General features: G+C 41.2%; 2 protein-coding genes across 9 annotated transcripts; one reads left to right on the top strand and one right to left on the bottom strand.

Annotated features, from left to right (window-relative positions):
• Positions 1-94,025: 94,025 nt before the first annotated feature.
• LOC131230773 (calmodulin-binding receptor-like cytoplasmic kinase 2) lies at positions 94,026-100,566 on the top strand. Its single transcript, XM_058226741.1, has 6 exons — positions 94,026-94,328; positions 95,226-95,464; positions 95,580-95,748; positions 96,651-96,740; positions 98,575-98,873; positions 99,829-100,566. The coding sequence occupies exons 1-6, from the start codon at positions 94,064-94,066 to the stop codon at positions 100,093-100,095; spliced, it is 1,329 nt and encodes a 442-aa protein (XP_058082724.1). The 5' UTR covers positions 94,026-94,063; the 3' UTR covers positions 100,096-100,566.
• Positions 100,567-103,643: 3,077 nt separating this feature from the next.
• LOC131231610 (serine/arginine-rich splicing factor SR45a-like) lies at positions 103,644-143,285 on the bottom strand. 8 transcript variants are annotated; one of them, XR_009164463.1, is made up of 8 exons: positions 142,831-143,007; positions 127,951-127,973; positions 127,765-127,851; positions 125,597-125,708; positions 114,825-114,974; positions 114,571-114,728; positions 113,667-113,730; positions 104,074-104,149 (listed from the first exon to the last, which is right to left on the bottom strand). XR_009164463.1 is itself a non-coding variant. In XM_058227870.1 (7 exons), exons 2-7 carry the CDS (start codon positions 133,626-133,628, stop codon positions 103,709-103,711), a joined length of 882 nt encoding a protein of 293 aa, XP_058083853.1. In that variant the 5' UTR covers positions 143,148-143,285; the 3' UTR covers positions 103,644-103,708. The 8 variants fall into 8 exon arrangements, 7 of the variants coding, with proteins under 7 accessions (XP_058083853.1, XP_058083850.1, XP_058083846.1 ...); XM_058227870.1 differs by lacking the exons at positions 113,667-113,730; positions 114,571-114,728; positions 142,831-143,007 and adding exons at positions 133,560-133,628; positions 143,148-143,285 and having other exon boundaries at positions 103,644-104,149; XM_058227869.1 differs by lacking the exon at positions 114,571-114,728 and having other exon boundaries at positions 103,848-104,149; positions 142,831-142,980.
• Positions 143,286-144,179: the final 894 nt, after the last annotated feature.

The following is a 144,179-nucleotide window of genomic DNA, read 5'->3' as shown; positions in this document are numbered from 1 at the left end:
CAAATGAAATTGAAAAACAAGCTTATAAAGGAATAGCAGAAAGTAAATTCTAAGCTATTACAACATTCTCACAAAGCTTGAAATAATTACAACATTCACCACCATACATACATCCCACAAAAATTAATTAAAAGATTAAAAGAATAAATCAATCAACCACAACTCAAGGGATTATAGTGGTTCGCCTGTGTGTTCACCAACTGTTATACAACAGCCACATAAAAAGCTACTCCACTCCTAATATCCTCACACAGGGGATATTAGCGTTCACTAAAGATAGGTTTTCCCAGGTTCACCCAAAACCCTTACAATTGTGTCTTTGTATGTGGGCTTACACAATTAAAACCCCACTTCTGAGTTTTCCTGGCTTTCCTCGGATAACCAAAATAACAAGATTTTTCTGGCAAATCTTGAAAGAAACCAAAATAATAGAAAGGAATTTACAATATGTAAAATACGTGAATATCTCCTTCGATAGCAGCCCGGGAGAACCAAATCAAAGTAGATGATTGAATGTCCAAGTTCAATGTCCAGTACTTGATTACAATGGTTCTAGTTCTAATAGATTTTAAATTAAACCAAATAGGGCTTGCCTTAATTGATTTTGATTCCAAAGAAAGGGAATAACAATTCCTCTTTTCAAATCAGATTGGAATAACAGAAACAAAATCAATTAAAATAAAGCTAAGGAAAGAAGATATTAAATAAGCACACTTAGCTTAGATGGAGCACATAATTATCTCTCAGAAGTTCGACGAAGATTGGCTTGAATACTTTAATTAAATCGATGATTTCTTCTGAGATTCGTGCACTATTTATAGGTGAGAAGATCGGGTCTTCGACTGGTCTAGAGTGCTCTTCGACTAGTCGAAGCTCTAACAGATATTTGAAAAATTCGGCGGGATATGCTCAAACCATTCTACGACTGGTCGTAGCCCTCCTACGACTGGTCGTAGGTTTCCTTCAACTGGTCGTAGGTCCTGAATATCTTCGCTGGACTTCGAGTCGTAGATTCTACGACTGGTCGAAGATGCAGAAACACTGTTCCTACGACTGGTCGAACAGATTCTAGGACTAGTCGAAGGCTAATCGATTTTATCCGGAATTTGTAATAAACTTACGACTGGTCGAGGATTTTCTTAGACTGGTCGAAGAAAGTCTAGGACTAGTCGAAGCAGACCTAAGACTGGTCGAAGAACAGACTAATCACATGTAAAATAACATTCGGCTTATGTATCCGAAATGACCTACTTCTAAGGTCATCCTATGGTCAAACAAACCTCAATCATGAAGTATGGACATTGAAACAAGAGACCATTAAGAATGAGCCTTGAAGTCTCAGTCTTGAAGTCTTGATTTCAGCTTGAGTCTTGCCTTGTACTTTCTTTTCGGCTTGAGTCTTGTTTTGTGAGCAGTTCTTGCATTCAAGAGTCTTGTCTTGTGATCAGTTCTTTCATTCAAGATCTTGAGTCTTGTACTTGAGAGTTTTGCTTGATGTGAGCTTAGCTTGTTCATGAAGTCTTGAATGTTGATCCTTGAGAGAGCTTCACTTAAGCAGGTTATATAAAACATAACAGAGATTTTTTTACCACAAATTTGACAACTTACAGGGATATAAACTATAACACTTACATATTTGTAGGCCATCTATGAGGCCCATTACTGCGGCCTATTGATGCAGCCCACTTGATGTGTATGAGGCCCATGTGTAGGCCCATGTGTAGGGCCCACCTATTGTGTATTTGAAGCCCATGGGTTGTGACCCATTGTGATGTATTCGAGGCCCATAGGCAAGGCCTGATGTGATGTATTTATAGCCCATATGATGAGGCTCATTGAGATGTATTTCCAGCCCATGTGATGCAGCCTATAGTGTTGTGTATTGGGCCTATGTGAGCTGCTCATAGTGATGTGTATTGGGCCCATGTGAGCAGCCCATAGTGTTATGATTAGGCCCATGTGATGTGGCCCATAGTGATGTGTATTGGGCCCATGTGAACGACCCATAGTGTTGTGTATTAGGCCCATGTGAGAGGCCCATAGAAATGTGTATTGGGCCCATGTGAGCGGCCCATAGTGATGTGTATTAGGCCCATGTGAGCGGCTCATAGTGATGTGTATTGGGCCCATGTGATGCGGCCCATAGTGATGTGTAATAGGCCCATGCGAGCGGCCCATAGTGTTGTGTATTGGGCCCATGTGAGCGGCCCATAGAGATGTGTATTGGGCCCATGTGAGCGGCCCATAGTGATGTGTATTGGGCCCATATGATGTGGCCCATGGTGATGTGTAGTGGGCCCATATGATGCGGTCCTTGTGAGCGGCCCATAGAGATGTGTATTGGGCCCATGTGAGCGGCCCATAGTGATGTGTATTGGGCTCATGTGATGTAGCCCATGGTGATGTGTAGTAGGCCCATGTGATGCGGCCCATGTGACGACCCATAGTGATGTGCATTGGGTCCATATGATGCGGCCCGATGTGTGGTATTGAGGCCCATATGATGAGGCCCGATATGATGTATAAGGCCCATTCATGAGGCCCATCTTGATGTATTTGTGGCTCATTTGATAAGGCCCATTGTGATGTATTTGTGGCCCGTATGGCGAGGCCTTATGTGGTGTATGTGTGGTCCTTTAGTGAGGCCCAATGCGATGAATGTGCAGATCGATGTAATGTGTGATTTCACTATAATATATGTAATGATGTTTATGTGGGCCACTGCTTGGGAGCGATGTTGGTTAAATGTCCACATTGATGGGCAATGATGGTCAGATGTCCACATTGTGACCTTCCCTTGGGCCCATTGTGAGGCCCATTCTTGTTATGGGTAGGCTGTCTAAGCTCATCCTTGATATGAGGAGAGTACACCATCATCTTATAACATGCTTAGTATAGCTTCACAATCCATGCCCATGCGCATCATATGTATGCTTGATATGAGGAGTGATTGATCATAACACATGCCATTGGACAGATTATCATGGGACTCCCTATAGGCGAAGTTGCCCCACATGAGCGTGCGGTACGCGCAAGTTTGATGCATGACTGGATGACATAATTTATGTATCTCGCATTTTGTATATGACCACCATACGCCCTAGCGACATCAGGGCCGTAGCCTCCACAGGCATATCGTGGTTGGCAGGTTGGGATACCGAAAATCTGTTTTACATGGGGTGCTATAGATATCCCTGGGTGAAATTCCCTAAAGCCTCTTGGTTCCAGAGGTTGCTCCAATGTCTAGACCGAATGGATGCATAAACGTATGAGGGCCATATACCGTTAGCCCGCATCTCCCACTGTGTCGTGGTCGGTTGCAATGGGGTACAGCCTTACCTACTGTTGAGACTCAAATATTGTATAATTTTCCCCATTTACATCTTGGTTTTATGAACATGAATCAGCTTAATGTTCTATTTTACTCATGTATGTGTTGCAAGGTGAATTTAAGAGCTTGGATTGAAAAATGGTGCTAAAAAGCATGGATTTGATGCTCAAGAATCACCAAGGCAAGGGGTAGATCTTAGGAGACCAAGATTGAAGAATTCACATGTCAAAGATCTAAGAAAATCAAGTGAGGAATGAAAAGAATTGAAGATTTGAAGTGAAGAATCCTGAAATCGTCTTGAAAAGTGCATTCTGAAGCTCTGAAGTCTATTTTGGAAAACTGTATAGCGAAAAATCTACTTTAAACAAACTATGCAGTGATAAGTCTATTTTGGAAAACTGCGTATATTTGAGGCAGTTTTTAGGGTTTTTCAACTTTGTATGAAAATTGAAGTTCCTTACTTATAAGTAGGGCTTCCTAGGGCATTCTTAGGCATCATTCAAGGCATCCCAAAGCAAAATTTAGGATTTTTAAAGAGTTTTTAATTTTATTAGAGTTTTATAAGTTATTATTTTTTAAGATCTTTTCTATTTACATTTTTTTTTTATTTTTTGTTGCTTTTTTATTTTTACAATTAAATTATGTTTTTCTAAGTTCCTTTTAGCCCATGCTAGAAGGGAAGCACATGGGTTTAATAATTCTTTAAGATTATGATGATTGATTATTTTAATGATGAGAAGAATGGTGTATGCATGTTATCTATTATTTAGGTTTTATTTTTTTTACCTCTTGTGAGATTCATATGTTTCCATCATATGAGATCCACATTGATGGATAGACTTACTCTAGATCAATCAGATTTCCTAGATAGGAGAGGTTCTCAACCTGTTATATTTATTTGATTTTCATTATCTCATTGATATTGAATTCTTAAAGTCATTGACGCTCGAGAATATATATCAATGGTGCAAATCTATAATTTTCTAATATTTTATATCACTTATTAAAATATTTAAACTGTTTTATTTTACGATTAGGCTGACCATAGTGCTCAGATTCTAGTTGTGTTATCCAAGTCATCATGATTTTGGAACATTAACTTATGTGTGGAATTTTGAAGCTTGGGTGTTATTTTATTTAGTTGAATTACATCCATTCAAAAATCTCAAAATTAAATCATCAGTTTAGTTTTTATTGCTTAGTTTGTTTTGCATTTGATTTTTTCTTTCTCACAATTCATCTCCCTATGGGGATCGACCTTATATTCACGGGATACTACTTACGAACCTCTGCACTTGGAGGCAAGCAATCACCTGCCCGAGAGAGGGGGCAAAGCTATACTGAGTTTGACCAGCTCGAGGAATGGGTCCGCTATCGACAAGCCGAGCCTGATATTGGCAGGTGGATAGTGAGGTCTCTTCCGCTCACCTTGTTGCAAGCGATGGGGCGGCAATCTGGTTTGGAGTGTATTAGACCCTGGTGATTTCCTAGAGAGGAACCGTACTGATATGTGGATTTATTGAGTAGGAGTTGCATACTCATTCATTCATTCATTCACTATCCACTCAGGCTGGTGGTGCACAACCAATTGTTATGTACCTTCGTAATGACAAGGATTTCGGTTGGGGCACGTGACTAACCTGAGATCAGGAGTCTACTACATTGAGTCTGGCTATCCAAATTTAGGTATGGAACTGGTTTGGATAGAAGTCCCTTGTGATAGACCCCATAGCCTGCGATACTACGTACTATCATCCCGACTTCACTCCAACTTGGTCATTTCATTTGCACCGCATATTGTATTACATCCGCAACATATAGCATTTTGGGTTGCCATGTTTCTACATTGATATGGCCGTTAGCATTCATGTCTTGCATTGTATAGCCTTGGTACGGCTGATGTTACTCATGGACTTACCGGTATGTTTCTGCTTACTCTGATATTGTATGATTCACAATCTTGTCAATATTTCCTCTTACTCCGATATTGTATGATTTATGGCATGATATTGCATACTTGGCACTTACCTTATGCACACACTTTCACCACCCTCTAAGCTTTCTATAAGCTTATGCACGATAGATACGTGCAGGTAGCGTTAGGTCGCAACAACGTTGAGCTTGGAGCATGCAGCCATCTTCTGGAGCTTTGATTTTTAATATATGTATTTCCTTTTCAGCATTGTATTCAACTATTTTTATTGGTGGATATGTGATGATGATGTTGCCTTTGTGATTTGGGTAAACTTGTGGTTATACTTATTACGAGGTAAACGTATGTTGGAAAATCCTCCTTGTAGGATCCCAGGATCGGAATCTGGCATATGCACGTTAGGAGCTGAGAATGGGATACTACGGAAGCTGTCGGCACCGGATTCGGCGATTGAGAATTTTGTGAGCCCAGTTTCTGGGTTTGGGGCGTGACGTCATACCATGGGAAACAGTGGGAATAATGATTTCCATCGTTGAAACATTGCTAGCCCCACAGTGATGTTTATTTGTCATCCAACCTATTCATAAGATCACAAAAACATGGATGAAGGGAAAACACAAATATAAGCTTGATCCAAAACTTTTGTTGCCCTTGAGAATTTTTCAATGGTAGATGTTCAATTCACATTGTTTCCCATGGTGTGGTCCATTTAATCTTTGGATATGCTTCATTTTTAGACTCAGGCACTAAAATTATCTGGTAAAATGGATGGAATGAGTAGATAAAATATATAAATCTCAGTGGACCTCACAGAATTTACTCACTACGCTTAGCGTACTGAGTTACTCACTACGCAATCCGCTTTCGTGGGACAGTACCAATCCGCACCCATGATGACACCCCGATCCATAGCTCAAGTGGTAGACCGAGTGAAAGATACCTTGTTTCAACACCGAGGTCTTGATATCAATTCCCTAGTGTGGGTGGCTAACAGTGAAGTGTGAACTGACAACGAGGTGTAAAAAAAAATAAAAAATCCGTGCCCATGATGGATGGGATTGATCTCATGAAAGATCCACCCATGTGGCTCTCAGTTTAAAAAAGTAACCTCGATGGGTGCCTAGCACTAGTTACCATAGTGCTGCTCTAGGTGTAAATAGAACTGATTATGACAAAACCCCATCAGTAAAGCTTTTCCCTTTTAATTTTTATTTCGCAAGAACCAGTTTGTGGTGGACCCCATCATATGTGAAAAAAGGGGGAAGGCATTTTTTTTCTTTCTGATTCTTGTTATGCCTTTTTCATGAGCCTATTTCTAAGATAGTTCACCTTCATTTTAAAAATGGAGGTGACACTTCAACCATATACATGGTGCAATTGTATATTCATCTAGGTCCTTAAAATCTTTAACCCAACTTCAAATAGAGCATGACTCCAAAATCATGCTGATAATATGGTGGTGGCTATTCATTTCTTTGTTGCAATTTAAACCACATGCTATTTTACTTTTTAATCATTTACTTAATATCTTTATATCAAATGCACATGCTACATACCATTGATTTTCCATCCTAACCTAGATCAGTCCCCTTACATAGGGTGATTATACCTTTAATCATGTGATGACCACGGGTCTCTTCTAAGACTTGTGATAGTCATGAAAAATAGAGTAGTGAGATCCACGAACCACAACTCTCGCTTCTCAATCGCAACTCGAGGAATTACTCTTTCATAACCTATATTCACATATGTTTAAGATAACACAACATACAAACTAAGGCATGGCCATCTCTCCACCTAAGATACTTAGTCATTAAGATCTACAGTTGAAATCAATATTGTCACATCTACATGGCCAGTGGACCAGACTTACATTGGTTTTATAGGATGCAATTCCGATAAAGAGGTGGTTATCTTCTTAGAAATCTTTGGTAAGAACTTCTTGTACACACACACACATGGGGGGTGGGGCTAAGCATTGTATTCTTGATTTCTCTTGTTTATTGAAAATTTTTTGTGTTTCTACCTCATAGGCGTAGGCATATTGTTGAACCAAGTATATATCTTTGCATATTATCTCTTGTCTTTCTCTTTGGTTTTTGGGTTTTAGTTTGACTATTTTCTTTTATAGTTTTTCTTTATTTGCATCAATTGTATGTAAGTATTTTTTTTCATAAAAATTGATATTAGAGCCAAAGGTTCAGAAGCCTTTTAACACAAAAATTGATGATAGTGCTCATGTTGTAACCGTTTTCAGACGACTAGATTGAGTTCTATCAGATTTGAGATGCCAAAGTCACATAGATTCAATTATACTTGTGGAAATTGAAGATGAACATGATGATGGTAAAGGAAGGTTATGCAATTATAGTTGAAGGGGAAAAAAAAAACCCATAAATAAAGTGGGTTTTTAGGGAGAAAAACTAGTTAGTCATGGTATATCTTCTTCTTACATTAGATTATTCGGTTTTGTTTGTCATATTTAATCAAACTTCTGCCAAAGGTTTACGGGATAAATTGTAGAACTAGTACCAAAAAAAATCAATGTTAAATAAGATATTTCTCCAACAACAGTTGTACAAATTGAAGATGAAATAATCTTCTTTATAAAAACACTTGAAGAGTTTAATACCCTAAGTAGCAAACTATTGGCAATCGATTTAAAGATTGATGATGAAGAAAATGTTACACTTTATTTAATGTCAAATTCATAGAATGGTTTAATTATAAATATCAATAATGATTTAGATTAGTATAGAGTCAACAATCTCTATGTTGCTTATCTAAGAATTCTATTAAAAAATGCTCGATAAATGGTCCACATCAAAGGTGGGACTTGCATAATGGATAGTGGACATTGAAGGTGGGTCCACATGATGGACAATCGACTTCAAGGGTAGCCCCACATGATCAAGGACTCATGTTGAAGGTAGGTCACACATGATATATGGTCCATATCGAAGATGGGACCGACATGATGGATACTAGAGATTAAAAGTGGGCTCACATGATGGAGGGTTGTATAGAAGGTGGTCCCATATGATGAACAACCCATATTGGTGGGCCACACCTCCACACATGATATATGGTCCACATCAAATGTGGGACCCACATGATGGATGGTTGACATGTCCCACATGATGAACAACCCATATTGAAGGTATGCCACACACAGTAGATGATCTGCATCACAAGTGGGGCCCAGATGATGGATGGTGGACATTATAATAGATAGTTAACATCAAAAGTGGTCCCACATGATGAATGACCCATACTGAAAGTAGGCCACCCATGATAGGTGGTCCACATCAAATGTAAGACTCATATGATAAATGGTGGACATTGAAGGTGGGCCACCCACGCATAGATGGTCCACATTAAAGGTGAGACCCATATGATGAATGGTGGACATTGAAGGTGGGCTACCTGTAAGACCCGTATCCTAGTCCATACCATTCCGTTGGCTTCCGCGGTCCTTCCGGTCGAATTTCGGCAATCCTCGACCTATGTCCAACGTTTGCGCACGAACCTAAGCTAGGTCCTGCACACCGACGTCGGCTCGATTCGAAACTTGTATCATAGTGACCGCACCGTCGCCGTGGTTCTAATGCCGTGACTCGCACACTAAATTGATACCCAGGCTAGGAGATGTGGGCCTGCGTTCATTCCGAAGAAACGTCGCGCGTTGCGAATATCGAAGGAATCTCTACGATATGTCGCATCAATCAATGTCAAGTACAAGCCTTACCCAAAGTACAACAGCTCATCCCCACCTTTTCAAAAGTCTACTCTCTCTTTCCACCTCACCATTCCCTTTTACAATTTTCAAACTCACCCATACCTCTTTTACAAATATTTCAAACTAAACCATACCCTCCCATCTCCTTCCTTACATCATCCCATCCATATCACTCCCATCATCTCACTCTCTCTCTCATTTCTCAAATCTCTCAAGAAACCAAAAACTCCATACATCCAAGCTTCTCCCTCCCAAATGCCAAGTGTGGCCCACTTTCCCTACTCTCTCATCTCCCATCTCAACCGTTGATCCATCATCTACTACCATCAAAGTTGAAGGCAAGGAGCTTAGGAGCCTAAGGGAGCAAGGAGAAGGCCTAGAAGTGGGTGATCTACTGTTGTTTTTTATTTTAAGGGCCCACTTGTTGTGGGACCCACTTGATGTATGCACTGTGTTTGGGAGGGCCCAATAGTGGCGGAGTCTCTCCCCTTCACGTCTCTCTCTCTCTCTCTCTCTATCTATCTATCTATCTTTCCCAAGAATGATGTGGGCCTCACCGAATCATGTTAAATCTACTCCATCCATCAAACGGTGTGGCCCACCACATTTCAGGTGAAATCCACCGTCCATTTTGGGATGGTGGGAAGTCCCACATGCTATATATTATGTTTATTATATATATATATATATATATATATATATATATATATATATATATATATATATATATATATATATATATATAACATATATACATGCATGGTGGGCCACGTACATGTGGGACCCACCATGGTGCATGAGTTGTATCAACACTGTTCAGCATCCAGGGACGCTGGACGTGCAGCCCTGGACGGGTGTGGCTAACGTGGAGTGTATGTACTGACATGGGTGTGTACTAATAAAGCTAACAAAATTTACTTTTGGGATAGGCTACCCATGTAGGCTCCACCTTGATGTATGAGGCTGATCCACGCCGTCAATTCCATTCTTCAGCTCATTTAGGCGTTGAGCCGAAAAATGAAGCTGATCCCATTTTCTGGTGGGCTATACCATAGGAAATAGCGGTATTACCATTGAAACGCACCTTGATCCTTCTATTTGCCAAAAACAGGCCACATATTGGACTCATTTGGTCGGTCTTGGACCGTGGAATCTAATGGTTGGAGTGGATTCATCTGATGCGGGCCCTACAGGGGAAAACCATACAATTTCACATTTAAAAAAAAAAAGGGAAGGCAGCAGCACCTACTGCTGCCGCTGTCAGTAGGCGGGCGGATGGATGGGCTGGCCCCCCACGGCCCCAACTGTGGGCCCCACCGTGATGCGTTTTGAACATTAACACCATGCATTTGATGGGTCCCCTCGGACCAGGAGGCCACCCCAAAAATCAGCCGTATACGGAATTCAAGTGGGCCACACCATCTAAAACCATGTGAAGACATGCCTAAAACATATAAAATCACTTGGTGGGGCCTACCTGAAATTTGGATGCGGCTGAAACTTGGTCTGAACCCTCAGCCAAGTGGGACACACATAATGGGTTGGCTAGATTTGTGCACCACATCAGGGTGGACTCCCTGTCCACGTGATAAAAAATATATTTATATATATATATATATATAATAAATGAAAAAAATATCATGGTGGGCTCCCTGACCGTGTGACCCTATCAACAGGTTGTATGGCAAATAAACGTTATGGTGGGCCCCAGTCCCACCCAGGTCCATGTGACCTTATGAACTATTGGATGACAGATAAATATCACAGTGGGCCCCCAAGTCCACGTGACCTTATGAACATATTGGATGCAAATAAACAATACAGTGGGCCCTACCCTGGTCCACGTGACCTTATGAACAGTTGGATTGCAAAATAAACATTATGTTGGGCCCTAGGTTGGTTGGAAAATAAACATTATGTTGGGCCCTAGGTTGGGTGGAAAATAAACATTTCGATGGGCCCTAGGTTAGGTGGGAAATAAACATTATGGTGGGTCCTACTTAGGACCCACTTGTATATGAATTGTGTCCACACCTTTCATCAGTGTGGACCTCCACCATGAAGTATGTGATTTATCTATGCCTTCCATCCCTATGGGACCTACCATAATGCATATGTTTCATCCTAACCATCCAACCATTTTGGAGGATATTTTAAGGCCATGTGATAAGGCCCATCTTGGTGTGTTTGTGGGCCGTCCGTCGAGGCCCACCTTGATACATACAAGGACCACTTTGATTTGTATAAGGCCCATATTATGAGGCCCATTGTGATGTATGCAAGGCCCATGTGACTAGGCCCATCTTGATGCATTGTGGCCCGTCGTTAAGGCCCACCTTGATATATATATATATATATATAGATATATATATATATATATATATATATATATATATCTATATATATATATATATATATATATATATATATATGAGACCCATGTATGAGGCCCATTTGATGTACTGTAGGCCCATGGGTTAAGGCCTAATAGGACGTATATAAGGCCCATTGTAGTGTGATTCCACCATGGTATATGTGTTGATTTTATAGCGGGCTATACCTTGAGAGCAATGATGGTTTGATGTCCACATTGTAAGGATGATGTCGGTTAAATGTCCACATTGTTACTCTCTCCCTAGGGCCCATTAATAGGCCCATACCTGTAGCATATAGGCCGTCTAGGCCCATCTTCATTTTGATCAGAGCCCATCACCACATAACATGTATAGTATAGATCCATGATTCATGATTATATGCATCATATGTATGCCTGATATGAGAAGTGACTGATCATAGCATATGCCTTCGGGCAGATAGTTTATGGGCTCCCTGACAGGCGGAGTTGCCCCACATGAGTGCTCCGTACGTGCAGAATTTTTGCTTGTCTGATAGTATGATTCATGCACTTACATTAGTGTGATTGTGATTACTGTATGCCCTAGTGACATCAGGGCTATAGCCTCCACAGACACATCGTGGGTGGCTGGATTGGATACCAAAAATATTGTTACTAAGCATCGGGGCGCCATAGATGTCCCTGGGTGAAAATTCCTAAACCTGATGGTACCAGAGGATGACTCCAACGTCAGGGTCCTCATTTGGGCAGATTCTTATGCCCTATTTACAGTCTAATTAGGATAGATTTAAAGGTCATCATGTGGCCTAATTTTGGACAATTTTTATGGCTCATTAATGGACATATATATGGTTGTTCAAAGGTCCAGATTTGGACAGATTTATGGACCGTCTAAAGGTCCAAATTCGGCCAGTTTTCTGGACCATCCAGAGGTTCATATTTGGACAGATTTCTGGACCGTCCAATGGTCCAGAAATTGGCCAGATTTAAGGTCATCCAAGTTCCATATTTTGAACAAATTTGTGAGCCGTCTAATAGTCCAAAAATTAAACAGATTTAAGGCCATCCTCGCTGTCCAAAATGGACAGATTGTGGGCCTTTCTCATGGTAAAAAATTGGGCAGATTTGAATCACAATAAGCATACAATAATAAAAAGAAAAAGAAAGTATGGATTAGGATTAGGGACTCATACTCTTTGCGGACGAGTAGGGCAGGGACGAGCGTGCAGGGCAAGGACGACGGATGAGTAGGGCAGGGACGAGCGTGCAAGGCAGGGACGATGGACGAGTATCTCCACCCTTTGCGTGTAGCGGACCAGCGGTGCAGGGCACCGGACAGGCCACAGGGATGAGAGAGAGAGAGAGGGAAGAAGAGGGACGGCCGGACAGGGGACAGGGGAGGAGTGAGAGAGAGAGAGAGAGGGAAGAAGAGGGACGACCGGCCGGTCGCTGAGAGAGAGAGAGAGAGAGAGAGAGGGAGAGGGAAGGGGGTTTTCGTTTTTGAACGGGCGCTGTTTGAAAACGACCCAGACGAGTAGGGTTTTTTTTAAAAGCGAGTTATATATACCGGTACACGAGTCGAGTACGAGTCGAGTACCGAGTCGAGTACTTCTCAACTCGTACTCTACTCGTTTTCTAAACGAGCCTTATAAACTCGCTCGTACTCGGCTCAAAATCACACGAGTTGAGTCCGAGTCGAGTATTCCGAGTCGAGTCGAGGGCCGAATACCAGGAAGCTGCGTCTCCTACTGTGTCGTGGTCGGTTGGAAAGGGGTGTGGCCTTACTCGCCCGAGAGTAGGGGGCAATACTAGGCTAAGTTTGACCAGCTCATGAATGGGTTCACTATCGACATGCCGAATAGGTATTGACAGACTATTGGCCAGGCGGATAGTGAGGTTTCTTATGCTCACTTGGACTGTGCGGCTAGGAGAGCGGCAATGCCACTTGGAGTGTACTAAACCCCATTGATTATCTAGAATGAGAACTGTACTGATATATGATGAGGATTGACATGCTTGAGTTGCATCTTGCATCGCATGGCTGTGTTATGACCGATAGCATTCATATCTTACACCGCATAGCCTTGGTACGGCTGATTGCATTCATGTACTTATCACCATGATTCCGCATTACTCTGACCATGCATTCTGAGCACGCTTATATTACGCACATACTTACACTACCCTCTAAGCTTTCTATAAGCTTATGCACGATTGATGCGTGCAGGTGACGCCAGGACGCAGTCGTAGCCTTGTCAGAGTTGGAGCGTGCAGTCGAGCTTTTGGAGTTCCTGTTATTATCATCACCTTGTATTTTTCTTTTATACGCATTGTACTCAAAAGTTTTTTATCATAGTAGATTTTGTGATGGTGTTCTTGTGGTTATTGTTCGTGGGTTATGCTTATGGTTATGCTCATTACAATTAAACGGATGATTTGAAATCCTCCTTGTAACATCTCAGGATCGGAACCTGGTGTATGGGTGCCGGGAGCCAAGAATGGGGTACTACGGAGGCTGTCGGCGCCAGATTCGGCGATCGAAAATTTTCTGAGCCCGATTTCCGAGTTTGGGGCGTGACACTACCTATGATAGATGATCCACATCAAAGGTGAGACCCATATGATGAATGGTGGGCATTGAAGGTGGGCCACCCATGATAAATGGTCCAAATTAAAGGTGAGACCCATATGATGAATGGTGGACATTGAAGGTGGGGCGCCAATGATAGATGGTCCACATCAAAGGTGAGACCCATATGATGAACAACCCATATTGAAGGTGGGCCACACCCAATACATGGTCCACATTAAAGGTGGGACTCACATGATGGATGGTGGACATTGAAGGTCGGCCCACATGATGAATTATTGTTAATATTGAAGGTGGTCCCACATCATGAATGATCCATATTAAAGGTGGGTCACACATGATATATGGTACATATCAAAGGTGAGACCCACATGATGGATGGTGGACATTGAAGGTAGGCCCACACGATGTATGGTTGACATCAAAGGTGGGCCCACATGATGAATAACCCATATTGAAGGTGGGTCCCACAAGATAGTCCACATCGAAGGTAGGCGCACATAATGGATGATTCATTTTAAAGGTAGGTCCCACATAATGGATGATCCGCATCAAAGTGTGACCCCACATGATAGACGATCCACAACAAGTGGGCCTCACCTAACAAATGGTCCACATCCAAGGTCTTGTATGATGGATGGACATATCTAAGGTGACCCAACATGATGGATGGTTCACATTGAAGGTGTGCCCCACATGATGGAAGGTGGACATCAAAAGTGGACCCCACATGATCGATGGCCCATATCAAAGGTGGGCCCACATGATGGATGGTCCACATCAATGGTGGGCCAATGGATGTGGAAATTAAAGTGGGCCCTACATTATGGACTACCCATATCAAAGGTAGGTTCCATCTTTGGTTGCCCATTTATCTTGATTGGATGATTTTGGTTATCTAATAGGTAGGAAAATGAATAGTCCATGTTATTCCCTAGACGCCTCATCTAAATCGCACGATACTACTCCTAGACTATTTGGTCATACCTTGATAAAACTGCACTTGGAACCCTTAATCACTAATGGACGCTTGCCTAAATCAAGAAGTAGGATCCCCAACACACCATGGACAGAGTCACCGAACATGGTCAAAAGATTTCTAGCCCTTAGCCCATCAGTAAGAACCCATGCTCGACACCCACTAGGATCTATAACCCAGGCATTATTCTAATAAAGTTGCACTTATCCATCAAATGAAGCGTTGAAAACCAACTAGAAAAGAGACGTTAAGCCTAAATTTCCCTCTATAGATAATAAATGGCTTAGATCACCCGACATCGTGATTTAAGCCACCACTCTTACAACAGTGAGAAAATGACAAGTATCCATTGTCGACCCACCACTAGCCTACGATTTCACTTTATAAATTCGACCCCCAGCAATCGCTCTGGAAGGGAGGGCAGAAGGGGAATGACAGAGGGATACAAAGCCAACCAATGAAACAAAGTTAGGTGTCCCATATCCTTCCTAAATATTTGAGAAGTCATACCTCGATACCGAGGTCCTATCGAGTTAAAAAATCATCTCTCAGAAAGTCAACCAATCAGAGGAGGTCAATTAGGTTATGACTATGGTCAAAATTAAGGACGCCTGATAATCCCTTTTGAATAAAAAGAGTGTCCAAATTTTTTCCCACATCTCAATCAAGCTCAGAGTGCATTCCATTCCATGCATTCTAAACATATCATTTCTCATCACTTACATCCTTACTTGATTTAACTTTATGCATCATTTTACTTATTTCATTCGATATTAGGGATCACTTGGCTTTGCGAAGTAAGGCTAGGGTTCTGTAGACATCCCACCCAGGCTAATATCTTAAGAAAGCTAGGACAATCTGGGAACCGTGATCCAAACCCCAACCAAAGCTGAGCCATCACAAGCCATCATTTAAGCCAAAGCATACCCAAACCTTCACCCACGATCAACCCATTTCTCAGGCCATTTTCAGGTCACAATCGAGCCAATTTTGAGCCATTTTTAAGTCAAATATCCAAAATGGACTTTGTTTTGCTCTCAAGACCCAAAAAAGGACCCATCGGCCCAATTTCAAGAGAAATTGTACCCGAGCAGTAGTTTGACTACCTCCGGCGGTAGTTAAACTACCGCTTCCTCTCAAATAATGTGCGCGGAGCCAGCCAAACGAGTTTCGGACTAAACCCAGCCCGAGCGTCCGATTACCTTCGCTCGTTGGACGCATGTGTCCTTCGAGCAACAGCTGTCTTTGTACTCAAAAGTCAACTTTCATGTGAAATTACCCCTCCAACCTACCTTATTTACCATTTTACCACCTCTAATAGCCAATGAGAGCATACCACATGGCATTCCTCTCTCCTCAACCAATCTCAAGCTGCCATGTCAGCTTTTACCCCTCCAAAACCCAGCAATTATAGCAATGCCATCAGAAAAGGCTACAAATAGCCCTCTCCTCTTCATATTTCACAACCACTTCTCATTTTCAAAATCCAAGTGAGGGAGAGAGAGAGAGAGGAGAGACAGAGAGAGGAAGAGAGTGAGGGTGAGAAGGAGCTCCCAAGCCTCAAAGTTCAGATTTTTCAGCTACCCCTTAGCCTCCTCCCAACCATCTCAAACCCTAAGTGTAGCCCGGATTGATCATAATGCAACCCATGTCTTAGCCTATTCAAGTTCAAACCAAAGATCTTTTCATTTTACATACAAGCATTCATCATGACATCTATTCCCTTCTCAACCCCCTGCTTCTCTAGATCTCTAGTGAACGTATGCTTTGTGACTTACCGTACATCGGATCCTGTCACATCAGAAATTTCTAGTGATCTAGTCAACTTTCTTTACTTTTTGCATAGGCATCATCACATCCACCCTTTAGACACATCATTGGACATATGCTCTGTGCCTTGTCGAAATCTTGGATCTTGCCGCATCATAAATCCGTGTGTGCCTAGTCCTAATCCGACTGTATCATTTATCCCTTAAGATTTCTTACCACACTAAGTAGAGACTGTATATTTGTATGGGCAAAGAGGGTGCCTGACACCTTCCCTCTTTGTAACCGAGGTCCCTTATCGAAAATCTCAGATCGCAGACCAGGAGTCAATCTAAGGTAGGAGAGTCTTCGAATTTCTCAAACCTTATATATTCCGTGGGTTTTAGCCGACTGCGGGATTCTGAGATTAATTGGCTAATGACAACTCCAACATCCACAAATCAGCTTAATCACCCCCACCACCAAAATAAAATAATTTAAATCCACATGGGCGCCGATTTTCAGTGTCCACAGAATGGTGACTCCACTGGAAATTTGTTAGAGCGCATTAGCTGAGACCCGACTCGAAAGTGTGTGGTATTCCAATCTCAAGGGACATTCATCATTGCATTCATATAAAAAATATATATACATAACAGTCATGAGACAAATAAACAAACAAACTAAAAAAAATATCAATCTTTGGCTTACACTTGTTTGGGCATCAATCCTAGCCACGACTACTCGATCCCATGCAGCTATGGCTACCCATGAAGAAGAGTCAGCAGCTCTGCTAGCTCCTAAAGCATCAGCATTAGCATCGGCACTGGCATCGACACCTCTGACAGCTCCAACAGACTCACCAACTACTGTAGCCATGAATGAGATTGCCCAAAGTTTTCGAGCATTGTAGGAGCAACTACTTCGCCTAGTGTCAGGCATCATACCAAACATGCAGGCAACATAGCCTAGTGTGTAAAACAACTCAATCTCATAAACTCCTTTTACTTTCTCCCTCATTCCTCCAATAAATCTTGTTCTCCCTTTTCTTGTAGAATCAACCCAACATACAAACGGGAGCAACCCTCCCACACATCTTCCTCCTAATAGGAGATCCAATCAATTCCAATGGGCAAAACCCCTCTCGACCGGTCCATCTGAAATTAAAGAGCTCCGAGAGCAATTGCAAGATATGCAGAGGAAGCTATAGAAGCAGCAAGGGGTGGATTTCTCATCCACCAAGTTTAAGGATCTTTGTCCCTTTCCTGATGCAACTTTGAGGTACCAAAATTCAAAAGATATAATGGTGTGGAGTGTCTTATGGACCATTTAAGAGCATTTTGTGGAGAGCTTAATACTACGGTAGGTAATGACGGAGCGTTGATCCGTTTGTTTAAAAAATCCTTAAAAGGCGATGCATTAGATTGGTACACATCATTAGACTACCATCGAACTAAAACTTGGGAATAACTTTCTCAAGCTTTTATTGATCATTTTGTGTGTAATCTTAATGTAGCACCCAAAAGGGTGGATCTCTTAAGGCAGAGGAATGATGAGTCATTGTCAGCTCACATTGGACGATGGCAGGCAATGGCCACTAGAATGAAAACACCCATTGATGGCGAGGAACAAATCTACATGATCATCCACTCGGCAAACCCGAGTATCTCTGCATAGTCTCCTATCAATATGCCAACTTTACCCAACTCATCCGTATTAGGGAACAAGTCGAAGCCAGAATAAGGGCTGGGATGATCTCCCCTTAGTGGCCTCATCAAGCCTCCCCAGTACAACTGATAGTGGAAGGAAGGTCTACTGGATACAAGAACGGTAACAAAAATGCTCCTGACCCCCATCCAATAGAAGAAGACAATCTCATCGCCTCTACCTAAGGTGCTTAATTCGCTCCTCAAGGTGGACAATAGCAACAACAACAGCAAAGGGAGATTCCTCAGTACCCCAATCATGGTCAGCAGATGAGGATGACCTGGGAACCAAGGCAGTTTACACCAATAGCCCAAACTTACAGTGAGATACTAGCCATGCTAGTCCAAAGGCAAATACTTACACCGGTACTGTTTAGGTCCCCACCAAACCCTTTGCCACCAAACTATAATGAGAATGAGTACTGTGCATACCACCAATCCCGAGGCCACACAACAGATCATTGTTTCACCCTGAAGCATACGGTCCAAGATCTAATTGACAACCAAACAATTGTGGTTACCTCTCCTGTTGTTGCCACCACCAATTACAACCTCCAGAATCTCCTACCACTGTATCAAGTAAGCCCCACCTCATTGGGCACCCCTACTACTAACAGCATCCAGGGGGAATCACCTTGCCATCCAGTTCAATCCATTCATACAATCACCACCAACTCGACACCAATACTTCCAAATATGCAAGGGGCATGCCCATCCAATCCAATCTCTGCGCCCTTAAATATGCAAGGGGCATCTCCAGCTGGTCCAATCTTCGTGCCCTCAGAGCCACCCCCAATCAATTCAATCCATATATCTCTATCTCATAAGGGGCACCATCTGCCTATCCGACCCTTGCTCCAACTATCATGCTCCAAGAAAAATCTCCTTCCCCAATCAACATACCACATGCCCTAGCAAAATCAAGGCCCAGCTTCAATCATGCGGTAACTTTCCAGGAAGGATATTCTAGTACTCAAAAGGGTTTACCTAGATCTACTCAGTCTTCAATCCTTCAAGAGAAGTGTAACACCCTGATTCTCATAACCTGAGGATGATCGCTCGAGCACGAGAATCCTAAGGGTTACATCATACTGTGTAACTACCATTCCTCTAATGTCCAACACATTTCATAATATCAACACATAGTTGCTATTTAAACGAGTTCATCATGTGTGAGTGGAAGTAAAGATAAAGCAAGTAACGTTAGATCCCTCGGTAGAGGATTTTTAATTACAAACTTTAAACTAAAGTAAATGAAAGTAGTGTCTGAAATATGAAAGCAAATAGATCATATGTCATCAGTTGAGCTCCAACGGCTCAATCGTGTCAGCATACTATCCTTTCTCTCCATACTCCTCATCAGCTGTACCAGGGGTGTCGTCATAAGCGCCATCTTCCTCCGTCATACTTGTGTCTATTTGGTGCAACCGCACGATTGGGTGAGTGAAAACTCAGTGGTAATTTCCCTCATAGATTCAACCATAACACATCATTCCAATATAGGTTAACATATCATATTCGATTCATAAGGCAGTACAACTACATATGCATGTGTATGAATGTATGAATATATGTTCAAGTCACAGATCTAGGTATGCACATCCAGCTATCAAAATAAAAGACCGCCCGTGGTAGGTAAACTACCTGAAAAAAGCCATGAAGGTGAGTGCGCCCAAGGACGACCTCCTGGAAAAATACTCGGGGTATGCCCGAGGAGGTATTAGAATCCTAAAAAAGCCTCATAAAAGAAAGGAGCGGCCCATAGTGGTGCAAATGTGCATACTCTGATGGTTGAATTTACGTAATAGAACCTTTAGCAACCCAACAAGATGTGACTTACAATGAACACTTGAAAAAGCTCTCATGTGATGCGTGGATGTTATGCACCATGACACTTATGTATGCTTCATTAATAAGATAGGAATGTCCATCAAATTGTAAGCACAAAACATCCATCCATGAATTCAATGTGGCTTTCCATAATTTCTTCACATTCAATGAAGGCTCACCAAACCTCATGTTATGCCTCAAGTGAGCTTATGAATTATTTAAGGGTCCTTTTATATTTCTAAAGGAGCCGTCTCATATACATTCCTTGCACAACTCACAATGTAATATGAAATAAGAGTTGTAAGACCCAAGTTATATTATTAGAATTAAGCTCATGATATGGAGACGACAAGAGGAATTTTAGTACTATGATCAATCCATAACAACTATGAGAGATGAAATTTATATCCTTACTTGGAGCACTACTTGGGGACAAAATCGCATTTCCCATATTGTAGGATCTATCCCTATAATAGCATCAAGTAAGCTAGAAACCAGAGAATATAGCAAGTCATGAAGTAATTTTTCACTATACAGTTTATAGATAATCTGGCATGAAGTTTCATGTTCTCATCGTGTGTAATGAAAAATTAATCATAGGCAATTAATTCTAAAGCATGGAAATTATGATACAATACTTTCTACACATAATCAAAGGAGCATGACATTAAAAGATTACTTTATGGAAATTCACTCAACTAGGAATTATGCAACTAGGAATAATAAATCTCTAAAATTCTCAATAATGGGTATTTAATCTACATGGGAATTTATGAAGGGAAGAAGCTATGGGGGATGCTCCTCACCTTGCTGTTGTTCTCAGAGTTGATTGGAGGGGATTATCCTTTAAGGTGGCAATGGCTAACAGTACCTGTTGTAGTACATTACAGGGTTCTAGTAAGTCATTGTAAGGTTCCAGCGAGTCGACACCGAGTTGACTCAGCTAAGCACCACTAGATAATTTTCTTTTCTAAGAAAACTCACCTATTGTAGTAACTTGTTGGGGGTCTTGGATGTATGGTGAGTGCTTCAGATTTCAGGTGAGGGACATGCTCTGATTGCCTATTTCAGAGGTTAATCACTGAGTTAACTCAGTTAGGTGAACAACTAGTTTTGGATATAAAATTACGATAGAGGTAGGCCTGGTTTTGTTACCTGGGTAACGATTGCTCTCTGCCGTTGAAGGGAGGATGGTTATCTTTTAGTGCATTCAATTGGAGGCGTTCCTGGGGTATCATTACAATGCATTAGTGCTGGGTTAACTTGGACTGGTGTTGAGGGCCAAATATTGCATATTAGACCCCGGTTATTGCCTGAATTTATGAACATTGTACTGTTTAATGCCTTGCTTTAATCGTGTTTGTGATACAAGGTGTATTTAAGAGCTTGGACTACACAAGGGTGCTAAAAGCATGGATTTAATGCCCAGAATTCACCAAGGCAAGGGACGGACCTCAGAGGACCAAGATCGACAGATTTGCATTCCAGGGATCCAAGAAAATCGAGAAACTGAAGCTCAAGTAGCCCGAAAGACGTCCGGAAGGCAAGATCACAGGGTTCCCACCATCCATTCAGCTTAAAACTCTATGTGGCCTGAGGATCATAAATTAACCGTACATGTAAAAAATCAGCCATTGGATTGCTGTAGAAGTGGCCCAACAGATGGATCAGCCCTTTAAATCCTTAAGTGGGGCCCACCTGATCTCTGGATACGCTTCAATTTTGGACTCAACGCCTTAATTGAGGTGAAAAAATAGATGGACGGAGAGGATTTCTCATAAACGTCATGATGGGGGTGTGCGTATGCACAGCACACTTACACACGACATGCACCAAAAATTGAAAACGGGTCAGCGCACGCTGACCCGTCTTCCTCTCTCCTCTGCGAAAGAATGGATAGCGTCTTTGCGCTATCTGTCCATTTTTCACTAGTGGGCCCCACTCGTCATCCTTTTACAAGATCTGGACCGTCCATTACGTCCATAGGGGAGGCTGGACCCTTGCCTAGGTGTCCTTATGTCCCCATGCATGCACACATGTGTAAATCGCGATCAAATGCAAGATGAACGGTGGAGTAGAAGATCTCGTGGGCTACACCGATTTCACTAAAAAAACACTCATTCCCGGATGGTTTTTCGTCCTGAAACAAATGGACGGAGTGGATTTTCCATTTGGATTCAATAAGTGGGCCAACGCAAGTAACAGAGTTGACGAGCGTCGACTCTGTTTCGCAACAGAGGCTGCAGTCCTTTCTTGTGGGCCTCCATGTACCATGATCCATATAATCGGAACCGTCCATCAGGCTTAAAAGGGCCCTATAAACATGTATTAGGCGTCAGAATCGCGGAATGAAGTGCAGGCGGCTGTTGATATTCCAAAACGCAGAATAGATGGTGTAACAAAATAAACTGTGGGCCACCACGGTTTTAACCAAAAATCGATCAGGTCTGAATGGTTTTTCTTAAGTAATCCGGTGGACGGTGTGGATTTCTTGAAAGGTAGTCAAAGTGGGCCCCACCGAGAGCTCAGCGCAGCTCTTGTGCGTATGTTACGTACATCTAAAAATTTTGGACGTTCCGGACAGTGGTGGCCCATCTCCGTTGATCTATTTGATGATCCAGACCATTCAAGTTGCAGATTCTGGGGTCTAAACTCCTCCTAGGTGGTCGGATCGACCGGACTGGCTTCACTTTCATCTTGCACTTGTTCCAAACGCAACAAAACTATGAGTTTTCATGCGCAGAAGCAGAGTTCCGCGAAGAGTCTGCTGCGAATGGTAGAGCACAACGGAGTCGGTTCACCGACTCTAGATCTATAAAAGAGGAGAGGGACGGGAGAAGAGTGAGGCTGGAAATCCTGGACAGGGACGAGGACGGGCAGCTATGGAGGCATCATCAGCACCAAGTAGTGTCTTTTATTTTTCTGTTTTATTTTTTCTTTCTTTTAAGGGTAGCCTAATTATGTTGGGTTGAACCTCTTAGCTAGGGCTAAGAGGTGAAGCTTGTAGTGTGATTGGGTTATTAGCTTTGCTTTGATCCAGAATTATTGAACTCTTGTGGATTTTAATTTGATTATTAAGGAATACTTTTAGTTTTTAATGGTTTATTGTGACTCAAATTACAGTAAATCTGCAATAGCTTTGAGTATGTTCTTTCCATTATGAGATTGTGAACTTAGGAGGCCTTGTTGTTCACCATTGTCTCCTTGGCATGGTTGGGTGATGAAACCCCTTCCTAACTTTCACAATTCTCTTGTGATTGGTTGTGGGTTTGGTAAATTATTATTGTTTGTCATAGTCTCCTGGGCATGGTTAGGTGATGGGATCACTTCCAAATCTACACCAATCGTATCTGTTGATGATTAGATCCATGAGACATTCAGAGATCTAACAAATCTCTTCTTACCAACTAGATAGGATGGGACTCTGATTCCAGTTGTGTCCTTGAATCAATATAAGGTAACTTCCCAATTGCTACAAGTGGATCCTTGGCACCCTAGTTCCCATATTTATTTTTATTAGTTTTTAATTAATTTATTCACAATTATTCCCTCATAATCGCTTGATTTACATTACATCTTAGTATAGTTCTAGTTCTATTTAGTTTTAGATTACGTACAGGTTTCAGTCCCTTGGGATTCGACCTCGGTCTTACCGAGTTTATTACTACATCACAACCCTTTACTTGGGGAGTGAACAACTGGGGATACGAAGATTCCGAACTCAGTTGGGTTTTTACTCAGTTGACTCTTTAACGAGTTAAGTGCAAAACCCGTTGGAAGGAATGGGGTCTAGCGATATTACTTGGACAGAGAGCAGCTCTAACTGGTAGAGTGGAGTAGGAAGGAGTGCGACTCATGACAGGCCTGGCAAAGTTGATCTCACGAACGTGACTCACTGTTGCTAGCATGGCTCTTTCCTTTGCCTCCAAATTGCTCATGACTTAGCTGTAGAACGGGTCAAAAATTAGTTCTGACTTGCCCCCTATAGAGCCGAGTGAAGCAGCTTGTAAGACCTTTATCCTAGCCCGTACTATTCCGTAGGCTTCCGCGGTCATCCTGGTCGAATTTTGGCAACCTGCGATAGATTATCGGCGTTTGCGCACAACCCTGAGACGTGTCCCATATATCTAAGTTGGCTTGACCTGAGACTGGTACCAGTGCGACCGCGCCTTTGCCGCGGTTCCGATGCCGTATCTTGCACGCTGATGCGGTACCCAGGCCGGGAGATGTGGGCCCGCGTTCAGTTCGAGAAAAAATGCCACGCATTATAGATTCCGAGAGTATCTCTACGATAGGTCACATCAATCCATCAATAAATGTCAAGTACAGAACCTTACCAAGCCCATTCCTCACCCATTCCCCAAGTCAACTCTCTCTTATATAACCCATACCCATCTCATTCATTTCTTACCTCAAGTCAACAAACACCATGCCATCTCATCCCATCACCCCACCTCACCACTCCTCTCTCTCTCATTTCCTCCCAAGCAACCCACATCCAAGCTCTCCATGAGAGGAGCCAAGTGTGGCCCACCTTCCTACCACCCAATCCAACCCTTGGATCATCATCCCAACCATCAAAGTTGTCCCCTCAGAGCTCTAGATTGCATAGGTGGAAGAAGTGCAAGAAGATCTAAGGTGGGTGCTTCTCTCTCTCTCTCCCTTAGAATGAAGTGGGCCCCACCAATATGTTAAATCTACTCCATCCATCACATGGTGTGGCCCACCACATTTCAGGGAGATCCATACCATCCACTCTAGGGACAGGGGGAAGTTCCACACACTGGATTAAATGATATATTATATTATATTATATATATATGCATGGTGGGCCACATGCAGGTGGGACCCACCATGATGCTTGTGTTATGTCCATGCCATCCAGCGTCCAGGGACACTGGACGTGATGGAGGCTAACATGGAGTGCGTGTACTACCATGAGTGTGTACTAACAGTTAATATATATATATATAAAATATATATTATATTTAACCTTTGGGGTGGATCACTTATTTAGGCCTTACCTTGATGTGCATATCAAATCCACACCGTCCATTCCATTTCTCAGCACATTTTAGGCATTGAGCCAAAAAATGAGACTAATCTGATTATCTGGCGGGCCATGGCATAGAAAACAGTGTTTGCTATAGTTGAAACCCACCCTGATGTCTCTGTACCCAAAAACACATCAAATATTGAGCTTGATAGGTCTGTCTTAATCTGTAGAAGACAATGGGTGGGGTGGATTTGACTGATGTGGGCCCCACCTAGGAAAAACCCTAAATAAACGAAAAATAAAATAAAATAAAATAAAATATATTATGCAGCCGGACACTGCTGCCTAAGGATGCGCAAGCAGCGTCCTGTGCTGCTTGGCGTGAAGGGCAAGGATGTGGGTCTCATGTGTGGGCCCCACCATGATGTACTTTGAACATCAATGCCCTGCATTTGGTGCCCCTCCGTCTGGGACCGTGGGCCACTCCAAAATCAGCCATACCTGGAGTTCAGGTGGCCCACATCACAAGCAACAATGAGATTAAACGGCTGCCATTAACACCCTTTTGGGTATCACAGAAGTCTTGGGTCAATACGAAATTTATTTTTCCTCTGCATCCAGGGTCCCTGTGACCTGATCAATGGGTTGGATTGGAGATAAACATTATGGCGGGCCTCACGTGGAACCCACTAAAGATGTATGTGTTTTATTCACACCCTCCACTGGTGTGGACGGTGGAACCCACCACGGTGTATGTGCTTTACCCACACCGTCCACTCCATTGGCTGGACGGTCAATGGACCCCCACCTTGACGCATGCGTTGTATCTATGTCGTCCAACCATCTTTAGAGATGTAGATGGGTCTCATAAGTGGTGCACGTGCCTGAAATCCAAGCCGTGTACACACTGTGGGACCTACCGTGATGTAATGCTTTATCCATATCATCCATCAGAGCAGCATGGCTGCTGTATGCACGCTGCAAGTTCTAGGGGCCTAGAAATGAGGGATGTGTTATATCCCAACTGTTCATCTGGGCCACACCTTGATGTATATATTTTGTCCAACCATTGGTCAGGTGGGCCACATCACAATAAACAGTGGAGATTGAACGTCCACCACTGAAACCCTTTTTGGGTCACGGAGGTTTTGGATCAATAGGATATTTGTTTCCCCCCTTAATCCAGGTCTTTGTAACCTTACGATCAGATTAAATGGGGAATAAACTTTATGGTGGGCCCTGTGATTAGTTTAATAGTGAGAACCACTATCTCCATGGTTATTTGTGGTATGGTCCAAATGATCCTTCCAGATGATTATTTTTTGGGATGTATGAGGCCCAACTTGACATATATGAGGCCCATTAGAGCGACCCATTCAAAAGGCCCTTCTTGATGTATTTGGAGCCCATGGGTAGAGGCCCATTGTGATACATTTGAGGCCCATGGGATGTGGCCCCTTTGTGACGTATGTTAAGCCCGTATCAGGGGCCCATTGTGATGTACGTAAGGCCCATGTGCAGGGCCCACCTGTGATGTACGTATTAACTGTCCATCTTGTGTGGCCGTTGAGATCGTACTTGAGGCCCTGCTGTATGGTCCATTGTGGCGTATCTAAAGCCCAGATTGTGAGACCCATTTGATGTATTTGTGGCCCATGGGTTAAGGCCCATTAAGATGTGTTTCGGGCCCATGGGTTAAGGCTCACTCGATGTATAAGATGACCCATTGGTGCGGCCCATTGATACAGCCCATTACGATGTATTTTTGGCCCATATGTGGGGCCCACCTGTTTGTATTTTTGGCCCATATGTGGGGCCCACCTGTTTGTATTTTTGGCCCATATGATGGGGCTCACCTATTGTGTATTTATGGCCCATTAGCGAGGCCCATTGTAATGTAATTCCGACCCATATGATGCATCCCATTGTGATGTAATCGAGGCCCATTGATGTAGCCCACTTAATGTGTATAAGGCTCGTGTGTAGAGCTCACTTATTATGTATTTGAAGCCCATGGGTTGTGGCCCATCTGATGTATTCGGGGTCTATGTGATGCAACCCATGGTGATGTGTATCAGGCCCTTGCGTGAGGCTATGGGCCCACTATATGTTTAGCTCTATATAGGCCACTGCTTGGGAGCAATGATGGTTGAATGTCTACATTGATGGGCAATGATGGTTAGATGTCCACATTGTGACCTTCCCTTAGGCCTTATGCATCCGATCATCGAGGCCGGTTATTGATTGATTTTGATTGTTGTGGACAACTGCCGATTTCGATCATCGAGGCCGATTATTGATCGATTTCGATTGTCGTGGTAGATTGCCGATTAGCAATCGCGTCTAATTATCATGACTGATTGTTGATTTCAATTGTCATAGCCAATCATCAATTCCAATTATCGAGGTCGATTATCAATCGATTCCGATTGTTGCAGCCGATTGCCGATTCCGATCACCGAGGCTGATTATTGATCAATTCCAATTGTCGATTCCAATTATCGATGTCAATTATCGATCGATTCCGATTGTTGCGGCCGATTGCCGATTCCGATCACCGAGGCTGATATAGATCAATTCCGATTGTCGTGGCCGATTGCCGATTAGTGATCGAGGCTGACCGATTGCTTATTCTAACTGTTGAGGTCAATTGTATAGGCCGATTGTCGAGGTCAGTTATTGTGGCTGATTCTAATTGCCAATTTCGATTTTCGGGGCCAGTATCCAGGTCGACTGTTGAGGCCCATTGTGATGTATATGCGACCCGTATTTAAGGCTCGTTGTGATGTGTATTCAGCACGTGTTTGAGGCCTAATGTGATGTATATGAGACCTATGTGGTAAGGCCCATTGTGATGCATTTGAGGGCTAGGCAATGGAGCCCAATGTGATGTATATGAGGCATATGTGGTAAGGCTCATTGTGATGCATTTGAGGTCCAGGTGATGGAGCCCATTGTGATGTATATTAGGCCCATGCGAAAGGCCCATCGTGATGTGTATTAAGCTCTTAAGTGAGGCCCATAGTGTTGTGTATTTGGCCCGGTCCACTATATGCTAGGCTCTATGTGGGCCATTCCTTGAGGGCAATGTTGGTTAAATGACCATATTGTCAAGGTTAATTGTCGATGTTAATTATTGATACTGATTACGAGTATGTGACAATATAGCATCATGATACATGTCCATACGCATCATCCGCATGTTTGTTATGAGAGGTGGTCGATCATTGCATATGTCATTTAACATGTTGTTATGAGACTCCCTGATAGGCGGAGGTTATCTCACATGAGCACACAGTATGCGTAGGATTGATGCATGACTGGATTGTATGACTCATGCATCTTGCATTATGATTACTGTACGCCCTAACGATATCAAGATTGCAGCCTCCACAAGTATATCGTGGATGGCCAGACGGGACATGGGAAATTTATTCTAGCATCGGGCTGCCATAAATGGCCCTGGGTGAAAATTTCTAAACCCTCTTGGTACCAGAGAATGCCCCAACATCGAGACTGAGTGATACATGAGCACCTGAGTGCCAAATACCAGGAGGTCGCGTCTCTCACTGTGTCGTGGTTGGTTGGAAGGGGGTGTGGCCTTACCCGCCCGAGCGTAGGGGGCATTGCTAGGCTGAGTTTGACCAGCTCGTGAATAGATTCGCTATCGATGTGCCGAATAGGTATTCGCAGACTATTGTCCAGGCGGATAGTGAGGTTTCTTACGCTCACTTGGACTATGCGGCTGGGAGAGCGGCAGTGTCATTTGGAGTGTACTAGACCCCAGTGATGATCCTAGAGAGGAACTGTACTGATATGTGGATTTATTGAGCAGGAGTTGCATACTCATTCATTCATTCATTCACTATCCACTTGGGCTGGTGATGCACAACTATTTGTTATGTGTACCTTCGCAATGGCAGGATTTCGGTTGGGGCACGCGACTAACCTGAGATCAGGAGTTTACCACATTGAGTCTAACTATCCAAATTAGGTATGGGACTAGTTTGGATAGAAGTCCATTATGATGGACCCCATAGCCTGCGATACTACGTACTACCATCCCGACTTCACACTCCAGCATGGTCATTCCATTCGCACCGCATATTGCATTATATCTGCGGCATATGACATTTTGGATTACCGTGTTTTTGCATTTATATGGTCTAGATACGGCTGACGCTATTCGTGAACTCATTAGGAATTGTATATTGCATCACATTCTTAACATCTGATAGTCGACTCTTTTTGACACCTCATTTGCATAGCTGTTCTATATTGCGTATTCTGATATTAATTAACTCATGGACTTGTCCGTATTTCCACTTACTCTGTTATCGTATGATTTATGATCTTGTCAGTATTTCTGCTTACTCTGTTATCATATGATTTATGATCTTGTCAGTATTTCTGCTTACTCTGATAATTCATGATCTTGTCAGTATTTCTGCTTATTCCAATATTGTACGATTTACGGATTACCAGTAATTTCGGTATTGTATAATGATGGTATTGTATTGAATACTTGGCACTTACCTTGTGCACACACTTAAACCACCCTCTAAGCTTTCTATAAGCTTATACACGATAGATGCGTGCAGGTGATGTTAGGTTGCAGCAGTGTTGAGCTTGGAGCGTGTAGCGGTCTTCTGGAACTTGATTTTCGATTTATGTATTTCCCTTTTGTATTGTACTCAAGATCATATTAGTGGATATGTGATGATGATGTTGCCTTTGTGAATTGGGTAATCTTGTGGTTATGCTTATTACAAGTTAAATGTACATTAAAAAAATCCTCTTTATAAGATCCCAAGATCGGAATCTAGCGTATGGACACTAGGAGCCGAGAATGGGGTACTACGGAGGCTGTCGGCACCGGATTCAGCGATCGGGATTCCTGTGAATCCGATTTCTGGGTTTGGGGCATGACACAGCTGAGTTGGACAGCAACTTGAAACTCGTTCTAGCAGTTGCTTCATCTCTCAGGCTCCTCTGCTTTCTCTCTTTCTATCTCCTCTCTTATCTCTCTATTCCTTCTCCTTTCCTCTCAATCTCACTTCTCTCTCTCTGCTCTTTCCTCTCTTTCTATTTCCTCCTTAGAAAACAAGGAACCCAACTGAGTCGGGTTGCAACAAAACCTACAACTCGCCCCAGCGGCGCTTAATCTCTCGCCATCACCCTGTTTTACTATTTCTCTTCTTTCCTTTGTTTGTCTTGGGATTCGCCCTAAAAACCTGGCTACTTATAGTCGTTTCTATTTCTAGGTCCTTCCATAGCTAATCTCTGAGATTAGCGTGCTATTAACGCGAGTTGGTCGAGAATAGGTTGTCATTAAGGCCTCACTGCACATCGGATCTTACGTAGGGGTCTCTGATCTAAACTCAGATAGGTATTAGAGGGGGTGGGCTACGAGATGGACGTCTTGGATTTGAGGAAAGATCATCCCATCAAGATCCGCTACTGACAGTCAGATCGGGGGAGATGACCCGCTGATCATGGTGTTTTCCCCATGATCAGTTAATCTAATGATTTGATGTGTTCAACAGGATTGGATGGTGTCAAGAGAGTCCATGTGGTCAACCCAACGGTGGTTAAGGGTCGTTGGTTAAACATGATAAGCCGCATAAAGGCAGTTTGCGCTGATTTCTATAACTCGTCAGATTCTCTTTGGTTTCTCGGCTAGCTACGAGATTTTCGTAGAGCCCTAAAGCCAAAGTCCAGGATTGCTTTGGTGATCCTTCTAGAAACTAGGGAAGGGTCGAGATCAGTCCTATCTGGAATTGGAAATATTCCTTCTGCCTTTCCCAGGGCGGAGCCATTTTCGGAAACCGAAGGTGCAACGCCCTGAAATTCGGGGGTCGAGCATAACTCAACTCCTGAGTTTCAAAACATCACTTATGCAACATATGTAATGATGGATGTATGTTGTTTGTATGAGTGCATGAAACATAGAGTAGATTAAGCCAAACTGCAAACATAATCCAGGGATAGGTGAAATCTGCAAGCGGAAGACTTAAAGAAATATATGTGTATATGTGTAAGTCCCTGTGATATGTATGCTCTACCAGGTCATAATTACAAGTGTTTGTTTTCAAAACATAAGTATAAAAATGAAATCATCCATTACAACATGAACCCAGAATCCCCGTAGATCAGGACACGACTCACATGAACCCGCCTGAGAACTGCATAAAAGAAAACGCGTCCTCGTCATCCTCATACTCCTGTTCTGCCTCGGGGGTCGCATCATCATCTACATCTAAGACAGAGTCTGGTTGGTGTTGAAACACCGTCCCACAATGTGGGAGTGAGTGATCAATTCAGTGGAACTATACAGTAAAAGTTAACATATGATCAATTCAATCAAGAAGTAATGATAAGGCAATACAATCAAGCATGTCTTAATTACTCTTGTTAATGCAAGGATGTATGTAGAAATTATGCATGCTCTCGCCTGCACTCCCTCAGCGTCTTCATCTTACGGTACGCATGACAACCTCCCGCAGTGCCGACGATGCCAAAGCACATGTAATGCGGTGCATGAACATAATTACCAAGTTATTATTAGTCCTTTTCATACAGTAGGATTGGGAAGTTAAGGTATCCTCCTCATATCAATTCCCAAATAGTGATCCATTCCAGGGTCGTCAGTCCTAGACAATCTCATACGATTATATAGTTCTAGGTCACTACAAAGGGCTCGTCACCAATCAATGCATGCCTATCATACCTTAGTTACTACCCTAAGGCTCGTCGCCTCAATGCAGTATCAAGGTATGCTCGAGGTCACTACAAAGGGCTCGTCACCAATCAATGTAGGCCGATAGCGCGAATATAGTGTCCCATACCACCATAATCGGCTCACGAGTCTGAATTGCTCACTGGTCACTCCGGGGAGGCTCGTCACCCCAGCGTAGGCCGACAGCTCGACCATGGTGTCCCATACCACCATGCCCGGCTCATGAGTCTTAGCGGATCAAGGTACAATGGTTAACGAGATTACATTGGTAAGTTTGGTACCCTAGATTCAAACAATAGCGTCCATACATGGTGCACATCCATCGGAATAATCGGGTTACTTGACGAACTTGACTAGCACGAGCGCATGTTGAGTTGAACGACATAGAGTGCACAAACACTCCGTGTGGCTAAACCACTGCTGACAACCCTAATACGACTCGGGGTCGCCAAACACATCCTACGTGGCAAAAACAACCTCAGCCATAAATTCAAGCTCGTTACCGATTTCCTGGACTATTTCATAGTCCCAAACACTTTCAATTATAACAGATATTCATACTAACAATTTAGAACAGTAAAAGAACAACAATTCTAATCATACAGTATGTGAGCATTTGATGAATATCAACTTAACATGGATTTACCCATAAGTAGTGCTTGAATTTAAACAACAAGGAATGTAAATTACATGTAGGAAATCATACACACCAATAAGATAGTTGAGAATCTCTTCTCAATGCCCGAAAACAGGATAATATATTACACACTGGATCATTCAGACATTTCTACAAACACTTAGACTACATATTCCAACATACATGATGTATGTTGGTGATAACACACAATTGGACAATTCCTTTCGCCAAGGAGTTGATACACATACAACTAGCACAAATGCACGATAATTAATCATGGCAAACACATGTTCGTATTTCATACGTATACGATACATTCTACATATACAATGAATACACAAATCTCAATATAGCTCATATACATCCGGAACGCAATATAAGCATCGCATTTGGCATGTGAAATTGCAACCATAACAATAATAAACCATTAATCGACATTGAAAGCCTTGAAAATCATAACCTATACGAATATAGTCCGCACCTTAAACCAGAAAATGCGCAACAGATCTGATTCAGACGATAAGTCTTCGTCAACGGCGACTAGAAAACCTAAGGCATGAATAAAATGAGCTACATCAACACTTAAACTATTCTAAGCTCCAAAACAGGTTAGGGTTTGATTGACTTACCCAAAAATGAACTTAGAATCGCCGGAATAATGATTCAGAAGTGATGGTTTAGAGACGCAGAATAACAGGGAAGAATCTCAAGATGATTCACCAACTTCTCTCTCACTTTCTCTCTCTTTTCCTCTCTCTTAGCTAGGGTTAGAAAATTCGTATGGAATTGAGAGTGAGGGTTTTAAGGTCTTTATATAGGCCTAATATTGATAAAAATAGCCCCAGGGCCAAGGTATATGTAGGTTATAACCAATTCGGGTCTATTTCGGTCCAACGGAGCACTTCTGGTGGTCCCTTTTCCACGTGCGGTCGGACTTAAGCTCACTGACCATAGATCTAGGTCAGGCTGAGTTTTCGTACCGATCGGATTTACAGATCAGCTGTGGCGGATCAGTTTCAATTCAACGGTCACTGAAAATCGATCAGGTCCACAAGCACTTTGACATGTGTGGGCCATCTTCCCTGATCCGAGGGTAAATTTGGGCCAGAATCCAACGGTTAAAATGCTTAAAATTGGCGCGCAAGCGACACGACTCAGATTTCATAAATGCATATTTAATTTCTCACCTTTCTCACACTCTTTACTCCGGGCTGAAGCAAATCGTCTCAGGACATCATCTGGACTTGATTTTTGAGGCGATTGTCAAGCGTAACAAGGTGATCATAATTGTTTAAGATCATCGCTATCAGACTTTCAACGCGCGGTCTAGGTCCGATACAAAGTTTCCAAGTACTTCCGAGAGCAACTGGATTTAGCGTTGAATCCTAGATTTCAGGGTAACATAGCGCTAACGATTCTACAGGTTTTGGGTCCTGCAGATCAAATTTAAAGTGATTGGTGCTAATTTCACAAGAAATCAAGTTTAGCGCTAATTAACCCACGTTTAACTTTTAAAGAATTTGAGGTAGTACTCAGGTCTTTGCACGAAATTTTTCGGGTCATTACAATCTACCCCCCTTAAAGAAAATTTCATCCTCGAAATTCGTACCTTCTCATACTCCTCAAGGATCTGAGGGTAGCTCTTTCTGACCTTAGCTTCAGTCTCCCAAGTAGCCTCTTCTTCACTGTGATGCATCCACAGTACTTTCACAAGAGGGATGACCTTGCTACGCAATACCTGCTCCTTCCTGTCTAGGATATGTGTTGGCCGCAGTACATATGTGGCATACTCGCTCAACTGCACCTACTCCCAACTGATAATATGCGAAGGATCAGGAACGTATTTCTTCAGCATAGAAACATAAAATACGTTATACATGCCCGCAAGTGGTGTGGGTAAAGCAAGGCGGTATGCTACCTCTCCCACTCGATCCAGTATTTGAAATGGACCAATAAATCTCGACGTGAGCTTTCCCTTCTTACCAAACTGCAGGATTCCCTTCATAGGGAAAACCTTAAGAAATACATGGTCTCCAACCTCAAACTCAAGCGGTCACCTCCTCGTATCAGCGTAACTCTTCTGCCTGCTCTGGGCTGTCAGAAGTCGACGTCGAATAATGTCAACTTTCTCTGAAGTCGCCTGTACCAACTCTGGGCCAATCAAACTACGCTCGCCAACTTCTGCCCAGCAATGCGGTGCTCTACGCGGGCGACCATACAATGCCTCATAGGGAGACATGTCGATACTCGCCTGGAAGCTGTTGTTATACGCGAACTCTGTGTAAGGGAGACAATCATCCCAACAGTCCTTAAAATCTAAAACACAAGCTCGCAACATGTCTTCCAGAACCTAATTCGCACGTTTCGTCTGCCCGTCTGTCTGCGGATGAAACGAGGTGCTGAACTTCAATTTCACACCCATCGCTTCCTGGATACGAGTGCAGAAGATTGATGTGAATCACGTGACTCTGTCAGACACAATCTCCAAGGGAACTCCGTGCAGACGTGCAATCTCCTTGATGTACAACCTAGCTAACTCGTTTGTAGAGTTTGTGACTCTGATCGGCAAGAAATGAGCCGACTTCGTCAATCGGTCGACGATCACCCAAATAGAGTCATGTCCCTTCCTCGTTCTCGGTAGCCCTGAAATAAAGTCTATAGAGATGAAATCCCACTTCCATGCTACTATGGGCATGGGTTGAAGCAGTCCAGGAGGTCGGTGATGCTCTGCCTTGACCTGCTGGCACGTGAGATAATGAGATACGAACTTAGCAATGTGAATCTTCATGTTGTCCCACCAATAGGATTTCCTCATATCTTGATACATCTTCGTGCTACCTGGATGCATCGCAAGCTTTGAATTATGGGCTGACTCGAGAACCTCTCGTCTCAAGTCAGGAACATCTGGGACACATAGCTGGCCATGAAATTGTAAGCTCCCATCTGAACCAACACTCCACTCGAAGTCCTTATCTGAATGAACCCGCTCTCTCATCTTCGCTAAAAGCTTATCATCTCCCTGAGCTACAATGATTCTTTCGTCAATGAGGGGCTGTACTTGAATGTGTGCGATAACCTCATACGACTCATCCACCATGAGTTTCTACTCAAAGTCTCGCACAAACTCCATCATGTCCCATTCAGCTATCATTAGCGGAGCCGCAAACTCTATAGCCTCTTGCGACTCAACGCGTCTGCCACAAGGTTTGCCTTGCCCGGATGATAAGAGACATCGAACTTAAAGTCTTTCAATGTTTCCATCCATCGGCGTTGCCTCATATTCAAGTCACGCTGAGTAAAAATATACTTAAGGATCTTATGGTCGCAAAAGAGCTCGAACTCTTCTCCGTAGAGGTAATGTCTCCAGAGCTTTAATGCGAAAATGACAACTGCCAACTCCAGGTCGTGTGTAGGGTAATTCTCTTCGTATTTCCTCAACTGTCTCGAGGCATATGCAATCACCCTGTCCTTTTGTATAAGGACACAACCCAAACCAATACGAGAGGCATCAGTATATATCGTATACTTAACCCCTTGCTCTGGCAATACTAGCACAGGAGCAGACGTCAACTTGTCCTTCAGCTTCTGAAAAGTTATTTTCGCCTTCTCATTCCAAGCAAACTTCAAGTCTTTCCATGTCAAATGAGACAATGGTCTGGTTATCCTCAAGAAGTCTCGTATGAAGCGTCGATAATAGCCTGCTATACCCAGAAAGCTTCTCACCTCAGTAACCGAACCAGGCTGCTTCCAGTCCTGAACTCCAGCTACCTTAGCGAGGTCGACTACTATCCCTTCCTTAGACACCACATGTCCTAGGAACTTAACTTCTTCTTTCCAGAAGTCACATTTCTTGAACTACGCAAAAAGCTGATTCGTCCTAAGAGTATCCAAGATCGCTCTTAAGTGCTCCTCGTGCTCTTCCCGACTCGCAGAGTATATCAAAATGTCATCAATAAAGACAATGACGAATCGGAATAAAAATAGCCGGAACACCCTGTTCATCCGATCCATGAACACGGCCGATGTGTTCGTAAGACCGAACGATATCACAAGGAACTCATAATGGCCGAAACTAGTTCTGAATGCGGTCTTTTGCATGTCCTCATCCTTGACGCACAACTGATGATACCCTGACTGCAGATCAATCTTTGAAAAGTACCGTACCCCCTTCAACTGATCAAATAGATCATCGATCCTGGGCAAGGGATACTTGTTCTTCACTATCACCTGATTTAACCTGCGATAATCTATACATAATCGCAAGAAACCATCCTTCTTCTTGACAAACAGAACAGGTGCTCCCCAAGGGGACACACTAGGTCGAATAAAGCTCAAATTCAACAAGCCATCTATTTGCTTCCTCAATTCCTCTATTTCACTCAAAGGCATGCGATAGGTGGGCAATGAAATAGGTGTCGCACCAAGCATGAGATCGATAGTAAAATCAATCTCGCGCTGAGGGGGTAATCCAGGAATCGACTCGAATACATCTTCAAAATCCCGAACTACTGGCGTGCTTTCAAGCGCCGAATCACCAATACTCTCCAATAGAGAAGTATGACAACCAAAACGGAAAGGGTAATTGACCTGAACAGGGAAAGTAAATGGCTCACCCTCAGGTCCATGGACTATCACTAGTCTAGCTTCACAATCAATCTCTGCTCGCATTTTCGTGAGCTAATTCATACCCAAAATGACATCGTAATGGTAGGGAGGTGCGACAAACAGGTCAACTAGAATCGATCTGCTCCCTAGATCAATCAAACAACCCATACAAATCTTCGTAATATCAGAGGAGGTCCCTGTAGCGATAGTGAGTGTCACTCCCTTCATAGTAACAGTGCCCAAACTCAGGCGCTTAACTGCCGCATACGATATAATAGAGTTAGTGGACCCGGTATCCACCAACAAGGAGACGGGAATAACTTGAATGTGAGCTGTCACCTCAAAGGATCTCGGTGCCAAGTCAGCCCCAGGCGCTTCAGATGTAAGCGCGTGAACTCGAGCCTGCTGTGGACGATTCGGCGATGGTACCATGGCCGCTGAGGTGGCCTGAAGCGAGGTACAAAAGGTCTGAAGGATAGGTAAGCTGGCGCTGAACAAAGGGGTGGAGTTGATATGACCTGAGGCATCAGACGACTGATCCTCTGCAGCGGCGTAAATCCACTATCCCGCATTCGCGTAAAGCAATTACGATCCGAATGTCCGATTCTTCCACAGTAAGAATAGCGCAAGTCACAATGCATCAACTGAGCCGGCAACGCTGCACGTCTCGGAGGAGAATCTACCCGCGGCCTCTTGCCAAGAAATGGTGTACTCGGAAAGTCAGGTCGCGGTTTGGGAACCATAGGTGCTCGCATACGGGGCGTCCTGTCCCCATCCTGCTCAGCTCGCAGGGATAGGCTCACCAACTCAGCATAAGAAGATATGCTAGCACAGCACATCTTCGATTAAATCTCAGGCCTCAGCCCCTCAGAAAAACACCGCATTCGCATCGGCTGATCGCCCAGAAGCAATGGAGCATACCGACCCAGCTCAGTAAATCGGTTCTCATACTCTGTCACCGACATCCCTCCCTGACGGAGGCGAAGGAACTCACTCTCCTTCTCGTGTCAGTAAGTGACCGGAAAATACTTCTCGTGGAAGCGAGCCTCAAACGCCTGCCACGTCTACTCAAAACCCTTCGCAACTGTGCAGAGAACACTGTCTCACCATAAACTGGCCTCCTTCTCAAACATGAAGGAGACAAGCTCGACCTGCTCAGCCTCAGAATAGTGAAGCGGCCTCAGCATCTTAGAGATGCGGTCAATCCAGTACTCGGCCTCCTCGGGTCTATAAGAACCCGCAAATGTGGGAGATCGTAAGTGTTGGAACCGCTCAAATGTGCCGCTAACACTAGTGTTCCCAGATGGGTGCATAGGTGAAGCAGGTGGAGTCGTCCCCATCGACTGAGCAAAGATGCCAGCCATAGAAGATAAAAACTGCTGCTGCTGCTAGTGGTGGTGCTGCTGCTGGTGGATCTGCTGCTGCTACATCAATAACATCATCTGCTCAAGCCTATTAGGAGGCGGAGCGGACGAAGATGCATGAGGCGTCGACGTAAATGCACGGTTCGGCTCAGGAACCGAAGGCATGATTGGTGGAGTCATGGGTGGTATCACAGGAGTCGGCCCAGCAGTGGGGCCAGTAGCTGGCTGAGAGTCCGGCCCAGCACTAAAATGAGACGGGCCCGATTGTGGATCCGTCTGGCTATCGCCTAGGGGGAAAATCCCGGCAAGCGACTCGCCCAAAGAGAGACGGGCCGAAGTCTTCGAGCCCTTAGGAGGCATACCCTACATTCAACAGATGATGCAACCTGTGAGATTTCAACATCCACATAATCCACCCACACAGTATTTACATCACAACTTAAGGAAAAACAACATGCATTTCATTTAACAAAATTGTCGCAATACAAGAAGTGCAGCATTACATGGATCGCGACAAAGAAAGCATGTGAGATAATACATCTTAAGCTTCAAATAACAAACAACTTCCAAACTACTACGCCTATAACGGCTACACACAATAACAAGCAATAAAACAGAGCAAGGGACGACTACATCTGCAACTACTCGTTGGAATCAGGAGATGGAGGAGGGGCACCCTTATCCTACAGGCAACACAGGATAGACTTCAGAGTGCGAGACATCTTCTTGAACTTATGCTTTATGAGGCCTCGAAGATCCATAATGTCCTGCCGTAGGACAGCCTGACCCTCCTCAAGTCGAGTTATACGGGCATCCCTGGCGGCCTGATCTGTGCCCCGCTCTGGTGCCGCAGGAGGAGAACTCTCACTCGTGTCCTGGGCCTCCACTTCTTCCTCATCCTGCTCTTTTTCTTCTTCTTCAGCTCCACCTTCGCCATTACTCTCTTCCTCATCACTCTCAGTCTCATCCTCACTTTCTTCAAGTAAGGCTTGACGTCAACGAGGCCCAATGTCCATCTGATTAAGAGTCATCTCATTAATGTAACGGACAGGTACCGGCTTTTCTGCCCCGAGCCTGTAGCCAAACTCATGTGCAAGCTTACAAATGAGTCGGCCAAATGAGAGCGATTCGGTCCTCCTATTCGAACGAGCGATAAGGACAATCTGACGCAAGATGTACGTTGGCACACACAGCTTCTCTCCTTACCCCACCTGATACAAGAAATCTACCATCAGGCGCGTACACTTACTACGGTTGCTCCACCTTGGATAAACATTGAATGTGCAGATGTGGTGAAGCAAGCGAAAGTCGTCCATTATGTTGGTCGCTAAGAGGCTTCGGTTAGGCTGTCATTCAACCAGACGAACACACAGGAACTGCGTGCGATGATCCCTTTCACGCGCACTACTCAGATTCTTCTCACTTGCATGAACCTCGCCAAGCGGCACGTTCAGAAGTCGGGATATCAAAGCGACGTTGATTGTGGCCTCCCGATCTCTTCCGCAAGGGATCTTGAACTGCAATGGCTCCAGCGAAGGTTCTCGAATGTGGGCATAGAAAGCTCGGATAGTACCCACATTGGCGCGGTATTCGCCCTCGAATAGCGGACACCAACCGGCCCCTTCTAGGCGCTCCAATAAGAGATATTCTCCAAATAGGTGCGGATCTACATGAACTTCAAAAAGGACCCTACGCCCCTCATAAACTCCATGAGATAGCTCCGCCAACAAGGTTCTTCCAACGGGAGCTTGAGGATCGAGGTCCCGCTTTATCTGATACTCTCGAGTGGCGGTCGTGCTCGCGGCGGCATCTCTCGGCCTTCGTATACGGGTTGGGCGGCTAGACCCGGCTTCATCAACGGGAGCTCTTTTCTTCCCCATGAAAGAGAGAATGGTGGAAATAGAAAATATGGCCGTAACAAGCTCGAATAGGGCCATGGAAAATGAGAGAAAAGAAGAAAATGGGAAGAATGGTGAGGCTTCCACGAATTTGAGACTCAAAAGAAGGATTTGAGTGCTCAAATGGAAAGAAAAGAGAGGGAAAACAACAATGGAGGTGGGTTTTAAGATGGGTAGAATAGGGATGCACGAAAATGGAAGAAGAAGGGGTTTGGGGAGGGATTTTTGTGGGGTTTTGAGAGAAACTTCAAGAAAAGGAAAGCATGGGAGGGTATGTTATGAAGGAAAGAGGGTTTGGAAGGGGTTTTAATCGACCAACCCTAGATGAGTGGGCCACACTAGTCCCCACATGCGTCGGCCCGAGCCTGCCCGCTGGGCGGCGAGGTCATCGCTGGTCTCTGGACAGTCCGGCAATGACTCACCGTTTGGGCGAGGTCCTCCTGCCCCCTAAGCACAAAAATGATGTGGGTCCCCCCTGGGTCCCCCTGGAATTGTCCCGATTGGGCCCTTCGTCCAATTCGACTCTAATCGGGCCACTATGAATAGAATCTGATACATATTCACTATTACCAACTTTCTAATGACTGGAAAGGGATGATACACCGTATAAACCCGTCAATGGATGGTTTAGAAGAGATTTGGGGTCGCTATGTGTGATCAAGAGTGTGCACAGACTCGATCTCGGCGATCGTTTTCAGTAAACTTTCGCCGATAAGAGCAACTGGAAAATCTACACTGCTTCTAGATTACTCTCGCACCCTCTTATAGTTAAGGGTATTACTATGGGCGATGTTTAATTATTATATCAGTGACAAAGGTATTACCAACTTGTAACACCCTAAAATTTGGAGGTCGAGCATAACTCAGCTCCCGAGTTTCAAAACATCACTTATGCAACATATGTAATGATGGATGTATGTTGTCTGTATGAGTGCATGAAACATGAAGTAGATTAAGCCAAACTGCAAACATAATCCAGGGATAGGTGAAATCTGCAAGCGGAAGACTTAAAGAAATATATGTGTATATGTGTAAGTCCCTGTGATATGTATGCTCTACCAGGTCATAATTACAAGTGTTTGTTTTCAAAACATAAGTATAAAAATGAAATCATTCATTACAACATGAACCCAGAATCCTCGTAGATCAGGACACGACTCACATGAACCCGCCTGAGAACTGCATAAAAGAAAACGTGTCCTCGTCATCCTCATACTCCTGCTCTGCCTCGGGGGTCGCATCATCATCTGCATCTAAGACAGAGTCTGGTTGGTGTTGAAACACCATCCCAGAATGTGGGAGTGAGTGATCAACTCAATGGAACTATACGGTAAAAGTTAACATATGATCAATTCAATCAAGCACTAATGATAAGGCAATACAATCAAACACGTCTTAATTACTCTTGTTAATGCAAGGATGTATGTAGAAATGATGCATGCTCTCGCCTGCACTCCCTCAGCATCTTCATCTTACGGTATGCATGACAACTTCCCGCAGTGCCCATGACGCCAAAGCACAAGTAATACGGTGCATGAACATGATTACCAAGTTGTTATTAGTCCTTTTCATACAGCAGGATTGGGAAGCTAAGGTACCCTCCTCATATCAATTTTCAAACGGTGATCCATTACAGGGTTGTCAGTCCTAGACAATCTCATACGATCATATGGTTATAGGTCGCTGCAAAGGGCTCGTCACCAATCAATGCATGCCTATCATACCTTAGTTACTACCCTAAGGCTCGTCACCTCAATGCAGTATCAAGGTATGCTCGAGGTCACTACAAAGGGCTCGTCACCAATCAATGTGGGCCGACAGCGCGAATATAGTGTCGTATACCACCATAATCAACTCACGAGTCTGAATTGCTCACTGGTCACTATGGGGAAGCTCGTCACCCTAGCGTAGGCCGACAGCTCGACCACGGTGTCCCACACCACCATGCCCTGCTCATGAGTCTTAGCGGATGAAGGTACAATGGTTAATGGGATTGCATTGGTAAGTTTAGTACCCTAGATTCAAACAATAGCGTCCATACATGGTGCACATCCACCGGAACAATCGGGTTACTTAACGAACTCGACTAGCACGAGCGCACGTTAAGTTGAACGACATAGAGTGCGCAAACACTCCATGTGGCCAAACCACTGCCGACAACCCTAATACGACTCGGGGTCGTCAAACACGTCCTACGTGGTGAAAACAACCTCAGCCACAAATTCAAGCTCGTTACCGATTTTCTAGACTATTTCATAGTCCCAAACACTTTCAATTATAACAGATATTCATACTAACAATTTAGAACAGTAAAGGAACAACAATTCTAATCATACAGTATGTGAGCATTTGATGAATATCAACTTAACATGGATTTACCCATAAGTAGTGCTTGAATTTAAACAACAAGGAATGTAAATTGCAAGTAGAAAATCATACACATCAATAAGATAGTTGAGAATCTCTTCTCAACGCCCGAAAACAGGATAATATATTACACACTGGATCATTCAGACATTTCTACAAACACTTAGACTACATATTCCAACATACATGACGTATGTTGGTGATAACACACAATTGGACAATTCCTTTAGCCAAAGAGTTGATACACATACAACTAGCACAAATGCACGACAATTAATCATGGCAAACACATGTTCATATTTCATATGTATACGTTACATTCTACATATACAAAGAATACACAAATCTCAATATAGCTCATATACATCCGGAACGCAATATAAGCATCGCATTTGGCATGTGAAATTGCACCCATAATAATAATAAACCATTAATTGACATTGAAAGCCTTGAAAATCATAACCTATACGAATATAGTCCACACCTTAAACCAAAAAATGCGCAACAGATCTGATTCAGACGATAAGTCTTCGTCAACGGCGACTAGAAAACCTAAGGCATGAATAAAATGAGCTACATCAACACTTAGACTATTCTAAGCTCCAAAACAAGTTAGAGCCCAAGAATGAACTTAGAATCGCCGGAATAATGATTCAGAAGTGGTAGTTTAGAGACGTAGAATGACAGGAAAGAATCTCAAGATGATTCACCAACTTCTCTCTCACTTTCTCTCTCTTTTCCTCTCTCTCTCAGCTAGGGTTAGAAAATTCGTATGGAATTGAGAGTGAGGGTTTTAAGGTCTTTATATAGGCCTAATATTGATAAAAATAGCCCCAGGGCCAAGGTATACTTAGGTTATAATCAATTCGGGTCTATTTCGGTCCAACGGAGCACTTCTGGTAGTCCTTTTTCTACGTGCGGTCGTACTTAAGCTCACCGACCATGGATCTAGGTCAGGCTAAGTTTTCGTACCGATCGGATTTACAGATCAGCCGTGGTGGACCAGTTTCAATTCAACGGTCACCAAAACTCGATCAGGTCCACAAGCACTTTGACATGTGTGGGCCATCTTCCCTGATCCGAGGGTAAATTTGGGTCAGAATCCAACGGTCAGAATGCTTAAAATTGACGCGCAAGCGACACGACTCAGATTTCATAAATTCATATTTAATTTCTCACCTTTCTCACACTCTTTACTCCAGGCTCAAGCAAATCGTCTCAGAACATCATTTGGACTTGATTTTTGAGGTAATTGTCAAGCCCAACAAGGTGATCATAATTGTCTAAGATCATCGCTATTAGACTTTCGACGCGCGGTCCAGGTCCGATACAAAGTTTCCAAGTACTCCCGAGAGCAATTGGATTTAGCGTTGAATCCTAGATTTCAGGGTAACATAGCGCTAACGATTCTACAGGTTTTGGGTCCTGCAAATCAAATTTAAAGTGATTGGTGCTAATTTCACAAGAAATCGAGTTTAGCGCTAATTAACCCACGTTTAACTTCTAAAGAATTTAAGGTAGTACTCGGGTCTTTGCATGAAATTTTTCAGGTCATTACAGAAGGTGACTTGGCTTCCACGTCAAAGCATGGTTATATGTTTCAACGTTACTGGGCGAATGGAACTGCTAGCAAAGAGCCGTTGAGGTGGGCGCGACGACATGGATCCGTTCCCAACGAAAGCTCTTGTGCCACACTGCTTGGGGCAGACTACCGTACATAGGTTGTGCACAAGTACGTGAAAGGAGAGCATGGTTACGGTTGGTGGGCCCCACCGATCACGATGGATGGTTTGGATCGTGACGATGACTTGTGATGGTGGGCCAATATTAGCAACAGATGAACCATCTGTTTGAAATTCTGACGGGCGGGAGAGGATTTTAAAAAGAATCTAGAATTTTTTAGTTTTCATTGGGTCAACTCTTGTTTGACCCGATGCTAAGGCGTTGTGCACGGTGTGTGCACATTATCTGTGCACACACATGGATTGAATGTGGGGGTCCATGAAGTGATCAGCATTGATCCACTCCGTTCATTCTTCTCGGCCGATCTCCAAAGTACTTAGGGTTAAGGATTAGCTAGTCCTAACGTTTTGGGGTTTAGTTTTAGGGGTTATATCATAACTAGATGTAATTAACCCGACGGTGGTCATTTTAGTTGAGTTCAAAGGTGGGTCCTACTTGCGAATTTCTCCTAGACGAGGGTTGATCATCTCAATAAGGCTCTTAATGTTTATCTAGTTGTGTCAGTTAGAAATCACAGGGGTGGTTGATCCTATTTTCAGTTTGAAATTTACGACGAAAATTGAGGGTTATTACAAGAAGAGTCTAGGATGAGTGGTTCCGACCTTTACGAGAAAGGTCGAGGAAGAGATTGACGTCGAGATCCTGATTAGCCTCAAAGCATCAACCATCACTTTTCAGGTCTTTGACATCACAACTTCATTTCTATAACATCCTAAATTTTCGCTGTTTTGAATTTTTAAAAATCCTTAAAATTTTTTTAATTAACTTATATTATCACTTACTGACCGTAATTAGCACTCAATGTTAGCTTATACACGAGTGGTCTAATCTGGTCACGATCAGACCGTGTGCAAGCCATCAAGTCAGATGATCGGTTTGTACTCAGCGACAGCTTGTGTAGGCCATACAGCAGCCGAGGAAGGTTAGAAAAATCTATAAATTTGGAAAAACATAGATCTCACTGGGCTTGTGGTCCATCGCGGACCATGGACCCAGTGGACACCCAGAAATAAACTATTTAGGCCGTCCCAACGGCACTTGCCAAATGCAACCCACCAATGCCAGAATCGGAATCTAGCACTGGTAAATAAAACTAGGATTTCAGGCATGTCAGCCATTGGATTTCTTCCAAATTTACGGTAAAGGTCTAATGTATTTGTCTACGCCTGCCTACAAAATCTGGGTCCCTATCATGGCACAGCGACCGTTGATCACGAATCGGACCCGTGCGACCAAACCACATATCCGATCATCCCCAAATTTTGCATGGCCCTTCATCGGGCCATGGAGCACCTATCCTATAAGTTTCATGGCCATACGGCCACCAGAACTGCCCCAATTCTCTAAACAAACTCTAGACCGCTTGTTGGTGGGCCACTAGTTCCAAAACTATAGAATAATGTCCATCTTACTGGGCTTGACGCCCATTGCGGGAGTCGAACCGGGGTACTTTATGCAAAGTTGAGGATTTCGGACTGTCGGTTTACGACCAAACTTCACACGTGGAGTGAGGATATTTCTCTGCTCATATCCGTATAGCCGCAGCCCTGATCGATAGTCGGTGACCATTGATCTAAATTCTGATCCTACCCGTCGATCGACGCATCCAAATGACAAGCCGTTCGTGTCTACATGTAGATCATCGCTAGGTTCAATTATCCAATGGTGGGTGTCGACTCCTACGCCCCGTAATAGCCCCAAAATGGTAGAAAAACACCCTCACAGGGCTAGTATGGTAAAAACTCATCCCTTAGGGCCATTTACACCAAACCTGGCATTATATAAAGGCCCTATTTGGGCACCCCCTCTCTCCATACGAATTTGCCCTAGGTGGAACAAAGGGAGAGAGGAGAGATAAAGAAAAAAAAGGGGAAGGAGGAAGCAAAGAGAGTAAAGAGAGAAGAAAGAGTGTGAAGGAGAGTGAAGGTGGGCAAAAGATCAAAGTGGGGCCCAAGGGAGTCCGCTTCTTGCAACTCCTCACCTCTTCCTCAACAAACCCTCCACCACAACCGAGAGCCGCTTCCGTTGCTTGCATAGGTAAACCCTCACCCTTTTTTTCTTGAAACCCTTGTGTGAGAGATGTTTTGCATGAGATTCTAACATGCAAGTGAAATGTCTTAGGATTTCGGCCGATCGGCACCGGGTTCGGCGTTTTTATGTCGTTTTCCAAGACTTCAACGATCCATAGGTGCGGACTATTGTTCTTAGGTGGCCTAGCACCAATTTTAATACAAGTTTAATGATTTTGATTACTTGGATGCTATATTTGAAAAGTCTAAAGAAACCTTAGGAATTGTTTAGATTTACATGCCTAACTCTCAAATTGGTGTGGATCTTACCTCTTACATGATATTATGTATGGATGATAGTTTGCTCATGAGTGTAGATTTATTTCCCTCATATGTGTGCTTTATTGGGTGAATGATTTACTACCATTGTGCTCATGATTTCTTTAGTTGGAGGAAGTGCTAACTTCCTCACAAACCCACACACTCACACGCACCTTGTTTCTTGATAATGTTTACTTGTTTGGTAGGAGTATTCGTTTGTATGGTTGAGATGCATGAGAATATGATATTATTATGTCAGTTGATAATTTAGATAGTTGACATGTTATGGATCACCTTTATTCTAATGGGTTGGTCGGGAACATGATGAGAGACGGTAGTCCCATCGGTAGGACTATGCTATGGCTAAACCTATGGGTTTGGGCGGGTATGTTCGGGTGGCTGTAGTTCGACTACATGGGTCCTTTGTGTCGGATGTCACTCGTCTCACGCTCACCTGACTCGTGCGGTTTAGCCTACTGTCTGACCAACCTTGATTGTTAACCCTGTTTGCTCACACATGTATGGAACCTTGAATACCCTACAACCGTAGTAGCCCATCAATAACCCGCTTGAAATTGGTCCACAGCCTCGTGAGCCGGGCATGATAGAATGGGACACTGTGTCCGAGCTGTTGGCCTATGCTGGGGTACTGCGCCTCCCCGTAGTGACCGCGAGCAATCCCTTTCTTTCGACACTCCTCATATGCTTGAAGTAGAGGATGAGGAACCCGACGGGATCACGGACCGCGTGGTCTCGGCCTCACGCATTGGGGGGTCTTGGCCTCGCAACCAAATTAGGGCATTGATACATGGGGTGTACCAGATTCCTCAATCTGCTGGATGAATGGACCTAACTAATAACTCAGCTAACACAATTGCATTACATCGTACTAGTTAGGGTGGTGACTTGACAGTCGAGGTCGCACTAAGGGAGTGTTGTCATTTGCGATCGTTAGATGGAGTCACTCGAGGGAGCATTGTGGTGAGGGCATGCATCATATCATCCTGCATGCATGCGCATTAATAAGACTAGTTAGGTGTTTATGATTGACCGCTTTTCATTAAGATCATGTTATAATTAATGCTTGTGATAACTTGAGAGTAATAGCACCCACTAAGTTGATCACTCACTCCCACTCTAGGACGGTGTTTTAAAACACCAACCAAACCCGCTCGTAGATGTAGGAGATACAGATTACGTGGAGCCTGGTGATGCAAGTCTCGAGGAGGAGGATGAGTTCCCTTACTTCCAGTTGATGAGTGGGACCCCATCGGATTAGTAGATGGGTCGTTGGATCACCAAGCAGCGGCTCAGCTTTATTCTTTTTGGGCATGTCATTCTTTTTGTGATTTTATTGGGCGTCACCTTATATGCCCATTTATATTCTTTTGGACATGTATATATAGATATAGTTGATTTTCTTCCATTTCAGTAGACTTATGTGGTTGTGCTTCATATTCCAGGAAATTCCAGAATGCGCATTTAGATTGGATTAATCGCATATTAATGAAAACCGGTTATAAGTGCCAAAGCATCAACCATCACTTTTCAGGTCTTTGACATCATAGCTTCATTTCATCTCCTCCCTGATCGGTCTAGGATCCATAGAGTTAAGGCTCTCTCTTCAATTCTTCACCAAAAGGCCAAGTACATTTTCAGAGACAAGGCGCTGACCATTCTGGATGATCCTGAACAAATCTTTCCGATAGAAGCAATCAACCATCGAGAGCTAGATATCCCGATCACAGACATACAATGCTTCGATGAGGATATCTCATACCATAGTCTTGAGTTCGAGACTGTGAATTGTATACCTCTTGCATGTCTTATCGAATCAAATTATGTCTTTCCTCCAATCGAGCACCAACATTTTTTTTATCAGCTCGAATATCAATAGAATGCATGCATGAGAGGACTGGAACATCTGCCTCCTATGGGTGAGATAGCAAAGCATAGAGGTATTAAAGGAGGGCAAGATTGGCAAGAGGAGGATGATCCCTTCATCCACACATCAATCAAATCCATTAAAGAAGGGATCATCTGTCCGGTTGGCGGGCCGAGATCCATCGTGGAGGATCAAATGAGCAAAATGAGTCCAACTGAGCTATTTAAAAATAACTTGGGCAAGGGGCAAGAATTTTCCCTAACTGACTAGATCACCGTCTAGATCATACCTGAGCTTAAAGAATCCAAAGGCTCACAATGCATCGAGAATGAGCCAAGAAAAGTGACATCCAACACCAACTTAGAGCCCAATATTGAATTCATTATAATGTTTGGGCACGACAATGTGGACCCACCTACTGATCTGTCTGGCCCTGCCTCATGAAGGGAGGGAGTGCAGGGCAATAGTTGGTTCGCAATCCCTAAGACTACACAATAAAAGAAAATAGTGGTTGGCTCCTCGAGCTGAATCATGCAATCCTTGGTTCACATCACTGTCTTTCACAAAAAAAAAAATCAAAAAACAAAAAAATCAAAAATTTCTCAAAAAGCCAAAAACACTAGATATTTTCGAAATGCCAAAAAAATTCAGATACTTGTCAAAATCCAAAAAAATCATAAATTTCTCAAAATACAAAAACAATAGAAAATCTTTCAAAATTTACAAGCAATAATGTGCCAAATGCATCTATTACAACACCCAAGTTAAAAGTCGATTCACATGATTTCGATCTAGAGTTAGACTTCAAACTCATGAGTTTGGACAAAGCCCAGGATGTGGAAAATGATGATACAGCTCTCGAGCTAAAGGATTCCCTCCAAAAGGTCGAGGCAAAAGCCAATGCCGTCACGGATGATTTTGAAATTGTGAACTTGAGATCCCCTGAGCTCCCTAGAAAAGTACGCATCAAGAGATCCTCGCCTTATGAATACAAGTAGAGGATCACAAAATTCTTAAGGCCAGGGTTATCCAACCTTGTGTTCTCCTATGAAGCCTTACCCAGATTGAATGAAGAGCTAGTCATACACCATCTACTAAAGCCAGAAGTCAAGCCCATCAAGCAAAGCTGTCAAGATCATGTCTGAAGTCCACAATGAAGTCCTACTAATGAACGATGGAGATAAACTATCACAGCATGTCAGGAAGTGCTTCAATTATCTAAAGCTTATGCAACGGATCCATGTGCATGCTTCGAGTCTTTATAACCTGGCAACACCCTAACCCTTTTTCATTATGGGACGTGGACATCATCGAAAAAATGAAAGCAACAGGTGTTTAGTTTTCTTAGTCTTGATTCCCTTCTAACAAGGTTTCTAATTTTCCGCCAGTCCTTGTAAGAGTCAATTAGACTTTTCACTCACCGTTCGTGCACTCCCAATTATCTTTTGGAAAATACGAAATGTCTAAGAATGTTCTAGGAATATCATGAACTCTAAGAATTTTTGGTTAATTTCTCCAACTTTTTTTATTATGAAAAAAAATGATTTTACCAAGAGACCTTATGGCAAAATAAAATCTACGATGAAAAGTTTCAAACTCTCTCCCCCTTATTAGATTAGATTAAAGTTGGGTCCTTACTTTTGCTCTGGTGGTAGACTCTTAGGGCCTGTTTAGCTGGGCAGATTGGATGGGATTGGATGGTATTAGAGTGGATTGCACAGATTTCAAGGCAATGATAGCTGCGTTGGTGCAAGATCTATGGGATTGCTATATCCCGTTTGTTTCGCACGCCCGGCCAATCCCGGGATTAAACCTTTCAATCCCTTTCAATCCCTCCTACCAAACACGTCCCAGGCATTTTTGAAGGGATTAGGGTGGATTGGATGGGATTTAAAGGCAATGATGGTGATGTCAGTGGATTGTCTTAAGATCCATGGGATTGCTATATCCGGGGATCAGGATCCCGTGCCTGTTTGGCATGCTTGGCCAATCACGGGATCTATCTTCCAATCCCTTCCAATCTGCCCGGCTAAACAGGCCCTTGGGAGTTTTAACACCAGGTCATGGGTTGAGTACCCAAAATTCCACTACTTTCCCTCTTAGGTTATAAGTAGGATGGTGTGGTCGTCATTTCCTTTTAATCGTCCATTTCTTTTCTGCATATGTTCCCTATTAAATGAAAATATCAACTCAATTTTTGGGACATGATCAAATTTCATGGTATGGTCCACTCGATCAACGGCTTGGATCTTACATGTTGGTATATGTATGTGTAAGTGTGGGAGCAGATGCACTTACACCAGTGCACATTTACACATGCGTCCATGAAAAGAGAGGAAGAAGAAGAGACAGCCAGGCAGGTGGGACATGCAAGGAATAGTAGTAAATTGACAGGTGGCCGGATCTTTTTTTCTAAGTACGTGGTGTTGGCATGATGAGGCGGGGATTTGACTCCACAGCATGTCGCTGTCAAAGATGAGAGCGGATGGCCTGTAAAGGCCTTTTGCATGAAGTTTCAGCCTTGAGATACTTAGCCGGGGCCACTATGATGTTTGTGAGAGATCCATCGCTTCCATTCATTTTTGGAGTTCATTTTAAGACAATGGACGAGAAAGTAAGGTGGATTCAAAACTCAAGTAGGCCACATGAGAGGAAATAATGGGGATTCAGTGACCACCACTGAAACATTTGTATGGTGAAAAAGTTTCATATCAAGCTAAACTTTTTGCGTTTTTAATACATCTCAATGGTAATGACCTTATATATGGTCTGGATGGCATATGAATATCAAGGTGGAGCCCAAGTAGATTTCAACGGTACACATTTCTTTATCCAATTTTCCCTCTCGTGTGGCCTACTTAAGTTTTGATCCACCTCATTTTTGTCTCATCTCTTAAAATGAGCTTAGAAAATGAATGAACAGGATGGATTTTTCATAAATATCAAGGTGGGCCCCACCTAGTATCCAGTGCATGAACTCACTCTGGGAGGCTTTCACCGAAACCAGGTCGGTCAAAGATGAGCTGTCTTCAGCAACCAAATAACTTTCAAACGAGTGCGGATCCTCTGTTTCGTGGAAACAGGGAGAAGCTGAATTCATTATTATTATTGGTCCACGTTACTGAAAGTGCCACCTCGCCGGTTTTTTAAAATATATTTAAACAAATTACATTTCAGGAAAAGTCAAACGCCGTTAGACGGTTTCGTTTGGAAATGGGATTGCATACTGAGTAAAGTATACTCTTGCTCTTACCGTACTGAGTAAACTCGGTTGGCCCCGCCTTGTATGTATGTGGTCTATCCATGCCGTCCATCCGTTTTTCCATCTAATTTAAGGGGTCGAGCTCAAAATTGAAGTGTATCCAAATATCAAGTGGATCATGCCACAGTAAACAGTGAGGATAATGATTTCCACCGTTGAAGCCTAAAACACAAATATAAGCTTGATCCAAAACTTTTGTAGACCCCGTGAAATTTTCACGTCCAATTCAATTGTTTCCTATGGTGTGATCTTTGAGCATTGTATATGCTTCATTTTTAATTTCAAGTCCTAAATTTATCTGGTAAAATTGATGGACAGAATGGATAAAATACATGCATCATGGTGGAGAGTTTACTGGGTGCGCTAATGTAGTGAGGTTTTTTTCTTTTTTTTTCTTTTTTTGAGGGGGGGTTAGCTTGTTAGTATACACCCATGCCAGTACACACACTCCATGTTAGCCACCCCCACTAGGGATCGATACCGAGACCTCAAGTGTTGAAACGAGGTATCGCGAAGTCAGTCTGCCAGTTGAGCTTTGGATCTGGGTGCAACATAGTGAGTTACTCGCTATGCAATCTGCTTCCTTCCATTTGGGGATTCAGCGCACCGGTTGAGCAATGAGACTCACTACTAAAGTGAGGTCACCTAGTTACAGGGGTCCCACCATGATGTATGTTTTGTATCCACACTGTCCATCAATTTAGAGAGATCATTGTAGGGCATGAGCCAAAAGAATGGATCAGATCCAAAACTCCAGTGGACCCCACCACAGAAAATAGTGGAGAGAGTCACGCCCACCATTAAAAACTTCTAAGGGTCACAAAGGTTTTCGATCAAGCTAATAATTGTGTTTTCCCTTCTTTAATGTTTGTGTTAACTTATAAACAAGTTGGATCTCAAATAAAAATCACGATAGACCTTAGGAAGACTTCAACTGTGGACGTCACTCTCCTCATTGTTTTATGTGGTGGGGTTCAATCCAGCTTTGGATCTGCCTCATTCTTTTGATCATACCCTAAAATGATCTCTCCAAACAGAAGGACAGTGTGGATACAACGCATTCATCATGGTGGGCCCCACATAATTTGGTGACGTCACTTGAGTCCAGCTACTCAACCTTCTATCGGTACCTAATCCGCCTCTAATTTCTTTCTTCTAAAATTTAATTAAGTCACGTCATCTCACGGCAATTTTATAAGATAAAAAAATTATTTACAAAATCTGCCTGATTAACAAAGAATATTATCTATGACCCAGGATGAGTGATGTCCGTAAGATCCTCACCGTGGGCCCAACTTGAATTATGCGTTATATATATATAACCCATCCACCTGTTTTCTCATATTATTTTAGAGAATTGTACAAAAAAAAATGAAGCAGATACAACTCTTAGGTGGACCACACCATAGGAAACAGTGGACATTGAATGCCGACCATTAAAAACTTCATTATCCATTGTAATGTTTATTTGCCATCCAATCTGTTGTTGATAAGGTCACATAGCTCGGACGAAGGAAAAACATAAATATCCACTTGATCCAAAACCATTTGTAGCCCACAAAAAGGTTTTAATAATCAATTATTATGGTTTCTTGTAGTGTGGTCATCTTGGATGGATCCTTACTCTTGCTCCAGTGGTAGACTATCAGGAGTTTCAACACCCGGTCAAGGGTTCGAGTATCCATAGGTGGTGAAATTCCACTACGGCATGAGTGTATGGGGGTGTGTTAAAAAAAAAAAATTAATTTAAAAAAAAAAAAAAAAACACTTGAGATTTGGATAAGCTTCACTTTTTGGCCTAATCTGTAAAATGAGTTCGTAAAATGGATAGATGGCATAAATATTCAATATATACAATTAGATGGGTCCCACTCACATAGGGGGATTCGGAGTTGTCAGGTTCTTTCTTTTACACTTGAATCACGTGGCATAGTACACGGCACCAATGTTGGTATTGTGTGCTACTAAAAGTTTAAAAAAAAAAAAAAAAAAACCTTTGTGGGCTTCACCGTGATTGGGGCTAGGCATGCGACGACTCAGTAAACTTGACTCATTCGACTCGACACGAACAGAGTGGGTGAGTCAATCCTAATTGAGCTGACTTCGTCCAATCCGAATTCAAAACAAGTCGAGTTCAAGTCATCTAGTAACTCGACTCGACCCAAAATCCAACTCGGTAGTCGCTCAAGTTGATCCAAAACTCGACTCCTATATATATATATATATATATATATATATATATATATATATATATATATATAACTTAGATATGACATTTCAGATCTAAGATGTCGTGTAGCTATGGAGAGGCTGCAATTCTAGCAAGTGAATCTCGATTTTGATTTGTGATTTCAGCTCGTGGATACCCACTGCACCCTACCCAACTCGATCGACTCGACCCGAATCGGTACTTGATCGGGTCATACTCAGTCTAGATTAGTCCAGGCCAGACCTGGACTCGGATCGGGTTAGGCATGCTGTACTCGGTACCGAGTTAGGCCTATTTCAAAACCGAATCGAGTCGGGTCAATCCTAACTCGGTCCAAATCGACTTGATGCCCACCTCTAACTATGATGGTTGTTTTTTTTTATCTACACTGTTTATCCAATTTGCTCGCTTACGTCAGGTCATGAATCTAAAATTAGATAAATCGATATATCAAGTGGACCACACCATAGGAAAAGTGGTGATAGAACACCTACCTTTATAAACTTCTTAGAGACCAATGCAATGTTTATTTGTCATCCAACCAACTGATAACGTTACAAAGACATGGATGAAGAGAAAATACAAATATCAGCTTGATTCAAAAGTTTTGTAGCCCCCAATAAGTTTTTAATCTTCTAATCACTAATGTTTCTTGTGGTGTGGTCCACCTGAGATTTAGATTTTCCTCAATTTTGTGCTCATGAATTACAATGATCTGTAAAAATGGATGGACAACGTGTATAAAATACAAACATCATAGTGGAGCTAATAGAGCTTTTCCACTAACACACAGTACTACAGTTGGTGGTATATGCTACTAGTGTCCCCTTTGTCAAAGCCACAGGTATGAGCAAATAGTTAGTGTATTAGGTGGGTTGTACTATGATGTTTTCTAAAAAAAATAACCTGGACCATAAGGTACATCACCCCATTTTAGGTCACAGGCCGATAAAATCAATTTTATCTATGATTCGGGTTAACCACATGATTGTAAATAATGTATAGGCAATCCTCGCCTTCCAAATTGTTTCCATTAGTCTAGCCCAAATGATTCATGTATCGGTATGATTTTTGGTAAAATGCTTTTTTCTTTTTAATAAACTAGTTGTTGAAGTGGATGTTGATGTAAGTATAATGTTTGACCCTTTAAAATAAAGGGTAGACATCTCTCTCTCAACTATTTCCTTTAGTGCGTATCTCTAGGCTGACTTTATAGCCAATGGTTATAATGGATATTACATAAACATTGCAGTGGGCCCCGGAAAAAACAAGAGTCACGCACTATATATATATATATATATATATATATATATATATATATATATATATATATATATATATATATATATATATATATATATATATATATATATATATATATATAAACTCTCTTTACAATTGGAGAAGTATGGGGGGATTGAATTTTTGGCGGGGGCCCACCATGATGTGTATGTAAAATCCACTTTGACAATTAGATGCATAATCATTTAGGCCCGAATCCAGAAATTAAAAAAAAAAAAAAAAAAGTTAACACGAGATTCATGTGAGCCACACCAAAGAAAATATTTGGAAGAGAGACATCCACCCTTGAAATTTATAGGACCCACCATGATGATTATATAAAATGGACACATTAGTTTATCTAATGGAACCCCATCATTTTGTCTAATAAAACCCTATCACTTTGTCAAATGAACCCGTCACTTTGTCTATTGAAACCCTGTCATTTTATTTGATAAGTCGTCACTTTATCTAGTGAAACCTGTCACTTTGCGGAATAACATCATCACTTGTTTAGTGGAACCAAGTCACTTTATTGAAAAACTCATCATTTTATCAAGCGAAACCCTATCAATCTGTTTGGCAACCCCATCACTTTATCTAGTGGAACATTGTTCACACCCCAAGTATAGGTTGTGATGTAGTAATAATCTCGGTAAGACCAAGGTCGAATCCACAGGGATTGAACCTTGTACGTAATCTAAAATCAACCAGAACTAGAACTAGAAGAAGATGAAATCTAAATTAAGTGAATATGAGGGAATAATAGTGAAATATTACTCTAAAACTTGTAGAATTCAAAGGTGAGAAACTAGGGATTCAGAGGATCCACTTGTAGAGATCAAGGAGAACTACGCTTGATTCATGAACTCAACTGGACTTCGAGTCCCATCTTCATCCAGTTGGAAGACATATCACTAAAACTCAATCTAAACTTCCTTTGATCTAGTTTTCAAAGAGATGAGAGGTATGAGAATTAAAGTTGATCCCATCACAAAACCATGCCCATGAGACAAAGTACACAACAGAATTAAACCAATCCATAATCAATCAAAAAGATGTATGAATGTTAAGAAGGATTCCATCATCCAACCATGTCCAAGGGGCAATGGTGAACAACATGTCTTCCTAACTTCACAATCAAAATAATGAAAAGGAAATACTTAAAGCCAACGTAGATCTATTGTAATTTCAGTCACAACAAACCATTAAAAACTAGAGGCATTCCTTATAATCAAGCTAGAATCAATATCAGCTCAGTCTAAACATGAATCAAAGCCGTAGAATCCTTTCTATCACGCCACAAGCTTCACCTCTTAGCCCTAGCTAAGAGGTTTAGCCTGACATGATTAGGCTAGATCTCTCAACAAAAACTCATAAGAAAATAGTAAATAAAACAAGCAAAATTCTAAATTCTCTCTCTCTCTCTCTCTCTCTCTCTCTCTCTCTCTCTCTCTCTCTCTCTTCTCAGACGTCCAAGGATACTGACTCTCTCTCTCTCTCTTCTCTTTCTTTTATAGGCAGGGAGGTTGGTAGAGCTTTTGCACAAGAGGCGGTTCAGCAAGTCGGTGGGAGAGTTCCTGACGCCGACTCTGTTGCACAGTAAAAGCCAGACGCGCGATCTCTGTTCTTCGCGGCAAAACAGCTTGCGTTGGGCCTGGTATTCGAACACAGGTGCATTCTTTTTGTAAAGAGAAGAGGTCCCTGTAGACGGTTTTTGCTTGGCTCCCATCTGAACGGTTCGGATCATTAGTCAGACACAAACCGAAATCACACAACAGGCCAAAACGTCCCGCTGGCTGCGAAAAATCTATTGCGCTGATGCTTGGTGGAGCGCATGATCAGTATCAGCAAAGAAATCCACAACTTCCATCAACTTTGTCGCGTAATTTCAGTCAAATATGGACTGTTTTGGAATGCCGTTGATGCAGGTCGATCGTGCGGCGAGGATTCCATCATTCAGCAAGCTGGTGACCAATATCCAGCGTGTCCAGATCAAGATCACCCAGATCTTGGTCGACTCCTCCATCCAATTCGAATGGACAGCTCGTATTGGGCTAATGGGTCCATATGGTGACCCACAAAGTTCATGCAGCGATCCCCTGTTCATTCATTCGCAGCGGGAAGAAATAGAAACTTCCGTTTTTGGCTAGGAGTCTGGTCAGCGTGCACTGACCAACTCCCCTGTTTCCATGTGAGGCGGGAGCACATGCAGGGTGCGCACGTGCTTCCCAAGTAGGGTCCACTGTGGAGTGATCTTTGGAAATCCACTCCGTTCATCCATTTCTTCACCTCATATAAGGGTTTGAGACTTGAAGCATATCCAAATATCAGGTGGGCCCCAGGTTGATGATTCATGGGCTGATCTGATCATTGGGCCACTTTCACAGGGATCAAAGGGTTGCAATTTGACGTGTACAGTTAATTTATGGTCATCAGGCCAGATATCAAGTTTTGAACTGAACGGATGGTAAGAACCCTGTGATCTTTCATTCTGGACAAATTTCAGGCCTCTTTAACGTGAACCACTGAATTTTCTCGAATCCCGGGCGTGTAAATTCTTCGATCTTGGTTCCTTGGTGTCCGTCCCTTGCCTTAGTAATTTATGAGCATTAAATCCATGCTTTTAGTACCCTTTTTCAGTCCAAGCTCCTAAATACACCTTGCATCACAAACACGATTAAAATATGGCTTTAAACGGTATCATACTCGTAAAATTAGGTAATAACTGGGGTCTAATATGCAATATTTGACCCTCAACAAACATCGTTACTTTGTCTAATGGAACCCCATTACTTTGACCAATAATCACGTTTGTAACACCCCGATTCCCGAAACCTGAGTACACTACTCGTTTTCCAAAAACCCGAGTGTTAACTTTTAAAGATAGCCCAAATTTCATGTACATTTTTTTTCTTTATTAAAGTTAGCAATTTAGCGAAATAGAAACAAATTAAGTATAAAAGGGAGTCTAAATATAAGTAACAAAATAATCGAGTGGCTACCCAAAGGCTTATACAAACCAATGTCTTAAGTTTTTGCAATACACGACAGTACAAATTAAATACGAATGAAATCAGGAATTGAGAGTCGCAAGATCATCTAACTCCTATTCCACATGAACACCAACATGCCCATCATTTGTGTCTCCTACACACTGAATATGGTTTAATAGTGTTAATGGCTATCCCAGTGAAGTACAACCCCCAAGATTTACCAAACATTAAGATAATTAGGCATAGTTTTTTGGAAAAATATATAATGAATAATTTTCATGGTAATAAAACAATTCAACGTGGGCCTTAAATCATGTGGGGCCACCAACAATATAGACTATCCATTGTTTATAATTTTTTCTTAGTCATTAGACAAAGTGACGGGGTTCATTGGACAAAGTAACGGGGTTATTAGTCGAAGTGACAGAGTTATACTAAACAAAGTGACGAGGTTGCTCGACAAAGCAACGTGTTTCCACTAAACAAAGTAATAAGGTTAAACGAGACAAAGCAAATAGGGTTCCATTAGACAAAGCTATACATTATCGAAAAAAGTGATGGGCTACCAGACAAAGTGAACCAGTTCCACTAAACGAAGTGACGAGGCTAGAAGACAAAGTGACTAGGTTCCACTAGACAAAGTGATGAGGTTGCTGGACAAAGTAACGAGGTTGTTGGACGAAGTGACAAGGTTCACTAGACAAAGTGATTGAATTGCTGGACAAAGTGATGATATTCTACTAAAGAAAGAGACTATGCAGTAGAACAAAGTGACAAAGTTCTACTGTATCAAGTGACGGAGTTCTACTAGATAGAGAGTGACAAGGTTACTGGACAAAGTGACGGGATTTCACTAAATAAAGTGAAAGGGGTGCTAGACAAAGTGACAAGGTTCTAATAGACAAAGTGACGTGATTATTGGACAAAGTAAGGGGTTCCATTAGACAAAGCAACGATATTTCATTAGATAAAGTGATGGAGTTGTCATACAAATTGATAGGGTTTGCTTGATAAACTAATGAGTTTTCGAATAAAGTGACATGGTTCTATTAGAAAAAGTGATGATGTTACTGTATAAAGTGACAGGATTTCACTATATAAAGTAGCGGCTTGTCAAATAAAATGACAGGGTTTCAATAAACAAACTGACAGGTTCATTTAATAAAGTGATAGGGTTCCATTAGACAAAATGATGGGGTTCCATTAGATAAACTAATGTGTCCATTTTATATAATCATCATGGTGGGTCATATAAATTTCAAGGGTGAATGTCTTTCTTCTGAATATTTTCTTTGGTGTGGCTCACATGAATCTCATGTTAACCTAATTTTTTTGGATTCGGGCCTAAATGATTACGTATTTAATTGTCAAGATGGATTTTGCATACACATCATGGTGGGCCCCCACCAAAAATTCAATCCCCATAGTTCTCTAATTGTAAAGAGAGTTTATATATATATATATATATATATATTATATATAGGGAAATGGTTCTATGCAGTCGAGCTCATGGGAACTTCCCATGAGGTCGAGCATCAACATCGTGCATTTGATGGGTCCCCTGTAAATGATGGGATATCCCAAAAATCAACCGCATAAGGAACTCATGAAATGTTGTATCTGACTGATGGGGTAGATGTTCGACACGCATCATAGTGGGGCCCACACAGCTCGACCTCATGGGAAGTTCCCATGAGCTCGACCGCATAGAAGATTAGAAGATAAAAATCTTATTGGGGGCTACAAAAATTTTGGATCAAGTTTGTTACACCCCAAACCCGAAAATCGGATTCACAGGAACCCCGATGTTCGAATCCGGTGCCGACAGCCTCCGTAGTACCCCATTCTCGGTTCCTAGCACCCATATGCCAGGTTTCGATCCTGGGATCCTACAAGGAAGATTTTTCAACATACATTTATCTCGTAATAAGCATAACCACAAGTATACCTAAATCACAAAGGTAACATCATCATCATATATCCACTAATATAAACATTTGAGTACAGTGCTAAAAGGGAAATACATATATCAAAATCAAAGCCCCAAAAGTCAGGTACATGCTCCAAGCTCCATGCTGCTGCAACCTAACATTTCCTGCACGCATCTATCGTGCATAAGCTTATAGAAAGCTTAGAGGGTGATGTAAGTGTGTGCATAAGGTAAGTGCCAAGTGTCCAATATAATGTCATAATCATACAATATTGAAAATACTGTGAGAACATGAATCGTATGATATCAGAGTAAGCAAACATACTGACAAGTCCAGAAGTCAATCAATATCAGTATACGTAATACAGATCAGCTATACAAATGAGGAGTCATAAAGAATCAAATATTAGATGTCAGGGCCATCTATGGCAGCCCGATGCTAATAACGTATTTCCAGTGTCCCATCTGGCCATCCACAATATGCCTGTGGAGGCTACGGCCCTAATGTCGTTAGGGCGTACAGTAATCACAACACACAATGTTAGATGCATGAGTCATACAATCTAGTCATGCATCAATCCTGCGCATACCGTGCGCTCATATGAGACAATCTCCGCCTATTAGGGAGTCTCATAACAAACTACTCAATGACATATGCAATAGTCAACCACATCTCATAATAAACATGCAGATGATGCGTATGGGCATGTATCATGATGCTATGCTATCACATACTCATAATCGGTATTAATAACCGGCATCGACAATCGGCCTCAATAATGTGGACATTTAACTAACATTGCCTCTAAGGAATGGCCTGCAAAGAGCCTAACATATAGTGGATCCATGGCCTCATACAAGGGCCTAATATACAACACCATGGGCCTCACTCAAGAGTTTAATATACATTACGATGGGCCTCTCACATGGGCCTAATATACAACATAACGGGCTCCATCGTCTGGCCCTCAAATGCACCATAATGGGCCTCATCACATGAGCCTCACATACATTAGTTATGCCTCAAAAGCATCAAGCCGAAGTCAAATGCTCATTAAAATGGGCCTCAAATATGGGCCACATATATATCACAATAGGCCTTGGTAATCAACCACGACAATCGAAATCGATTGATAATCGGCCTCAATAATCAGAATCGGCAAATCGGTCACGTCAATTGGAATCAGTAATCGGTCATGACAATCGGCCTCGATCGCTAATCAGCAATCGGCCACAACAATCGAAATCGATCGATAATTGAAATTGACAAATCGGTCACGTCAATTGGAATCGGCAATCGGTCATGATAATCGGCCTCGATCGCTAATCAGCAATCGACCACAACAATAGAAATCGATCGATAATCAGCCTCGATAATCGGAATCGGTAAATCGGCCACGTCAATTGGAATCGACAATCGGTCATGATAATCGACCTCGATCGCTAATCGGTAAATTAGTCACGATAATCGGCCTTGATCGTTAATCGAAATCAGCCTCGACAATCGAAATCAAACAAGGCTTAAGGGAAGGTCATAATGTGGACCTTAAACCATCATTGTCCATCAATGTGGCCATTTAACTAACATTGCTCCCAAGGAATGGCCCACATAGGGCCAAACATATAGTGGGTCCATGGCCTCGCACCAGGGCCTAATATACATCATCATGGGTCTCAATTGCATCAAATGGGCTCGATCAAATAGGCCGATTCAAATGGGCCAAATCAAATGGGTTGATCAAATGGGTTGATTCAAATGGGCCAAATCAACGAGCCAATTCAAATGGGTCGAATCAAACAGGCCGATCAAGTGGGCCAATCAAATGGGCCGATTAAATGGGCCGATACAAATGGCCGAATCAAATGGGCCCAAACCAACCACACCATTCATCTATTGCTAGAGATCATTTTAGAGCATTATTTAAAACAAAGGAATCGTATCCAAGGGATCATCTGGACCATACCACAAATGGCAGTGGTGATAATGATTTCCATAGTTGAATTTCCAGTGGGCCCCACCATAGTACTTATTTCCACCCAGTCTGTTCATAAGGTTACAAGGACCAGAATTTAAAGGAAAAAAAATATCACATTGGTTCAAAACTTCTGTAAACCCAAAAGAAGTTTCAATGGTGGGTGTTCAATCCACTGTTTTCTATGGTGTGGTCCACCTGATAACTGGATCTGTCTTATTTCCAGCCTCAAGCTTTGAGGCAAGCAAGCCAGAGGAATGGATGGTCTAGATGCAACCCATACATCAGGGTGTAGGGCCCACTGCCCAGCCACCTAGGCAGTGTGGCAAGACCCACACATTACAGTGGTCCCCACGTCCATGTCAGAGGGACGGCAGGGGGTAAATACATGCATCATGGGGGGTCCATGACCGTTTTCATTGTATGGACGATCTGGATAACAGGTCAGCTGCACTGTCCAGCAACTGGATGGTGCAGATAATACCATACATCATGGTGGGTCCCACAGCAGATGGGCCCCACCACAATTGGCGCTAATACAGCAAGCCTATAGCTGTGTGAGATGCAGCGTCAGCTGCTGCTGACGGTCGTGTATAGGTGGGTCCCACGTAGGGCCCACCACCACCATATATATATTAAGGTGTATATATATAATATAATATCATATAATATCATATTATATAATATATTATATTAAATTATAATATAACATGACATACATAAAACAAGCCACTGTCCAGAGAGTCTGATGATTTGGACGGTGCACATCTGATGCATAAATCGTGGTGGGTCCACACGTGTGGCCCACCTCTCATACATATATACTAATATATATTATATTAATATATATTACACTTTTTCTTTTCTTCTCCTTTTTTTTTGACAATTCACACTACACTGTTAGCCAATACACCCCACTGACGGTTCATACTTACTACGGGGACACTGGACGGTATGGATGCAACACAGGCGTCATGGTGGGTCCACATGGTGTGGCCCACCTGATTTGGATCACTCTGGTATTTGAGTTTTCCCTACATCCAGTCCGTCTAGACGGCATGCCAGGTGGGCCCACTCCATGGACAGCATGGTGTAAAATGCATACTTCACGATGGGGTCCATTCGGGTGGGCCACACGGCCACATAATAGCAAAAATGAAAGAAAGGGAGAGAGAGAGAGAGAGAGAGAGAAAGAGAGATGAGAGAGATCATGATGGAGAGGAGGGACCCCGCTACTATGGGCCCTCCATTTCTTACATTGTATACTTCAAACGGGTCCCACCACATGTGATCCTAAAAAAAATGAAATTAACGTTGGATCGCCCACCTATTGCACTCCTCCTTGATCCCTTAGCCTCCTTAGCTCATTGCCTTCACTTTTGATGAAGGTTGATGGGTATTGGAAGGTTGAGATGGGAGATGAGAAGGTAGGCCACACCTACTATTTGGGAGAGAGCTTGGATGTTGGAGCTCTCATGGGATTTTGAGAAATTGCTAGAGAATAAGAGGGAGAGATATAAATAATGGATGAAGGGATGGGTGGAGTGGTGGTTGTAAGGAAAGGAGATGGGGAAGCATGGGTGTGTTTGAAATTTTTTAAAAGAGGGATGGGTAGGGAAGAGAGAGTTGACTTGTGGAAAAAGGAGGGATGAAGCTTGTACTTGAAGTATGGGGTGTATTGATTGATTGATTGATGGGACATGTTGTAGAGATTCCCTCGAAATTCGCAATGCGCGGCGTTTTCCTCAAAATGAACGTGGGCCCACATCTTCTAGCCTAGGTATCGGATCGGTGTGCGAGTCGCGGCGTTGGAACCGCAGCGACGGCGTGGTCGCTAAGGTACAAGTTTCAAGTCGAGCCGACTTCGGTATGCAGGCCTCGGCTTAGGATAGCGCGCAAATGTCGGATACAAGTCGAGGGTTGTCGAAATTCGATCGGGAGGACCGCGGAAGCCTACGGAACAACACGGACTAGGATACGGGCCTTACAAAGTTGATATTTGTATTTTCTCTTCATCCATGTCTTTATGATGTTATCAGTTGGTTGGATGGAAAATAAACATTACATTGGGTTCTACGAAGTTTATAATGGTATGTGTTCAATAACCACTTTTTCTATGGTGTGGTCTACTTGAGATATTGATCTATCTATTTTTAGACTCATGCCCTGATGTAAGTGGGCAAAATGGATAAACAGTATGGATAAAAAAACAACCATCATGGTTAAAGGTGGGCATCGAGTCAATTCAAACCGAGTTAGGGCTAACCCGACTCGATTCGGTTTTGATATAGGCCTAACCCGACCTTGACCTGACTCGGTGCCAAGTCTAGCATGCCTAACCAAATTCGAGTCTAGGTCTGGCCTGGACTAATCTGGACTGAATATGACCTAATCATAAGTACCGATTCAGGTCGACTCTTAAAATAATATGAGAAAATGGATGGATGAAGTAGATATACAACGCATAGATCAAGGTGGGCCCACGGTGAGGATCCTACGAACATCACTCAACCTGGGTCGCAGCTAATATTTCTTACTAATCAAGTAGATTTTGTAAATATTTTTTTATCTTATAAAATTGTCGTGAGATAACATGACCTAATTAAATTTTAGAAGAAAGAAATTGGAGGCGGATTAGCTACCGACACGTCAAGTAGCTAGACTCACTACTAAAGTGATGCCACCAAGTTCTGTGGGGCCCACCATAATATATGTGTTGTATCCACAAAGTCCATCCATTTGGAGAGATAATTTTAGGGCATGATCAAAAGAATGAGGTAGATCCAAAGCTAGAGTGAACCCCACCATAGAAAATAGTGAGGAGATTGATGTCCACCGTTAAAGCCTTCCTCAGGCCCACCATGATTTTTATTTGAGATCTAACATATTCATAAGTTAACACGGATATTAATGAAGCAAAAAGACAAATATCAGCTTGATTGAACGGCCCTTAGAAGTTTTTAATGGTGAGCGTACTCTCTTCACTGTTTTCTGTGGTGGGGTCCACTCAAGTTTTGGATCTAATTCATTCTTTGGCTCATACCCTAAAATGATCTCGCCAAATGGATGGACGGTGTGGATACAAAACATACATCATGGTGGGACCGACATAACTAGGTGACGTCACTTTAGTAGTGAGTCTCGCTACTCAACTTGTGCGTTGAATCCCCAAATGAAAACTTAAATAAAAATCACGATAGACCTTAAGTTAACACAAACATTGAAGAAGCGAAAACACAAATATCAGCTTGATCGAAAACATTTGTGACCCTTAGAAGTTTTTAATGGTAGGTGTGACTCTCTCCACTATTTTTTGTGGTGGGGTCCACTCGAGTTTTGGATCTGATTCATTCTATGGCTCATGCCCTAAAATGATCTCTCCAAATGGATGGACGATGTGGATACAAAACATACATCATGGTGGGACCCACGTAACTAGGTACAACGTCACTTTAGTAGCGAGTCTGGCTACTCCATCCATGGGCTGAATCCCCAAGTGGAAGGAAGCGGATTGCATAGTGAGTAACTCACTACATTAAAGTACTGAGTAAACTTTGTGGGGTCCACCATGATTTATGTATTTTATCCGCTCCATCCATCAATTTTACCAGATAATTTTAGGGCTTGAGACAAAAAAAAAAAAAAAAAAAAAAAAAAAAAAAAGAAGAAGAAGAAGAAGCATATACAATGTTCAAATGGACCACACCATAGGAAACAGTTGAATTGAACGTTTACCGTGAAACTTTCTAAGGGGCTACAAAAGTTTTGGATCAATCTTATATTTGTGTTTTCCCTTCATCCATGTCTGTATGATCTTATGAACAGGTTGGATGACAAATAAACATCACTATGGGGCCTAGCAAGGTTTCAATGGTGGAAATCATTATCCCCACTATTTACTGTGGTATGATCCACTTGATATTTGGATATACTTCAATTTTGGGCTCAACCCCTTAAATTAGATGGAAAAAGGGATGGACGGCGTGGATAGACCATGTACATACAAGGTGGGCCCAACTGAGTTTACTTAGTACGGTAAGAGCAATAGCTTACTGTACTCAGTATGCAATCCGATTTCCAGACAAAACTGTCTAACGGGGTTAAACTTTTCCAGAAATGTAAATTTTTTTAATATATTTAAAAAAAAAAAAAAAAAAGGTGATGTGGCTAGGGGTGGACATCGAACTAGTAGAACCATGGAACCGAACCGGAACCGATCAAACGGTCCGGTGTGGTCCGGTTCTAGACTGCACTGGTTCCAGTTTCGGTTCTAAAAATCTAAGAACTGTTGGATACGGTTTGGTTCTGGTTTAGGGGCATGTAAAACCAAACCGAACTGTTGATCCGAACCGTGGACCCGAAATCACAAGTTGTATTGATCATTTTACAAAATGTTCTCATCATTGATCTAGACCATCGATGATCTTTTTTCTTTTCTTTTTGGTTGCAGCCCTCACACTAAATAGAAATATCCAAATCAAGATTTCAACTCCTATTATATCAAGTTATACTAGTCAAATGCCTAATCATTATGAGCCAAGTACCAGCTGTTATGGCCAATATTTCAATTATTTTATTTTTTTTTGAAATGTGCTTTTAATATACACGAGATATTAGGAGCACATGTAATTAGATGATACAGTGTTTGAAACGACCAATTGTCAACTCATATGGGCTTTAAGTGTACAAGTATAATATATTGATGTTGCCAATTCAATCAAGCAAGGTCACAATTGGGCTAGATTTTAAAAAGCCCAGAACAGTGGAACCCATCCGGAATCGAACCAGTTTTCACAGTCTGGTTCCGGTTCGGTATTAGGGTGCTAACGGTCCGGTTTCGAAAATCCTAGAACCGTTAGGAATGGTTCGGTTCCGGTTTCACCCCAGAACCGGACCGAACCTACCTGTGTGCACCCCTAGATGTGGCACTTAAAATGGCGTGGACCAATAATAACAGTGGATTCAGCTGCTCACTATTTCCACTAACAGAGGATCCGCACTCCTTTCAAACATGCTTAGGTAGTTAGTCTCTGACATAGCTTGTGTCCACTATGCCATGCGTGTGTACGAATGGGGTAGCAGTACTGAACCTGTCTTTGTAACAAAAAGCTTGACTGGGAGTGGTTGAAATCCTAAAGCAAACATAGTATTGGTTCAAGGTTTAGTGTTTAATGCCAATAACAATTAACGAGTCGTTCGGTGAACAGCACTTCAAAAAGAAAAAAACAAAAGTCAAGTCGTGTAAGCTTACAGAACTGTCTTTTGCTTTAGATTGGGAGAAAGCTGACAATTACTTAAAAGTAGCATATGTGGATGTCCACCGCCAGCGTGGCTCATTTATGTGGTGGTAGAGATTGGCTCATTAAACCCCTGGCTAGCTAGCTTGTGCGGAGAGGTTGGTATGGTTAAGAGAGTTTGCAACTCCAATCGATTCTTGTGGTCTTAAATTGATTTGAGTCGGCCTCTCTCACTCAATGTAAGACCCACTAAGCTGTGGGACATGCATGCCATCCATCAGGTGTGCTCTTCAATGCTAAGTCCTAGTATCAAAATCAGCTAAATAGACAACTAAAGCTAGTCACACCACAAGAATAATGGTGATATTATGTCGTGTGGGTTGTCATTGGGTGTATTTTTTCATCAAACCCGTTAATTAGGTACTGGCTTACAACGAAGAAGGCAACACAATTTAGGTAGGCCAGGCACGTAAAACATGGTCCCATAAAGTTTGGGCACATGATAGATAGAGCGGGGAGTAGATAACACATGGAGAGAGAGAAAGAGGCTGATTCACTTGTATCCCAAGGCCTAAAGTTGAATGAGTTAGTCTGAACTATGCTTCCATTTATTGGGGTCCTTGCTCTTGATCCGGTGGTAGACTCTTAGGAATTTGAACAGGTAGTCAAGGGTTCGAGTACCCATAGGTGGTGAAATCCCACTACGGCGTGAGTGTGTGGCGGTGTGTATCATAGGATATGAGGAATCCGAGTTTGAGTCGAGTTGGGCTGGGCTGATTCGGTTGTATTATCAAGTGCCAACAAACTTAGACAAAGTTGGTCGAAGTTAGCCTCCATTTACCTAAATTATAGTATCAAAGAGGAACGGATCCTTCCTAGAGAGAGAGAGAGAGAGAGAGAGAGAGAGAGAATTGGGTTATGTTGATTAAGTTGTATCTGTAAGTCATGTATGTAGTTTATCCATGCTGTCCATCTGTTTTTTTATCTCATTCAAGGGGTTGAACCCAAAATTGAAGCATGTCCAAAGCTCAAGTGTATCATACCATAGAAAACAGTGGGAATAATGATTTCCATGATGGAAACCTTGCTAGCCCCGCAGTGATGTTTATTTGTCATCCAACCCATTCATAAGATCACAACAATATGGATGAAGGGAAAACACAAATATAAGCTCGATCCAATACTTTTGTCGCCCTCGAGAATTTTTCAACGGTAGATGTTCAATTCACATTGTTTCCCATGGTGTGGTCCATTTAATCTTTGGATATGCTTCATTTTTGGACTCAGGCACTAAAATTACTGGTAAAATGGATGGAATGAGTAGATAAAACATATAAATCTCGGTGGACCCTACAGAATTTAGTCACTACTGAGTTACTCACTATGCAATCCGCTTCTGTGGGATAGTAGCAATCCACGCCCATGATGACACCCCGATCCATAACTCAAGTGGTAGACCGAGTGAAAAATACCTCGTTTCAACACCGGGGTCTTGATATCAATTCCCTAGTGGGGGTGGCTAACAGTGAAGTGTGAACTGACAATGAGGTGTAAAAAAATAAAAATAAAATAAAATAAATCCATGCCCATGATGGATGGGATTGATCTCATGAAAGATCCACTCATGTGGCTCTCAGTTTAAAAAAGTAACCCCGATGGGTGCCTAGCATTAGTTACCATAGTGCTGCTCTAGGTGTAAATAGAACTGATTATGATAAAACCCCATCAGTAAAGCTTTTCCCTTTTAACTTTTATTACGAAAGAACCAACTTGTGGTGGACCCCATCATATGTGAAAAAAAGGGGGAAGACATTTTTTTCTTTTTAACTTTCTAATTCTTGCTATACCCTTTTCATGAGCCTACTTCTAAGATAGTTCACCTCCATTTTAAAAATGGAGGTGACTCTTCAACCATATACATGGTGCAATTGTATATACATCCCAGTCCTTAAAATCTTTAACCCAACTTCGGACAAAGCATGACTCCAAAATCATGATGAGAATATGGTGGTGGCAAGTCATTTCTTTGTTGGAATTTAAACCACATGCTATTTTACTTTTTAATCATTTACTTAATATCTTTATATAAAATGCGCGTGGTACATACCATCGATTTTCCATCCTAACCTAGGTCAGTCCCCTTACATAAGGTGATTATACCTTTCATTATGTGATGACCACAGGTGTCTTCTAAGACTTTTGATAGTCATGAAAAATAGAGTATTGAGATCCACGGACCACAACTCTCGCTTCTTAATAGCAACTCAAGGAATTACTCTTCCATAACCTATTTTCATATATGTTTAAGATAACACAACATACAAACTAAGGCATAGCCATCTGTCCACCTGAGATACTTAGTCATTAAGATCTACGGTTGAAATCAATATTGTCACATCCACATGGCCAGTGGACTAGATTTACATTGGTTTTATAGGATACAATTCCGATAAAGAGATGGATATCTTCTTAAAATTCTTTGGCGAGAGCTTCTTGTATAGTGAGAGAGAGAGAGAGAGAGAGAGGACGGGGGGGAGATTTTTCTTGTTTATTGAAACAATTTTGTGTTTTTGCCTCATCTGCGTAGGTGTATTGTCGAACCACATATATATCTTTGCATATTATCTCGTCTTTCTCTCTTGTCTTTCTCTTTGGTTTTTGGGTTTTAGTTTGACTATTTTCTTTTATAGGTATTCTTTAATTGCATCAATTGTGTATAAGTATTTTTTTCGTAATAATTGGTATTAGAGTCAAAGGTTGAAAAGCCTTTTAACATAAAGATTAATATCAGTGCTCATGTTGTAATTGTTTTCAGACGACTAGATTGAGTTCTATCAGATTTGAGATGCCAAAGTCACGCATATTTGATTACACTTGTGGAAATTGAAGATGAACACGATGATGGTAAAGGAAGGTTGTGCAATTATGGTTGAAGGAAAAAAAAAAGCCTGTAAATAAAGAGTGGGTTTGGGGGGAGAAAAACTAGTCAGTTATGGTATATCTTCATCTTACATTAGATTATTTGGTTTTGTTTGTCGTATCTGATCAAACCTTCGCCAAAGGTTTACGAGATAAATTGTAGAACCAATATAAAGGAAAATCAATGTTAAATAAGATATTTCTCCAACAACGGTTGTACAACTTGAAGATGAAATAATATTCTTTATAAGAACACTTGAAGAGTTTAATACCCCAAGTAACAAACTATTGGCAATTGATTTAAAGATTGACGATGAAGAAAATGTTACACTTTATTTAATGTTAGATTCATGGAATGGTTTAATTATAAATATCAATAATGATTCATGTTGATGCTATTTTCCGGCAGACCCTCAAACACCTGCACATAAGAGATAAAAGAACAAAGAAGATCTTGACTAATGCAGGAGACCCTCTGATGCTTAAGTAAGGGATTTGGGTCTTTATAGAAAACGATCTTAAGGAAAAAGGTCACCAGTCATGAGTTTTTATGTGTGTACCTTTCACCATTCAAGGGCTCTCTTATATATTCGAAGGGGAAGATCATACGGTCGGGAGATCTTTCCTTATTTAGAGGAAAGATCACACCGTTGGAGATTTCCCTCCATTTAAGGGTTCCGGAGATCACAAAGGTCTTCGTCATGCCGTACAATCGAGAAGGAAGATCACACGATCAGAAGATCTTTCTTATTTAGCGGGAAGATCACACCGTTGGAAGATCTCCTCATGTTTAAGGATCCAGGGATCCTGGAGATCTTCATCGGATCATAGATGTCCGAGATCTCCGAGATCCTAGCTTTATCTCTTGGGATCTAGGTAGAGATCTCCGGACCGTTGGCTTTGGATAAGGCCAGACATTAGCTACGAACCGACAGGTTTATCCGACCTTTGGGCAAGGTCAGATGGCTGAGTCAGATAGCACCTTGTGGGCAGGCAGTACCGAGCTATCAGTAGGTCGATATTATCCCGATACTGATTGGTTTGCGGTGCCCTTATAATCATCGAATTATGGTAGCTACGAAGCTCGTTAGAGACCGGGTCGATATATGATCGTGCCGACCCGTGGCCGGCCATGGTCATACTGACTTACTTCGTAGTTGGACTTTCTCTGCTAATTGATCCCTCGCGAGCAGTTTTAGCCTATCGGGTCCGTGCTAGTTGTAGAATTGATTCCTTTTTATATGTCACGCTATTTTTCCCCCAACAATTCAGATCAATATAGAGTCAACCATGTCTATGTTGCTTATCAAAGAATTCTTGAATAGTAGACATTGAAGGTGGGCCCACATGATGGACAATCAACTTCAAGGGTGGCCCCACATGATCGAAGACTCATGTTGAAGGTAGGCCACACATGATATATGATCCATACCGAAGATAAGACCCGCATGATGGATAATAGAGATTGAATGCGAGCTCACATGATGGAAGGTTGATATCGAAGGTGGTCCCACATGATGAACAACCCATACTGGTGGTGGGCCACACCTCCACACATGATATATTGCCCACATCAAATGTGGGACCCACATGACGGATGGTGGATACTGAAGGTGGGCCTAGATGATGGATGGTTGACATCAAAGCTTGTCCCACATGATGAACAACCCATATTGAAGGTATGCCATACACAATAGGTGATCCACATCACAAGTGGGGCCCACATGGTGGATGGTGGACATTATAATAGACAGTTGACATCAAAAGTGGTCCCACATGATTAATGACCCATACTGAAAGTAGGCTACCCATGATAGATGGTCCACATCACAAGTGGGGCCCACATGGTGGATGGTGGACATTATAATAGACAGATGACATCAAAAGTGGTCCACATGATTAATGACCCATACTGAAAGTAGGCTACCCATGATAGATGGTCCACATCAAACGTGAGGCCCATATGATAAATGGTGGACATTGAAGGTGGGCCACCCATGATAGATGGTCCACATCAAAGGTGACCCATATGATGAATGGTGGGCATTGAAGGTGGGCCACCCATGATAGATGGTCCAAATCAAATGTGAAACCCATATGATGAATGGTGGACATTGAAGGTGGGCCACCCATGATAGATGATCCACATCAAAGGTGAGACCCATATGATGAACAACCCATATTGAAGGTGGGCCACACCCAATAAATGGTCCACATTAAAGGTGGGACTCACATGATGGATTGTGGACATTGAAGGTCAGCCCACATGATGGATTGTTAACATTGAGGGTGGTCCCACATGATGAACGATCCATATTAAAGGTGGGCCACACATAATATATGGTACATATCAAAGGTGAGACCTGCATGATGGATGGTGGACATTGAAGGTAGGCCCACATAATGTACGGTTGACATCAAAGGTGGGCCCACATGATGAATAACCCATATTGAAGGTGGGTCCTACAAGATAGTCCACATCGAAGGTAGGCCCACATAATGGAGGATTCACTTCAAAGGTAGGTCCCACATAATGGATGATCCGCATCAAAGTGTAGCCCCACATGATAGACGATCCACAACAAGTGGGCCCCACCTAACAAATGGTCTACATCCAAGGTCTTGTATGATGGATGGACATATCTAAGGTGACCCAACATGATGGATGGTTCACATTGAAGGTGTGCCCCCACATGATGGAAGGTCCGTATCAATGGCGGGCCCACATGATGGATAGTCCACATCGATGGCGGGCCAATGGATGGGGGACATTAAAGTGGGCCCTACATTATGGACTACCCATATCAAAGGTAGGTTCCATCTTTGGTTGCCCCTTTATCTTGATTGGATGAGCTTGGTTATCCAGTAGGTAGAAAAATGAATACTCCATGTTAATCCGTAGACACCCCATCTAAATCACGAGATACTACTCCTAGACTATTTGATCATACCTTGATAAAACTGCACTTGGAACCCTTGATCACTAATGGACACTTGGCTAAATCAAGAAGTAGGATCCCCAACACACCATGAACAGAGTCATCGGACATGGTCAAAAGATTTTCAACCCTTAGCCCCCCAGTCAGAACCATGCTCAGCACCCACCAGGATCTATAACCCAGGCAATATTCCAATAAAGTTGCACTTATCCATCAAATGAAGCATTGAAAACCAACCAGAAAAGAGATGTTAAGCCTAAATTTCCCTCTATAGATAATAAACGGCTTAGATCACCCGACATCGTATACTTCGTAAACTCGAATCCAAGTAAGAAACAGACTTAGAAGTAAGGAAAAACACGATAGGAAGCTACCAGACCGGAAAAACAATGCGCAGGGAAGGTAGTCAGCCCAATGCACGCCAATGGCCACCTAGGTCCCTTTTCACCTACCAAAGGGGTGGACCCCCTCTTACAACGGTGAGAAATGACAATTATCCACTGTCGGCCCACCATGAGTCTACGGTTTCACTCTATAAATTCGACCCCCAGCAGTCGCTTTGGAAGGGAGGGCAGAAGGGGAATGATAGAGGGATACAAAGCCAACTAATGAAACAAAGTCAAGAGGTGTCCCATATCCTTCCTAAATATTTGAGAAGTCCTACCTCGATACCGATGTCCTGTTGAGTTAAAAAATCAGCTCTCAAAAAGTAAGCTAATCGGAGGAGGTCAGTTAGTTTATGAGTATGGTCAAAATTAGGGGTGCCTGATCATTCCTTTTGAATAAAAAGAGTGTCCAATTTTTTTCCCACATCTCAATCAAGTTCGGAGCGCATTCCATTCCATACATTCCAAACATATCATTCCTCATCACTTACATCCTTACTTGATTTAACCTTATGCATCATTTTACTTATTTTAATCGGGATCACTTGACTTTGTGAAGTAAGGCTAGGGTTCTTTCTATTTTGACCTGCCCAGTCCTCTTAAATTTAGCAAAGCATGGCTAGATATACAACGTAGCTGTAAATTAACTTCCCTTGAAAGTCATTTATCTCATAGAGTAAAGATAACATAGCGTGTTGGCAGAAGATGGCACTTAATCCTTTCCTCTTTTGTAACTGAGACCCTTATCTAGACCTTTACAACCGCAGGCCGATTATTGAAATCATTCAAGCCAAGGGGTTTCATAATCCCTTCAACCTCAAGGAAAGTTCATGGACTCCAGCCAACCTTGGATTTAATCAAGCCTAAGAAGCTAGTAGTGACTCCAAAATTCTACAACGTACCCTTTGTTGGTCACCTTTAAAAGGTAATTACAAAACTATGAAAACAATGGGTTTTTAAAATGATCAACTCATAAACACCTTTCACGATACCAAAAAGTGGCGCGCAACGCGAGCTTCTTCCCCCTCTCCTCACAACAAAAGCTGCAACATTCGCATGATTATAAAGTAGTGTAGCAATTTTTTAAAATGATAGCAACTACTCTCTAAAAAAGTTCTTATTTGAATGCTTTAATAAACATGCTTATTTCAAATAAAAACGTTTTAGGATTTTTACCAAAAAATTCCTCTTAAATATTATTTTATCATAAAATACTATTAAATTTTATATTTATCAAATCATGCTTTCCACTTTCTAGGTGAGGGTAAAAAGACATTTTTACCCAACAATTCTCATCTATTTCCTCTCACATGGAGACCGGTTACTACCGAATCCACTCCATTCAAATGGTCTCCCACCTGCTAAGGCTTGAATAGAGCTTCCGTGACAACAAAGGTGTCGCCCACTTGGAGTGGGACCCGTTTCCAAAATCCACACCAATCATCATGTGTGTGACCCACTTTTATGCATACGGCTCAAAACTCATCCCCATCTATGAGTTAGTTAGACCATACGATTAGAAACAGTGTATAAGGCGACACCTACCCTCCAAAGTATTTATATCTGTGTGGCCCACCTAAATCAGAATTGTCATGATTTTTGGGGCCTAGGCCTAAATTTTATTTTTTAGCATGTAATGGTTTGAGCAGATTTCACACGATCATCATAGTAGGCCTAAAAAAATCAATAGCAGATGTCTCACTCCCAACCGTTTCCTATGGTGATGCCTATTCAAATCACTGGTCAGCCTAATGTTTTGGACTTATGCCTAACATAGGATTGCACATATAATGGCAGGAGTGGATTTCATATACACATCATGGGTGGGTGTGCATCCTATAACTTTAGGACAAGATTTTTTGTGGGGCCCAATGTGATGTGCATGTAAAATCCACTCCAACCATTAGATGTGTAATCCTACTTTAGGCCCACATATAGAAAATCAAGCTGACATGTCAATCAAATGAGCCACACTAAAAGAAATGGTTGTGAGAGAAACATCCACCATTGTTTTTTTACTAAGCCCACTCATAATAATTATGTGAAATCCACTCAAACCACTAGATGCCAAAAAAACATTTAGACCCAAGGCCCAAAAGTCAAGATAATTCGTGACTCAGGTGGGCCACATCAAGGAAAATAATTTAGAGTGTGGGCATCACCCATATACTCTTTTGATATGGTCTACCTGAATGGGGCTAGTTTTTTAGACCTATATGTAAAATTAGGTTTACCTGTAAAATTAAGTTTAGCACCTGGTGTTCAGGTCTAGATTTCAAAAATACATCAAGTTAGGATGCACAATGGTCCTTACTCTTGCTCCAGCGGTAGACTCTCAGGAGTTTCAACACCTGATCAAGGGTTTGAGTACCCATGGGTGGTGAAATCCCACCAAGCCGTGAGTGTGCGGGGGTGTGTGTGCACATGTAAAAAATAATAAAAATAAATAAATAAATAAATGTGCATATGTGCCAAAAATAAAAAGATCCATAAGGTGTTTATTTTTCATAGTCTTGATTCCCTTCGGGCAAGGTTTCTAATTCTACGTCGGTCCTTGTAAGAGTCAATTAGACTTTTCTCACACTGTTCGTGCAGTTCCAAATATGTTTTGGAAAATATGAAAAGTCTAAGAATGTTCTAAGAATATCATGAACTCCTAAGAATTTCTGATAAAGTCCTCCAACTTTTTTATTATGAAAAAATGATTTTACCAAAAGAGCTTATGGTAAAATAAAATCTACAACAAAAGTTTCAGACTCTATCCCTCTTATTAGATTGGATTAAAGTTACCAACAGCCATGATTGAAGATCCACCTTTGAGTCTTACCCTTGTAGCTGAGGTATGCAACTATAAGCCTAAATGCCAAACTACGGTATCCGAACTGTTCACACGATCGAGTTCATCATGACTATAGACATGATTAAAAGTCAAGTTGGTCTACTTACCCTCTTAGGTTATAAGTAGGATGGTGTGGTTGTCATTTCCTTTTAATCGTCCATTTCTTTTCTGCATATGTTCCCTATTAAATGAGAATATCGACTCAATTTTTGGGACATGAAATTTCACCGTGTGGTCTACCCGATGAACGGCTTGGATCTTACGTTTTGGTATATGTATATGTGAGTGTGGGAGCAGATGCACTTACACCAGTGCACATTCACACGTATCTATAAAAAGAGAAGAAGAAGAAGATGAGAGCCAGGCAGGTGGATGATATTTTTGCATTCATTGACCGGAGCTTTTTTTCTAAGTATGTGGTGTTGGCATAAATCAGATTGCGTAATGAGTTACGTACGCAGTACGCTCTTATCCTACTGAGTAAACTCAGTTGGGTACACTGTAAATGTATGTGGTTTATCCACACCGTTCATACGTTTTCCAAGCTCATTTTAATCGTTGAAACAAAAATTAAAGCTTATCCAAAGCTTAAGTGAACCATACCACAGGAACAGGGGAAATAATGATTTCCACGGTTGAAACCTTGTTAGGCCCCACAGTGATGTTTATTTGTCATCTAAACTTTTCATATGGAAAAAAAAACACATGGATGAAGGGAAAAATAAATATAATCTTGATCCAAAACTTCTGTGGCCCTGAGAAATTTTCAACAGTAGAAATTCAATTCTCACTCTTTCTTGTAGTGTGGTTCATTTTAACCTTGTATATGCTTCCGTTTTGAGCTAAGGGCATAAAATTATCTGGTAAAGTGGATGGTCGGACTGGATAATATAAAAATATCACATGAATCTCACACAGTTTACTCAGTACACTTAGCATATTAGTACACACAATCCACTTCATTGGCACGATGAGTTGGGATTTGATTGGATAGCATGTTGTTGTCAAAGTTAGGAACGGATAGCCTGTAAAAGCCTTTTGCATAAAGTTTCAGCCTGGAGATACTAAGGTGGGGCCCACTATGATGTTAATGAGAGATCCATCCTGTCCATCCAATTTTGGAGCTCATTTTAGGATAATCGACGAAAAAATGAGGTGAATCCAAAACTCAAGTAGGCCGCATGAGAGGAAATAGTGGGGATTAAGTGACCACCATTGAAACATTTGTATGGCGGAAAAAGTTTCATATCATGCTAAACTTTTTGTGTTTTTAATACATCTCAATGGGAATGACCTTATAAACGGTTTGGATGGCATATAAACATCAAGGTGGAGCCCAATAAGATTTTAACAGTACACATTTCTTTATCCAATTTTCCCTCTCGTGTGGCGTACTTGAGTTTTGATCCACCTCTCTTTTTGTCTCATTAAAATGAGCTTACAAAATGAATGAAAATGATGGATTTTTCATAAATATCAAGTGGGCCCCACCTAGTATCCAGAGCATGAACTCACTCTAGGAGGCTTTCACAGGAAAGCCAGGAACCCCAGGTCAGTCAAAGATGAGCTGTCTTCAACTAGGAAATAACTTTCAAACATGCTTAGGTTGTTAGTCTTTGACATAGCTTGTTGTCCACTATTTCATGCGTGTGTAGAGAGGGGGAAGCAGTACTGAACCTGTCTTTGTAACAAAAAGCTTGACTGGGAGTCGTTGAGATCCTCAAGCAAGCATGGTATTGGTTCAAGGTCTAGGGTTTAAGGTCCAGGGTTTAATGTCAAGAACAAGTCGTCTGGTGAATAGTACTTCAAAAAGAAAGTCGTGTAAGCTTACAGAACTGTCTCTTGCATTAGATTGGGAGAAAGCTGACAATTACTTAAAAGTAGCATATGTGGATGTAAACAAATTAAACTGAAAATACTAGGTGTAGTATTTAAATTTATAATAAAACAAAAGTTAAGCATAATTTATTAAAAGGTTAAAAAAAAATTTAATAGTCTTATATAAGAAAACAAGTGTCCACTGATTAAAGGTCAGGATTGCTCAACCACTCTTATTTTTGGATTCTAACTTAGGCCACCAGGGTCTACAATTTTAGTCGGCTGAATTGAATTAATATATTCCACGTGTACATTTTTTAGGTGCCTGTGTATCAAGCCTCATGGGCAGCCTCAGTATCATGTTCTCCCACGTAGAGTGGAAAACTTTGATACTCTGGCAGAGGACCATAGATAATATGCAGGCACTGTGGTATTGTACACGTGGCACATGGAACTGTCTCATTTTTGGGATGAAGTCTAAAATGATCCATAAAAATGGATGAACGGCGTGGATAAAAGACATACATCATGGTGGGGCCCACGGAGCACCGACCACTAGCCACCGGTTAGAAACAGTGTATAAGCCGACACCTACCCTCCAAACTATTTATATCTGTGTGGCCCACCTAAATCAGGATTGTCATGATTTTTGGGGCCTAGGCCTAAATTTCTTTTTTTTTTTTTTAGCATGTAATGGTTTGAGCAGATTTCACACCATCATCATAGTAGGCCTAAAAAAATCATTAGTGGATGTCTCACTCCCAACCATTTCCTATGGTGATGCCTACTCAAATCAAGGGTCAGCCTAATTTTTTGGACTTATGCCTAACATGGGATTGCACATATAATGGCAGGAGTGGATTTCTTATACACATCATGGGTGGGTGTGCATCCTATAACTTTTGGACAAGATTTTTTTGTGGGGCCCGTAAAATCCACTCCAACCATTAGATGTGTAATCCTACTTTAGGCCCTTAAACAGAAAATCAAGCTGACATGTCACTCAGATGAGCCACACTAAAAGAAACGGTTGTGAGAGAAACATCCACCATTGGTTTTTTCATAGAGCCGAGTCATAATGATTACGTGAAATCCACTCAACCCACTAGATGCCTAAAAAAAACATTTAAACTCAGGGCCCAAAAGTCAAGATAATTCGTGACTCAGGTGGGCCACATCAAGAATTTTCACTGTGGTCCACTCGATGAGTGGCTTGGATCTTACATGTTGGTATATGTATGTGTGAGTGTGGGAGCAGATGCACTTACACCAGTGCACATTCACACGTGTCTATAAAAAGAGAAGAAGAAGAAGAGACAGCCAGGCAGGTGGGGTATGCTTAGTAATAGTAGTACATTGACAGGTGGATGATATTTTTGCATTCATTGACCGGAGCATTTTTTCTAAGTATGTGCTGTTGGCAGAAATCAGTTTGCGTACTGAGTTACGCAGTACGCTCTTATCATACTGAGTAAACTCAGTTGGGCACACTGTAAATGTATGTGATTTATCCACATCGTTCATACGTTTTCCAATCTCATTTTAGGCTTTGAAACAAAAATCAAAGCTTATCCAAAGCTCAAGTAGACCATTTCGTAGGAAACAGTGGAAATAATGATTTTCATAGTTGAAACCTTGTTAGGCCCCATAGTAATGTTTATTTGTCATCTAAACTTTTCATATGGTCAAAAAAACATGGATGAGGGAAAAAATAAATATAATCTTGATCCAAAACTTCTGTGGCCCTGAGAATTTTTCAACGGTAGAAATTCAATTCTCACTTTTTCCTGTAGTGTGGTCCATTTTAACCTTTTATTTGCTTCCTTTTTTGGTTAAGGCCATAAAATTATCTGGTAAAGTAGATGGACGGATTGGATAATATAAAAAAAAATCACAGTGGATCGCACAAAGTTTACTCAGTACACTTAGCGTACTGTGTTATTCAGTACACAATCCGCTTCCTTGGCACGATGAGGTGGTATTTGATTGGATAACATGTTGTTGTCAAAGCTGGGAATGGATAGCCTGTAAAAGCCTTTTGCATAGAGTTTCAACCTTGAGATACTAGGTGGGGCCCACTATGATGTTAATGAGAGATCCATCCTGTCCATCCAATTTTGGAGCTCATTTTAGAATAATTAATGAAAAAATGAGATGGATTTATTCTAGCAGACTTAGACGATATAGATGATAACAGTATTCTAAATGAAGCTATGGACTGTATTTGATTTGATGGGAGAGATGGTGTGTTTAGATGATGAAATCGGACCGGAATGGTCCAGTTTATATAGGCATCAGGTTTAGACCCGTTGCTGTGTGATATTCAATGGTTCAGAACGTTTGAAAAACATTTCTGGCCGTTGTCCATTAATCCCAGATATTTTTGGTCATTAGATCTGTAGATCTGACCGTTGGATCATCCTGGCCCGTCCGTTTTCGGACCGTTGTGGCTTTTAAGGTAGCTATCCGTTTAAGAAACGGCTGGACGTTTCGGATTTAAGATCTGACCGTTCTCAGTCACCTATAAAACCCAAGCTCATTTCCAACATTTCATATCCACATCGCCCTAAGGCTCTGACCAGACCCATCGCACCGTCTCGCACCGGTTCGCGTAAGGTCGCGAGGGAGCGACCACTTTGCGACACGATGAGCACGTGCGAAGTGCGCCATCTAGCGCCACTACTGTCCACGCCCACGCCCACGCCCGTGCCCGTGCCCGAGCCCGAGCGCGCGCGTTCGCACTGAAACACACAACCCATGTTTCATCTCCTCAAAAAAGCTCCAAGTAAGAATACCCTTCTCAACATCTCATATAAACCACAAAACTTTTCTTTGCATTTCTGATGTGGGACAAAGCACATACACCACACTTTTTAATTTAAAAATTCACAAAGTATTTCGGCGGAAAAATCCTGAAATTTTGAAAATTTTGAATTTTTATTTTTATTATTTTTAAACCACTAATTTTCAACAATCCAAAACTCAAGTAGGCCACATGAGAGGAAATAGTGGGGATTCAGTGACCACCATTGAAACATTTGTATGGCGAAAAAAGTTTCATATCATGCTAAACTTTTTGTGTTTTTAATACATCTCAATGGAAATGACCTTATATATGGTTTGGATGACATATAAACATCAAGGTAGAGCCCAATAAAATTTTAACAGTACACACTTCTTTATCCAATTTCCCCTCATGTGGCTTACTTGAGTTTTGATCCACCTCATTTTTTGTTTCAACCCTTAAAATGAACTTACAAAATGAATGAACAGGATGGATTTTTCATAAATATCAAGGTGGGCCCCACCTAGTATCCATAGCATGAACTCACTCTAGAAGGCTTTCACGGGAAACCCAGGAAACCGGGTCAGTCAAAGATGAGCTGTTTTCAACGATCAAATAACTTTCAAACATGATTAGGTTATTAGTCTATGACCTAGCTTGTTGTCCTCAGTATCATGCGTGTGTACAAAGGGGGGATTAGTACTGAACCTCTCTTTGTAACAAAAAGCTAGACTGGGAAGGGTTGAGGTCCTAAAGCAAACGTAGTATTGGTCCAAGGTAGGTTCAGGGTCTAAGGTTTAGGGCGTGTTTGGGCGGTAGGATTAGAAGGGATTAGGTGTGATGGGATTCAAAAAACATAATTATTACCATGGCTGGGATTGTCCCTGTTGCCATGGGATAAGATTAATTTCATGTTTTGTGGTAATATGGTGGTACATTGAATGGATATACCCACCATCATTTGAAATTACTGAGAATAACACACATCTGTTATATCTAAACCGTTCATTTGTTTGGTAACCTCATTTTATGCCATGGGCCTAAAAACGAGGCAGATCCAAAACTTATGTGGTCCCAAAGAAGTTTTCAACGGTAACTATTCAATCTCCGTTGCTTTCTATGGTGGGGTCCACTTGAGCTTTAGATTTACCTGATTTTTTAGCCCATGCTCTAAAATAATCTCGAAAAAATGGGTGGACGGTGTGGATATAGCCCACACATCATGGTGGAACCTACACAACTTGCTAACATTGAGTGAAATTGGCACGGGACCAATGCAATTCCATTTATAGCTTTTCCATTCTTTCCAAGTTGAATTGGCACAGGACCAGATGCAATTCCATCCCACCTAATCTCTTCTAATCCCATTGCCCAAACACGCCCTTACGGCTTAAGACCGGTAACAAGCCATTCCCTGAGTAGTACTTCGAAAAGAACAAAACAAAAGTCAAGTCGTGCAAGCTTACAGGGCTGTCTTTTGCATTAGATGAGGAGAAAGCTGACAATTACTTAAAAGTAGCATATGTGGATGTAAACAAATTAAACTGGAAATATTAGGTGCAGTATTTAAATTTACAATAAAACAAAAGTTAAGCATATTTTTTTAAAAAGTTGAAAAAAAAATTAATATTCTTATATAAGAAAACAAGTGTCCACTGATTAAAGGTCAGGATTGGTCGACCACTCTTATTTTTGGATTCTAACTTAGGCCAGCAGGTTCTACAATTTTAGTCGGCTGAATTGAGTTAATATATTCCACGTGTACATTTTTTAGGTGCCTGTGTATCAAGCCTCGTAGGCAGCCTCAGTATCATGTTCTCCCACGTGGAGTGGAAAACTTTGATACTCTGGCAGAGGGCCATAGATGATATGCAGGCACTATGGAATTGTACACGTGGCACATGGAACTGTCTCATTTTTGGGATGAAGTCTAAAATGATCTGTAAAAATGGATGAACCGCGTGGATAAAAGACATACATCATGGTGGGGCCCACGGAGCACTGACCACTGGCCACCAGGCTAGTGGCAGGGGGATTAGCCAATCGGTTTCCCGTGTATAACTCACCTGCAGCTGTATATCAAGCATCGCACTCTGCCCGAGCATGAAGTAACTGTCATTTGATCAAGCGGTTTAGAAACGTGCCCGGGTCTAACTGGCAATGGCTGCGACCCGGGACAAGCAGTGTGGGTGCGAACGTGACATAAGGCCCACATCAATGTATGAAATTTATATCCATGCCATCCATCTGGTTTTCCATCTTATTTTATGGCATGATCCAAAAAATGAAGCAGATATATAGTTCATGTGGACCACACCACAGGAAACAATGGGTAGTAACCTTTAAAAACCTTTGTGGGCTACAAAAGTTTTGGAACAAGCTGATATTTGTTTTTTTTTCCCCTTTCATCCAGGTCTTTGTAACCTTATCAACAGGTTGGATGGTCAAAAAATATTATGGTGGACCCTAGGAGTTTTTAATGGTGGGCATTTAACGACTATAGTTTCATGTGGTGTGGTCCACCTGAATCTTGTATCTACTTCATTTTTTAGATCATGTCATAAATTAAGCTTTAAAAACAGATGGACAGCGTGGATATACATTGCATATATCGATGTGGGCCCTATGGTCAGCGTCACACCGAAACTTTTGGAGTCTTACGTCAAGTCGCGCTTGATGGCAATATGTTGGATGTGTGGTCAGAAAAACAAGGAGGCAATGGGACGGGTTTTGGCCCAAATACGACCCAAGGTGAATGTTAGTAATCTATCCCTCGATCAAGAGGGCCACACCTTCACAAAGAAGCATTTTAGGAGAAATGAAATCAACGGTCCACCAAGCTCGAGCCAGGACCATCGGCCATGCTAGTAATTTCAAGCCCAGTTTAAAGGTGGGTTGGGATTCAGGCCTGTGAAAGGGAGAATTTCCAAAAACCCCCCTGAAAGATAATATTAGAACACAAAACCCCTTATTTAATTGGGTCGTTGTTGGAACACGTGCTAGAGATCCAGACCATTCATTAGGTGGCATGCATTGTAAACATGCTATGTAGAAATTTTTCAACCACATACCACATGTGTAGAATATATTATCCGTACATAAAGTGGGGTCAGACGGTGATGATCATCTTATATGAATATCAAGCTGATCGACGTACAGGATGTGATCAACATGGTGTGTTCCACTGTTTTTACGGATGCGATATTCTATATATTTGATATATTTTCTGGAAAAAATGGCTGTATCGTAACTTATGATGCAGCAGCTGTAGATAATGCCTCTCTTGACTTTTCAACTAACTGAGAACGTTCGCTTGGAGTACATTCCACGTAATGGCTTTCCACCCGAGTGAAAATTTCTGGAAAGGGTGCGCACGTTATGTCGGTGCACTGCCTGCGTACGTTAGCTTGTCCACCGGTTTGAGCCTATTCAAAGGTCAACGGTTGCTCAGTTGTACATGTGTCTGTACAATCGTTGATCCACACCGTTCTTTTGGTTGGCCAACGGTGAGTGGAATAGCCTACAACTGTTTCACGCGGGGCGTAAAACACCCAAGATCTGTGGGCCCCACATCTTGTATGCTTGAAATTGTAAATCACTCTGTCCATCTTGTACGGTACATATAACATAACGTCCATGGAAAACTCAGGTGGACCACACCAATGGCCCACATGAGTATTGGATCAGGATGATTTTTGTATCTACGGTTTGATGAAAGAAACACAGCAGGTGGCCTCTCGTAAATCAACGGTTGGTATCTGATCCCCATTATTTCCTGTGATGTGTCTCACCTGAGTTGTGGATCTGTCTGATTTGTTTTCCCTGCCTAAAATTGAGAATGAAACCTGATGGACGGTATAGATTTTACATATAAAACATGGTGGGCTCCACAGAACTTGAGTGGTTTGCGTACAACAAGTGTTGCATGGTAGGGTCCGGTGGGTTGGCGATGGACGCGGATTGGTTGGTGACCTTGGGAATAACTAATGGCCAATAGGCCCTACCATGATGTATGTGTAATCCACGCCGTCCATCCATTTTCCCATAAAAATATGGTTTCGTGGGCTCATTCAATATGGCTCTTTTTTGGAGGCGACTTAACTTGGAAAGCCTTTTGCAGGAAGTTACTTTTAGGATGTTGGATGGGGCCACTGTGATTTTGTGAGAAATCCACTCCGTCTATTTAATTTGTGAGCTAATTTTAAGGCATGTGACCAAAAATGAGATGAACCCAACATTCAAGTAGACCACATGAGAAGAAATATTGGGAAAAGAAATGCAGTTGAAACCTTCCAATGCTCCACGTTGATGTTTATATGCCATCGAACCGTTTTTAAAGTCATTTCCAATGGGATTAAGTGAAAACCTAAGAAACTTTATAGCCATGAAAATATTTCAAGGGTGGTCATTGAATTCCCATTATTTCACCTGATGTGGCTTACTTGAGTTTTAGATCTACCTTATTTTTGCCCAGTACCCTCAAATGAGTGTAATTGTAACAAATATTAAGAGTCATTTGGCAAATGTATTGGGGGGATTTGAGGGGAGTTCAAATCTCGTTGTTGTTTGGCACAAAATATCACCTCAAAGGAGCAGGTTTAAAATCTAAGAGCTTGGATTATATCTAAAATCCTTCCAAGAGTTTTGTTGCATGTGTAACATGTATGTCATATGCTATTATTCTACTATGTACATGGTCTACTAATGATATCCCAAAACTTAGATTATCAATTGTATCACTATAATTACTTTAATCTAATGATCAGCACCATCTAAACATTGCCCATGTAAATCAACAATTAAAGATCATTGATTAGTCCCTCAGACATAATTTTATGCTTGTGGCTCATCCAAGACTTGAAATTTCATTATTTTCTAGCAAACCATATATTTCAACAGGCTTATTACAACCATTGTATCAAACATTGCACACGGTCACTAATTAAAGATATCAAAATTAATTTAGTAATTAAATTTAAACCTTGTAAATATATCATGCAAAGCTACTTTTGGATTAAAGTTGATTCCCAATCCAAGCTGTCAAATACAACATGAGGACTTCAAATTCAGAGTTCCAAATCCACACTCCCAAACAGGGCCTTACAGTGGGCTCCACCCAACATCCCAGCACTGGAACTTCCTGTGATTGCCATTTCAGGATATTTTCGTTTCTATTTTAGGCTCATTCTCTAAAATAATCTCTCAAGATACATCGACCGCTTAGATAAAACATATACATCATGGTAAGAGAGTCTAATGGTCCGTACTAGCAAGGTCCGTATGCAATCCACGTCCCTACGGAAAGCTCCATATGCAAAGCGCCATAGACTGTCACGTGACTTTTGAGTTTTCTCCTGACCTCTTGTGCCGTCCGAATAGACTCAGCTAACATGCGCTGGGCTGACACTTCCTTTTACAGCCATTTTGGCTGCTTTCACGTACAAGACCGGGTCTCCCGCCTTACCACCATTTAAAAAATGGTGGTGACTGGTCTACACATGGCGACAGGAATCCAGACCGTCCAATAACCTTATTCCTGATGGGAGGGCCCGCCTTGATGATGTGTTGTATATCCGCTCCGTTCATCAGTTTCTCCAGCTTATTTTAGGCCTTTGTCTCAAAAGTGAAGTAGCTCTGAATCTAAGACCAACCACAACACAGGGAACAATGATGATTGACTGCGTCACCATTAAAAATTCCAAAGGGCCTGTATTAATGTTTTCATCATGTTTATTTATCATCCAACCGGTTGATAATGTCAAAAAGACATGGATGAAGGGAAAATACAAAGATCAGCTTGATCTAAAACTTCTGTAGCCCACCAAAGGTTTCTAATAAGATTTCATCATTGTTTTTAATGGTGTGGTCCACCTGAGATTTGAATATTCTTAAGGTTTGGTATCGCTGACTAAAATGAGATGTAAAAACAAATGGACAATGTTGATACACAACAAATACATCAAGGTGGGCCCCACACGGGTGTTACCGGGGTAACAGCGAATCCGCTACGATTGCTGATAGAGCATGACGCAACTAACACTGACTGGAAGATCTTAATCATCTGATTATTACCGTATAAATTCAAAGTGCTGGTCGTTTAATATTTAGCCGTTCATTGGTAGCCTACTGATTTTAAAAGAGGAGTTATTTGATACACTGGTGGAGTACCACATTTAATGTGCAGGATCTCAGGAACTGTACACGTGGCAAGCACGAGCTCAATTAAACCTACACTGATTGCCTACTGACGCTGCCAGCAGGGAGGTGGCTACTGAACAGTGCTCTGTTGGACCACCATCATATATATGTTTTATCCACACGGTCTGTATATTTTGTTCAGATCATTTTATGCCTTGGCCCAAAAATAATCCAGATTCAAATATTAAGTGGACCACATCACAAGAAAATAGTAGTGATGGAATGAGCACCATTTCATTTTTGGGCTCACGTCCTAAAATAATATGAAAAAATGGATGGACAAAGTGGATGAAACACATACATTATGGTGGGCCATTGACCACACTCCACTAGCTACTGGCTAGGCAATCCGCGTCCCAATTAAACCGCCTAAATTGTGAACCATTGAAGTCAAACGGCTTATATGCCACTCTAACATTTCAAAATCGGCATTCGAGTATGGAAATTTTAATTATGATTTTTTGGATGTTAAGCTAACCAAAAAGGCATGTGTGCTCTTATTTAGATTTATATTCATTTCATACACAAATAATTAAAGTAATACATTTTAACTTAGTGAAACCAAAGCGAGATAAAGATAACCAAATTCAAAAATATAGGACTACCACCCAAAAGTGATGAGCACCCATATGAGGATTATACAAATCACAATAATTGCAAAAAAAAAATATAAAAGCAACTAACTAGCAGGAAGAAGCTAGAGATCTATTAGGTGCTCCGAGGACACCGACTGATCTTATTCCTGAGCTATCTGTATATGTCAAATATAAGACGTCAAACACCAACATAGTGAAGAAATCGCTACATATTTTAGGATATGCATGATTAGCTAAGTGATTATTAGTTCCAGTTCATATAGCAGATTGATAAAGCTATAATATCGTTGTTATATCACGAGTCATTATTCAGATCACGTGGCTCGTTGCGGCACGTGGCAACTCCTCTTTAGTGTCCCTTGATCTAAATTAAGGCATCAACACGGTATGGGTCGTCACCCAATACCGAGTATGAACAATTAATTCAGAGGTGTGAGCTTGTCACTTAAAAGTAAATCAATACTGAGAAAAGGGCTCGTCACCCAATTCAATTCACACCCGATCGTTCGAACAGTACCCTAGCACAGAACTATAGGCCGAGTAATTTGACGGAAGTTGTTCGAATAACATCAACATTATATTACCTGTATCAGTACTCATTGATCACTACGAGGAAGCTCGTCACCCTATCATAGGCTGACAACTCGAACATGGTACCTCATACTACCATGCTCGGCTAATGAATCTTTGTGGAATCGTAACGCATTAAGGGATTGTTTGATTTTTAATTTCCCTAGTAAATACAGGGAAATAAGTAATTATTACTTACCCCACTTGTTTGAAATTAACTGGGAATTACGTTTTGAAAAGCTGTCCATACAATACCTGTTATTACTGATTTAAATATGTAGGCCCCACCATGATATATGTGAGTTATTCATACCATCCATCCTTTAAAAAATACATTTTAAGGCATGAACCCAAAAATTAAGAAAATCAAAAGCTCAAGTGGACCACACTTCAAGGAACAATGATCATTAAGACGTCAATGGTTGAAAGTTGTTTTCTCCCTAGGGCCCACATTGATGTTTATTTGTCATCCAACCTATTCATATGGTCACATAGTCATGGATAAAGAGGAAACAAAAATATCGGTTTGATCCAAAACTTTTGGGGTCCTCAAGAAGCTTTCAGTGGTAGGAGTTCAATTCCCATTGTTTCCTGTGTCATGGTCCACTCGATCTTGGGATCTGCTTCATTTTTCGGCTCATGCTCTAAAATGAGTTGGCTAAAGGGATGGACAGTGTGGATAAGACACACGCATCATGGTGAGCCCCATGATTTAACATTTTTCTCCCCAGGTGACGTGAGGAGTATTATAAATGAAAGGTGGCGGTCAACATCACCTTGGAAATCTAATCAGAAATACAATGGTAAATAATTATTACCCATTTATCTTGAATTATCTCTATAATTAGAAAATCAAACAGGCCCTAATAGTAATGAATAGACTAAATTAATGATAATGGTGGTATTCCAAATTCTATTGAATATTATACAATCATTAAGCATAAGAATGATCGAGTTTACATTAGACTGATACGATCAACTATGGAAGACTTTGGGCAAACCAACATTGGGTGCAAAGCATCCCATGTAGCTCCAACTAGTACTGATCATCTGTATTCAGCTTTCAGTCGTATATGCCTGAGATAGCCTTTGTAAAGCGGTTATTCATATATTTTAATAATTTGCGGAGTTCGATCCACCACAACAACGCAATTCAATCACATTGACATTTCTTAGCATTTAACATCGAAGAGTTTTAATATTAAGATTTTCATGTCATTCAAGCATTTCATCGAGCATGTTATCAACCAATTAGTAAACAAACACCTTTAATTATTTTAAAATAAAATGTAGAAGCTTGAGGGTAGATTTTCATCTTAAAATCGAAACCCTCGACTTGAATGCGGCCTTAGCGCATGAAATTTGGAAAAAAAACGCTCTAAATCCTAATTCATCAGCAATTTTATCATTACTATCGTGAATTCAAATCTAATTAGATCTTAGTTAAGGGATAAGTGTTTTACCTAATTTAGTTTAAGCAAACCCCAACTCGATTCGACAAGTCGAGGCCCCAAGTCCTAACACAATCAAACTCTAGAGTTAGGGTTTTCGAAAAATGATGAAAACGAGAAGGAGTTTTTTTAACCCTATTGACTCAAACATGTAAGAATCGAAAGAAATAGATAAAATGGAAACTAAGGGAACTCTTACCTAGCAAGGAATTAAACATCTAACCTGAAATCATCGGATTTCGACCAATATGGCATAAAAATGAGCGTAGAGAATAGATCTTGTAAGATCCAATGAGCACGAGGATCGGATGGCCATGCTCTAGCACTGGGCCCACCGTTTCTCTCACCCCTCTCTTCTTTCCTCTTCTCTCTTTCTCCATTCTCTCTTTCTTTAGGAAAAAAATCGAATGGGAGTAAGGGTTGCCCCCGAAAGTCCTATTTATAGCATCAGAAATAATGTAAATGTTCTCAAGGGATATGTTTTCATTATATTAGATATATGAGAGGTTGGTTTTAACCTTTGGGGCCCCTATGGGGTGTAAGAGTCTATATACATCATAATATAGTTGACCCTAGTAATGATAAATGCATGGATATGATCGACCTGCCATTTAGATGCATAGATTGACGGGTATGATCAGAAGACAGTTCGCCGATCACCGATGGTCGATTATGGTTGTGGCTATACAGATATGTGTAGGATATTGTCCTAAGTTAGTGTCTTAAGTTTGATTGTGATCTAACGGTATGAAATTCACAACATGGCCTAAGAGTGAAAATGAGCATTTAAGTTAAGTTCTTAACAGACTCTAAAGGTATTCACACATCTCATGCACTCGCCTTATGAGTCTAAGTTGAGCGATTCAAGATGTGATTTCATCTCGATGTCCCACAATGGATGTCGAGCCCATTAAGACAAATGTCTTTGTATAATCTTGAGTTTAGTGGCCTACTAACGAGTGATTTAGAGTTTGTTTGGTTAATCAGGACATTTATGAAATGAACAGGGCTGGCAACTAGGGTTTAGATTACGTAAGTTTATAGCACGGCCTATTCGTAATTAGCCGAAACGATGATTCAACTCTAATCACCATAATTAAAAACCCTAATTCAGCTATACTAGAAACTATCTGAATTAGTAAAATATACTAAAAATATAAAATACTAATTTAATCATATATGATGTTTCCTAGTATGATTATAAACAATTCCTAAAAAGACACCAAACACAAAAACCCTAAGTTGAAAAAGATATATGCAATTTATCGGCAACGTGCAGTTGTAGAAATTTTCAGATTCAATATGTTTATTGCTTATAGTGTTTTTGGTACTTTTAATTACTATGTTATTTTTATAATTTACAATCAAGTTTACTTTAACTCCACCAAATTCTATTATATTTTGAGTTTTATAAAAATTTTAAAATTTTTTGGAAGTACCTACTATTTGAAACTAATGATTTTTTGTACAATTTCTAAAACGTTTAAAAATTAACATTCTTTAAATTTTTATTTTTATTTTTCTATGAAATTGTACTCATCAAGCTTTATATATGGATTTTGAATTACCTCAATCAGAGTTATAAAACAAAACATATGAATTTTTGAAGTCAGTGTGTTGAAACTATCAAAATTTAAACATATAGAATATTGTTGAAAAGGGGGTGGTGGTGGAACCGCCAACTATTGTCTATTATTTGCGGTGGCACCTCTAGGGATTATCTAAAAATCTATTTTTTAGTGATGGCACGGATTGGGTCAGTTCATACTCGGTAAATTTGAACTTATACTCCTTTAGGCAGTTTTAGTGAATCTCCCATCAACCATTTTGATCCTAAACCCATGTGAATGCTTATATAAACATGCATTCAGATGGATGAATCAAATGTAACTCTTAAAAATATGGAACTCCCAAGTTGATAAAATCATAAATGTTACTGCCACGTATGCAAACTCTACGCAACTTTCTATCTTCCAACACATCATGCCATACTATCGAGGTTCTTCTCTTATTTAAAGGAGAGTAGTGTGGAAGTTACCCGTGGGTGTCGTCTTTATTGCAGGGTCAACTTGATTAATTTTTAATATAACCACCTAGTCAATCCAACTTTCCATGTCATTTTATGATGCGATTTAAAAAATAAAGCATAACCAAATCTCAGATGGACCACGCCACAGGAAACAACGGTGACTGAATGCCCACCGTTAAAAACTTTGCCCACCAAATGTTTGTTTCTCATCCAACCCCTTACTAAGGTAAAAAAGAATTGAATGAACCGAAAATATAAAGATCAGCTTGATCCAAAACTTTTGTGGGCCACAAAAAGTTTTTAACGGTCATTCTGTACTATTTCCAGGAGTGTGGTCCACTTCAGATTTAGATCTTCTTAATTTTTTAAGTTCGCTTCCTCTTTAAACGAAGGTGGCTAGTCCTAGATGCCGTTAAGGTACTTGAATTCAGACCATCCGATCCATGCGCGATAGTACTCGAATTCGACCATGGCATTCTGAACGCTGATCTCTTTCTGTTTAGTCAGTCATTTAATGGCCCCTGATTGAACGGTTAGGATCTTTTCAGTCACATCACCATCCACAACGGTGGCTACTCCCCCTGCCACCAGCCCCGTGGCTGTTGGTCGGTGCTCTGTGGGCCCCACCATGATGTATGTGTTTAATCTATGCTGTTCATCCATTTTTACATATCATTTTATGGCTTAATTCTAAAATTAGAGGGATAAAAATCTCAGGTGGCCCACATCACAGGAAAACAATAGTGATTGGATATCTACCATTAAAATCCTCCTTAGGCACACTGTACTGTTTATTAGACGTCCAATCTGTTAATTAGGTCATACAGACATAGATGAATGGAAAAAAATAATAAATATTAGCTTGATTTAAAACTTTTATGGCTACTAGAAAGTTTCTAATGGTCAACGCTCATTCAACACCGTTTCCTGTAATGTGATCCACTTGAGATTGGGATATACAGTATATACCTCATTTTTGGTATCATACCTTAAAATGATCTAGAAAAATAAATGGACGGCATGGATGAAACACATGCATCATGGTGGACCCACAAATCACCGACTAGTGGCAGGGGGAGTAGCCAATCCGTTTCCAATGGAGCGTAGCTTGACATGTCAGTCATCACCATTTTAACGTCTGAAGCAAGCTGCACTTTACTGAAGTACAACCGCATCTACTGTCTACGTGGCAAACGCGTCGACTTGACTCTCCAAGTTGTGGGCCCCACTTGATGGAGAAAACCGAACTGTCCTAATTATTTCACGAGTCCGATGTGGATGGTTAACTACTGCTCTCCAACGTCCATTTGTAGGTCACGGAGTTGACGGTTTAGATCATCCAATCAACGTTACTTTAGAGCCATGCACATGATCTCTGGTTGGTATGGATTCATCAAATCATGGGCCCCATTCGTTTACTGAGAGGAGCATGTCTGTCACTCGTGCGTCAGATCCAGGCCATCCATCACGTGGGATTCTTGTGAACATGCCAGTACCAAAACCCAGGTTGGTCCACTAATCATGTGGACCCCACCTGTAAATCGAATATAGACCGTTGATGTTATTTCTTTCCAACCATCCATTTTTAGTGGACCCCACGTGTAAGTCGAATATAGACCGTTGGTTATATTTCTTTCTAACCATCCATTTTTCTGGTTAGTGCATTGGCTGGATAAATGGACCAGTAAATTCACACGTTGTGGCCCACTTTATTACTGGAGCGGATATCCCACACGTGCCACGTGGATTTCTATGGTTGCTAAGCTACGCATAGCTGGCGTAAGTTAGCTTTCCCACCAAAAGTCCACAGCCTACAAATACAGCGGTTTCTCGTACACCGACATTTCCGCGCCCTGAAATCTATCCCGGCGATGCAGAGTCTCAGTCCGTTTTCCGGCAGCGGGAAACCCAACTCCGGCGGCCGGGGCACCGCCGATCGGCCGGATTCGTCCCCGATCTCCGTGTACTCCGACACTTCCAGCAGCCGGAAAAGTACATACAGTTCCAGCAGCGGGAAAAGCACATCTGGCCGGAATCCGGTCAGAATCGCCGCTCGAGCTCTCGGCGCGTGTTTCTCCCCGTCGGAGGTGATATCTTCGAAAGATGAAGATCTCGACGACTCCAAAGCTGCTTCTGGTAATCTCTTGTTCGATCTCCCCCAAATTAAGAGAATTCAATGTAGGAATTGTGGAATTTGGATTTTTATTTCGTTGTGTGGTTTGGATCGCTCAATTTTGATCTGTAGACCCTAATTTGTAAGAATTCCGTTAGATGCCGATTGTCTCTTAATACTACAGAGGTTTCTTTTCTTTCTTTCTTTCTTTCTCTCTCCTTTTTATTTTTATTTTTATTTTATTTTAATTTTTTTGGGTTCCCCTACTCATTTTTCCTTCATTTTACAGAGATTGCGGTAGAAATTTCGTGATTGTGGCTCATTTTTGCCTGTGTCTTTTTGATCCGTTGAATTCTGTTGAATCTTGCACTTAGTATTGAAATAATGAAGGAAAGAGAATGAAATGATGAAGGAAAGAAAAAGCATGGACCATTCAATCAATGATCTAGACCATCCATGTTGTTTGCCTCAATTTGGTTTGCTTGTTGCTCAAATATCTCTGATTGGATAATCTTTAACCATCAGATCCGTTACCTGAAGACAGATGACATAATGAAAAAGAAAAAAAAGGAGTTTGGACCGTTGTCCAGGTTATTAGGATCATCCTCTCGTGCGATTTTTGCATGTTGGCCCATTAGCAGTAGGGCCCAACAGATGGATTGTTCAGATTGATGATCAGGCCATCCACTTCTCCAATGCATGCTGATAGTATGTCATATGGTTCATATTAGTTGCTGTGGATCATTTCCCTTTTTCAATTAATCTAATTTTCCATTCTGTTAGTGTTTATGTTGTTGGTTTTGTTTTTTTTCTAATGATTCCAGTTGAAATTTGATTTTGGCATTTAGTTTTGATTGGTCTTGAGTAAACTAGGTCGAAAAGGAGTTTGATCTGGTTCTATCTCTTTAATTCCCTTTTAGTTTCATCTGATTCTTCAAAAAGTAATAATCGGAGGAGGCGTTTGAGTGGAGGGATCTACTCCCCTTCATACAATTCTACCCATAGTGAGCCAGGCGGTGTGAAATTCACTTTGGAGGAGATCTACAAAGCTACAAGAAACTTCTCCCCATCTTTCAAGCTTGGACAAGGTGGGTTTGGTACAGTTTACAAAGGAAGACTCGAGGATGGCACTTATGTTGCTGTTAAACGTGCAAAGAAGGTGAGTAAGGATTGTTACCAGATAAATCTGTGAATGCTTTTGGGCTGACTTTTTTAAATTTTATTTTATTGGGAATGGAAGATGAGGGGTGATATATTTGAGTTTATGATTGCAGAGTGTATATGATAAGCATCTGAGTGTGGAATTCCAGAGTGAAATCCAGACTCTGGCGCGTGTCGAGCATTTGAATTTGGTTAGGTTTTTTGGCTATTTGGAGCATGAAGATGAAAGAATTGTTGTTGTGGAGTACGTGCCCAATGGAACTCTTAGGGAGCATTTGGATTGTAAGTTCTTGATCATGATCATTATCATCACTTGTGTTCTTGTTGCTTCTTTTGTCAGACTTGGGTCCAAGGTGTCAAGACACTTTGAACCTGGAAAACCTAACCCATTGACCCAGTCCTACTGTTTTATATGAAATTTTTAGAGACAAACATATGAACTTTCTATTTTAGATACTAAAAAAATATAATTAATGTTAACACACTCTGTGCCATTAAAAAAAATGTTGAAATATATTTTTTTCTATCTACCAAAAAAAAAAAAAATCATTTATGTCAATATTGGTTCATCCTAGCATATGAAATGAGGAAATCTGTCTATAATGATAAGCATAAATACAATAAAATTATATGCATATTATCAAAATATGAAGTTGGATAAGATTAGGTTTTATATTCATATAAAAAGGACAATATAAGGTTTTCCTCTCATAATAGGTGTCTGTTTATGTTACTGACATGCATGCCAAAACACCAATTTTTAAAGTGTGGAGTGTCCATGTTTCTATAATTTGCAAGCTGGCGAGTCCTAGCCTGTTTCATGACAAAACTTGCCCGAGTTTCCAATCCCCAACCTGATTGTAACAAAATACTTTCTTAACTTCCATGATCCAGCTCACCATGGATGGAGAGCCTTCAAGGTCTCTCATTATTATTATTATTCTTATATTAACGACAAAAATATTAAACTCCTATTTTCTTAACCCACCTGGTCAACCCATTGACTACTGACTTGACCCAATGTAGTGACTGACCAACCAGCAATCCAAGTCTTGGTATGGAAACTATGCTTGTTTCATTATAAGAATAAATATTTTTGGATTAATTGTTTGAAAAATGCATTGCATTGTGTTTGCTTTTCTTTATGCAAGTGAATGGTGGATTATGGGTTTGATACATTGCAGGCATGCATGGGAGCACTCTTGACCTTGCTGCTCGGTTAGATATTGCCATTGATGTGGCACATGCTGTTACTTATCTTCACATGTATACAGGTAAGAGTTCAGAAGTTAATGCTGGAGCTGCACCTTTCAAATTGTTTTTTGCACTTTAGATTTGGATTTTCACTTCTTGTTACATGATTAGAGGTATATCATAGAGTATTAGCTTGAAGCATGCATGGCTTGTTAAGCTAGCAATCCCATTTAGTTTTTATGCTTTAATTGATAGAGAAGCTACCATTAAGGATATGTAGACCTCATCTGCCTCTTCATCGAATAACTAGAACCTGAAATTGTTATCACCTAAGATGTTGGGTCTTCATGCAACCTCAACCATGCTCGTCAGTCGTCATCCATGTCACCGTAGGGCAATTTATATCTTTTTGGACTTGAATTATATTTATCAAATATAGCAAGACATGGATGTTCGATGAGGTTTCTCATTGCTTAGAGCCTGGGTTGACAGGCAATCGTTTTGAACTCATGATGGCCTATTAGGCTCTCAAAGTCCTTAATCGGTAACCATTTTTGTTGGCTCTATTTAAGCTTCACGTCCAATGGTAATACTATGGTTTCACTGCCTGAACTGTCTAGCTAATGTAGAAGTCACACATCACATTCACATGATTCTTAAGATTCCTTTTCAGACTCATTCATTGGAAGGATAATTTTTGTAGGGGATACAAAGAACGGTACTAGTTGCATGTTTAAAGATTCCTTGCAGCCTTGTAATCTAGTGTACATCTTCAATGAAGTCCAGGAACTCTCTTCGTGTTCATACGTTCCATGTGGTGTTTTAAATAGCGCTAATGTGTTGTGTAGCGCTCAACCCTCCGTAGCGTGTAGCATAAATAGCGTAAGCTACACGATGCTTCTAATTTTTAATTCAAAATTAGGAAAATATGATAAATAGTAAGAAAAAAAAAAGGAAAAAAAAAAAATAAAATTGCATAAAAGATTATTCATTTTTTCAAGCATAAGCATGTTCAAACAAGTTATTAATTATCATTTATCAAAAGCCAATCCACATATATAAACCAAATGCGAATAATTATCACATCAACAACTTTCTAAGTATACCACTTTAATTAATAATGTCTAATTAAAACCACAAGTCACAAGTATGAAAAGAAATAAAATCTTATAGATTAAGAGTATTAAATATAATACAAGTGTCACATTCCTCAACATTAGATAAAAAACGTAATTTAAAAAAATAATAATAATACACTGTAGTGTATGCTGCACGCTATGTAGCTGTAGTGTACGCTACGACCCCTGTAGCGTGCACTACATGGATTTACACTATTTAGCATGCTACATCGCGCTATGGTTATGCTACGCTAAGTAGCATATGCTACCACCATGCTATGAGCGCTATTTGAAACACTTCCATACATGTCATTCTATCATCCCTTAATACTCTAGTCCAGTTAATGGGACTGTTTTTATGCTGGGCATCCAATCATCCATATAGAAATTAGTCTTGATGCATGTAAACATGAATAGCATCCTCATGACCCCGACTGTTCAAATGGAGTCCATGGTTTGTTGATCCAAACTGTTGACCTGATGAACCTCACTTTGTATGCGGGATTCCTCACAGAAAGATCCTAGCCATCAGATCTGTCCTTTTTTCTGAATGATTTTTATGTTACTCTATTAACTGCCTACTGAAGTTTTAGAATCTTCCTACTTGGGAGATTTTTTGGGCATTCACCATACAAAGTAGGCTCCACCAGATTAGCAGTCTGGATCGCCAAAGCATGGACCACTTGAATAAACTGGTGTGCATCAGAACACAATTCACGTCCTGACGTATCAGGATCCTGTAATTTCTCATCATCCTTAGATGCTCAACACTGATTTATGATTGTTTTCAATGCAGACCGTCCTATTATACACAGAGACGTTAAATCTTCAAACATTCTCCTTACGGAAAATCTCCGAGCCAAGGTAGCTGACTTTGGATTTGCTCGCCTGGGGGCAACTGATGAGGGAGTCACTCATGTTTCCACCCAAGTTAAAGGAACTGCTGGCTATTTAGATCCAGAATATCTCAGAACTTATCAACTCACTGAGAAAAGCGATGTTTACTCTTTTGGCGTATTGCTGGTGGAACTAATGACGGGAAGGCGCCCTATTGAACCCAAAAAGGAACTCAAAGAACGGGTAACAGCAAGATGGGTATGTTCTTCCAACTCTCTTTATCGCTTTTCCATCATTTGAGAATCACTTCATTTTTTTTATTTTTTATTTTTTATTTTATTTTTTTTCTTTTTCTGGGTAATGTTTAGTCGGTTACCATGGGGAGAGGTGATTCATGTTGCAAATGCTACCAGGGCATGCATGCGTGTGGGATCCAGGCCATCGACCAGGTGTTGCTTAACATGAACATGCCCTGGCCAAAAATTCAGGGTAGTCAACCTATCTGGTGGACCACAGATATTAGCAAAATGTACAGTTGGAAAAATGAGCAATGGTCCATATTCAATGTACACATGTTGCCAATACTGATGAGTGGACTGGATCCAACTTCCTTTTTTTCTCCCGGCCAATGAATGTTGGTAGTAGGCCTGAACATGTACAGATGTCTGAATATGTACTGAAAATCACTTCCAAAATCTCTCCTCACCTAAGAATCTCTTATGGCAAATGTTGGATCTCATGCAAATAGGAATGAGCTTTACCTGATGCTAATAGCACAGTTAAAATGGTGTTAGCTTTGCACCATTTTAAGAAAAATGTTTATATGCGGGTGAACCTTCATACGTCATACTTGTATGTCAATCCAGACCCTCCAAATCGATTCAACTATAGGTGGTGGGTCAATTTGTTTCAACCATACATATGACATAGTTGTATGGTAATCCAGACCATCCGAATCAGGTGGTGGGCCACTTGGTTTCAACCGTAAGCATGATATAGTTGTATGGGAATCCAAATCACAGACTCGTTTCTGGATGGAGGGTCCTACTAATATAAACTCAAAGGCCAAGCATGTTACACATACTGGGCTCAAGATACCTAGCAGAAATAATCAAAGTGTTTAATTGCTCTTTTGATAATCAGAAGTGCTTCATTTCCTTTTCACACCCATTTTTCCCTGTTGAAAATGATTGTAAAAAAAAAAAACCTGCAGGCAATGAAGAAATTCACTGATGGAAATGCACTTGAAACATTGGATCCAAGAGTTTCACGCACTGGGGCCACCAATCTGGCATTGGAAAAGATTTTTGAGCTGGCGTTGCAATGCCTAGCTCCGACCAGACAGAGCCGGCCAAGCATGAGGAGGTGCGCGGAGATCCTGTGGAGCATCCGTAAGGATTACAGAGAGCTCGCAGCCTCGGATATCGAATCCCAGTCTTCAAATTCCCACAGGAACAGCACTTCTCTTGGAGAAGAATAAATGCCATCTGGGTTTTGGCATTTAAAAAAAAAAAGAAAAAAAAAAGAGGAGGATTGGCTTCAAAGAAGCCTGGAAATTTTGCCGACAAGGACACGTTGGCTGCTTTGAATTGTCATGAATATGAGTGTGGCTGGCATCTGACGTGAGGTGGGGCGCAACGTTGCTTTAAAAGGAGTGGTTCGTTTATGAAGGGGAAATGAATATGATGATGAAGATGGGTGTTGGTGGGTGAAGTAGGTCAGTACATAATACACTTTATATAACTATATTGATGAATTTCAATGTAAAGACAAAAAAAAAAAAAAAAAAAACAGGATGGGGGAAGTGCTATTGGCTCAAATAGCATATCTTTTTCTTGTTTTTTTTTTTTACAAAAAAAATTGTTTTTTTGTGTTTTGGAATATTATGTACCATAGTGAGGATTTCTCCTTTTGACCAAATAATAGAAATTGCATGCGTATGGGTCTCTAAGGTTTTAAAAAGTGGTTTTTTTATTAACGGCAACCATGTTTTTAGAGGGAATCACCCACTTTAGTTGGGGGTTTTATGGGACCTTTACCCATTTGAAAGGTGGGTGTCTAATTTCACCTCTCTTTTTTTTGTTCTTCTTCTTTTTCTTTTTTTTTTCCGCTAACTCTAGTGAATGGCAGGGGGTGTGGTCTGATTCTAGCGGGCTCCACTGTAAGCTGTGGTGGTACTGGGCAGGAATGGGGCCCACGTGATGTATTAACGGGTGTCTCTCTCACCTGTCCCTCAGATGCATATCCCTGATTCGGGCAAGGGCCCGGCCCACCATGTTGTGACTAGTAAAGAATGACCTTTCATCTGCCCTGGGTTGAATGGTCGGGATAAAAGTCGGGGTGGTGTTTTGCAATTGAGTGTGGCTCTCACTATGGTTTTGGATGGAGCTGATTGAGGTTTGTAGGGTTAAGGTAAGCTTTTAGGTAGGGGACGGATACCATCGATGGATTGGATGTGATACTGATACATACACTCTTGTGGGCCCTGTATCTGCCTGGTACCACCATAAAAGTTTACTCACAGCAGCACACCTATTGTTTTTAAAGTATATATCGCCGCTTCCCTTACCAAAAACGCGTTGCAGCCGCATTACTTGACTTTGACTAAATTAATGTAAGCTCCTGTCCTACCTTAGTGTAAATAGTTAAGGGATTAAAAAAAATAATAATAATAATAATAAGTGGGCCCCACCAGAATGTTTGTGAGAAATCTACCGTCCGTCAGCTTTACCATCTCATTTTAGGGAATAAGGCAAAAAAAAAAAAGAAGCAGATCTTTAATGGGCCAACATTGACTCGGCCATAGCCATATATTGTAGGCAATTCATGAGGTCCTCCTATTCTGCCAAGTGCCAACCACACAACACTAGAAAGGGGATTGAACGCACACTGTTGAACCATTTGGTGGGGGCCTCAGACTTGTTGCCAAATCTAGGTAGGACATCCATTTGCTTTGACAGGAAATTTTAGGGCATGAGCCGAAAAAATAAGGGAGATCCAAAGATTGAGTGGGCCACACGATATAAAATAGTGGAGATTGAATGCCCGTCATTAAAGCCTTCTTGAGGCCGCAGAAGCTTTGGATCAAGTCAATAGCTTTTTTGCTTTCAGTTTATTTATCCAACTGAGAATGAATGACCTAATGAACGGTTTCGATGGCTTATAAACGTCACTGACCCCCAAACACATTTCAACTGTATAGAGATACCTTTTCCATTATTTCCCGTCATCTGATCCATTCCAGTTTCAGTTCCTTCCCTTTTTTGGTCTAACGTAGTAGCATGAGCTGGAAAAACAGATGAACGGATTGGATTTCGACCAAACAATAAGTAGGGCCCACCTTCTGTGGGGGTCAACTGTCGTCAAGTCAGTTTACCTTTACCTCGTTGCAGAGAGAGAGAGAGAGAGAGAGAGAGAGAGAGAGGACTCGTGTAGATTTTGAATACGCCGGCCCGTCGGGCCTGGCCAGAACACACCGAATTCGTGCCGAAGCCAACCCCATGATTGGCCGTTGATATTCAAGGTCCACAAGGATGTTTGTGAGAAATCTGCCCCATCCATCAACTTTCCATCCCAAAAATGAAGTAGATGCCACGCGAGGGAAACCATTGGGATTAAACGGCCACGGTCCGCACATTGGCTGGGCCACACATTTTTGGCAATCCATGGCGTCCTGCTGTTTTGCCATATCATTTTAAGGCATGGGACGAAAAATGAGATATACAAAGTTCAAGTGGACCACACCACTAAACAGGTGCTTGAATGCACACCGTTGAACCATTCTGTGGGTCGTAGAATTTTCCTACCAAATCCAGGACGTCCTCCTGCTTTGGCAAGAAATTTTAGGGCATGAACCCAAAAATGTGGCAGATCCAAAGCTGGAGTGGACCACGTGACAGAAAACAGTGGAGATTGCATGCCCATCGTTAAAACATTTGTGGGTCCACAGAAGCTTCTGATAAGCAAATTGTTTTGTACTTTCAGTTTATCCAACGGATAATGACCTTATGAACGGTTTGGATGGCCTATAAACGTCACCGTGGGCCCCAAATACATTTCCAACGCAGGGAGATACCATTCCCACTCCTGTTATCTGGCCCACATCAGTTTCGGATCCGGCGGCGAAGACAAAACTACCATCAGATGTATATGAATGGCCCAAAAGAAAAAGAAAAAAAAAAAAGCAATCATCATCTCCCGTAAACATGTGGACCACCTGATTATTGGACAAGCCTGATATTTGAGATGGGGTTTATTCAATGTTGGCCCCACTGAAAACACAGGATCAGGTAGTGTTGTGTCTTGATGCCATGGGGGCCAACGTGATGTTATACATTTTATATCCATGCCGATCTTAGGGCACGGATTCAAAAAAATCAAAAAATCAAAAAATTAAAAAATTGAAGCAGATCCAAAGCTCAAAGTGGACTACACAACAGGAATCAGTGCGGAATGAACTCCCATGATTAAAAACTTCATTGGGGCCACAGAATTTTTGGATCATGCTGATATTTCTATTTCCCATTCATCCAGGTCAGAGTGACCTTATTAACAGGTTGGATGACAAATAAACATTACGGTGGGCCCTAGAAGCTTTTCAACAGTGGGTATCATTATCTCCACAGTTTTCTGTGGTGTGGTCCACTGGAGCTTCGGATCTGCTTGATTTTTTAATTCATGCCCTAAAATAAGCTTTAAAAAACGGACAGCATGATTTAAAAAATTACATACATCACGCCCAACACATCAACACCACCTAATCCTGCTGATGATATTTCTTGTAATGTGGGCCCCATGCGTACAAACTAAAACAACAGAGTTTTCCAGTTTGGACATTTCCTACGGCAAAATGCCAGTAAAGATGGGTAGCCAACAACCGGTTGCAGGTAATTAGTTCTTAGGATTAGTCACCTCCCAACCAATTGCATGCAACAACCGCCTCTTTATCGGAGAACTTTGCATCTTACCATAAAACCAATGGTCCAGATGAACAAACATGCCATTGGGTGAATGCTAACATCCATGCTCTTGCCATGAAGGCACCACTTCCGCATTCCCAACGGGGCATCGGAAATTTTGGAATTTGAAATGCGTTAATCAATACCAACAAGACAAGCTATGAATATGATACTTTCAAACATCGATTCATATGCTAACTTCGGGGTTGCTATAACATGGCATGCTATTTCAAACATAGATGTCCATACCCAAGTGGAGAGAATTCCAGTTTGAATCCAATTAGGAGTTTGAAAAGAAAAGGGCATGCCCTTGGGAGTGAAACCACAGCCACAATCGGATGTAATGCACAGAAAAGCAAGGGAGAAAGTAGGCTGACTGCTTTGTAATGCTTCATGTGATGTGTCATCTTTCGCCGCCAACTGACAATGAACGCTCCCTGTGTCTCCCGTGTGAGTTGGAATACTCATCCCTCCTCCCATACGGAGAGCGGGATCGTTCCCGCCGACCCCTCGAATCAGAGGGGCCTCTTTCCCGCCTCCGGGGTGAGAAGCTAGGCGACTGTCTCCGCCCACGACCTGCCAATTACATACAGTCAGAAAGTGTCAGATTTGCTTAATGACCCTCAATTGAGTGGTCTTTTTCTTATATAGAAATCATTTTCCCTACTTACAATATATCCCTCAATTATAGCATAACAGCAGCATCTATATCCCCTAATTATAGCCCTTAATTACAGCATAACAGCAGCATCTATATCCTCTAATTATAGCATAATATCTCCTAATTACAGCAGCATTTATATCCCCTAATTACAGCATAATAGCAGCATCTATATTCCCTAATTACAGCTCTTAATTACAGCAATATATGGTAGGTTTGTTGTCTATCCTACTAACATCCCCCCTCAAATTGATGTTGGTCGATCAAGAAGCATCAATTTGCCAACAAGAAATTGATGACGTACTCGTGTCATAGCTTTGGTGAAGACGTCCGCTATCCGAAGGTCGCTTGAGATATGTGGAAGAGAGATAACCCGAGTATCAATAGCTTCCCGAATAGAATGACAGTCCACTCGTGATAGACGGGATTGGTAGTGATCTGAATAGCACTCGTATTATCAGCATGAAGAGGAGTGGAAGTAAACTGAGGAAAACCTATTTCAGCAAATAAGCCACAGAGTCACATAGTCTCCGAGCAGGCTGCCAATATGGCACGGTACTCGGACTCGGTCGAAGATTTAGAAACACGATCATGTTTCTTACTCTTCTAAGAGATAAGTGAATCACCAAGAAACATACACTACCCGGCGACAGACCGGCGAGTATCAAGATATCCTGCCCAATCAACATCACTAAAAGCCACAAGGCGAAGAGGAGTACCAGTAGAGAAGAACAAGCCACGGTGAGAGGAACCCCGAAAATATCAAATAATTCGGCGGACTGCGGCAAGATGAAGGTGGCGAGGAGACTGCAGAAATTGACTGACTTCCTGGACAGCAAAGGAGATGTCAGGCCGTGTAATAGTGAGATAATTGAGACTACCAACTAATTGTCGAAACACAATGGGATCAGGAAGGAGATCCCCCTTCTCACATCGATACTTGACATTCATTTCCAAAGGGGTATCCACTGAAGAGGAGTCCCGCCAACCAGACAAGGAAATCAAGTCTTCCGTGTATTTATGCTGATGCAGGAAAACCCCAGAGGAATCAGACTGAACCTCCAAACCGAGAAAATATCGGAGAGGACCAAGATCCTTCATATGGAATGAATCATGAAGATGTTGCTTGAGTTGATCAATGAGGGTAGAATCAGTCTCAATGATGACAATATCGTCGACATAAACTAGAAGAAGATCGATACCAACAGAAGTCGTATGAAGAAACAACGAAGAATCATACTGGCTTTAGATGAAAGAAAATCGAAGTAAGGTAGCCCGGAACTTATCAAACCAAGTCCGGGGAGTTTGTTTCAAACCATACAGAGAGCGCTTCAGCTTACACACATTCGACGTTGATGACGAGCAGAGGCTAGGAGGAAGTGTCATGTAAACATCTTTCTGTAAATCACCGTAAAGAAATGCGTTCTTCACATCCATCTGGCAAAGGGACCATCCTTGAGAGGCTGCAATGGCAATAATAGTACGCACAGTGGTCATTTTAGCGACAGGAGCAAAGGTCTCCTCATAGTCAACCCCATACTCCTGGCGTTTATCAAGGGCAACTAAACGAGCCTTGTAACGGTCTACAGACCCATCAGGCCGAAGTTTCACAGAAAAAATCCACTTACACTCAATTAGGTTGACATGAGAAGGACAAGGGACCATGTCCCAAGTCTGATTTTCTTGAAGAGCTCGAAGTTCTTCCTGCATAGTCTTTCTCCAACACTCATGTTTATCAGCTTGTGAGTAGGAATTAGGAATCGACGCAGTTGATAAGGTAGCTGTAAATGAGGTATAAGAGAAACCATACCTATCCAGTTGATGAGAAGTACAGCCAGATCGTCGAGGAGGATGCAAAACGAGATCGGGTGGCAGATCAGACTCAGGAAGGGGTAAAGTTGGTCGACGGGGTTCATACACAAAACCAGGCTTGAAGCGATCAGGAGGGTACATCAAATCATCAAAGTGAGGAAGAACAAAAACTGTACGAGATAATGTAATAAAACTAGGAAAGAAATATTGATGCTTAAAGAAAATAACATTACAAGATATATAAAATTTATTGGAAGAAGCATCATAGCACACAAATCCTTTTTGAGATAAGTTATATCCCAAAAAGACACATTGCACAGATTGCGCGGAGAGTTTGTGACGTTGATGCGGAGGTAGATGCACAAAATAGACACAGCCAAAAGTGTGAAAGTCAAGAAAGTTAGGGTGCTGTTTATGCAGATGATAGTATGGAGAGTCAAAATTTAGCACTTTAAAAGGCAACCTATTAATCAAATATACTGCTATAGCTAAAGCTTCAACCCAAAATTTAGGAGGAACAGAAGATGCAAGTAACAAGGTCCTAGCAACATCTAACAAATGTCGATTTTTGCGCTCAGCCACGCTATTCTGTTGAGGCGTATAAGGACACGAGCGGTGAGAAATAATTCCTTTGTGACGAAGAAACTCAAGAAATTTATGAGACATATATTCTCCACCAGAATCGGTTCGTAAAGTTTTAATGCTAGTGGTAAATTGATTCTCAACATATGCTAGAAACGATTTGAAAACAGTAAAGACTTCAGACTTATAGCGCAGAAAATATATCCAAGTACACTGACTATGGTCATCTATGAAGGTCACAAAATATTTATAATGAGCATGAGAAATGATAGGAGTAATGCCCCATACATCACTATGAACAAAGTCAAAGCAATTCTTTGCCCTACTCCTGGAAGAAGGGAAGGGAAGAATCTTACTTTTTTCGATTTTGCACGTAGAACAATCAAAAGACAAAGCATGAGGCAAAGAAGAATTTTTTTCCCCAACGAACCAAAATTCAGCAAATGAGATAAAACAATATTGTTTGGATAGCCTAAACGTTTGTGTTATACTTCACAATTATTGGACATAGTAGTACAGGCCAAAGAAATTATACTAGGAATGGAAAAGTATAATGGAAACAGTCTCCCAACTTTAGGCCCCTTCGCTATTGTCCTCCTCGACACCAGATCCTGCACATGACAACCATCACGAGAAAACTGAATATTATAATTATCATCCACTAATTGTCCAACCGAGATAAGACTCGTAGAAAGCCCAGGTGATACAAAAATATTAGTAAGTGATGGTGCGATATCACCAACTCCAGTAATCAGTAAACAATGGCCATTAGCAACTTGAATATTAGAAGAACCAGTGTACTTACGAACATTGCTAAGCATATTAGGAGAACTGGTCATGTGATTATATGCAGCGGAGTCAACAAGCCAAGATTGAGAGGGTATAGTACGTATAATACCCTTACCTTGCAGCCCCAAAGCAGAAAATGCCAATACAATCATTTGCTGCACCATTTCTGGTGTAAGGGCAGGTGTAGCAGCAGTGGAAGATGACACTGGAGCGAGATTTTGAATGCTGGTTACCCCATTCGAAGTGTTGCCAATAGCAATAGCATGATAAGCATTCACGAGTCGGTTTTGAGGACGTGTTGGGCATTCTTTGATGATGTGCCCCTTCTGTTTACAGTAGCTACAGAACTTTTTAGCACAATGGGTAGCAATATGCCCATAATCTTAGCAACTGTAGCACTGAACTGTACGCATGTCTCAAACCCTCCCTTTGTCTTGAGCAGCGTATGCGACAACATTCTCTTGCGGAAGCGAAGATTGAGTAAAAAGACATTCCTCTCGAAGAAGTGCTCCAAAACACACGTCAAGAGATGGTGAAGGATCCCTGTGCATCAGGTTGGAGCGAATAGACTCAAATTCTGGCCTTAGTTTCATTAAAAACTGGTCTATTTTGCTAACTTCATGGACTGCTTGAACAACAGAGAGAGACTCGGCAGACACGTTGGCATACACAATGTCGGAAAACTCAGCCCAAAGATTCTGAAAACCATAGAAATATTCCTGAACAGAGAGTGTACCTTGGGAATAGGCAGGAAGATCAGTTTCCAACTGAAATCGCCGGGCAGAATGATCGTGATGATAGACCTTTTTCAAGTACTCCCACATCGATTTAGCCGTCTTATGTGGCCTTAAATTGAGTATAAGCAGTGGATCAATACACCCAAGAATCCAAGTCATCACGTAAGCATCTTTCACCTTCCATTGAACCAACGTCGTAGGATCGGTAGGTGCTGAATCACTCCCATCAACATTTCCCCACAACTCCTTTCCCATGACAAAAAGTTGAAACTGAAACTCCCAGGCAGCATAATTCTTCCCATTAAACCGAGTTTGAAAGACTTCTGAGTTGGAGTTGTTAGCCATAACTAGAATCTCTCGAAATGCACCCAAAAAAAAAAAACTGCAAACCAGAACCAGCACCCAAGAACCCAGAAAACCAAAGCCTAGAACCACGAAAATTAGACCAAAGAGAAGGTTGCAGAGAGTGGCTCTAATACCATGTCAGATTTGCTCAATGACCCTCAACTGAGTGGTCCTTTTCTTATATAGAAATCATTTTCCCTACTTACAATACATCCCTTAATTACAGCATAACAGCAGCATCTATATCCCCTAATTACAGCTCTTAATTACAGCATAACAACAGCATCTATATCCCCTAATTACAGCCCTTAATTACAGCATAACAGCAGCATCTATATCCTCTAATTATAGCATAATATCTCCTAATTACAGCACAATCTATATCTCCTAATTACAGCCCTTAATTACGGCATAACAGCAGCACCTACATCTCCTAATTACAGCAATATATGGTAGGTTTGTTGTCTATCCTACTAACAGAAAGAAGGCCGACAAAATCAGAATCCCCTAGATAGCAATTTAAGATCAATATTCAAATGCACAACCATCAATTTCAAATTCAGAATCTTGAATGGAATAGGAAAGAATGCGTTGGACATTGTTCCTCATAAACGGAAAAAAAATAATAATAATAATAAGGAAGCTTTCACCAATGTTGGCAGTTGGAAAATAAGCTAAGAAGCCAAGTGCTCAGACCTACCTACACAAGAACCGGAGCCACCAAACTTAAATTACCGGCATGATGTTTCAAATAGTGGAAAAAATGGAAGATCCAAGGCTCATATTGGGGAAAAAAAAATGATTCATACTACTCAGTGGAAGAAAAAGGCCTTCTTGCAAACAAATGTCAATAAGCATGAATTCAAATTCAAATGTACCACTGATGCTACTTTAGGGCCTGTTTGGACACTTCCTCAAAAGAGGATTTTTGAAAAAGGGGTTTTGAAGCCTGCGTTATCAGTCAACTCGCAAAAAACAGATCAGATTGATTTTTGCTGAGTTGGCATTTCCGTGCCCATTTTGTTGAGCAGGAGATGAGCCAGGGGTTTGCAACGTGCATCCAAGCACACAGCATTAACTATTGTTTGGATCAAAATGGTGTTTTAGGCCTCGAATGCCCCTCTAGAGGGTACGTCCAAACGGCCACTCAGCTGAGTGGGCTTTAGGAAGGGCAGAATTAGGAATATTTCCGAGGAGCTTCTAGGGACCTTGTGACATGTTGTGGCCACGGACTAGGAGATTATTGCGACCTCATGTTATATCGGGTGCTTAGCCTCAGCGCTGATGGTCACAACTTCCAATTTGCTTGTTATCACTTGTAGCTTCTGGTCACTTGATGGAGCTTAATATTTTAACCCCTTGTTCTTGGGGTGACAAACTGACAATAGCACCACATCTTCGCCTATCCATGGTACTCTCCAATCTTATAAAATTTTGCTACCTTTTCCAAAAAAAAAAAAAAGGAATTCACTCCCCATACTGTAATCCCCCAGAACAATCTAAACATGGACTTCCGGAAACAATGTTGGTATGTCAATCATCTCTTGGAAAAGAAAAGGATAATCCGGTGTTTCATAAGTGCACATTTGGTATTGAACTGAACTCTCGCATTGAGTGGGAAAGGATCACATCATCAACAAGAGCCTCGTCCTGGCTAGTTGGTTCTTCTTTACAAATCTTGTTTTGTTAATTATTCCCAAGCTCCATTCTCAACAAGAGAAAAGTCTTCATCTCCCTTCCCACCACCGCTCTCCACGCCCTCTCAATAGGCTTTTTTAGCACATGGAGGAACCATCTCATTTGGCTCTACATCATTCCATCTCCTATTGGGTCCACTCTTAGGCTGCTTCAGATGACCTCCATCTTGATTCTATCCTTCCTAGTCTTCCACACATCCATCTATCATCCTCATCTCCACAGTAAAGACACTATATGATGTTACCCGCCTCATTTCCCAACACTTGGCTCCAAATAGCATAGCCGATAGAATAGTTGTCTTAATAAACAATTCCTTTCAATTGGAGAAGATCAAATCCAAGAAAAAATGTCTACATGTGAAGTCTGGGTATCAGCTAGCAATATATAAGCATACCCGAACTCTATGAAAGAGCCACAAAAAAAGAAGAGAGAGAGAGAGAGAGAGAGAGAGAGAGAGAGAGAGATGAGAAGGTATGGATATGAGTCATATGACATTCTAAATGTAATTGAAGGTTATACATTATAAATGTTGCTATTAACAATGTTGTACTTGTAGTCAGCAGTTGAGGGTCTTCACCCCATTTCACAGGCATTTTGGCCATTTTATGAGAAGGATTCGGAAGGTAGCAATATAGTTCCAATAGTGTATGTCCTATGTTTATCAGCATCCAAAATCCTACACTGTCACCTTAGTTGCAAAAATCACTAGGGGCCTGTTTGATTTTTCATGATACAAGTAAATCCTGGTAAATAAGTAATTATTACTTTTTCACCATGTTTGCAAAATGTGAGAGTAAATCCATCTCGAAAATCGGTACAAAAGTGTTGACTTAAATATGTGGACCCCACCGTAATATATATGATATATCCGCACCATCCATTTATTTTATTAGAATATTTTGGAGCATGAGACGTAAAATGAGGCAGATCCAACACTCGAATGGCCCACACGAAAGGAAACAGTGGCCGTAATTCGTCCACCGTTGAAAGTTGTTTCCTTGACTGGGCCCACATTGAGGTTTTGTCATCATCTAACCCGTTCAAAGGGTCACACAGACATGGATAAGGGGAAAACACAAACATCAGCTTGATTCTAAACTTTTAAGGGCCCCAAGAAGTTTTTAATGATAGGTTTTTGATTCCTGCTGTTTCCTGTGGTGTGGTCCACTTGAGCTTTGGATCTACCTCATTTTTTTGCTCATGCCCTAAATTCAGCTGGCATAACAAATGAGCAGTGCGGATAAGTCACATATATCACGATGGGCCCCACATTGATTTCATAAATTTCTCGATTTAAGTGTTAAGAAAGTAAGTGGTCACATCGTTATTAGGAAAGATGTGGTAATTACCTGGTAAATAATGATTACCCATTTACATGGTAATTACAATTGAGATGAAAAATCAAACAGGCCCTAGGGGAGGAGGAGATGATTCGGGCATAAAAGTGGGGAAGTAGTTGTTTCAGAAGAGTAAACACATGTATATGACACGGGCAGGTGTGCTCAAAGTATCGGTATCGCTACAAGTTTCACTGGCCAAGTATATGGAAACAATATCGACATCGCCGATAATATTGCTGATAACCGGAAATGTGGGGAAACATGGGAAAAACGGTGGAATTTTCGGCAAAACTTCAGGAGATGTTAAAATGGACATATTGGCATATTTAGAAATAAAAAAATTTGCAAAAAGAATGCATACATAACAAGTTTCTATTTAATGGGCCCTTAAAAGCATGTGTTGTTGTAAGAAATCAATCCAACCATCCTATCTGGCCTATTTAACCATCCAACCTTCCATCTAAACATCCATTGATATTGCAAAATATCAACGACACATGATATTTCACCAAGAAATCATTAACAATTGAAAAGGAAATGAAAGATTATGGTCTCAATATCGCGAATGTTGCGATATCGATAATATCGAGATGTTATCAATATTATCAATGACAAATTGAACACTACATATAACCATGTGCCCATGAAAAAAAAAAAAATTTGAAATAAAATTTACTATTGAAATATCGTCGATACACTTATGATACAAGCATTACCTAGAATTTACACAGTTGAAAATATTGGCAATACATTGACGATATTGATGCATTGGTAAAACAACAGACACCTAGAATTTACATTATTGAAACTATTGCCAATTAAATTAGCGATATTGATATATTGGCGATACTTAGCGATATATTGCTAATACATGGAATTTCTGATACTACCAGTGTTATCGGTATCGCTAAGCTGGAGACAAATAATATTGGAGATATTTTGATAATATCGGAGACAATTCGAACACTATGGGCAAGGGACAAAAGATCACCATAGGGCCCAGAGAGAGAGAGAGAGAACCTCAATGGAGTGAGTTTTTCCATATCAGTGAGGGGAAAAAAAAAAGAAGAGGTGAAATGTAGCTTATGGGGCAATGAATATCCTAAAGATGTCATCAGAGATATTCAAATCCACGGCAACGCATGGAAGACAACTATCATGGTGATATATGAATGAATTTCCATTGCCTGTTGACGAGTTGAACCCACCATAGGGCCCAAAGAGAGAGAGAGATAGCCTCAATAGAGTGAGTTTTTCCATATCAGTGAAGGGAAAAAAAAAAAGAAGTGAAATGTAGCTTGTGGGGCGATGAATATCCTAAAGATGTCATCAGAGATATTCAAATCCACGGCAACGCATGGAAGACATGATCAGTTCTTGGTAGCCAAAATTTGGGCAACAATCAAAGACAAAATAGACACAAGATACAGCATCATAGGAGGGTAACAAGGAGCCAACAATGACCCAAGGGAGTTGGCTATTTCCTTTACCTTCCTAGGATTATTCCAGAAAACAAAACACTCCTCCCATTGGCCACTCTAGAACTAATCTGTTATGTAGAAGAAAAAAATTTGTTTCAAAGGGCCTCCTACATTAGCCCATTTAATGGCATTTCAAGAATCCCCTTCTATGATAAAATTGGTCCAAGGTATAGTTGCATGAAGCGTGAACCAAGTGGCAATGAATTTGGCGCGGGAGTACGGAAGCATCTCTTTCAAAATGTAAACAAGTAGGTAGAAAGCGGGAGTGAGAGCGAGATTCTGAAGCAGGGAATCGAAGCATGAGCACAACCTAAGTTAAGGGTCCTTCAACTAAGTTCCCAGAAAAATTGGACTAACATATATGCAGCCTGTCTTCAAGCACCATAATTTCTGCCTCATTTGATCCCACCTACAACAAGGCCCCAAGAAGACCACTAGGATTTCCCCTGCTTCATTTCTAAGAACTCCCACACCCATAAAGCCTAAAGAGGCCAGGTTCCCGAGAGAAACCCATCAAAATTATGTGGAAGTGTATAACAAAACTCGAAGGATTTTTTTTTAAGGGTAAAAATCTGAGTTTCCATTGACTACTAGGAAAAGTTGAATGCTTTTGTCACACATGCACGCATGATCAGTTCCCTTATGTACCTTTCTTTTCTCTCAGACCCTGGTATCTACCTGGAGTAGGTGTCCTTCCACGTTTCCTTTTTGCCTGCACATATATACATCAAGGAGGAATGTCACATCAAAAAACAGAGACAGAGAACTCCGGTAGACTGACTTCATACAGCTAGACAACTGAAATTTGAACTTCAGGAAAAAAGAAAAAGAAAATAAAACAAAACAAAAACCAAAGACTAGAGACCACCCCATTGAATGATGAAAACAACAAAGAAATAGGAGAAAGCTCCAAACAGATTCAAGGCTGCTTCATCATTGTCAAGGGCTGTTTCTGTCATTCTCTAAAATATCTTGGCCACGTTTTTTGAGGTAGTGAGGTTCATAATCCTCGCTTTTGCAAATATGATGAAAGTGACCTAGATTAAAGCCCCACGGAACACATATAGAAGACCAAATAAACTGTGCATTTGTAACTGGTTTTATATGCCTCTACAAAATTCATTAAGCAAGGATCTAAACCAACCAGAGCCCTATTAGGGCAACTCGCGGGAGTATGATGGCATATCATTCTCCCCACACATGCCATGTGGCACATCTGTGAGATCCAGGTCATTCATCAGGTAAGCCCATCACTGCCTGAAAGTCTGGTCAGAAGGTGGGCCACACATAGATGAAGAATGTGGACCACTGATACCTTATAATCATCCATTCTTTTTATATGTGCGGCCAACCTGATGAATGACTAGCCCGATAGTGAGCCATAAAACTTACATAGAGGGGCCCACTAGATGAATGCCCTTGATCTAGCACACATCATCAGGCGTGGTAAAATAGGATCCAGAATCTACTATCAGAAGTAGCCATGCATTTCTCAAAACAACCATGTTTATACGCTGTTATTAATTAAGAAAAAGAATACAGGGCATACAACCCTTTGTAAAACAGTCGGATTTGAATTGATGATTTGAAGATGTCGATGTAGAGCTCATGTCGAGAAGGGGGGAAGTTCTGACTGTTAAGAGCTTAGATTGTGAGTTCGATGGAGCTACACACACCAGACCTGCTGCCAAAAGTTATCAGGCAACATTTCTGCAGATGAGCAGTGCTATCAAAAGATCGGATATGGAGAACCACACAGCTCATGACACTATATAGTTTATCCACGGCTGAAAGAAAAGCTAGTACCTTCTGCACTGTGATCAATCGGCCTTCAAGTACTGAACGGTTCAGATACTTGACACAGCGGTCTGCATCCTGCACAGTTTCCATAGTTACAAATCCAAATCCACGAGATTCTCTTGTGCGGGGATCCATGACCAGATGGCATTCCACAACCTGCAAAAGAAAAAGAACCTAATACTAATGCACCAGTTCTACATAGATGTTTTTGTGTGTGTGTGTGTGTGTGTGTGTGTGTGTGTGTTAATGTTAATGATCACATGCATTCGAGGACATGGTAAGTTGCCATGCTGGTGACCTCTGTGTGCCCCGACATGCTGTATCGCAGAGACCCAAGCCAACCCAAAAAAAAAAACATCCTAGAGGAGGTACCCATTGTTGGTTTGGTTGTGGTGCCCACCACGACGGCTATACACAATCCAACCTGTTCATTGTGTATGCCCCACCTGGATAAGGCGATATACCAGACATTAGGCCCTTCTAGAACACATTTGAGCCCCACCACGCAATGTTTTGGCATTGTTCCAAATGGTGTGGCTCACCTAATTTTCAGATCCAACTGATTTTTGGGGGGCCCCATTTTCATGGTGGGTTTCCTTTGATGGACGGTTCAGATGGCTGACACACTGCATGGTGGGGTCCAAATGCAATCACCTGTATAGTATCAAAACCACATCAATTGTGCATTGGATCCACCCCATCCACCAGATGCACCCTTCGATGTTAGGCTATGGGGTCAAAAATCAGCCTGTATAGAAACACAGGTGGGCCAAACCACAAGGAATAATGGGGAGATAGGGCTGTCAATGGGCTGAGCTTGGACCTAGCAAATGCAAAATTTGAATAGGAATGGCCTGAACAGTTCAAAATGCAGCCTGAAGGCCCGCCTCTTGACAGCCCTATTGAGAGGGGATATCCAACCAATAAAACCTTGCCCACTATTTGTGGGACCAACATGTTGTGTATATGCCATCTAGTCCATTCAACAGCCACACCCCACTAGGATGAAGGGACACCAAGAAAAAAAAAAAAGGTCATTCCAAAACCCACCACGTGAATTTAGTGGTCCGGGCATCATTTTACATCGCTCCCTGCGTTAAGGCCCACTAAAGTTTAGGATCGGCCTGAATATTGGTTTATACAGCAAGCATGAGGGGAAGAACATGAGCAATGAGGTGGATCGGATGCAAAATTGATGTGGGCCCCCACAGTCTGGAACTACCATGTGAGCACCTCATACAAACATATAGATGCACACCACACATACATATGCGCATGCTGCGTGCAGAGAGAGAGAGAGAGAGAGAGAGAGAGAGAGAGAGAGATGCGCATGCACCCATGCAGGGTTTTGATCTGCTACAGTCAACACTATTGTAGCCTACAATGGTGACGGATTGTGTGGGCCTCAATGTAATCATGCGTGGACATTGCCCCCAACTGTTTCCCTATGATGCGGCCCACTTGAGTAATGGATAGGCTTGATATTTGGATTCCTCGGAAAACACAAGGGTGTGTGTTTGCACCTTGCAGACAGATTGGATTAATACATCATGGTGGGGCCCACGTAACTCGACGCCACCATAGTTGTTCAAGTATAAAATAACTGTGTGCATGCGTTTGAAAAAACTATGAGAAAATGAGGAAAAACAATGAAGATTTAAATTTATCATGCACAATATTTAAGGTCTTATAATCCACAACCTAGGGATATATGCCTCTAGTATAAGGGTTGTCAATGGGTACCCAGACCATGGGCAGCTGACAAACCTGACCTAATTTTAACAGGCCAAAGTTCCATTTATTGGACTCGTTAAGAAATCAGGTCATATGTAGGTCTTGCCTTTTGGACCCCGTTAAATTCATGTCTGATTCCACTCGTCCCCGAGCCGAAAATATATCTGATGATATCCACTCCTTAGGTTAATCTTTGAAAAGTCATTTGCTCCATGTAGTAGCATGTCCAACATATCATCCAAGTGAGGAATAGAAAACCAGTACTTGATAGTAATTCAGTTATCTCATGGCTTTCCACGCACATCCTCCAAGATCCATCTTTCTTAGGGGTTAATAATGCAGGAACAACACATGGTGACATGCTTTCCCGAATTAAACCCTTTTGTGGCAACTCAGTACTTGTTGGTGGAGCTCAATATGTTCGACTAGACTCATCCGGTAGCGTGCAAGATTCAGTAGACTCGAACTGGCACGAGATCAATGTGGTGCTAAATGTTCCTCATAGGAGGAAGTCCAACTGGGAGTTCTTCAGGCACTAGGTCTTTATAGTCATAAATGAACTCTTGTATAGGAGGCGAAACATCTAATTGCTTTGCGTCTTCTTTAGCAACCAAGACATAAATGATGTCAATCTTCTTGTGTTCCTCTTCAAACTTCTGCACACTGAACGATTTTTTACCATCCTCCTCATCAAATTTAGGTGTTGGAATATGCTTCATTGGGTGCAATGTGATATTAACACCATCCTTAACAAAGGAATAGGTGTTGGCCTGAGTCAAATGTATCATATCTTGATCCCACAACCACGGTCTCCCTAACAAAATGTGGCATGCATCCATGGTGACCACATCACACCACACTTCATCCTTGTACTTAGATCCAATATACAGGGAAACTAAGCTTCTGGAATTACAGAAACTTCTCTCTCTTGAACCAACGAATCTGATACGGTTGTAGATGCTTATGTTGTTTGAGTTTTAATTTATCGACAATTTCTTGTGAGACAATGTTGTTACTGCTCCCCCTATCTACCAAAATGGTGCATATCTTCCCACAAGAAATACAAGTGTGCGGAAGATATTGTATAGCAACCATCGCTCATCATCAATCACTCGAGGCGTCAATAGCATAGTGCGTTGGATAACCGACAACTCTCCCCTATCACCATACACATCTATTACATCTTCCCCAACATGATTCTTCATATTTTGTGTCCACTTCAACTTCCATTTGCACACAATCGAGAGTGTCTTCAACATATTCTCCTTAGCTAAATTTACTTTAATTGTAGACTGATGTTTAGGACAACGAAAAGAATGATGTCCTAGTTGCCAACACTTAAAGCACGTGAAATGAGTGTTGCTTGCCCCATCTCCGATGTTAACCAACGACTCTCCCCTATCACCATACACATCTGTTACATCTAGAGGTGGGCATCGGACCGAGTCGGACCGGATTTGGTCCAACTCGACTCTACTCGGATTTTTTAGAGCCATACCCGAACTCGATCTAATCCGGGACCGAATCCCGATAATCTAACCCGAACAGATTCGAAATCCTGTTGGCCTTAACCGATCCGAGTACGACCCGGTCAGGAAAACCCAGTCGGATCAGATTGGGCAAGGCCAGGATCGTTCAGTTTTTTTTAACGGCATGAAAATCATTATTATCAATGTTTTATACGGTGCAATTTACTTGATCATTGAATATATTTAAAATTTATTATCAACCCCTAAAATGATCTAAAAAAAACTGATGAACGGTGTAGATAAATCAAAAAAATTCAAGATGGCCCACATAATGTAATCAGTACGATAAAAACTAGAGGAATGTAGCTTCTTGAAGAAGCTTTACTCAGAGATATAGCTTCCTGAAGAAGCTTTATAATTGTTGCCTGCAGCTAGTACGGAAGTGGATTGCGTACCGAGTAACTCAGTACGCTAAGCGTACTAAGTAAACTCTGTTGGATCCACAGTGATTGATATATTTTATCCACTCCGTCCATCCATTTTACTGGATAGTTTTAGGGGTTGAACTTAAAACCGAAGTATATTCAAACCTCAATTGGACCACACCACAGAAACCGTGTGAATTGAACACCTACCATTGAAAATTTCTTGGGGGCCACAGAAGTTTTGGATCAAGCTTGTATTTGTGTTTTCCCTTCATCGATGTTTATGTGATCTCATGAACAGGTTGGATGAGAAATAAACATCACTGTGGGCCCTACAAAGGTTTCAACGGTGGAAATCATTACTGCAACTGTTTCTTATGATATGGTACACTTGATCTTTGGGTATGCTTAAATTTTGGCCTCTACCACTAAAATAGGATGGAAAAATGGATGGACGGCGTGGATAGACCAGATACATTCACGTTTGGCCCAACCAAGTTTACTCGGTATGATAGGATCGTACTGAGTAACCCTGTAGCTAGCACTAGCTAGCATATATAGTTGTTCTTAGTACATGTCATGCGAAGAGAGCACCGACGCTCCTCGATCTCCGAGTTGTGAGAATGGTTCAAAGGAGATCAAAGTTACATCTTACGTGGCCCCACAGTGATGTATTTATTATATCTACACCGTTCATCTAACAATAGAGATGATTTTAGAGCATTATCCAAAAAAATGAATCATAACCAAAGATCATGTGGACCACGCCATAAATAGCAATAGAGATAATGATTTTCACCGTTAAAAAATTTGTAGGGCCCACTATAACGTTTATTTTACATCCAATCTGTCTATGAACAGGAAAAATAAATTTCATACGGTCATAAGTAACCGAATGAAGAGAGGAAAAACAAATTTTATATTGATCAAAAATTTGTGACCCTAAAAAGGGTTTCAACGGCAGACGTTCAATCTCCCACTAGTTTTTTAGGTGTGGTCCAGTTGATGGTTAGATCCGTCTTATTTTTTGTCCCAAGCCTTAAAATGAGCTCGCCAAATGGATGGACGGTTTGGATACAACACATACCTCGTGATCAGACCCGTTACACCAGCTAATTTGCGTTGTACATAGGCGCTTCCATCAACTTCGGGTGTAACTGTCAAGACAAACAGCTGTATGCACCTGCTATGACTCTCTCTCTCTCGTTTACAACCATACATCATATCTCGGTATATGTTTCTCTCCAACAGATAAAACCCACGGAGCTCCATAACCCAACAGCAACCAAAGAAAATTTTGATCCATCAAAGGACATCTAGCTAGTCTTGTTTTTACCTTCTTCTTCAATAAGAATAAAGAGGCAGAAATAGAGAGAGAGAGAGAGAGAGAGAGACATAGATATAGAGAGATAAGGTCGGGGGGCTTGGGTGTACATTGGGCGGGTTTTTTTGGCGCCGAATGAAAAGCCTTGGCGGTTAAACTTTTATTTAGAGATATATTTACATCCGGGTCGGGTCGAGTCGGGTCGAGTCGGACCATTTCGGTTCGAGTTTTCGGATCGGTTCTGTTCGGATACACATCTATCCGAACCTGACCCGAAAAAGATCGGATTTAGATTAGCAAACTCGATCAGGGTCGATTTAAGCCGTCGGTTCTGTTCGGAACGGTACCGAGTCGGGTCGGATCCACCGGATCAGGTCCAACATGCCCACCTCTAGTTACATCTTCCCCAACATGATTCCTCATATTTTGTGTCCACTTCAACTTCCGTTTGCACGCAATCGGGAGTGTCTTTAACATATTCTCCTTCCTCAGCTAAATTTACTTTAATTGTAGACTGATGTTCAAGACGGTGAAAAGAATGATGTCCTAGTTGCCAACACTTAAAGCATGTGATATGTGTGTTGCTTGCCCCATCTTCGATGTACTAGCCCCATTTCCATATGGGCACACTCGGGGTGGGTGGCCAGCATAACCCATGGATTTTAGGCCCGTGTGAAGCGGGTGACTCGTGTGAGGTGGAGCCCATGGATTTGGGGCCCACGAGGAGGGTTGGGCCGAGGACCTAACCCATGGATTTAGGGCCTGGGCTATGAGATAAAAGGATTAATTCGTTATGCTCTATCAGTTCGAGCTTTTAGAGCAAGTGGTCAATTGTCTTGCATCAAATTGGTATCAGAGTGGGAGGTCTCGTGTTCAAGACTCCTCACCGGGGGTAATTAATGCGGGGGCATTTTCACACCGAGCTTGAGTGAGGTTGCCTGTGGGATGCAAGGGCACACTCAGGGTGGGTGGCCCACATAACCCATGGATTTGGGGCCCGTGTGAAGCAGGTGACTCGTGTGAGGCGGAGCCCATGGATTTGGGGCCCATGAGGGAGCGGAACCCATCGATTTGGGGCTCACGAGGAGGGTTCAGCCGAGGACCTAACCCATGGACTTGGGGCCTGGGTTATGAGATAAAAGAATTAATTCGCCATGCTCTATCAGTTCGAGCTTTTAGAGTAAGTGGTTAATTGTCCTGCATCACCTAATCTATGTGTTGTTGAACTGAATAGATGCAAATATATTCAAAGTCAATTCATATAATTTACAAATGTAAGAAGATTTGTATGAAAATACAAGTAATACATTCAAAAGCAAAAGAAGTAGAAAAATAGAAACATGTGAATGATGTGTGTGGTTGTGGCTTAGACCCACATAGAGTTGCGCATACATTAGGAGTGGAATTTTCTATAATTAAAAAAAAAAAAAGTGGAGTTTTGAAAAAAAAATATTTTTTTTTATCCACAATAGATCTAGTTAGAACTTAGAAGTATAGAGGATGAAAAACGAGAAAATTAAAATGATTTTTTTCGAATTTTCTGAAGAAAGCCCTACACTTCACACATTTCTGTGCAATACTAATGTCGTCGTTATCAACTGATATCGAAAATTTTATAAAAGGGATTGGTCACGATATTTAGCGATATTATGCGATACATTGTGATATCATGCGATATTTTTTGTGATACAGAATTTCAGATACTAACTTGGGGTTTCGTATCGCACAAGTGGTATAGAAGATATATTGTGGGATATATCAACCGATATCGTCGATATTGAAAACATTGGATGCCACAACAAAATTTAGAAATGGGGCCAAAAAATCAAGCCCATCCGTGATTCCTATGGACCACACCAAGGAAAATAGTTTGAAGGGTGTACACTGTTTCCAATCATGTGGTCCACTTAAATCACGGATGGGGCTGATTTTTGGGCCCCAGACCTAGAATGGGGTGACACACCTGGTGGATGGGTTGGATTTCACATAAACATCACGGTGGGGCCAACCTGAGCCGTTGACCCCTTCGCCTAAAATGGGGGTGACGCGTGGCCAAAGTAATAAAGGCTTACAGCCTTTTTCTTATTTCGAAAAGACTGTTGCAGACTGCAAGAGGGAGGGAGGGAGAGAGAGAGAGAGAGGAATAACAAAAGGAGGGAAGAGATGTAGCAGAGATAGAGGGAGATAGTAGAGGAGGAGAATGAGAAGAAGAGCTACTTTTCCGATATCATTGATACATCGCAATATATTGCAATGTATCGCCGAGATAAATCACAATAATATTGCCGATATCCCAAAAAACATGAAATTAGGTGGGGTTTCATATCGAGCACGGGCGATACTAGTAATATCAATTGATATTATTGATGCCGCATTCTCACTGGGCCTAGCAGGTCTAAAATTAGTTTCTAAGCTCCCTTCGTAAGTTCAAATGAAGAAAGAAGTGAAAAAATAAGGAAATTTTTATTTATTTACTCTTTTTTTTTAAATGGGGCCTTTATGGCTATATCAGCCTGAGTCGTCCGTCACGGCCCTATATTGGTGAAGATACATGCTGTATCAGCCTGTATTGGCCGGTACGGCCCTTTTTTCCCTTAACATACTGGTTCACCCCCATAATGTATGAAGGGGTGACTGATATCATCAGGTAACAACCAATACAGGGGTAATGTAATAGATATTCAAAACCATGTTATTTAAGGCCAATCTTTAGGCATGGTCTCAGAGATGACGAAATACAATTGTTGTCTCAGTTCCTACCCATGTTGAGGTCTATACTCCTCACTTTAGGTGCTAAAAGATGCACATGGGAGCTCGAAGCCAGCAGATGCTTCTCAGTGTGATCCATCTCTTTAGCTCTTTCTGATGAACCTAGCGATATTTTGAAATCACATCCGAGTGTGGTTCATGGTTGTCTTTCAAAGGTTAATACATTTTGCTAGACATCCTGTTTAGAAAAAAAATTTAACACCTAACCATTTTAAAGATAGGTACTTTTTCTCTACCCAACAGATGTGTCATGCGTTGTAATTCAAAAGATCAGTGCATCATATGCTCCCATTTGTTCAAATGAGTGGGCAGTACGATCCACTACATTTGCTAAATTCGACAATCTGGGTGATTTCCAGTTCGGTGAAAGAGCTTTTCGAGGGTTGGTATATTGATTACATGGGTCCCATCGACTAGTTCCCCTGGAACACTGGTGTTTGTGGTTGGAAAGAAACGGTAGGATTTTCAAGGGGAAATCAAGTTCAATGAATGCAACTGTTAGGAAAACATCCGGTTTGGTTGTGAACTAGGGTAACGGAAATAAAAAGATGAAAAAGGACGAAGAATCTGATATGGTCCAACTGGGAGAATATCTTCTTTTTTTTAGGGAGAACAACACTTTATTAGAAAGCTCGCCAAAAGCGAGAAAAGAATGCAAAGGTAAAAAGCAAAAAACGCAAAAGAGGCTCAAAAAAAAAGAAGAGAAATTAGCAGCCAAAGCCACATCTACATCTGCCCATTCCAAAACTAGCAACTTTATGTTCCTAATAACATCCTCCACACCCCGATTCTCATTGTGAAAGCACCACCCAATGCGAGCTCCCCAAATAGACTGAAAAACTGCCATAATCATAAGCCTCCACTTAGCTTTCTCTAATTTCCCTGTTCCACTCCCATGCCACACTGAAAGGAGACCGTCCACAGATTTCGACATAACCCAGGCTGTCTTAGGCACACCCAAAACGAACACCCATACCTTATGAACAAAGCAGTGCACAAATAGTTGATCAATCGATTATGCATCCTTCATACACATGAGGCAAATATCAGAAAGAATTAAGGATCTTCTTTGTAAGTTGCGGATAGTAAGGATTCCAGGAGAATATCTTATCATGCAGTTGGAAAGAATCAAAGGTTATAGAAAGGTGGAGAAAACCCTGTGCTGATTTTCTAACTTGCTGGTTTTTCTAAGCTGAAGTATAATGGGTGCTTTGTGGGGAATCAAGGCCCAGCAAGTGTCGGAGTTCTCAGACCCTGATGGTGTGTGTGACTCCAATTACGTGGAGGCAGCAACCCTTCTTAGGAGTTAGATTAGAATTTAATTTCAACCTGTCTCCAGAAATAATCAAAGGTGATTTGAGCAAATCTGATTGCTGCTCATGGAAAATCACCAATCTGATTGAGGAAGTGATGGATTATGCAATAGCATTCAAGTGGCATTCTTACAAGTGCACCTAGAAGCAAATTCGAAAGCAGACAATCAGGAAAAAGAGAGAATTGTTAGAGATTGTCTCCTTGCAGTTGATAGGGTAGGGAGTAGACAGTTGTTTCTATGGCATGTTCAGGAAGTTTATTTTGTTTTTATCATCATCATCTAAGACTTGTCACAATTAATTGAGGTCAGCTACATGAATCTTGTTCTGCTGTTCAACTCTATCAAGGGCTATACCTTCAGTTAGATCATAGGCCTTTCAAATATTTTCTTACTAACTCTATATACGTCCTTTTGGGCCTTCTCCTTTCCCTTTTCGAGCCTTTAACTTGTACCAACTCACTCCTAACCGGTGTGGTTCTTGATCTCCGTTGTACATGAACAAACCATCTAAGTGTACAATCTCTCATCTTATTACCAATTGATACTGCTACTAAGTTCCCTCAAATGCATTCATTTCTAATTATATCTTTTCTCCTCTTGCCACTCATCCATCTCAACATTGCCATTTCAACTACACTCATCTATGAACATGTTGTTCTTTAACTGCCCAACATTCTGTCCATAACGCATGGCTGGTCTTAGTCTTATGGTAATTCTATCAAATTTCTCTTTCAATTTGAGTGGTACATAACGAACAAATAAAATTTGAGCCATTCATTAAAATTTAAATTAAAAAAAAAAGGGGGGGGGGGGGCGGGGGGTGGGGTTGGTGGAGAGGGCAATGAAGCTCTTTGATGCTCAGAATGTGCAACGCATCATAATAATTTTGCCATCTTCTCCATGGTATTCCATAACATTTAATGATGACCATAATGTTCACCACCATTACCGTTATGATACGGACTTGTTTTGGCCCCATAAAAGACAGTTACAGGCCATCTTTTTCCATAATGGCCGTTACAGCCATGTAACGCTTACATGGTTACAGGCCTTCAAAAGCAAGTAGTTTTACACATTGCTAAAACCATACATTATTCAAGGATTTTGAACTAAATGTAGGGATATTTAGGTAACTTAGCTGTTAATCCCTGCTCTTAACCAAGCACATCAATTTCTAAGATAGAGGACATCTTTGACACTCTAGGTAAGTGCGACCATCGATGCACAAGCATGGAAAAACTGTACATGGCATACAAGTAACTTCAATTAAACAATTCAAATATTTATCCATAATTGGAAGAACCAGAAACCAAAACATTCTGCTGATTTTATTATCTAAATGAATGATTAGTGGACCTTTTAAGTATGAATGAGGCATATCCTATGGTCTTAAATTTACCAAACAAATGTCCACTGTTAGAAGGTTAGGGTTGTTTAGATAATATGATCTTTAATTAATGACTCATTTTTTTGAGAGATTTTAATTAATGACTCATTGAGATTGGGTTTTCCAATTTTGACAGTTACATTGAATAGCATAAGCAACATATACAAGTTCCAGATACATAACAATCAAGTGTCACACTGTGCCAGAGTATCAAACAACTCCCTTTTTGTAACTCCCTTTTTTTTTATTACTGCTCTACCCTTCTCTATACATCTTGCAAACCATCTCCTCTCTCCACGTGCAATATCCACTAGTACTAAATGGTAAGAAAGAACTGAAATACCGAAACCAATACCTTTCCTTCACTGCTAAAATATTTCTCAAGATCACTGTCAGTAACCCTTGTGGATAAGCCCGTTACATACAAGTTATTTCCAGGATTGATTGCATCCCCAGATTCTCGGCTCCTGTCACGCAATCCAAACCATGGACGCCTATTTAGCTATCATTTCAAAGAAGGGAAAACAAGTAATGAGCAGCATTGATATGCCATCCCTTTTTTTTTGGAATGAAACCAATTTTATTGAAGGAAAACAAAAACAAACTAAAGGAGATGATGAGAAATCATCCCACCTGAAAGATACAACCCAACTCTCTCAAGAAAGAAACAAAATACAAATAGATAAATTTAGGAAACCCCTCAATTAAAGAGTCTAACTCGGAAACATAGTTGTCTAAGTCTGTTATTTATGGTTTACAATTTAAGTCGAGTCCCCCTTTTTAAAAAAAAAAAAAAAAAAAAGATAGTCTAGACCCTTTTTAAATGAATCCTACAATGAATGGTAGAAATCCTGATTTAAAATTCAAATCATACTTGGTCTTTCTTCTTTAAATTTTATTTAGCTTCCTCTTAAGTTTATAAACTGGCAAGAGCATTAAAAATCTCTTAAAATATGTCATTATTTTTTATTTTTATTTTTTGAAAGATTTTAAAACATGAAAATAATTTTATTTTATTTTATTCTTTGAGAATGCATTAAATGATGGATCTTCTCTCCAACCTTAAATTGCGGAAACTTTCCTCGCAACTTCTTAATTGATTGAGAACCAAATTGATCTATGAATTACCTAAAGCATTTTCATGGACATCTGCGATCATGTCTGTGGTAATATGGCTTACACTTTCCTTGTCACGTATCTTGAATTCAAAGTTTGGTTTTCTTTTTACTGTGTGTTTTTCTAGGGTTTCATTATATGTATTTAAACTCAAAGGTTTCAATTCTTCATATAATAATGAAAAGTTATTAAAAGATTTTTCTCAACAGACTATGCACTATTTGACTTCGACTTTAAGACATAACGGTGTTTATGTTCTGTAAGGGACATTACTTTACAATCACGTTCTTGACCCTGACAAGAATCTTGATATTATGGACCCACAATCAGGGTGTCCCATATCCGTTACAATATGGCCGTATCGACTGATACGTATCGGTAACGACAGTGGCTGTTACGCGATATGGGGTTGTAACGGGGCACCCCCCGATTCTGTAGCCGTAACGGCCGTTATGGAGCGTAACGGTAAAAAAATGGCCTCTTTTTTTTGTCTTTTTAAGGTCTTTTTTTCACTTTTTTTGAAACTTCTTTCTTCCAAACTCTTCCTAAATCATTCTATTGCTATTTTCGACCACTCTTAGCTGAATATTACAGATAAAAACAACTTATATTAAGGATTTTCTTGATTCGAAGCTCCGTGAGCCATTTTCCAGAAATTCCTCAAAAATAGGTATTTATATTTTTTATTCAATGTTTTGTTGTTTGAATGGTAGAATATGATGTGTTAATCATAATAGAAGATATTAATGTTCATTTTACAGATTGTCGTTGTCATTTTATATTTTTTTATAATTTTTTTCTATTTACGCACTATTTTCGGCCCCTTTTTTTTTAAAATTCAAAAAATCATTTTTTATTGAATGTTTTGCTATTTTAATGGTAGAATATGATGTGTTAATTATAGTAGAATATGTTAATGTCCATTTTACAGATTATTGTTGTCATTTTATATTTTTTTTTAAATTTTTTTCTATTTACGCACTATTTTTGGCCCTTTTTTTACTTAAATTCGAATATATTACATATGTAAGATATTTTCATATTACATTCATTCTAATATATCTATCATTGATAGTAGATTGTTAGAAAATTAAATAATCAGTCAAATCCAGGTTGTCTGGTTCATAAATTCATCAGACAATCCGATAAAACTTCTCACCAAAGAGTAGACTGTTACACCACCATAAACATGTTCCAATTTATAAATGAATGCATATTTGAAATGCTTAGAATATTCCGGATTAATTCATATTTTTTTCATTTTTTTTGGCAAAAAAAAAAAATGCACCGTTACGGGCCGTTACGCCCCCCATATCGCCGTTACACCCCCATATCGGTATCGGTATCGGAGGGCACCAATACGCCAACCGATACCAATACGAGATACCTTGCCCACAATACACGTACCTGGAGCGACTCCTCACCCTTGACCTTGACAGGGATCTTGACCTGCTTCTTCTTTGTGGCGAGTGGGAGGGTGAGCGGGAAGTATTCCTGAAAGCATGACCATCACACAAGTAATTTCTATAGGTTTTAAAAAATAAAAATAAAAATAAACTATGATCTTTATCAGGAGTGAATGACAAAACTCACCTTCCTTCCCTTGAATATGACATCTTAACAAAACAAAAACAAGGGATTAGAAACCATTCAACTGTTGGTTTGAAACTTCTAAAAGACCACTAAACATTCACATAATTTAACCAAGTCAATAAACAACTTAACTAAGAAGCAAATTTGTAAGTAACATATGCATCAATAAGAATCCCAATATTTTGTAGAAATTTTCCAGCAAATTCTAGTGCGGCCCCATTTGGATTCTTGGAAAAAAAAAATGGGGAAAATGATGCTTCCTGGGAAAAACATTTTCATGGGAAAGGAAATCTTCAGCTTCCCCTTATTGTTTCTCAGCAAAAATTTCTTGAAATTTTTTCCTCCATTTCCAAATCTATTGCTTCGCAGAACATAATTCTTCATGGAAAATTTACTTGAAGATGGAATATGGCACATGTAGCGTTGAAGAAAAATTGGGGCACATATAGCACATGTGGGATAGTGGCACACATATGGGGCACTTGAAGATGGATGGTGACACATGTTGCAGACATGGCATATTTGCATGTTAATGCAGGGGAATTTTCACACCGAGCTCGAGTAGGGTGGCTTGTGGGCTGCAGGGGCACACCCAAGGTGGGCGGTCCATGAGAGGCGGGTGGCTCGTGTGAGTCAGAACCCATGTCATGCGGGGCCCAAGAGGGAGGTTCGACTGAGGACCTAACCCATGAGATGTGGGGCTTGGGCTATGAGATAAGGGGATTGATTCGCCATGCTCTATCAGTTCGAGCTTTTAGAGCAAGAGGTTAGTTGTCCTGCATCAAAGTGGTATCATAACGGGAGGTGTCGTGTTCAAGACCCGTCACCGAGGGTGATTAATGCAAGGGCATTTTCACACCAGGCTCGAGTGGGGTGGCCTGTGGGATGCAGGGGCACACTCAGGGTGGGCGGCCCATGAGAGGCAAGTGGCTCATGTGAAGCAGAACCCATGTGATGTGGGGCCTATGAGGGGGGTTGGATCGAGGACCTAACCCATGGGATGTAGGGCCCGGGCTATGAGATAAAGGGTTTGATTCGCCATGCTCTATAAGTTGAGCAATTGGTTAGTTGTCCAGCATCACATGTGGTATGAGTGGCGGATGTGGAGAACTTGAAGATGGACGGTGGCACACTGGCACATATGGGATGCTTGAAGATGGTCATTTTCAAGTACATATGCATCTTTTATGGAGCTCTTAGAGATGGCCGATTGCACATGTTATATGTGTGATGCATGTGGAGCACTTGAAGATGGATGGCAAAACATGTGGCAGGCACGCAAGGCACTTGAAGATGGATGGTGGCACATTCGCACATGACGCACTTGCAAAAGACAGTTGACATGTTGCACATGTGGTGCATTGACACATGGGGCACTTAAAGATGGGCATTGGCCAATTGGCACACGTGTGGTGCTTTAAGATGGACGGTGGCCCGTGTTTGTAGTATCAGTCTTGTTACATGTATGACTGGCTAGGGATACGGAAACATGTATTGATATTGCCGATATTATCGCTAATACCCGGAAATGCATCGTTGACTAAAAACCTAATCTATTCTTTCTTCATATGGCAAAAGCCTAACGAAAAGCAAACATGAAAAGCAATTGAATCTTTAAATCCATACCCTATCTTCAATCATATCAATTACACCCTCATCACATTTTTAAACAAGGATGTTCTTATGAACAAGAACTGGAGAAGAGTGGGAACTCACATTAGGTAGTGCATTGCCCTTCTGCTTCCTATTTCCCCTTTTATACTTGCCATTAGGAGGTTTTCAGCTAAGCCCACAAATTGACGCCCATTTTCATAGAGGACTATTTCAGCCAACTAAAGTTGCACAAGCAATTGATTCAGAGATTATCATTATGTAATTCAAAATGAAATGTTTAAAACTCTTTGACAATGAATTCATGATCATGTCAATCTGTGTTTCACGGTGGTTGGCAGCTCAATGGATCTTCAACTCATAAATATGAACCATCATTTTAAGCATATGACTCTTGACAGTACCTTCTGCCCTTTTCAAACTTCTTAAGAACCAACTGCCTTTTTGCCCTAGATTGCTTGCCAAACATCTCCTCAAATGGGTTTTCTACAATGGAGGCATGCTAAATTTGGTTCATTCTTACTATGTAAAAGAGCAACGTTTACGAGAATTTCAATTGAGCATTTTTGGAGTGTCATTCATTTGGTTGTGGATGCTTTTACATTTACCTTCCCCATCACAAATGATATGTGCTGCATTTTAATCACCACACCTAGAGATCCCTCTTTCACATACATGGCTGCATGAGGCATTATTCTCTCCAAAGATCAAAACATGAGCAATAGACTCTGATGTGTCCAGGCCATCTGTCATAAGATGGATCCTAGTTGAACGTTACAATCCGGCCAATCAAAGATCTGACTGCCAGATCACAAAGCAGGCCCATCCAGTGATCTGTTTTAAAAATCTAATCATCCAAGTTGAATATTTTGTTAGAGCAAGACTTTGTGTTGGCAATAGCATAAAAGAAACAAGTGTTTTTGTCACCTGGTTTCACCCAAAGAGCCCTAGACCTTTGCCTCCATTTGATTTCTTGCTAATGAACTAACTTTCCATATGATTCTCTAAGGAAGTCTCTACGAGCTCTATTGTCTTATGAGAGGGTGTTGGATTCCTCCTGCTAATCCAATGAAAGAATGGCCAAAAGGGAATTGGTTTTCATAGCCTCAAGATCACCCCGAGTCTCTTTTCTCCAATTAAGAAGCTTGGATTTAAGCAATTTAAGCTTGCGACTCAGAATGAAGCTCAGCCTACCTGAAACTTCAAAAGAGGACCACCAAGAAGAAACTAAAGCTTTGAAACCTTCAACCTCAAGCCAAGAAAGATCAAAACAAAACGGCTTAGGGCCCCAGCTCTCCTCCACCGCGTCCGATAAGATTGGGCAATGGTCATAGACAAGCCTGGGGAGGCCCCGTTGAAAGACCAAGGAAGTGATCTAACCTAGAAAGGATAGGGAAATTGACCATTGGTCCAAGTAAATTTAACAGTAAGAATATTTACTTTGAATTTGTGAAGAAAGGCTTTGACTTGGGCTCTTTTCCTCTTAACTATCGAGGCCCCTAATGTTCCAGGATAAGATCTTCATAGTACTACCAACTTGCCCCTATGTGTTAGCCAACCACGAGTTCAAACCCGTCTTGTAGTTGACCGAAGAAGAGAGACTTACCAATTCCTTCCAACCTCAAGGGGATTTGGAAGATTTCTAGCTACCAAGGTTGCTTGGGCTCCCTGCTCCTCAATGAACTGAAACAAAGTGATAGTCTTCTTCCTTGTCCCCGAAGGACAATCCTACTAACAAGCCAAAGTCCATGAGGGCTTCTTGGATTCGCTGGGGATCCTTAACATTGAGAAGGGATTGAATTAGGATTCTTTGTGTAAAGTGAGATAGGAGCTCTTAGAGAGATCAGGAGTAGGGTTGTCTGTTGGTCAAACTTGGATGGGCGTAATATCCATAACAAAAGGGTTTTAAGTGTTTAGGCATGGATGGCAAGCAAATTGGTGAGCTGAGAGTTGAGATGGGGCAGAGGAGGCAAAAGGGAAGGATGATGCATGCACTAAAGCCCAAACTTAGGGATCTTAGATGGAAAATAAAGAGAGCTTCCTCCCAGGAACCTCTAAAATGGGTCTCTGATATAAGATTTTTGGGAATGGAGCAGGGGGTTTAGGGAAGCATCCTAGCTAGGGTGAACAAGGAATGTTACAGGCTGGAGGACGTTTGAACAAGGTAAGGCAGATGGGCCAGGACGTCACCGCCATACCCGAGGATGGAGAAAAGGGAAGAGGAAAGAGGGGGAGTGCATGGGCTATTCCATGATCAAAAGGGATAGTCATAAGGATTTGGTCGCAAGCCAGTCGATCACAACCTAAGACTGAATCGACTTCAAAGGTGGGTGTTTTGAGGGGTCCAGATGTCAAGAGGAGGGAGTGGTTCTGATGGGAAGAGATATCAAAATCCAAGGAGGAGAAGCATGAATCGACGTGTCTCTCTCGAGGCAAAGGAAGAGACATACGAAGGGGAGAGGTAACCGTCCCCGACGTCATCATCGTTGTCGGATTCAGACGAGCTGACTGAAAGGTTTCTCGCTCTGCCACGTGCAAATCCCTCTTTCAACAGAGTTGAGACCTCATTAAAATGGCTTACATTGACAACTACAAAGGATGGCGTCAGCATCTCCGTCCTCTAGGCTTAGGACTCCTCAGGCAAAACAAGAACTGTTGAGATCTCAACACGTAAGGCCAAGATGCCAGCAACTAGAGCAGTACCAGGATAGCGGTCAACAGGAGGTAGCGTGTTTGCATCAAGTGTTCGGCAATTGAGGTGATTGAGAGACTGAGAGGATCCTTGACGAGATCGGCGTAGTTCGGCTCGAGGTAATCATTACTTGGGAGCGAATGGCAGTCGTTGATCTGTCCACTTGGATCCATCATAAGACAATCCCAGCCACTCGTCACGAGCATGGGATCAATAGTGTGTATTACCGCTGGAGAGAGATGGGATGACACGTGTTTGCCCCTGTTGCATTCAGGAACGATTGCTACTCTGCCGAAGCATCTTGCCTCCGGTACACCTTCGCCTTCAAGGGGTGTCGTCGCTCTGTCTCTATGGAATCCGACAATCTTGCCAATGGAAATCTCTGGCCAAACTCAAATTAGCAAGCAATCATCTCGCAAGCAGTCATCACCCACCACGATGGGAATGTTAGGTAAAGAGGATGAGAGCTTTTTAAAAATCTAAACGTGAGCCAAGAGAAGCTCCCGACCAGACTCCACAAAATCAAATTGAAGGACCTCACCAATGCATGAACCAGCTACAAAAAGGAACTCTAGGTTCCATAGTTCAATAGGAATTCCACCAAAGTGATACCAAGCTTCTTTATGGCCAAAGAAGGGGAAATGCTCCCGTTACAAATCGAGGACACTAAGTCGTCATCATGAACTAAAGCCCCCATTGTAAGGATGGAGTCAAGACTAGATCTTGGCATGAGATTGATGAGGAGCTCTATCTCCCCCAAGGGCTTTAGACCATAATTCCCCTTTGAGAGATGGCATCAGCGAAGCAACCATTCCTTGATGTCCGGTAAGGACACACGCCTCTGCAGCATTGGATTACTAGGCTGAGGGCGTAGGCTATCGTCACTTCGGAAACCATGGTTCAATCAACCACGAGTTTGAGGCCGGATTTGGATAGAATTTTCTAAATTCGGGAGGATTTTTTTACAGGGTCAATGGGCAAGGAAGTCGGGAGAGGCTAGATCCGTAACACCCCTAACATCGACTCCCGTGTACATTGCACGGGATCCAAGTTCTGTGGTATTAGATAATGTACTCAAGGCATATGCCTTGTACTTGTCATACATCACATGCATTCACATTCATGAAGGTACCCGGTCACAAGAATAAAACCAACCATACTATAATTCTTATTGCATTTAACAATAAAAGTTCAACAAATCATTTAATGCGCACTCAGGTGGGAGCTTATTACAGTAATCTAAATTCGCAGCATGAAACGTAAATAAAACTAAACTAAAATAGGAGCATGAGCGATGTAATCCCACGTCACTTGTAATAGTCTTTCGTGGGGAGATCATCGCCCGTATCTTCAACCTGTGCATCACCTGCACCATCTATATGGTTGAAGGGGGTCAAAGCCCTACTTAGAATGATGGTTATCCTTCAAGATTAACAACAATTCAAATAATTCACCACGGTAAGACAATATAAAGTTTTCAATACATCCCCTATTCCACCACTACGATGGTATTAGTATGCACAACAAATCTACATGAATGCATGTCTAGCATAGTGTGTGGCTCATCATACATAGTAACCACCACATTGTAGAATATAATTTATAGAAGTCAAGCTTGCTCTGCATTTCATAACTACAGAGATTTGTCGGGGTATCTGACACTACCGTGAATTTACGTGAACACCTCGATACGGCACAACTCATAGACTTGAAGAAATTACGTGCACGATTTGTTCATAGAGCGACTAATTGCAACATCCAATCGTGGGAAGTAATGTACCACGCCTAGCAAAATTACGTACATTGATGTATGCACCACTAATCAAATCAAGGATTAACACGTCGACCAAAAGGGTCACTACTCAGAGTGCATTACGTCCACAATATATACACAAATCACTAGTCGTAACTTGTGAGTCCTTTAACACATCCCTTGCATCAATAGAGAATTAAATCGAACCATGTGAGTTTTGGAACTCCAAGACACATGCCCTAGCCATGATTAAGAAAATTAGCACAAGGCTAACCCAATAAAAGGAAAAAAGGTAGCAATAAGTTAACGCAATAAAAAATGAGGAACAAAAGCTAACTCAATAACACGAGTCGCTCTCAAAATCGGCAAAGGGCAAGACTCATATCCATCACTCCTCATGAATTCATAAAAAGTCCAGCGGTGCTTTCATGGACTAATCAATCTAGAATTACAATAAAATAAACCCCAATATGATAGAAAATAGTCCAGACACTTCAAAGTGATAGAAAATAGTCCAAACACCTCAAAGTGTATCGATAAACACAACAGTGCGATTTCGGGTCAGACAGGTCACCCAGTAGGTCCAAAAGTGGGCCTTGCTGCCCTAAGATATAAAATATCAATTTTAGGGCAAATTAATATCAATAAAATTATAAGGTATGCTGATATAACCATCCGGTCTAATAGATGCGCAAATTATACACCGTTCGAGACTTGAACGTGTGTAATTTCACGATTTAAGGCATAGTTTTGTGATCCAACGCACAAAATATATTCAAGGTGATTAAAATCGCATCTCAAAAATAATTCCCACATGGATAAAAATTCAAAACAGTCCAATAACTTATTAGCATGGAAATCATAGTACAAATCAAACTATGCCCAATTTTAAGGCGGACATAAGAGAAACTATCTATAAATTCAACTTAAATTGGTGTAAGCCTATAGGAATCCCTCACCTCAAATTGTATATCACTCTAGGGCTGATCCAAGTGAGGAAAATAATAATCTTTTAAAAAAAAAATCAAATCAAATTTCAAACGGTTTCGATTTCACATGTACGGCATGGATCAAAACTTGAACTTCGATTGGGCGGTTTAGAAAATAGACAACTGAAAAAAAAATAAAATAATAATAATAATAATAATAATAAAAAAAATCCCTAATTTAATTAAATTGAGGATGAACTACCTTAAGATCAATGGAGGATGAGGAGGAAGAAGATGGAAAACACCTTTTAAGGTAGGTCAGCCCCAATTTAATTAAATTAGGGATTTGTTTTTAGTTTTCTATTTTTTAAACCGCTTAATCAAAGTTCTAGTTTCGATCCACATCGTACATGTGAAATCTAAATCATAAAATCTAAAATCTTGTTTTAGATTCTTATTTTCCCCACTTGGATCAACCCTAAATTGATCTACAATCTGAGGTGAGGGATTCATTTAATCTTACACCAATTTAAATTAAATTTATATATAGTTTCTCTTATCTTCGGCTTAAAATTACGCACAGTTTGATTTTTTACTGTGATTTTTATGCTAAGTTATTGGGTTGTTATGAATTGTCTATCCATGTGGGAATTATGTATAAGATGTGAATTTAATCATTTGGGTAGATTTTATGAGTTGGATCACAAAACTATGCCTTAAATCATGAAACTACACGCGTTCGGGTCCCGAACGGTGTATAGTTTGCGCATCTAATGGACCAGATGATTATGTCAGCAAACCTTATGATTTTATTGATATTAATCCGACCTAAAATCCATATTTTAAATCTTCGGGCAGCAGGATCCACTTTTGAGGTGTTTTAAACCTACGAATGACCCGTCTGACCCAAAATCATACTATTGTGCTTGTTGATACACTTTGAAGTATCTGAACTATTTTCTATCCTATTGAGGTTTATTTATTCCAGATTAATTAGTCTATGAAAGCACCACTAGACTTTTTATGAATTCATGAGTGATGGTTACAAGCCTTGCCCTAAGCCGATTTTGAGAGCAACACATGTTTCCACTCTTTATTGAGTTGGCTTTTGTTCCTCCTCTTTTATTGAGTTAGACTATTATTAACTTCTTTTTCCTTTATTAGGTTAGCCTTGTGTTAATTTCTTTATTCCATAGTTGTATCTTGAAGTTCTAAAACTCTTATAGTTCAATTTAATTCTCTATTGATGCAAGTGATATGTTGAAAGACTTACAACAAGTGACTTGTATATATATCGTGGACGTAACGCTCTCTATGTAGTGACCCTCTTGGTTGACGCGTAAATCTTTAGATTTGGTTAGTGGTGCACACATCGATGTACGTAATTTCACTAGGGGTGATCAGTGTTCGAATTATCTCCGAAATTATCTTTATCTCCAGCTCAGCGATACCGATAACACTAGTAGCGATACCGATAACGCTGGTAGTATATAAAATTCCAGGTATTAGCAATGTATCTCTAAGTCTTGTCAATGTATCAATATCGCTAATGTAATCGCTAATATTTTCAACTATGTAAATTTTAGGCGTCGCTTGTATTGCCAATGCATTAATATCACCACTGTAACACCAATATTTTCAACTATATAAATTCTGGGTAATGTTTGTATCATAAGTGTATCAACGATATTTCAATAATATCACCAACGTATTGATATCATCAAAATTTTGTTTATTAGAAAAAAAAATTATTTTCAATTTTTTTTTCATGAGCACATGGTTGTATGTAGTGTTCAATTTGTCATTGATAATATTGATAATATTTCAATATTATGGATTTCGCAACATACGCGATATTGAGACCACAATCTTTCATTTCCTTTCCAATTGTTGATGATTTCTTGGTGAAATATCATGTGTTGTTGTTATTTTGCAATATCGATGGATGTTTGGATGGTTAAATAGGCCAGATGGGATGGTTGGACTAATTTCTTACAACAACACATGCTTTTAAGGCCCCATTAAATAGAAACTTGTTATGTATGCATTCTTTTTGCAATTTTTTATTTCCAAATATACAAATATGTACATTTTAACATCTCCTAAAGTTTCATTGAAAATTACACCATTTTCCTCATGTTTCCTCGCATGTCCGGTTATCAGCGATATTATCGGCGATATCGCTATTGTTTCCGTATCTCTGGCCAGCGAAACTTGTAGTGATACCGATACTTTGAACACTGCTTATGAGCAATGTTCGAATTATCTCCAATATTATCAAAATATCTCGGATAATATCTTGATCTCCAGCCCAGCGATACCGATAACACTAGTAGCGATACCGATAACGCTGGTAATAACAAAAATTCCAGGTATTAGTAATGTATTGCTAAGTATCACCAACGTATCAGTATCGCTAATGTAATTGCCAATATTTTCAACTAAGTAAATTCTAGGCGTCGTTTGCATTGTCGATGCATCAATATCGCCAATATTTTCGACTACGAAAATTCTAGGTAATGCTTGTATCATAAGTGTATCGATGATATTTCAATAGTAAATTTTTATTTCAATTTTTTTTTTTCATGGGTACATGGTTGTATGAAATGTTCAATTTGTCATTAATAATATTGATAATATCTCGATCTTATCGATATCACAACATGCGCGATATTGAGACCACAATCTTTCATTTCCTTTCCAATTGTTGATGATTTCTTAGTGAAATATCATGTGTTGTTGATATTTTACAATATCGATGGATGTTTGGATGGTTATATAGGTCGGATGGGATGGTTGGACTAATTTCTTACTACAACACATGCTTTTAAGGCCCCGTTAAATGGAAACTTGTTATGCATGCATTCTTTTTACAAATTTTTTTATTTCTAAATATGCAAATATGTCCATTTTAACATCTCCTGAAATTTTGCTAAAAATTTTGGATGGTGCATTCTTTTTGCTGAAAATCCCTAGCCTGCGAAACTTGTAGCAATACCGATACTTCGAACACTAAGCGTGATACATCACTTCCCTGGATTGGATGTCACAATTAGTCGCTCCATGAACAAATCGTCCATGTAATTTCCTCCAATCCATGAGTTGTGCCGTCTCAAGGTGTTCACGTAAATCCACAGTAGTGTCGAACATGCTGACTAATTTCTATAGTTATGGGATGCGGAGCGAACCGGACTTTTATGAATTATATTCCACAATGTAGTGGTCACTATGTATGTTGAGTTGCACACACTATGCTAAAAATGCATTCATGTAGATTGGTTGCACATACCGATACCACCCATAGTGGTGGAATACGAGATGTATCGGAACCTTGATATTGTCTCACTATGGTGAATTACTTGAATTGTTATTAATCTTGAAGGATAACCATCACTCTGAATAGGGCATTGACCCTCTCAAACCATATAAATGATGCAGGTGATACACAGGTTGAAGATATGAGCGATGATCTCCCCACGGAAAACTATTACAAGTGACGTGAGATTGCATGGTCGATACTACCATTTTAGTTTAGTTTTATTTACGTTTCATGCTGCGAATTTAGATTACTGTAATAGGCTCCCACTTAAGTGAGCATTAAATGATTTGTTGAACTTTTATAATTAAATGGAATAAGAATATAGTATGGTTGGTTTTATTCTCGTGACTATGTACCTTCATGAGTGTGAATGCATGTGATGTTAGACAAGAACAAGGGGTATACCTTGAGTACATTATCTAACACCAAGGAACTCGGATCCCATGCAATGTACACAGGAGTCGATTTTCGAGGCGTTACAAGATCTCCCAATGAGAGCCTCTTTAAAGGAGCAACCCGCGGTTTGGGGGCAAGCTTTCGTCTCCAAGGGACATGACATCTCACCTAAAGGAGGTAGAGGTCCACCAACACCCTTGGAGGGAGGCAAGATAGATTTGGGACCATACTTCACATTTTGATGTTAATCCAGTGACCATTAAACCCAACACCATGCAACAAGGGCGTCCTAGTGCGTCCCCATCCTAATGAAAGCGAACTCTCTAAACTGAGTCGCTCCTTTCCTTCGTGGGAGGACGATCTCTTTAACTTCACCCACTCTGAGGAAAGATGTTGGAAAGCATGAATTCATCCCAACTGTCCAGTAGATTGGAAACAAACAAGGTTGGGTGGTCGGCGTAGATGGAGAAAGGCACCAACTTACCTTGACCCGTAGATCTCTTCTTTGAAATTGTAGTCTAGTCTTCCTCCACTGCAATCTACTAACTCTATGAATGGATAGGAACTCTTCACATGATGCCTTCTTGTCCTTGATTGAGACAAGGGGTACTACTTCCTCTGGCTCGAAGGGCTTGCTTATGAAAGGTAACCGACCTAGTTGATGACCCAACTGTCCTATACTGGAGAGCATCTCTCTCTTTCTCTGCTATTGGAGGGGCCATGTATTCCATCTTCCAATGACCTCATGCTTCTTCCTTTCGATCAGCCACCATCGTCCTAAGACCAGGAGGGTCGTTGAGAAAGACCACCTCACCCGATCTTATCTCATCTTCCATCTCCAACAATCGATCTCTCTCCGAAGACCTGAAAAGGAATCCATCATGGCAATGTTGCGAAGTAGATGTGGAAGGAGAGAGATCCCTCCTTTTCCGTCAAGGTTCTTCTATCTGCGTCTTTGAGCTTCTCTCCGATTAGCTCATTTTTTTCCCTCTCTAAGATTCCTCCGAGGGAATCTCAGGCGAGAATCACTTCTATACTTCTCTCTTAAAAATGATCTTGATCCTTTGTTCAAGCTAATGGGATGCGGTGATCAATGAAGTGCTGCTTTGGTGGTTGAAAAACATGGCTTTACCAGATTCAAAGGTTCTTGAATATGAAATCCAAATTTGTTTCAAGGAGGAAGAGATACATGAGTTAAGGCCTAAGGGCCAAAAATTATTAGCCTGGGACTAGATCAATTGTGGAAGAACCAGTTACCTGAGAAGCAAGCACACAACAGGATGATGTTTTAGTTTTGAGGTGCACAGAGTACACTAGTTCATACAAGAGTCCTTGGAAAACCAATGCGAATATGCATCACGACCGCACGACGGAGGATAAGCATCTTTCATTGCTTACTGAGTTTGAGATCGTTTGGGTTAGGGGTCATTTGGATGTCCTAGATATTTCAATTGCATGGTATTCAAGTGCCAAGTTATCGTAATTACAGGCAATTATAATTTTTGTGTTTCGGTAAACTCCTTTGGTAGGGCATTGTGATTCTCAGAAACTATAATGCTCAGGTTTGGTTCATTTACAAGTTGTGAATCACATATAGTGTGCTGCTTATTTCTTTACAAAAATTCCAAATTAAAGGAATAAGTGTGTCCCATTATATCACCCGATCAGCTACAACCAATGTATTAAAAAATAGTTACATACCGGCCATTATGAAATAATAGCAGGGGGAACATTACGCGTTACAAGGCCGTAACGGCTGTTACAGCCCGTTACGAGGCCAATACAGTTCTTTTACAAAAAAAAAAAAAAAAAGGCTGAAACAGTGTGTTTCCTAATGCTAATTAGGGTTAGTCGTTATGGCCAAATCTACCGTTATTGAATACCTTGATTACAACTCTCAAATACGGTTTGCATGAACTTCTAACAAAAAGACTCTCAAATGTGAATTGTTGCAGTCAAATTGATGAGTGGATTGGACATTGCCTAGGTGATGAAAATTTGGATGTGTGATCCACAATGTCGAGGGAAATGAACGGCCCATGTTGATCATACTACAATCCGATCATTGATCTAGACCATCCATCATGTGGTTCACCCTTCATTTGTGAAAATCGCTTCTATTAGAAGAGCCTAACCATTCATTCAATGGTTAGTGAAATGGATACCCATATTGATCATGCTGCAAATGGTTCAATCATTGATCTTGACCATCCATCATACGGTACCACCCTTGATTACCCATCACCATAAAAATAAAAACACTTCTGCCAAACATCTTAACCATCCATTTAATGATTACGAAATGGGTGATCCATATTTTATCATATGGAAAATGGTCCAATCATTTACCTAAAACCATCCATCATATGTCCCGACCTTGACTGCCCATCCCTCTCAAAATTAATTTCCATTGGATGATCCCAACTATCCATTCAATGCCTAGGAAAATGGATGGCTCGTATTGATCATACTACAAAGGGCTTGGCCATTGATCTAGACCATCTTTCACGTGGGTCCTCCCTTGATTGCCTACGCCTCTAAAAAAACAATTTGACTGAATGATCCTAATCTTTCAATCAATGCCTATGGATATTGACAATCCATATTCTACTACAAATGTTCCAATCATTGATCTATGCTATCCATCATGTGGGTCCCACCCTTGAATCCTTGATTGCCCATACCACTCAAAGGGTCACTTTGGTTGTCCATATTAATCATACTAAAAACGGCCCAAGCATTGCTCTAGACATCCATCATGTGAGTCCTACCTTTTGATTGACCATTCATCTCAAAAAACCACTTTGGATGGCTGATCCTGGCCTTTCAATCAATGGCAAGGGAAATGAACAATCCATATTGACCATACTAAAAATGTTGCTATTATTGATTTAGACCCTCCATTATGTGTCCCATGCATTTAATTGCCCACCCCTCTTAAAAATCATTTTGGTCCAATGATCCTAAGGCGAGATTTTGGAATTCTTGATAAGTATTTGAGTGAAATTTCATCATCTTTATGGAAATCAAAGATACCATTTTTTTGTGGTGCAATGACCAGTTGTTGGCATATAAATTGCCAAGAATTTTTATGCCCATCATCCTCCGAAGATTGAAACTGTCAGGGTAGCAGATATTAGAACGTTTGCACATTTGAATTCCCCCAATCGAAACAACCCCTTAGAAAGTAATGCACCACACAATTGCAGCCGAGAATACCATTGCACGTCTGGAAGCCCAACTCGAAATACATAGACTCAACTTTTGCAAAATAGGTTACATTTTCAAAAGTATATGGTGCTCTCTGGGACAAGTAGAGTGTTATTGCTAAGAGAGGGTGATAGAATTGTGGACTCCAACAAGAAGCTAGAGTTGGGTTGATGTGGCATTGTAGTTGTCATGGATGTGGTAGTTAGTGACTACGATGATGCCCTTTTCAAGGAAAACACATTTACCACAAAACGATTGATGTTCTATGTCTTACTCAAACTCTCGAGAAAAGTTTATCATAGATGAGACACAGAAGGCTAATGATAAGGGGGAGTGTTAAGATTATAGTGAATCTTTTGAGGGCCCCCACAATTGCAACAACTGTACATGCTTTGGTGTCTTTAGGTCTTTGCCGGGTGTTATTCGGTTTGCAAAATACAGTAAGTCGAATGTATTAATTTCTTATTAGCCTATGAGTTATAAATAGTGTTTTGGTTAGGGTTTTTATAGAATCCATACAGGAGGATAGAGAGTTGAGAGTTTGTAAGAGGGGCTTTTCACTTGACACGGAGATCAACTCACATGATCATGGCACGATTGAGAAATCGTGATTGTGGCTTTCACATGGGTTCCTTTGCACATTCATAAACACAAAAAGGATGTGAACTTAACAGTTTGTACAGTACACTTCAAGCTTCCAGTTGGTACAAGTGGGGCCCATGATTCAATCATTCAAACTGTTGATATGATGTGCCTCATCGTGGACGGTTCACACACCAAAAATCCCCCATATTGGATAAGTCCTAACCCTTCAGTAATTGGCCAAGAAATAGACGGCTGAGAAATAAAACAAAGCAACAGTTCACTACCAATCGGGGGGATTTTCGGCGCAATGGCAGGACAAGATCATATCAACATCTTTGATTACTTAAAACATTACAGGGTGGAACCTTCAACACGAAAATCATACGATTTCGACTCGGGCACCTTTTTCTTCAATCCAACAGATAAGATAGCATACAATCGGCCGGATTTTTTGCATAAGATCATCTCCATGGTAAGGCCCACGTGAAGAACGACTCGGATCATGGGCACGTGTGCGGAGTGTAAGGAGTTAGGGTTTGGGCGGGCGAGTAGGAATAGCAGAAGGGTTGTGATAAAAAAAACCCTAATCACGATCGTTCTTTGAATCGGATACCAAAAAGAAAGAAAGGGAATCCGTTGAATGCAGAATGTAAATAATGAAAACTGCGATTTCGAAGAAAACTATTGGGTTTGAAATCTTACTTTGATTGAATCGAAGCAACGACGGTTTCTACAACGGAGGAGAAAGAACGAAAGCTCTGCCTGAGATGGAAATGGCGAAAAGAGGGCTCGGAATATAAGCGAGTATACAGGTTTGGTGCTATGGCGGAGTATGAGGAATCATACACAGGCACTGAGAGTTTGCACATGGAGTACGTTATAAACCGTCCAAATAGTGGAACCCACCTTTATTCAGATATGAACCGGACGCGATTTGGCTGGTGACGCTGCCACCGGTAAGGTAGCTAGTGGTCGGAGTTTGTGGGGCCACCATGATTTATTTGTTTTGTCCATGCCATCCATCCATTTTTATATATCGCTTTAGGCTTTACTACAAAAATGAGGCATATCTAAATCCCAAGTGGATCAGACCATTGGAAAACAGTAGTCATTGAATGTCAACCCTTCAAAAGATCTAAAGTCACGATGTAATGTTTATTTCAAATACACCATGTTGATTAGTCATGCAGACTAAGATAAGGGCAAAAGACAAATATCAAACTTTTGTAGCCCCAAGAACTTTTTAACTGTGGGCATTCAATCAACATGATATGCACTACTTTAGATTTAGGTCCACCTTACATTGGAGCTCCTACTAGAAAATTAGATAAACGTCATGGATGAAACACATACATCATGGTGGGCTAAGGGTCAGATTAGATGTGCCACCGGCCTAGGTGCGAATTGGGTACTACCTCACCAGGACTAAGCTAGAGATGGACAGTCATGTTGGGGCTTCGTGGGGCCCACCGTAATGGTTGGGTTTTATCCATGCCGTCCATTCATTTTGAGAAATCATTTGAGGTGATGAGCCCAAAAGTAATGGGGATCGAATGCTAAAGTAGGCTACACCGTGCAAAATGGTGAGGATTGGATGCCTACCAAAGAAAACTTCTTTGGGTCCACCATGATGTTTATTTGAGGTCTAACCTGTTTATAAGTTAACAGAGACATGTGGGGTAGGTGCTCAACGTCCACTGTTTTCTATGGTGGGGTCCACTCGAGATTTGGATC

This window comes from Magnolia sinica, chromosome 17, assembly GCF_029962835.1.
Source record: "Magnolia sinica isolate HGM2019 chromosome 17, MsV1, whole genome shotgun sequence".
In the NCBI taxonomy this organism is placed as follows: Eukaryota; Viridiplantae; Streptophyta; class Magnoliopsida; order Magnoliales; family Magnoliaceae; genus Magnolia; species Magnolia sinica.
Note: the sequence above shows the minus strand (reverse complement) of the source record. Positions and strands in the feature narration are given on the sequence as shown.

Excerpts from the sequence above, each read along its gene's own strand:
- LOC131231610 (XM_058227863.1), bottom strand. The coding sequence starts at position 142,902 with ATGCAAAAAATCCGGCCGATTGTATGCTATCTTATCTGTTGGATTGAA. Across the intron at positions 127,852-127,950 it reads TCATATTCAAGGGAAGGAAG|GAATACTTCCCGCTCACCCT; the intron begins GTGAGTTTTGTC and ends TCATGCTTTCAG. Across the intron at positions 104,150-114,824 it reads GATTGATCACAGTGCAGAAG|GTCGTGGGCGGAGACAGTCG; the intron begins GTACTAGCTTTT and ends TGTAATTGGCAG.
- LOC131230773 (XM_058226741.1), top strand. The coding sequence starts at position 94,064 with ATGCAGAGTCTCAGTCCGTTTTCCGGCAGCGGGAAACCCAACTCCGGC. Across the intron at positions 95,749-96,650 it reads TCTTAGGGAGCATTTGGATT|GCATGCATGGGAGCACTCTT; the intron begins GTAAGTTCTTGA and ends GATACATTGCAG. Across the intron at positions 96,741-98,574 it reads TTATCTTCACATGTATACAG|ACCGTCCTATTATACACAGA; the intron begins GTAAGAGTTCAG and ends TTTTCAATGCAG.